Below are 144179 nucleotides of genomic sequence, written 5' to 3'. Positions count from 1 at the left end.
TCTGAGGTGCTCAGAACTGTTCCTTTATGGGTGAGACTTCCTAATCTTCCTCTCAACTGCTGGGGGGTTGATACCTTGAGCAGAATTGGAAGTATTATTGGGGTGCCTCTGTATGCTGATGACTGTACTTCTAAGCAATTAAGGGTTACTTTTGCTAGATTGCTTATTGAAGTTGATATTACTAAGGCCTTGCCTCAGAGTGTATGGGTTGAGAATCCAGATGGCAACCTCATTGAACAGAAGCTTATCTTTGAATGGTCTCCTCCTTTTTGCAAGAAATGTAATAAAGTGGGTCATGACTGTAGTGCTCCTGCTAAGTCTAAGACTCGGGTTCAGAAGAAACAGCCTGTTGCTAAGGAGCAAACTAAGGTTTGGGTTCCTAGGCAGTCTAATCCTGCTCCTACTGCTGCTGCTGCTGTTCCTGTCTCTAATGCTAGTGTGAATGAGACAGTCCATGGTGCTGCTATTGTTACTCCTGCTCCTACTACTCACAAAGCTAATTCTGATTATGATTGGAGAGTAGTTGGAAGAAAGCATAGAAGCCATAGTGTTTCTTATCCTGTACCAGAGGTACCTAGTTCTAATGCTTATTCTTCTCTATTTGAAGATACCCATACTGATCCTATCGGGGGTGATGGTAATCCCCCTCTGGGAGGATGATTGTTGTTTCTTGGAATATTAGGGGTCTTAATGACCCTAATAAAGTAGCTTCTGTTAAGAAGTTACTCTTTGAGCAATCTGTTGATGTTATTGGTATTCTTGAAACTAAGGTGAAACTGAAGAATAGTGTCAAGCTACAGAAGAAGTTTGGCAAAGCTTGGTCTTGGTCTTGCAATTTTGATCTTTCTCATAAAGGTAGAATCTGGATTGGTTGGTTACAGGACAAGGTGAATGTAACTGTTCTCTCTTCTCATGAGCAGTTTATTCATACTGCTATTTGTTTTAAAGACTTGCAGCATCAGTTTGTTGTTACTTTTGTGTATGGTCTTCACTCTATTCATGATAGGGTCCCTCTTTGGTCTGGTATTAACAGCATTTCAGTGAATACTGCTCCTTGGCTTATTATTGGTGATTTTAACTCTGTTCTTCATGATGGTGATAGGTTTAATGGTGTTCCTATTACTAATTATGAGGTGAAGCACTTTAAAGAGTGTATTGAAACAATGGATTTGTGTGAGATTAAAAGTAAAGGCTCTTTTTATTCTTGGAATAATAAAGGGCATGGTGATAATAGGGTTGCTACTAGAATTGATAGAGGTCTAGTTAACCAAGCCTGGATGTCTATTTACAGTTCTGCTGAAGCTATTTATCTCCCTCCCTTGCTGTCTGATCATTGTCCAATTTTGGTGGAGGTTGGTTCTCACTCCCCAGGGAAGGGAAGGCCTTTCAGATTCTTAAATTGCCTTGCTGATCACAGAGATTTTTGTTCTGTTATTGAAGCTGGTTGGTCTAGGGTGTCTAAGAGCAATGCTATGGTTGATATTTGGCAGAATTTGAAAGCTGTCAAGCAAGGTCTTAAGACCCTAAACACCAAATACTTTGCAAATGTTGATGATAGAGTGGATCAAGCTAATTCTATGTTAACTCAAATCCAGGAGAAGCTTGCTGTTGATATTGCCAATGTTAGTTTGCATTTACAAGAAGCTTCTGCTATTGACCAAGTTAAGCATTGGATGAATATTCAAGAGAACATATACAAACAGAAAGCTAGAGTAGATTGGATCAGACTAGGAGACTCTAACTCTCACTATTTCTTTTCTGTTATGAAGCAAAGGCAAAATAGGAATAGAATTGATTCTATTTTCACTGATTCTGATGTTCTGCTGAAAGATCCTATTCAAGTGGAAAATGAGATTGTTAGCTTCTATAAGGTTCTGCTGGGTACCAGAGCCCCCTTTTTGCCTGCTGTTGATATTCAAACTATGAGAGCTGGTAAATAGCTGGACAAAGTTGCTATGGATATTTTGTCTGCTGAGATTACTTATTCTGAAATTGATGCTGCTTTGGCTAATATTGGTAATGACAAGGCCCCTGGTATTGATGGCTTTAATGCTGTCTTTTTCAAGAAGGCTTGGCATATTATTAAGCATGACATCTATGCTGCTGTTACTCAGTTCTTTCATACTGGTGTTATTGTTAAGCAATGGAGTTGTACTACAGTAACTTTAGTTCCTAAAGTTTCCCATCCTTCTTATGTTAAAGAATACAGACCCATTGCTTGTTGTACTATGGTATACAGGATAATCTCTAAAGTGCTCACTCATAGAATTGCTCAGATTGTGGGATCTGTTGTTAGTGATTCTCAATCTGGCTTTATCCCTGGGAAGCATATTGGGGATAATATCCTCTTGGCTACTGAGCTTATCAAGGGTTACACTCACAAATTTATCACCCCTAGATGTATGCTCAAGATTGATTTGAGGAAAGCCTATGATTCTGTTGAATGGAGCTTCCTTAAGACTGTCCTTGAGGAAACTGGCTTTCCTCAAAAGGTGGTTGGTTGGATCATGGCCTGTGTTTCTTCTGTCTCTTATTCTGTAATGGTGAATGGCTTTCCTTCTAAGCCTTTTCCAGCTCAAAAAGGGTTGAGACAAGGTGATCCTATGTCTCCTTTTCTATTTGCTCTCTGCATGGAATATCTGTCTAGGTGCTTGAAAGAGATGACTCATGATCCTAATTTCAACTTTCACCCTAGATGTGAGAAGCTGGGTATTACTCATATGATGTTTGCTGATGATTTATTGCTCTTTGCTAGAGCTGATGCTGGTTCTATCCAACTTCTCTTATCTGCTTTTCAGAAGTTTTCTAAGGCCTCTGGTTTGTCTGCTAATCTTAGCAAAAGTGAGGTTTATTTTGGTGGCTTGCTTGAGGCTGAAAAAGATAACTTACAAGCTATTCTTGGGATGAGCAGAGGTAATCTTCCTTTCAAGTATCTTGGTGTTCCTCTGTCTTCTAGAAAGTTGACTATTGCTCAGTGTAGACCCTTGATTGAGAAAGTTACTGCTAGGATTGATAACTGGTCTGCTAGACATCTCTCTTATGCAGGAAGGTTGCAACTTATTAGAAGTGTCCTTTTTGGTATTCAAGCTTATTGGGCTCAAATCTTCATTCTTCCCAAAAAGGTGCTTAGAGAAATTGAGTCAAGATTTAGGGTGTTTCTTTGGACTGGGAAAAATGCTTTTTCTAAGAAAGCTCCTGTTTCTTGGAATCATATGACCCTTCCTAAAGTTTGTGGTGGTTGGAATATCACTTTGTTGAGTGATTGGAACAAGGATGTTGTCTGTAAGATTCTGTGGGATTTAGCTCATAAATCTGATAATTTGTGGGTTAAATGGGTTCATACATACTATTTCAGCAACAGGAATCTTTAGGCTGCTCCTATTCCTAATAAGTGCACTTGGATTTTAAAGAAAATTTTAGGGTGCAGGGAAGTTATTGATAGCTTTGGTGGTTGGTCTGCAGTTACTCACAATGGCAAAATGAGTATCTCAAAAGTATACTCTAAATTAAGACCTCAGGCTGATAAAGTGAGTTGGAAGAGACTTGTCTACAATAATCAAGCTTCTCCTAAGAGTATTTTTATAACTTGGCTGACTTTGAAGAATAGAATGGTGACTAAGGATAGGCTTATCCACTGGCATATTAGTTGTGATCCTTTGTGTTTCCTTTGCCAGAGCTATGATGAATGTGTTACCCACTTATTTTTCTCTTGTTCCTATTCTAGTGAGATTTGGCAAAAAATTCTTGATTTGCTGAAAATTCAGAAGACTGCTCAATGCTTTGAGCTTGAACAGCAATGGGCTGCAAGATTTTGCAGGAAAACTAGCAGAAAGTGTAGGCTCTATTTGATGTTCTTTGCTGAAACTGTGCACAGTATCTGGCTTCAGAGGAACAATTTAATGTTCAATGGTAGCTGTCAGCCTGCTGATTTGGTCTTCAGAGAGATTGTCTACAGGGTTGCAGTTAGATGTTCTGATTCTGACAGGAAATTTCTGTATCTTTGATTCTGTTTTTGTAAGCTTAGGTCTGTCTGTTGGATTTGTTGTTGTCCTTTTTGTTTTGTCTGGTCCTTTTCTTCAGAACCCTTCCTAGAAGGTGGCTGAAGGTCTGAGTCCAGGTTGGTCCTTGGTTCTGTCTTGCACCCTTCCTAGAAGGTGGCTTGATAGTTTCTTGGATCTTGGGTGTTTGTTTGGCTCTTTTGGGTCTTGTGGAGTTTGTTGTTGGTTATAACTTAGCTTGCTGTAAGTTGTAACCTTTCTCTTTGGTAATAAAATTCTTTATTTACCAAAAAAAAAAAAAAAAAGGGGGACGGCCATAATGGCGCGCCTGATCGGGCGAAGTATGTGATTTCCAGGAATCCTGTTGCGCGCCCGATCAAGCGAGCTCCGCCCAATCGGGCGCGAACACGAAGCAAATTTTCTCCATTTACTCGCCCGACATGTCTTTTCCTTCACTCGATTTTCCACAAAAATGCGCCGATCGGGCGAAATAAGCTCCGAAATCAACCCCCTTTGCGTGCCCGATCGGGCACCTTCGCTTGATCAGGCGAATTTAGAGCTGAATATTTGCCTTGCTTGCGCGCCCGATCAGGCGAGCTTCGCCCGATCGGGCCCGTGCCCAGCTCGGATTCACTTCTTTTTCTTCAATTTCTTTTCCTCTTCAAATTTTTCTAAGTCTTTTTACCCATCAAATCCATACCTGTACAACAACACTTATAAATAGTAAAATTTCACTCTCCTCGCCTCTCTAAAATAAAAATAAAATTAAGGAAAATTGAAAACTAGCCTAGAAAGCAAGAAATACGGGTTGCCTCCCACAAAGCGCTGGTTTATTTAGGTCCCGCACGACCTTCTTACCACCTTGAAGCTCATGTTTAAAGTGGAGTTAGGAGAGTTTCCTCCACATCTTTAATGGTAGCGCCCTCATGATATACTTTCAATCGTTGGCCGTTGACCTTAAACTCTTCACCTTTGTCATTAACCAACTCTACCAAACCAAATTTGTTCACCTTTGTGACAGTGAAGGGACCGGACCACCTAGACTTCAACTTTCCTGGGAAAATCTTTAATCTAGAATTAAAGAGAAGAACCTTATCACCCGGTGCAAACTCTCTTGGTAAGATCCTCTTGTCATGCCACTTCTTGGTCTTCTCCTTGTAGATCCGCGCATTATCATATGCCGACAATCTAAACTCATCCAACTCATTAAGTTGGAGAAGTCTCTTCTTACCCGCGACCTTGGAATCCATATTAAGCTCCTTGATCGCCCAAAAAGCTTTGTACTCCAACTCCACGGGAAGATGACATGCCTTACCATAAACTAATCTATAAGGTGAAGTACCAATCGGTGTCTTAAATGCCGTACGGTATGCCCAAAGTGTGTTATCAAGCTTCATACTCCAATCTTTCCTTGACTTGGCTACTACCTTCTCTAGAATCGCCTTGATTTCCCTATTAGAGACCTCAACTTGACCACTAGTTTGAGGGTGGTAACTAAGCCCGGTTCTATGATACACACCATACTTCTTAAAGAGGTTATCCAATTGTCTTTCAGGGAAGTGAGTACCTCCATCACTAATAATAGCCCGTGAAACACCAAACCTCGGAAATATGATCTTCTTAAAGAGCTTGATGACTACCTTGGAATCGTTTGTTGGTGAAGCTATGGCCTCGACCCACTTGGACACATAATCGACGACTATAATTATGTAGCAATTCCCATTAGAAGATGGGAACGGCCCCATATAATCAATACCCCAAACATCAAATATTTCAACTTCAAGAATCCTAGTTTGGGGCATCTCATGCCTCCGCAAAATGTTGCTAGTCCTCTGGCAAGAGTCACAAGCCTGCACAAAAGTGTTAGCATCCTTAAACATAGTGGGACAATAGAAGCCTGACTCATTAATCTTAATGTAGGGAATATTTCAAGCACTATAACCCTAAGCTTGAACCCCACTGTGATCATACACTAAAGTATGGTTTAGTTCCAAAGGGAAGAAAACTAGAGCAAAAGAGTCGCCAACAAGTTTTAGGAACTTGTAAACCAATCACGAGGTGAAGGTTACACCCCTTAACGATCCAGGAGATCGTCAACTCCATAAGGTCTTGACGTGGGGAAAACTAGGTCGTTGGACTAATTCTCCCTAAGCCAAACAAAATTTATAAACACTCAACTAACCTAAATACAAGTATAGAGGTAAGTCAAGGGTCGAACCCAAAGGAACGGTAATGTCTAAGTGCTTCCAATTATGTGCCTATGCTAGGTCGAAGTCAAGGGGTAAAAGATGACTCTAACAACTACTAAAACGAGGAAACCAAACAAATATAAAGAGCTAGGGATTAGGATCCGCAAATAATAGCAATGAACATAGCAAATTGGAATGGAAAGTTGACTAAGTCAAGCAATGTGAGGGAAGATCAAGCATGCAACCAAAAGAGCATATCAAGCTATTCTCCTAGAGGTCTAACTAGCGCCAACTACGTCAAACACTAGCTAGGAAACATCACAAGACACCTCAATCGTGTAAATGCAAGCCAAAAATCAATGGTCCGTATCAATGTGAACTTACAATGCAATCTAGTGCAATAATCAAAGTTAGCTACTCTCTAATTAATCACACAAATGCACATGATCAATCAACCAAGTTTAATAACATCATCAACTCCATCAATTATCCCCAATTTACATCAATTCATTACGTCATAAGCTTCACCAAACCCCTAACCAAACAACTACTCTAACATTATCAATTCAACTAACAACAAAGGAAATCAACAATCAACAATCTAAGAATCACAAATCCACTAATCAAAGATCAAATATGAATATAAAACCAAACAAACATGAATATCCAATATCAATCATCAAATCATCAAATTCTAATCAAAATCAACAATCCAAACAATGAATATTAAACAAAGCAAAAATTGAGATAGAGTTTAGAAATGCTCTTTGATAATAGAGTAGATCTCCAATACAATTGTCACATTTGAATCTTCAATCTCTCAATCACCATTGAAATTCCTCACTTTCTCTCTCTAAAATCTACTCCTAAAATTAACCCTAAAAACTTGAGAGAGAAGCTCTCAACTAAGCTAGGAAAAATGATCTAATAAATCTAATTCTCTAATTCTAATTCTCATTCTCTCTCTACCCAAAAATGGGTATTTATAAATACAAGGATAAGAGAAATAAAAGGGAAAAGAAAATAAATAAAAGGAAAGAAAAGAAAAGAAAATAAAGTAAAATAATAAAAGAAATAGAAAGGAAAAAGTAAACTAAAATTAAAAAGAAAATAAAATAAAAGAAATCAAGAGAAGAAAAGGGGATCAACAACTTCGTGCTGCTTCATCAAATGGGAATTAATCCCATGATTCTCACGGTCATCATCATCATCAGCACGCAACTCATCATCATTCATCATCATCAAATAACACACCATTACAGCCGTTAATCAACTCCAATCAACGGCCTAAACAATACCCAGCTGGGTGCCCGCACCTGCTGAAGTATGAATGAAGGAGGAGCAGCGGCAGTTGCGGAGGAGAGGAAGGTGTTTGCTGCGGCTGGGAGTTGCTTCAAGGGCGGCGCACTTGGTGGTAGCAGGTGGCGCAAATGGATGCTGACTTGATGTTGCTGCAATTGTTGTTGATGCGTGACGGTTGATTGAGGGAAGAAAGGTGCGAATTGGAGGTGGTTGGTGACTGATTGCTGCCATAGATTGCTGTAGCTGCTTGGAGTTGCTTTGAGGGAGTTGCATGAGGTAATGGTGTGCGGGAATAGTGCGGGAACAGGGGAGATAAGGGAGGAGTTCCTGCTTGTTGTCAACACCATCACCATCATCACCATGATGGTGACAAAGACCCAAGTATGCAGTAGCTAGCACCAATTTGGACTTGGAACAAACACCTACAAAACACACATAAAATCGAGAAATAAAATAAAGTAAAATAAAACTAAAACCAACAAATAAAAGTAAAAGAAATAAAATGAAATGAAAATAATAAAAGAAAGAAAATATAATAAAATGAAAATAAAATAAAGTAAAGAAAATGAAATGAAAATAAAATCAAATAAACTAAAATAAAATAAAACTAAATCTATAAAATCTAAAATAAAGAGAAAACAACTAAAATAACGAAAATAAAAGAAATAAAAGAGAAAATACTAGAAAACCATAGAAATGCTCAAAAGCCGTAAAATAAGAGAAGAAAGGTAGAATAGAGAGAGAAAGCATAAAACTGAACATTTATTAAGCAAGAAAGGTATGAAAAGAGGATAAAAGGACCTAAATGCTCATCAAATCTGTGCCATTTGTGACACACATCAAATACCCCCAAGCTTACCTTTTGCTCGTTGTAGACACCTAAAAATGTCTCCCCAAAACCAAACCCAATGATGAACAACCTTTTACCGCCATTATTGGTCGGGTTGAGTATGTAATCTTTAGAGTGCTTAAATCCATGTTCCATTCAATACATTTCATAAACCAATCCAATTCATATCCCATTTTCCCAAATCATAACTTATTTTCCTCTTTTTCGTGCCTTTAAACCCAAAATAATTCATTTTGTGTCCATTAAAATCATTCATTTCGTGTACTTTTTATAAAAACGTTTTGAGCAGTTTATTTTGGTCCATAATCTGGGTCCAATGATTAAATATTTGGATAGGACTTGAAAATAGCTTTCCAACGGTATATTATAAGCCCAAATCCGAGTTATAACAAATAAGTTATGGCCAAAATACTAAACTGAGTCTAAATCGAACCTAAGCCCACCTTACCTACGACCCAATGATCATGTGGAGGGTCCAAAGGATTTAATATCATTCCTAATCCAATTAGGATTAATTGGAAGCTTCTATAAGCTTCTAAAAGATCTTCATTATCCTTTTTGAAAAGATAAGATTAAAGCATTTGAAATTGAATAAAACTTTTCTTTATGAAAGTCCTAATTCTATTCAAATTGAAAGACGTTCAAAGATTGTCAGATATTATTTTCGTGCTTCATATTTTTTATCTAATTCGTATATGGTTGGATAGCTTTTGAAATTATCTTTCCAATGATATATCATAATATTAATTCCGAGCTATAACGAAAAAGATATGAGCAAAATACGAAACTCTATCAAAAACTGACACCGTCTCACTATTTCGGCCATATCTTTAATTCTAAAAAATATTTTAATCTGATTTTAATTGGGTTAGAAAGTAGACTTCAAGAACTTTCCAACGATATCTTATTCATATTATTCCGATTTCTAGATCAAAAGATATGATAAAAACAAAAACCGCAAAAACTGCTGTCTATCGCAAGAGTTTTATCCGATTCGAATTCTTATCTTTTCTTGATTCAACCCCTCTTTTTTCCCTATAAATAGATGTCATATCTCCCCTTTTTCAATCATCAACAAGCTTGATCACCAAATCATTCTCTCTTCCTCTCTTCTACACAAAAAATTATTCTCTCTCTCTACACCAAAAATCATTCTCTTGCTCTAGCCTAAACTCTAGCCACCCTATTCTCTCATTTTATATCCCTTAAGCACTCCAAGGAGTCCATACGATACCCAAAGTTCTATACTTAAACCAAGGCGTGAAAGGTAGAATTAATTGAGGGTTTGGACCAAATCAACTCTACCTTTTATTTAATTTAATTTCCATTTGATTTAATTTTATTGAAGTTACTAACAGTTTATTCATGATGTAGCAATTCAAGGAAACGTGGAAAGTGAGTAATTAATCACTTAATTACTCTGGTTATTATTTTTTGTTGCTATTATCATGATTAGGGTTTATTATTATTTGATTTGATTAACGATATTATTGTTGAATTGCTTCCAATATTAATGTTTGTTATATTATTATTATGATCACCATATTGCATGTTTAAAGGGAATATGTAATTGAATATCACACTTAATAAGATAATTTGGACGACCGATTTAGGTTCCTTTTTAATCTTGTTGTTTAATCAAGTGATCACCAATATTCTAGAATTATATGTTGCATTAATATTCAACCAATTTAGCCTAATAATAGTTTGGAGCAAATTGAATATTTTATTTGCATGCCTTTGAGATCGCAGGAAATACTTTTCACTATAAGAATCGAGTAGAGGCCAATACGGGCGAATGTGACTCCATGACTCACTTCGTACCATCATCCCCGATCCTCCTTTCGTGGTTCCGAACCATATGGAGTTAGTAACCTCATGGATTATGAATGGGGTGTAACCTTCACGGGTCAATCGTTGTTGCCTTTGTTGTCCCTTTTCGTGGTTGCCTTATAATGATCCGTGAACGGTTTACAAGTTCCTTAAAAACTTGTTGGCGGCTCCCTACTTTCCTTGTCCCTAATCGTGTCCCTAATCGTATATGTCAATTCCCACTTCCTATGAGTGCCAAGCATATTCACAACATGCTTTTACGTAGGCGCACTTCGAACGACACCTACACTCGTCCTCGAGCAAAACAAAACCAAGGGAGTGAAAATGACAAGCTTATTCAAACGAACAAAAGAAAAGACGAGATGAGAATATACACTAACTCACTATTGTAGGAATCACGGTTGCTTTTAGCTACAACAAGCCCTTTAAACCCCAAAGTCGCCTATGAAGACGAGTGAGGTCTCGTAAGGGTATCTTAAGAGTTTGACCCATGACTCTCATAATAATACAAACAAGGCAAAGCATGAAAAAGAAAACAAAATACAAGAAAAGCAAACAAATGTTCATGAAAGGACTTTTGCAAATGTTCAAGCACAAGTGGATGCAAATCTTTCTAAACAAGTAAGAGAGTGGACGTTCCAAGATACCCAAGGTTGATTGAAACATAAATATGCTAAGCATACGAACTAGCTTTCACAATCCACTTTCATCCCAAATGATCTTACCGCGTTCTTCCTAATAGCTTCAAATCGACCTCAAATGAGCATCCCAATGATTCCACGAAGGAACCGAAAAAAGAGAATTTTAGGCTACTCGACATCTTGACTTTTGCATCCCCTCTCCCTATTCCTAAAACTCACATTCCTCTCCACCGAAGAATGACTCAACCATTTAGGTCAAAAGGTCTTTCCCCAAGGTTGTAACGTAAGGCAATAAGGGTGAAGGTAGGCTAAAATTTTGAAATTTGGTGGTTTTCCTAAAAGTGAAGCAAAGAGGGCGCCTTTCTTTGGAAACACAATCAAGTAAACACCAATCCAAACAAAAATACTCACACCCCCAAGCTTATTCAAAGCTATAAACCACAAACATATACACAAAAAGCGGGAGAACGCTTCCCCCCAAGCTTAAATGGAGCATTGTCCTCAATGCTCAAAAAGGGAGAAAACTCGCATCAAAATATTTTTGCTTTTTTTCATTTTTCACTTTTTTTTTTTTTTTTTTAATAGTGCTTTGTCCTCGCCTCTTTTAACTTTAGACGGCTTTTTCAACTTTTGCACTTATTTGTCCATGCCTTCTATAATGTAGGACGGCTTTTACTCATACTCATTTGCCATTATTCACAAAGAAATCATAACACAATTTTGCTTTCATAAGAACCAAAACCAAACTTACACACCACAACTCCAAAAGATGACCATTTGCTTCACAAAACCCAAAAATGGAACAAAAAGAAACAAAAGGCTCAAGAATCTAAGTACGTGGCTTAGAAAAGAAAGGTATAGGCTCAAATGGTTGCAAGAAGGCAAATGTAAACCCAAAAATAACAAAAATGAATAAAACTATCCTAAAAATGAAAAATACCACCCCGAAAAAGGTGCCTTTGTCCTTCCTAAATGGTTCGGTCTCGGATTCAAGATATATGAGTCAAGTTTCAAGATTAGGTTTGCAAGAAGTCAAGGATCCATGCCGCTCATACAAGTAAGGTAGAAGGCTTGAGAAACATAGAACTCACATGGTTGTAGCAAAAACTCACTATTGGTGTCAAATCGACTATAGGAAGCAACTACCAAACATGCCACAAACAAGTAGAATCCGGTTTCATGTTCCCACTAGTTCAAACCAACTACCTTAGCATGCTTTATCCTAGAATCAACCAAGCGTACTCTCAAACCGTGCACACCATTACCATTTAAGAAGAAAAGCATTCAACTATACAAGTCTAAATGTTATTATGTCCAAAGCAAGAACAAAACAAAACACATTGCAAATTTGCCTTGAAGAAACAAAAATCTTTTTGGAGATTTTCAAAATATAAGAAACATGGAAAAGCATATACAAAGGTGCATAGCACATAAGAATCAACATTCCACCAAACATGATAGAATACCCTCCCCCAAGCTTGAATGAGACAATACACTCAAACATAAATCATATAATCCATGGGAGGGGAAAACAAGGAGATTAATCCAACAAACCAACATATGTCCAACAAGTCTCCAACCAATAGAGAAAGAGCAAGGAAAGATATTACCGGATTTGAGGTGGGTGTAAATACCCGCAAATGACCAAATTAAACCTTTCAAAGCTAATTTCTCAAGAATTGAACCTTGTCTCCATATGCTAGCAAAAATAGGAGCCAACCTTCCTTGATTCTTGATCCAAATCGAAGCACCAAAGTATATCAAGTCATGTACCTAGCAAAAGGCACACAAAAATTTCCATGAGAGAAAATCTATTCTAAAAAGAAAAGGAAAATCTAATCTAAAACACGGGTTACTTCCCGAGAAAGGCTTGCTTAAGGTCCAAGCTTGACCGCTCTAGTAAAATAATATTGCAACGATCGCAAGAGCTTGTCAAATGCACTACTACACATTTCATAAGAAAGTAAGTGCGCACATGACAAAAATAAGGCATGCAACAAGCATAGTGCACACCTATGAGGAGAGAGATGCCAAGGAAGGAAGAAGAATCAAAAGAAAACTCAACAAAATAAGAAGAAAAAGAAAAAGAAGAAGGAAAAAGAAGGCAAACTCTCCTCAAAATGTTTTTGGGTGGCAACATCACCTTTTTCCCAAATTGGAGACAAATGAGCCACATTCAAATCTTCATAGACAAAAAGGTCCCCAATAGGCTTACCAACAAAGGAAGGGAGAAAAATAGGGCAATAGGGGATGTGGTTAAACTTTTGAGAGAAAAGGGTATGAAAAATAGGCAAAGGGTTAGCTACTCCCTCAACACAAAGTCTCACATCGCCAATGAGGGCATGAAAATCAATCATAGAATCCTCAAAAGAAGAACACTCATGATCACCATCTCCCTCAAACATCCAACTCCCAGGAGGAACCACATAATCTCCTCCACTACCTTCATGAACAATAGCTCCCTCAACTTCCTTTAAGCCTAGAGTCTCAAAACCATGCATGAATGGAGGCAAATTAATTTCAAAGTCATCTCTCTCCCATGAAGCATCATCAATGAACTTGCTTAAAAGGCTATGGATATTCCTTATGCACTCAACAAACACATTTGACATAACCTCAAACGAGTCCAAATACTCATGAATAGAAGAGTCACATTCACACACTTGAGACTCATCACAATCAACAAAGGAAGATATGTCTAGACTTAAAATTTTATCAAACTCATGATCACTCTCGACTCTCTCTCCTTCACTCCTATGCTCAACAATAGGATCCTCACATATTCTTGGTTGCTCGAAATTACCATCATCACCCTCAACACACAGTGGATTTGTAACTTTCACACATAAGCATCAAAGATGACAATTGGCTTTCTAGCTCTTCATTTCTCCTTCTTCCCTCCTCAAGACGCTCCACACTCTTTTTCATCATCACCAATTGACTTCTTAAACAATTAAGAGTCGACTCTTTTTTAGGCCCAAGATCATCACGAAGCTCAACATGCCTAATTTGAGTTTCCAAGGTAGCAATAAGAGATTCAAAAGGGGTAGGAGATTGAGGCTCAACAAGAGAAGAAGAAGTACAACCAAAGGTAGGATCATCATCATTACAAACATGAGCATTTTCATCAAATAGGGGGTTGGGGGCATTTTCAAATGTATGAGATTTGTTAGCTTGAACATGCAACACATTATCATGAACAAATGAGGAAATAGAATTGGAAGCATTTGTTCTAGGTTCAACTATGGGGTCATGTGACACATCATGGTAAATCATGCTAGCATTGAAAGAATTAACACATTGCACATCAAAAATGGAAGCACGGGTGTACCCTTATTATAGACTTCCCAAGCAAACCAAACATAAAATTTCCAAGCATCTTCAATAGAAAATGCTCTAAAATCACCATTATGCATTCCTTCAACTATAACTCTATTTTTCTCATTCAAACCATGATAACAAATCTCACAAGCTTCCCAAAGACTACAACAATTATAGTCAAAAATTCCTTAAGTCTATTGAAATATTCACAAAAAGGCTCATCATCATGTTGAGAAAAAGTTAGACATGCCATTTTTATATAAAGCAAACAAAAACCAAATAAAAGAAAAGTATAAACAAAGACCTAGACTCAAGCAATCAAAAACACTCAAACATAGACACCGTTCCCCGGCAACGACGCCATTTTGACGTGGGGAAAACTAGGTCGTTGGACTAATTCTCCCTAAGCCAAACAAAATTTATAAACACTCAACTAACCTAAATACAAGTATAGAGGTAAGTCAAGGGTCGAACCCAAAGGAACGGTAATGTCTAAGTGCTTCCAATTATGTGCCTATGCTAGGTCGAAGTCAAGGGGTAAAAGATGACTCTAACAACTACTAAAACGAGGAAACCAAACAAATATAAAGAGCTAGGGATTAGGATCCGCAAATAATAGCAATGAACATAGCAAATTGGAATGGAAAGTTGACTAAGTCAAGCAATGTGAGGGAAGATCAAGCATGCAACCAAAAGAGCATATCAAGTTATTCTCCTAGAGGTCTAACTAGCGCCAACTACGTCAAACACTAGCTAGGAAACATCACAAGACACCTCAATCGTGTAAATGCAAGCCAAAAATCAATGGTCCGTATCAATGTGAACTTACAATGCAATCTAGTGCAATAATCAAAGTTAGCTACTCTCTAATTAATCACACAAATGCACATGATCAATCAACCAAGTTTAATAACATCATCAACTCCATCAATTATCCCCAATTTACATCAATTCATTACGTCATAAGCTTCACCAAACCCCTAACCAAACAACTACTCTAACATTATCAATTCAACTAACAACTAAGGAAATCAACAATCAACAATCTAAGAATCACAAATCCACTAATCAAAGATCAAATATGAATATAAAACCAAACAAACATGAATATCCAATATCAATCATCAAATCATCAAATTCTAATCAAAATCAACAATCCAAACAATGAATATTAAACAAAGCAAAAATTGAGATAGAGTTTAGAAATGCTCTTTGATAATAGAGTAGATCTCCAATACAATTGTCACATTTGAATCTTCAATCTCTCAATCACCATTGAAATTCCTCACTTTCTCTCTCTAAAATCTACTCCTAAAATTAACCCTAAAAACTTGAGAGAGAAGCTCTCAACTAAGCTAGGAAAAATGATCTAATAAATCTAATTCTCTAATTCTAATTCTCATTCTCTCTCTACCCAAAAATGGGTATTTATAAATACAAGGATAAGAGAAATAAAAGGGAAAAGAAAATAAATAAAAGGAAAAGAAAAGGAAACAAAAGAAAAGAAAAGAAAAGAAAATAGAGTAAAATAATAAAAGAAATAGAAAGGAAAAAGAAAACTAAAATTAAAAAGAAAATAAAATAAATGAAATCAAAAGAAGAAAAGGGGGTCAACAACTTCGTGCTGCTTCATCAAATGGGAATTAATCCCATGATTCTCACGGTTCTCATCATCATCAGCACGCAACTCATCATCATTCATCATCATCAAATCACACACCATCACAGCCGTTAATCGACTCCAATCAACGGCCTAAACAATACCCAGCTGGGTGCGGCCGCATTCGTTGAATGTGCGCCCGCACCTGCTGAGGTATGAATGAAGGAGGAGCAGCGGCGGTTGCGGAGGAGAGGAAGGTGTTTGCTGTGGCTGGGAGTTTTTTCAAGGGCGGCGCACTTGGTGGTAGTAGGTGGCGTAAATGGAGGCTTACTTGATGTTGCTGCAATTGTTTTTGATGCGTGAGGTAGAAGGTGGAAATGGTGGTTGTTGGTTGATGAGGGAACTGTGGTGATTTGGGGGATCGATTGGTGGCGTGAATTGGTGGAATTTGGTGGCTGAAATAGGGGGTTGCGGTGACGGTTCATTGAGGGAAGAAAGGTGCGAATTGGAGGTGGTTGGTGACTGATTGCTGCCATAGATTGCTGGAGCTGCTTGGAGTTGCTTCGAGGGAGTTGCGTGAGGTAATGGTTTGCGGGAATAGTGCGGGAACAGGGGAGATAAGGGAGGAGTTCCTGCCTGCTGTCAACACCATCACCATCATCACCATGATGGTGACGAAGACCCAAGTATGCAGTAGCTAGCACCAATTTGGACTTGGAACAAACACTTACAAAACACACATAAAACTGAGAAATAAAAGAAAGTAAAATAAAACTAAAACCAACAAATAAAAGTAAAAGAAATAAAATGAAAATGAAAATAATAAAAGAAAGAAAATATAATAAAATGAAAATAAAATAAAGTAAAGAAAATGAAATGAAAATAAAATCAAATAAACTAAAATAAAATAAAACTAAATCTATAAAATCTAAAATAAAGAGAAAACAACTAAAATAATGAAAATAAAAGCAATAAAAGAGAAAATACTAGAAAACCATAGAAATGCTCAAAAGCCGTAAAATAAGAGAAGAAAGGTAGAATAGAGAGAGAAAGCATAAAATTGAACATTTATTAAGCAAGAAAGCTATGAAAAGAGGATAAAAGGACCTAAATGCTCATCAAATGTGTGCCATTTATGACACACATCAGGTCGTGAACCAAATAGGGTTCGGGGATGAGGGTACAAATCCAATCTACAAAAGAAAGGACCCGCCCTATAAAATAGGCCTCTACTTTATTCTACTCGTATTCATGTGCGCTTTTTGACTAACATGCAAACATTACCTTAATCCTAACCTGTTTATCTAAGTTGGTTGAATATTAATGCACAAACAAATATATTATTGGCGATCACTTGAATTAAAATCACATTAGCCTAGACCAAATCATTAATTATCTTATTAAGCGTGATTTCAAGTACAAATTCCCTTTAAACATGCATAAAAGGCGTGATCAAGCAATAAGAACAATATATATCAAGCAACATAATCATAAGCATCATCATAATAACATAATCATAATCATAATAATCATAATAACAATAATAATCAAAATCATGATAAGGCATAATAAAGCTTAATAATAATAGCAAGATCCTAGGCATGATACTAACAAGATTAATAACAAATCCTAGCATGTCACTAAACAATAAAAATCAAAGCTTTAAACCTAACATGGTACTAACATGCTATCATGATATCTATACTATATACTAAAAGGCGTTCCTTTTAAAGGAACGGTGTCACGAGGCACTTTTCACAATATGTATGTCATGTCACAATGCCACGTCATCATCCAAAGTATATGTGTCACGTAAGCAAAATAAAATATGCGTTGAATAAGATTTGAACCCATAACCTTTGATACATACAAGTGATACATGTACCATCTCAACCAACTTTTATTAATGTTTCATATTTCACATAATATGACTATTAAGTACATTAGAGGTAACAAAATTCATTTATTTTTCATAAGATTAGAATATAAATACATATGATGTAAAATTTAAAAATGACACCCGAGACAACGCTCGAACCATTACACACACTATGACACTAACTATATAAATAGTCGAACATAATCATTAAATTAAAGAAGAATACAAACTAGCAATCCGAGGCATCGCCCGGGGTACACACTAGTTAGAAATAATAAGAGGCACCCTAAACATGATACTAGAAAGCATTAAAAACATCCTAACATGATACTAGAAATATTAAACAATAATAAACATGCTTTCTACACCGTGAAAGAAATAGGGAGTAAGCTACTCTACTTACTTTGAAGCCTCGTACCTAAATCTAATAACAAAATACACGCGTTAGTAAACTTCAATGAAAATAATAAAATTAAATTAGAATTAAAAAAGAGTTTAAAAAGTTTAGACTGATTTGGGACCAAACCCTCAGAAAATTATAAACCTTGCACGTTTAGGGCGAAGGCAACTTCGAACTTAGCTAGGAGTTTCAAGATCTAGTGAATGCGGTATTGTGTTTGTAAAAAGCTAGTTTAGAAAGAGAGAGAGAGAAATCAAGTAATTCTTGATGAGAGTTGATGATTAAAAACAGAGGTCGAGGACCCTATTTATAAGAAAAATAGTCCAGAAATTGACAGAATTTGATAAGGAATAAAACTACACGTTGTCCCCAGGAATTCACTCTGTCACTAGGCGACAGGGTCTGTCGCCAGGCGACAGACTTGTCATTTGGCGACAGCCTGGCTTGCACACGCTTTCCACGCGGAATCCGATCTTTAATCAAATTTGATCTACGGATTCCGTACAGAAGATAAAACGTTTAATTAAAAATAATATTATAATAATAAAATAATAATATTTTATTCCAAATAAAAATCCATCTTAAAATAATTATTAAATCTAATAATTTTAGAATTTAAAAGAACCTTCTAGAAACTTCTAGAACGTTATAATTAATCCTAATAATTTTAGGAATAATAGTTAACTTTGGGCCCTCCTCTAGCTCATTGGGCCGTATGTAAATAATGAACCAGGCCCAGTTTAGTATTTTGGCCATAACTTCCTCAATATTCATCGGAATTGGGCTTATAATATATCGTTGGAAAGGTCTTTTCAAACCTCATCCAATTACACTATTATTGGACCCTTATCATGGACCGAACTAAACTGGATTGGCTATTTTTAATAAAATAAGGTTGTTTCCGAAAACATAGAGAAAAGAATTTTTGATAAAACTAAACCGCAACACTTGGCTTTTCCACACTTTCACCTCATTCGATTATGGTTCGACGTGAAAGGCATTTATGACTGGGTTTGGTTTTGGGGAGACACAAATGGGTGTCTACAGAAGCCTCCACTTTGACTGAGTTTGGAGAAACTTAGGTTTCGAAAACAAAAGTCAAAGTATCGATAGGGACGGAGGATGATTCAGAACGTTTGGCGATCCTAAATTATTCTTATAACGCCAATACCTGTAAAACAATGTTAGTTAAACAGATAAAGAGAGTTAAGAAACGCGTATCTTGCACCGTCGAGCACACGCCTCTGGAGTAACCGATTTAATTGCATTTTGTTTGACGACCTTCTACAAGCTAGAGAACGCCATCTTTGAAGGTAACATTGAGTCGTCATCTTCAACACTTCTTGGTGACAATCCTCCACAATATCTCAGGAACATCGTCGAAAATACCTTACATCGTCATCTTCAAGGTTGTGGCAGCACGTCGCCACTATAGACAATCTCTTCTTTATCTTGAGGGACCGTCGAAGGTGACCATATCTTGTCATCTTCAAAATTTGTGACATTATCTTGCCACGGCAGTATCTCGCCACTAGACAATTTCCTCTCTACTTTGGGACATCGTCAAAGATCACTCTACGTATTGATCTTTAATATTACTCTTGTACCAATACGTCGGTGCTTCTACTGTTTTTTGAACCCTTATGTCGGTGCTTTCATTACTTATGAACCATTATTTCGATTTCTTGCTATGAGCCAATATTTAGGCGTTTTAAGCTAAGTGAGACGATCTTTCATCAGGTCGATCACTTAATGTAATTTCTATCAAGCCGATTACTAAATCATGTCAATTTGCTTAAAGGGGCTAACTAGCGTACCAAGGAACCCAAACTGCTACACTAGCTAGGTCCATATAACCATAATATGGGGCCCAACATGTTGTTGTCGCTCCAGCGCCAGCCAGAAACAGATGTTGCCAGGATTTGCGTCTGTCGCCTCGCGATGACGCTGTCGCCTGGCGACAGAATTGGGTTTTTTAAATACCCGTTCTTTTCTTCTACATTTCGCTGCTGCTCTACTTGTGCGTTTTTACGAAAAATTCAAATCACTCGTTCTTGCTTGTTTCTTGGCCAAATTCGTTCAAACTTGTTGCAAATCGAAGCTTTTCTCATCTATTATCCCGATCTATGTAAGTTTTGCTTAAACTTACACCGCTTTTTGCTGAATTTTGCGTTCTTGTTCACGAATTTTTGAAAAATTTGAAACATTCCTTGCTTAATTTGCTTTGTTCGTTGAATTTTATGCCTTGAATTCACTTGATTATGGTTGTATATTGCCTTGGGAATATTTTGAGACTTGTTTGACTCAATTTAGTGAAGAAATGAGCAATTCACCATTGTTGGACCTCTTAAGGTCGTAAAGAACAATGTGACTCGTTCTTTGTGTTTTCGCCGTGTTTTCTTGTACAATTTGTCACAATATTTACTATATTATTTTAAGAAATTATTTGTTTATTTTAAAATGCTAATTATGCTTAGTTGAATTTCTGCTCTGTTTTAGTACTACGTACTCTGTTTTTTACAAACATAGTATCATGCGGCTAAGCGAACCTTAGATACCATAGAGCCCTAAATTTAATTTCCTTTACATAATTTAGCATGGCTAGACGACGTGGTTCCGGCTCTCGATCGAGAGAATCGCGCCGGGAGGACGAGCCTGCCAGCGAGGGCGAGGATGTTCCGTCTACGTCCAGACTTAGACTTCTTCCAGATTGGGACGAGCGCACTCTGTTCTACGCACTCGTGCACCATTCGTCGGACCGAGTCCGACGCGGTCTTGCGAGTGGGAGGACCCGTAGCCACAGCTCGGGTAATTCCACCATCGGCACGCTCTATGACACCTTCATCAGTAGAGATGAGGGTTTACGGCAGCTTTGGGAGTCATGTGGGTTGACTCCTCTTCTTCTGGCCACCCGGGCCATGCTTTGATACGACGGGGGTAACCTCGTCATCTGAGCTTTGGTGGAGTTCTTTTGGGACACCACCAACACTTTTCACTTTCCCTGGGGTGAGATGACAGTCACACCAACTGACTTTAGTCTCATCACGGGGCTAGAGTTTTAGTCTGCTCCTCTGCCATTCGACAGCGATATTACGGTCTACTCACCAGTCGTTTTGGAGTTGTTGGGTCCGATTGCTATTCGGGCCCAAGCTGAGGATCAATCGGGACAGATGAGCTCCCGATATATTTGCCACGGCACACTGGTTGCGGCTTTCGAGGATGATGCAACCAATCGTGAGCAGCGGGAGCGCATCTTTGTGTTTATCCTGTTGTCAGGGACGTTTTCCCCTGATAGAGGTAGTAGAGTACTTCTTTACTACCTGTCCGCTGTTCGCGACCTCCACTTGGTCGGGACATATGACTGGGCCATCCTGGCCTACGCGGACTTATTACTAGGCCTGTGACGTTCTTGCCGTCACAGGGCCTTGTCTGGAGAGGTTGCACTTTCCAGTTTCTAGAGGGTCGTAGAGGTACACCTCTTTCCTCTTTTGAGATTTAGCTCTAGATTTAGTGTAAGCTTTAACTGACCTTTGCCTTTCATGTAGATCTGGTTCTACGAGTATTTCCCTCACTTGCGCCTGGAAGACCTTTGCCTCGTGTGCTCCCTGTTGCTGCTAGTTGGGGAGGCCGCCGAAGTCCGCCTGAGGTGCTTTGTCTTCGAGAGATGATCCTCTCGGTAGGCTCTTGTTAACACTACTTTTTTAATCATCATTCTTTTGTGTTAGTTTTTACCTTACATGATTATTCTGTAGGAGCCTGGTCCAGTCTATCGACCGTGGGCCAATTTCACTTTACTTGTGCTTGCTGCACAGTATACTGCTGAGCGTCGATATTTTCTAGGGACATACGACGCAGTGGTCTACCTAGGAGAGAGGGTAGCCATTCAACACTCCTCAGATGTTTTTGTCGTTCCTGCTCCTTCACCTCGGCATATGTTCCATGATGCCTTACAGTGGGACTGAGCGAGCGGCTCTTATCGAGGTACTCCTTGGAGATCCTACAGTCTCCTCGAGCAGAGCTATGAGGATGACCTGCTTCCGTTGCTAGCGTTGGCTCCTGTTCTTTCTGAGGAGGCAGCGGTATGCTTTTTACTTTGTCCTTATTTGCTTTCCACTAGGTAGCCCCCAAATGATTTCTAACCTTTGTTTTCATCAGGCCGGTCCTAGGAAGTTCATTCCCCCGAGGATGTCCATACGCTACCAGGGCATGTACGGGCCGATCGAGGAGCTGATTCCGCCAGCTCCGGAGGAGGAGCGGTTCGTGGAGCACTCCATTCCCCGTCACCAGACTCAAGCATGTTAGTACATTTTTTGCTTTCGCATTTTGTTGGACTTAATGATTTTGATGATGACACAACCTTACTTACTTACATACTAATAAAGGCTTGATTGTTTAAGTGTGTGATCAGTGCAAAGACTAGGAGAATTGAGTGTCGAGCAAAGATACCATGAGGAACAGGAAGGCCAGAAAAAAAGTTATCAAAAAAGAAGAGTTCCCTCACAGGAACTGGCGCTTCAGAAATGAAGACTTGAGAAGAGAAGGTTCCCTAAGGGAACAGAAGCTTCAGAAAAGAAGCATCACCAGAGAAAAGAAGTTCCTTCCAAGGAACAGAAGCCTCGAAGTAGAAGCTTCATCAGAGAAACATAAAGACTAAATATTTTATATATTTTAGGATTTATGTAAGTATAAGGAAGTTAGTTACACTCGAAAAATCAGTATGGAATTGGTCTTAGGATAAAATATTGTGCATGCTTGTTTTTAGGAAAGTTGTTGCAATTTAAATTTTATCTTTTTCTTAAATTAAAAAGATTTTATTTTCTTCTGATTTTCGGAAAATGATTTTGACAAAATAAAATCTTCACGTTTTCCAAAACTTGCGCTCTACTCTCCCATGACCTTAAACAGTCATGGTCTTGCACAATGAGGAGTTCATGGTCCCTTAATTTTAGGGACATGATCTTCTTAGTGGGTATGAGTAGTGGCGTAATGGATTTGCAGCACAATGAAGTTTTTCCAAGGCGTTTTATGATCTATAAATAGCTCTTGATTTTTGTTGTAAAAACTCACCCTTGCTCACATAAGTTTTCATCTTTTAATCGAGTTAAGAGTCCAATTCCATACAAGTCTATTTGAGTGTTCTTAATGTTCTTATACTACAGTTTAATTTCTTTCTTTTGAGTTGTAATTTGGGGGATGGGGAAGTTTGAGTGAACTTCTGTATTGTGAGAAAGAGAAGTGAGAAAGAGAAGAGAAAGAGCAGAGAGAAGTGAGAAGAGAGAAAGAGAAGAGAAGGAGTAACAAGTTGGGTGACTTGTTCCTCGGGGCTTCAAGTTCGTTGAGGAACTTGAAGTAAGATTCTTTAGTTTGTAATAGGATTTACTGCCCTATTCTAGTGAAGATTCTTTTCCTAAAATCCCAAGTGGTCGTGGTTTTTCTCCTTGATTAGGGCCAAGGAGTTTTCAACGTAAAAATCTCTCTTGCACTTTTGTTCCTTCAGTTTAGCTTTCTGTTCCTTTAGCTTACTTAGTTTTAATTCCGCAAAAAGTTTGGCTAAACTCTCATACTACAATTCAACCCCCCCTTCTTGTAGTATTCATTGAAACAAAAATTGGTATCAGAGCCTAACTTCTAAGAGAATCAGGAAACCCTAAAGAAGAAAGGTCTTGGAGAAAATGAATACTCACGAAAAGCTCGAGGAAGGATACTCAACTCAGAGACCTCCTATGTTCAACGGGAAGTTCTATACCTACTGGAAGAACCGAATGGAGACCTTTGTCAAGGCGGAGAACTACCAAGTTTGGAGGTTCATTGAAGTTGGTGATTTCGAAGTCACCAAAACAAACGCTCAGAATGAGGTAATCCCTAAGCCTATGTCTGAATATGAGAAATAGGATTTTGACAAGATGGAAATCAATGCTATGGCTATGAAATTGCTCCATTGCGGGCTTGGACCTCATGAACACAATCGTGTTATGGGGTGCAAGAACGCTAAGGAAATCTGGGATTTGCTGCAGATTACTCACGAAGGAACTAATGAGGTTAAACGCTCAAAAATCGATCTACTTATGTCTAAGTATGAAAGATTTGAGATGCATCCTAAGGAAACCATCCAGGAGATGCTAACTCGTTTTACTAACATAATAAATGAGCTGGTTTCTCTTGGTAGACAGATTCCTACAGATGAGCAGGTTAGGAAGGTTCTTAGAAGTCTTCCACAGGACGAGAGATGGAGAGCTAAGGTGACAGCCCTACAGGAAACTAAGAACTTCACCAAGTTCAACATCGAGCAACTTGCTGGCTCTCTCATGACCCATGAGCTGCACCTTGGAGTCAACACTGAAACCATGAGGAACAAGGGGTTGGCTCTGAAAGCAGAGGAGGAGGAAGACTCAGAAGTGGACGAGGATGAAGCTGCCATGATCGTTCGAAGGTTCAAAAGGATATTCAAGAAAGGCCGCACCTCAAGGAACTTCGGGAAAAAGAACTCCAATGCCAAACCTGACTACAGCTGCCACAAGTGTGGATCCCCAGATCACTTTATCAGGGATTGTCCCCTCTGGGAAAATGATAAAGGAAAAGGAAAGGGAAAGGAGCAAGGAAAGGAAAAATTCAGCAAAGCAAACTTTCAAAAGTCGGACATGAGGAAAGCTATGATAGCAGCTTGGGGTGATTCTGACAGTGAAGAAGATGAGGATGACCAACCAGAAGAGGAGACAGCCAATTTGTGTCTGATGGCCAAATCAGATGATGAAAAGGCCTACCTTGAGGAACTCCACAAAGAGGTATTTCTTGATCCTAAACAGCTTAAAACTCTCTCTAAAGATGTCTTAATAGATTTGTGTCTAGAAGAAGAAGAATTATTTAGAGAAACTTGTGTGAAACTAAATAAGTGTGAGAAGGCTCTTAAAGTTTGCAAGGAACATGGCACTTGGTTGGAAATAGCTTATGCCAAGTCCCAAAGCAAATTGCAAGAGCTGAATATTAAGTATAAACACATAAAAGAGATAGCTGATAGAATCAAGAATGAAAGTATTCTTCTGAATGTTGAATTAACTCAGTATAAGCTCATGAATTCTGATATCAGTTCTAGCAGTTCTTCGAGTGATCAGTTGCTTAAATTCAATGTTGATTTTGAAAATCTGAAAAATGAACTTTCGATTTTAAGGAATCAAAAGGATCAACTTGAAAATGAACTTAATGCTAGAAAGGATAGGAGTATTGACCCAAAAGTTATACCCAAATGGATTGCTGAAGCTCAAGGAAAAAGAACAGAAGGACTTGGTTATATGACCAAGAGAAAAGGTAAACAAAAGAAATATGTTGAGCTTCCTAGCATGAAAATGTGTACTTTTTGTGGTAAGACTAGACATCTTTATGGTCAATGTTGGAATAGAGAAGAAGCTAATAAAAGGAATGTGAAACAAGTGTGGGTCAAGAAAACTGATATTGCATCCACGTCAAAGGAACCCAAGGAAACCTGGGTTCCTGATTCTAATGCTTAGTTTTCTTGCAGGTTCTAATGAGGGGGAACAACTCGTGGTATCTCGATAGCGGGTGTTCAAAGCATATGACAGGTGATAAATCAAAATTCCTCTCACTAGAAGACTACCCTGGAGGAACAGTAACCTTTGGTGATAATAAGAAGGGAGAGATCATTGGAAAAGGAAAAATTGGAAGATCAAAATCTCATTCCATTAATAATGTGTTCCTGGTCGAGGGCTTAATGCACAATCTGCTCAGTATATCACAATTTTGTGATAAGGGAAACTCTGTAAGTTTTACTTTTGATTCTTGCAACATCATCAACAACAAATCAGGAAAGGTTGTTCTAAAAGGAACAAGAAGAGGGAATACATATACTGTAGACCTCAACTTAATCCCAAGGAACAACCTTACATGTCTGAGTGTCGTTGAAGATGATTCTCTCCTATGGCATAAACGTTTTGGACATGCTAGCTTTTCATTACTGGACAAACTGAGGTCAAGGAACTTGGTTGTGGGACTTCCTATTATCAAGTTCCTACAGAATAAAGTTTGTGATGCATGTGTGAAAGGCAAGCATGTTCGTTCATCTTTTAAATTGAAGAAAATGGTGAGCACTACAAAGCCTTTGGAACTAATCCATATGGACTTGTGTGGTCCCATGAGAATTCAAAGCAGGAGTGGCAAGAAATATGTTTTGGTTATTGTTGATGATTATTCTAGATTCAATTGGGTTATTTTTCTTGCAAGTAAAGATGAAACTTTTGACGAGTTTGTTGATTTTGCCAAGAAAATACAGAAAATCAGTGGTCACTCACTAGTCCATCTCAGAACAGATCACGGAACTAAATTTGAGAACTCAAGATTCGATGAGTTTTGCAGGGAAAATGGCATGAACCATAACTTCTCAGCTCCAAGAACTCCCCAACAGAATGGGGTTGTGGAAAGGAAGAATCGAACCCTTGAGGAAATGGCTAGAACCATGTTGATTGCAAGTGGATTGCCAAGGAACTTCTGGGTTGAAGCCGTGAATACAACATTTTACATTCTTAACAGAGTAACAATCAGAAGCATCATCAACAAGACTCCCTATGAACTTTTCAGGGGAAGGAAACCAAACATATCCCATCTTAGGGCCTTTGGTTGTAAGTGCTTTGTACACAATAATGGTAAAAAAAACCTAGGAAAATTTGATAAAAGAAGTGAAGAGGCTATATTTTTTGGATATGCCTCTGATAGCAAAGCTTATAGAGTTTACAATAAGAACTCAATGTGTGTTGAGGAAAGCATTCACATAATATTTGATGAAGTTAACCAGTTTGTAAGTGTACAGGAACAGGATGAAGATAATGATTTTGAAATAGGTTTGATCAGAGACAAAGATGAAGAAGAAGATCAAAAGCAAGCCAAAGAAAAGCATCCTGTAGTAGAAGAAGAACCTCAAGAGAATGAAGATGTTCCTCACCAAGATGAACAGGTGAATGAGGAACAAACTGAAGAGGAAGAAGCATAAGGAACAGGACAAGAAGCTCCTCAAATTGGAGTTCTAGCAAGGGAATTTCATCCCAAGCCGTTCAGGTATCAAGGTTCCCATCCTACTGATCTCATAATCAGTGACATTGGGAAAGGAACTCAAACCAGATCGCAAATGAGGAACTTCTATGTGTTCCAAGCATTTCTGTCCATCCTAGAGCCTCGAAATCATCAAGAAGCCTTGGGAGATGCTGACTTGATAGTAGCCATGCAAGAGGAACTAAATGAGTTCGAAAGGAACAAAGTCTGGCACCTTGAGCCAAAGCCTAAGGAAAAGAAGATCATTGGGCTCAAGTGGGTGTTGAGGAACAAGTTGGATGAGCATGGTACCATTGTAAGGAACAAGGAAAGGTTGGTTGTGAAAGGCTATAACCAACAGGAAGGTATTGATTTCGATGAAACCTTTGCTCCAGTAGCTAGATTAGAAGCTATTAGAATCCTAGTAGCCTTTGCTTCTTTTATGGGTTTTAAACTCTATCAAATGGATGTGAAATGTGCTTTTCTAAATGGTTTCTTAAATGAGGAGGTGTTTGTAGAACAACCTCCAGGTTTCGAAAACCCTAAATTTCCAAATCATGTCTTCAAGCTTGATAAAGCTCTTTATGGGCTTAAGCAAGCACCAAGAGCCTGGTATGAAAGGCTCTCAAAGTTCCTCCTGAAAAATGATTTCAAAAGGGGAAAGGTTGATAAAACTCTTTTTCTTAAATCTAGAGGAACTGATTTGTTGGTAGTACAGATATATGTTGATGATATTATATTTGGTGCTACTAACAATGGTTTGTGCAAGTACTTTGCTGAGCTAATGGGTGGTGAATTTGAGATGAGCATGATGGGTGAATTAAATTTCTTCCTTGGACTCCAAATAAAGGAAACAGCAGAAGGAATAATGATTCACTAGCAGAAGTACATCAAGGAACTTCTAAAGAAGTACAACATGGAGAATGCCAAGGCAAATCACACACCTTTGGGAACAGCAACGAGACTTGATGATGATCCACAAGGAACAAGTGTGGATCAAACGACTTATAGAGGTATGATTGGTTCATTGCTATATCTAACAGCCAGTAGGCCTGATATCTCTTTTAGTGTTGGATTGTGTGCTAGATTTCAGTCTAACCCTAAGGAATCTCATCTAACGGTTGTTAAGAGAATTTTGAGATACCTCAAAGGAATAGATAACCTGTTTCTGTTTTATCCTAGAAGTGATGACTTTATGCTTAGAGGATTTACTGATGCTAACTATGCTGGTGACTTAGTCAACAGGAAAAGCACCTCAGGTATGGTTTAGTTCCTTGGCTCTTGTCTAGTTTCTTGGGGTTCCAAGAAACAAAATACTGTTGCATTATCTACTGCAGAGGCTGAGTATGTAGCAGCAGCTGCTTGTTGCTCTCAAGTCCTTTGGATCAAAAAACAGTTGCGTCACTTTGGTATTAAATTTAATTGCATTACTATCTATTGTGATAACACTAGTGCAATTTGCATATCTAAAGATCCAGTCCATCATTCAAGAGTCAAGCATATTCATATAAGGCATCATTTCCTTAAGGATAATGTTGAAAAGGGTTTAATTAAGTTAGATTTCTGCCAAACTGACAATCAAATTGCAGATATATTAACTAAGCCCTTGAATAGAGAAAGGCATGAGAAGATGAGAATGGAACTTAGGATGATTAAGTTATACTAAGAAAAATGCATCAAGTTCCCTCAGGTATGAAACTCAAACTGACGTGCTCAAACTATTGTATACTGTGCACAAGTGTTATATGTTTAATTACATAGTTAAGGCAAGTTATGAGCAGGAGTAACATTTACTAATGGGCATGTAAATTTGAAAGTCATAGACATTAGAAGTCCAAAATTGATTGCATGAGCCTTGTTGAATTGTTCCGTGTATCAAGTTGTATTTGCAAGTGATTTCATTAATTGAATTCAAAAGATAAAATTTTTGTGTTTATCTGATCTTCAAAATTCCAAATTTTTATCTAAACACTAAATTCGGATGAATATATCAAAATTCATCATTATCTTTTGTTCAAAAGTTGCCCACATCCATTACTCTCTTGAAACACGGTTTACGTTTCCCTAAGCATTAAATAGGAGTGTCAAATCAACTAAATTCACCTCACCTCCCAAACGACACCTCACTTATTCACTCCCTCAAGTTACCTCCACCATAAAAACATGTCAGTCTCACCAAAATTTACACCACTCAAAAATTACCTTCTCTCTCATCACTCCGATCAAAATTTCTCACCAATGTCTGTCTCACCAAAAACCCAAACTGAAGCCGAAGAAATCACAAACCCTATTCCAGAAATCACCATGGAAATCATCCCCGAAACTCAAAATCCTGAGCCTCAAAAGAAGGAATCTTCTACTGAGTCCAACTCTTCCCGAAAAAGATAATTAGAAGACATGCAAGAAGAGGAGGAAAGCGTTTCGGAGATGGGTGTCAACTATCGAGACAAGCCTGCCTCTATGAAGAAACAGGAGAAAATCAGCGATCACTTTGTGACAGGTTTGGCACTTAATTTACCTTGGTGTAGATCTGTTAAGCTTTATGAATTGTTGGATTTGTTTGAAGCACAAAATTGGGTGAACTTGTTGGGTGAGTGTTTTAATCGTAGTTTGTATGTTGATGCTATGAGAGATTTCTGCAAAAGTTTTAAGTACTCTAAGGGTACTATTCGTTGCTGTGTGTATGGGAAGGCAATTGAGTTTGATGCTATGTATTTGGCTGAGTTGTTTGATGTGCCTAACACTGGGTATGATATTTATTTCAAAAATAATGTGATAAGGAATCCGATTCCTGATGCTAATATTGATGAAATAGTGGAGTATTTAGGTGGAGACCCTGAGGAAACCTATATAAATCACAATGACCTAACCCCTCTTGACAAAATCCTGCTGAAATTTGTGTTCAATGACATAATCCCTCGTTCTCAAAAGAGAGATAGTGCCAACAAGCTTGACTCTGTCCTGATCTACTGCCTAGCCAAAAAGATCTAAATCAACTTTCCCTCTATCATGATCCAACACCTATCTCATTGTGTTCCTAAAGGCTGGAAGGTGGGATATGGTAACCTACTTACTTATGTGTTTGAAAGTTTTGGCATTTCCTTTGCTGACAAAGAACCCCTGCCCCTCAAAAACACCGAATATAGACAACCCATTTTCCTTGAAAATCATAAGATGAAAGTTGTAGATGGGTGTTTTGAAGTTGTGCAGGAAGAAAGGAGGCCAAAAGAAGTAGGTGGTCCAGTTGACGGGGAAGTGGGAGAAGATCAGGCAGGGGAGGCCATAGGGAATGTTGTTCAGGAGTTGCAGGAACAAGAGGAGGAAGAGGAAAGGCAGGTGGAAGAGGTTATTGAGACAGGTGGAAGGAAGAAGAGGAAGAGTTTGAGGTTGATGAAGAAAAAGGAGGCCCCAGCACCTATCTGCATTGATATAACTGGGGTACAGGAGGAACTGCAGAAAGTTACCACCTCTCCTACTTCGGGCAAGTATGCATCTACTTCAGGTTTTGCAGCATTTAGTTCCCCATCTAAGGTTCCCAGCGAGGATGTGAAGGAGTTGAAGGAGATGCTCCAGAGGGTGCTGAAGGAACAAGAGCAGTCAACGGTGAAGATGGGAGAAAATGAAGTGAACTTCTGTATTGTGAGAAAAAGAAGTGAGAAAAAGAAGAGAACTTCTGTATTGTGAGAAAGAGAAGTGAGAAAAAGAAGAGAAAGAGAAGAGAAAGAGCAGAGAGAAGTGAGAAGAGAGAAAGAGAAGAGAAGGAGTAACAAGTTGGGTGACTTGTTCCTCGGGGCTTCAAGTTCGTTGAGGAACTTGAAGTAAGAGTCTTTAGTTTGTAATAGGATTTACTGCCCTATTCTAGTGAAGATTCTTTTCCTAAAATCCCAAGTAGTCGTGGTTTTTCTCCTTGATTAGGGCCAAGGAGTTTTCCACGTAAAAATCTCTCTTGCACTTTTGTTCCTTCGGTTTAGCTTTCTATTCCTTTAGCTTACTTAGTTTTAATTCCGCAAAAAGTTTGGCTAAACTCTCATACTACAATTCAACCCCCCCTTCTTGTAGTATTCATTGAAACAACACATTTGGTTATGAATTGCTTCTAACTTTGTTGTTTTGACAATTTTCTCGCGAGGTGGTGACGGCTATGGCGAGGTGCATAGACGCCTTTTGCAGCTAGCTCGTGAGGTTGCGGAACTGTGCTACTTGTCGTAGCAACGATGCTGAGGAGGTATTACTTTGACTATAGCATTACTTCTTTGTTTTATCTTTACTTGCTTTCTGATTTGATTTACTCTTGCAGGGACAGCCTATTCCTTCTCCACGCACTCGGTCGAGGTTCGAGCCTAGGAGGGAGACTACTAATTTCGACTCGAGGCGTCGCCGGACTACTTCGGAGGGGTGGTCGTTATGAAGCCGCCCTTATAGAGGATTCAGCGTCATCTCCTAAGGATGCTCCGGTTGGGCCGACTAGCCGAGGAGGGATGACGGGGGCTCCTTTCATGGGTGGTGGGACGTACGAGGTTGGCTCGTCGTCGCAGCAGCCCTTGCAGCCTCAGCCATTGACTATTGGATATCAGGGTAAGCCGGGTTGGGCTGGCCCTGAGTTGCGATTTCTGCCGGCTGGCGGCTCGAGAGATGGTGAGGGACATACTCCACGGAGTACAACTTTCTTCGATACTTTCAACATCTCTCATCATTTGCGTCCTCCTTCGCCATAGTTGTACCTGTATCTTTATTTATTTTGACTTTGTAGGACTTTGTCTAATTTTATGCTATGACTTATGTATTAGACACTTGTATATATGCAATTATTATTATTAAACTCATTTTATCTCTTGCATTTTATTTTTTATTTTATTTTGTGTGCGTGTCAGTATGTGAAAAAATGTGATGTTTGCGCAAAAAATTCCGTCATTTTTATTATTAATGGAGGGTACCGACTTTCTCCCCAAAAAAGGAAAAAAAATAAAATGAAGTAGAATGTTTTGACTAAAAATAAGCCTAAAATTAATTAAACTTAATTTAATCAAAATGGAAAAAGATAGAGATGACACAAAGTGGGTTTGATTAGGCAAAATCAAAGTCGAATTTGAGTTAGGAAAAACGCGGTTTACGAAGCGTGTGGCTGTCGCTGCTAAAAATAAACTGGCGCCACGTATTTACTCTTGTCGCAACGCGACAGAGTTGATTTTCCGAATCCATTCAGAAATTGAATTCTAACAAGAAAATTCTTATAAATAGCCTCCATATCTAACGTTTTCGGCATAATTCGAACAGATTAATAATTAAACAAATAAACAATTAATCATGTTTTTAATTAAGAAAAACTTTTGTGATTACACACATGAGTGGTGTCGTTCTTTAACTGCTAAGGAGAGAAAAGAACTAGACTTTTTTCACATGGGGGGTAATTATGACATAAAGGGGGTAGATCTTGACATAGATTTTATTCATACCGCCTTAGAATATTGGGATGCTAATTCTCATTGATTTAAATTATTTTATGATGAAAATGCCCTTTACCGGAAGAATTTGGAGCCATTCTAGGCTTTCCCTCCTTAAATCTTGCGGTAATGCCTAGGATAAGTGAGTATTATTATATAGATTATGAGTGTTTCTTTGATCTAAGGGGTAAAGATCTAAAAAACATAGTGCATGGTAATACAATTGACTTAAAAGAATTCGCACGTTTTTATTTTGATAGGCCACGCTCCGAATCTTTTCATGTTTATAGAAGAAGAGCCTTTCTCTTTTGCATGCTTAGCCAATATTTCCTTACTAGTGGTAAAAATAACGAGGGCCAAGCAATAATTATATATGTCTTAGAACAAATTGAATCAGGGAGAAATCCAATGCCATTAGCTGTTGGAGAGACTATGCTAAGTCTAGATGAATTGAAAAATAATCCAAAAGCACCCCTTCGAGGTTCTCCAATTTTATTACACGTAAAATAATATCCTTAATTACAGAAATTAAAGAATTATTTTTGTATTGTAATACTAATTAAGTGCATTATTACAGATATGGCTCATGGAGAGACTAGGATTAATTAGTCGACCTGATGATGTTGACAAGTACGCTCCCAACTGTCTTGTTCGGCGAAAGAAACGCTTTTCTTTAAAGATGGACCGCCGTGAGTGGGGCAAGGTGTTTGCTGCTGGTGACTTTTCCATAAACTGGGTCATCCCTTGGTGGAAGATTGAGAAGATGATTGGTTGCAACAACCAACCTTTCTGCCGTCTTCCGAGTTTAACAAAATTAACCTTTTATTATCCCTATAGAGTTAAGAGACAATATGGCCTTGCACAAACCATCCCTACGGGAGATCTTCGCCGTCCTTAGGAATTCCCTGTTTCACAAGAAGTTGAGCGCTTTGATAAGTATTGGTGTGCTAGGCCTTTATGGGAGGTGATTACCCATAAGGTTCCACCCTCTTTATCCAATAGTGTGAAATAATGGCTTGATGGAAGACCTCTGAAGGACCAGGTCAAAATTGAGAAGACCAATGTGAAGACTCGTCTGGGAGACAAGAGAGCTCCTGTTAAGGAACGCCTAGGAGGAAGAAGCGAGTTTAAGACTCCTATTATGCCTAAAAAGAAGAGTAAAGACAAGGGGAAAAGAAAAGTTGACTCTACAGAAAAGAAAGTTTGGGTGGAAAAGAAACATGGAGTTTTAGCGGAGGGAGAGACTATCTACACCTAAATAGAATGCAGATCTTCTAATGGGTGCCTCCTAGCAAAGGTGATGGATGAGGAAGAAGAAGATGCGGATAAAAACTGGAAAAGAATTAAGAAAGAAAAGGAAGATTAAAGCATTGCTTTTCTTTTGATTTATTAGACAATTTAAATTTGTTTTAAGTTAATTTCTTTAAGCTTTATTTCATCAATAATGTAACTTTTTATTAATTAATACAATTTCAGCTTTTTATTTAAATTAACTTTACATTTAAAGCAATGAAAACAATTAAAATATTTATTTTCGGAAGATTTATTCGAGTACGGAAGTCAAAAAAATTTCCAGAATGCACCAAATTCATCCAAATACTCGCAGAAAGTTAGCGCTTCGGGTTAAATTTCTGTCGCAGAGGCTTTTTCTGGCGCTAGTCTTATATCTTTGCAGTCATGAATATTTTAATTTTGGGATGTGAAAATTTGAAAAATTAAAGTGGCCGCACCCTTTTAAGGGTTGCCTACGTATCCTTTATTAAGGAATCAGGCCAAACGTAGCTCTCTTGAGTGTTTTACTCAAATAATTATGGGTAGTACTTCTTAAGTTGGTCAAGATTTGTCATATTTGAAAACTCATTGCCATCCATGTCAGTTAATTTAGCTGCGCCTCCCGACAGGATTGTCTTGACAATGTATGGTCCAGACCAATTAGGCCTAAACTTGCCTCTTGGGTCCAAAACATTTTTTCTTAGTGCTTTTAATACCAAGTCCCCAACCTTGATATTTCTAGTCTTGACCTTTTTGTTGAAGTGTCTAGCCATACGAATTTGATAGCATTGGGTATGATGTAAAGCCTCTAGTCGTTTTTCATCAAGTAGAATTAACTCTTCATACCGTGCTCTAGTCCATTCAACTTCATCGAGTTTACTTTCTAACGCAATGCCTAGAGAAGGTATTTCTAATTCCACAGGTTGTACAGCATCCATTCCATATGCTAGGTTGAATGGCGTATTCCCTGTTGATGTTCGGATTGACGTGCAATAACCCCACAGTGCAAAGTGGAGTTTGTCAGGCCAATCTTTCTAATTCTCAGTCATTTTCTCGATGATAGTCTTTAAATTCTTATTAGCGGCCTCAACTGCTCTGAGGTCTATAAGGGGAAGAATGGTGATGTTGAATACCATACTTTTGTAGCAATTCTTCACATTCGACTTGAAAGTGAGTTCCATTGTCACTTATCATTTCATGTGGGACTCCATATCGACAAATTATGTTTCTTTCGATAAAGAGTGCTACATGTTTTGCAGTGAGTTTAGCATATGATTGTGCTTCAACCCACTTTGTGAAGTAATCTATTGCGACTAAAATGTATTCATGACCACCAGTCCCGGGAGGTATAATCTTTCCAATTATGTCAATTCCCCATGTTGAGAAGGGCCATGGTGAAGTGTATTTGTAGAGGAGAGATGGAGGAATATGTTGCAAATTTGCATAAATTTGGCATTTGGGACATCTTTTTACGTATTGATGACAATCCCTATGCATGGTAGTCCAATAGTATTTTTCTCTTATTATCTTTTAATTTGGACTAGCATCTTGCCATTAACATGTGTTCCACATATTCCTTCATGGACAACTCTCATAGCTCTTTGAGCATCCTTTTTACCTACACATAATAAAGCTCGACCTTTAGGTACCCTTTTGTGTAACTCATTCCCTATGAGCACAAACTGGGAAGCCAAAAGTCTTTAAGGCTCGTTTTGCCCTTTTGTCAGCATGAGGAGGGTACTCTCCTTTGGTGACATAATTGAGTATATCGGTGTACCATGGTTCTTCTTCTTCTTGTTCTTCCTCTTGGACTACTTCATCATCTTCTATGGCTTGAATGTATGCTGGTTTATGCCTTTTTTCTATGGTTAAATGCATGCTCAATTTCCGTAGGAATTCTAACCATTGAGGCTAGTCTTGCCAAGGCATCGGCGAATTGATTTTCCTCTCTAGGTAGCTATAGGTGTATTCTACCTTTTCCAGCTGATTAGTGAGGGTTTCTAGATATGTTTGGTAAGGAGCTAAGATTTCACTCCTAACCTTCCATCTTTTTGAGATTTTATTGATGATTAAAGAGGAATCTCCGAAAATTCGGAGTTTCTTTACACCTAAGGCTAGAGCTGTTTCGAGGCCTACCACGCATGCTTCATATTCAGCTGCGTTGTTGGTAACGTCGAAATCTAACTTTATGGAGATGGGAACGTGTTCCTCTTTGGGTGATACCAATAGGACTTCTACGCCACATCCCTTTTGGTTTGAGGCTCCATCAAAGTATAGGGTCCATGTATCATCTTCTGTCATCAATAAATCCTCGTCTGGAAATTCGTTAGCTTCTATTGGCGTCGAATCTTCTATTGGGAAATCTGCTAGAAAATCCGATACCACTGATCCTTTAATTGCCTTTTGAGGCATGAACCTTATATCAAACTGGGCTAAGTTAACTATGCACCTTGAAATACGTCCATTAAGTGTTGATTTCTCGAATAAATACTTGAGAGGATCCATTCGTGACACTACATAGACAGTGTGTACGAGCATGTAGTGTCTTTACTTGGTTGTGGCCCACACCAATGCGAGGCACAACTTCTTAAGAGGTGTATAGCATGTTTCATATTCGAGCATCTTTTTACTTAGGTAGTAGATAGCATTTTTTTTGTCTTCTACCTCTTGTGCAAGAGTGCTGGAGCTAATACAGGAGGATTTGAAAGATAGGCTTTGATATTCTCAAAGGCTTTTTGACACTCATCGTCCCATATAACTGGCACATTCTTCTTGAGCTTTTTGAATATTGGTTCACATATTGAGGTTAACTTGGATATGAACCTACTTATGTATTGCAACTGGCCAATGAATCCTCGATTTTGCTTTTTGGTTTTGGGCAGTGGCATGGACATGATTGCTTTAATCTTGGTTGGGTCTATCTCTATTCCTCTAGAGCTTATGACATATCCCAAGAGTTTTCCTGAGGTTACTCCAAAAGCACATTTGGAGGGGTTTAACCTCATGTTGTATTTCCTTAGCCTTTCGAACAATTTTCTTAAGGCTACTTGATGTCCTGGACGGTCTTTGGATTTTACGATCATGTCATCTACATAGACCTCCACTTCTTTGTGCATCATGTCATGGAGTAGGGCAGTTGTTGCTCGTTGGTAAGTAGCACCCGCGTTTTTCAACCTGAATGGCATTCCGTGTAACAGTAAGTACCCCAAGGTGTTATGAATGTGGTTTTCTCCATGTCTTCTTCGACCATGAGAATTTGGTTGTACCCTGCGTATCCATCCATAAACGAGAGAAGTGCGTGATTTGCTGTATTATCAACCAAAATATCGATGTGTGGTAAAGGGAAGTCGTCCTTTGGACTTGCCTTGTTTAGATCTCGATAGTCGACACACATCCGAACTCTACCATCTTTTTTCGGAACTGGGACCACATTTGCGACCCATTCGGGGTATTTGAATACCCTAATAAAACTTGCAGTTATTTGTTTTTGAACTTCTTTTATTTTAAGAGCTACGTCGGGTTTCATTTGACGTAACTTTTGCTTTACAGGTTTCATTCCTGGAATTAATGGTATTGTGTGTTGAGCTATTTCTCTATTAATTCCTGGCATATCTTCATATGACCAAGCGAATACATCGATAAATTCTTTAAGTAGATTAATTAGATCTGTTCTTTCATCTTTGCTTAGTGTAAGTCCGATTTTAACTTCTCTTTTAATGGTTGGATCTTTTGAGATGTCAACCGTTTCTGTATCTTCGATTATTGGCGTTTTATTTTCAAGTGTTTCCATTGCTTTAATAATTTCTTTGTCATTTTCATCATTAGTTAAGCAATGCTCGTCATCTTTGGTTAAAGAAAAACAAGAGGAATAAGGGGAAGAAGACATATTATTGAATTCAGAAATCATTACATCAAATAAAGAGATGTCCATTGGGACTTGACTACTAACTATCCTAGGAGTAGAAATAGAAGATGGAGGTGCTACAACTAGAGATTTGGAAGACTCGATAGAGGAAGACTCTGACTCGGACTCTGACTCAGACGATTCTTCAAACATCGGCCCTTGTCCTGTGGTTACGGAGATCTTCCTTCCGCTTGTAGTGGTCACCTTTACCGTTTTGCTCCATCCTCGCTCTTGATCTTCTATTGGAGTAATGAACTTTGATGGATCAAAGTTTTCACTTTGTAGGACTATTTGAATGAGTGAAAGTTGTCCTCCACATATCTTGGCTCATTCTTTTCTCGCCCAAAGAAAAGTCCCATGAAATTAAAGTCAAAGCAAGGGGGTGATTTCTTCTTATGGTTAGGAGTTGGGATCTCATCTAGAAAGTAACAGTCCAGAAATATTTCGAACCCTGGTTGTCTTATGCCATTTACAATGAAGGGTTCAGGAAATTCATAACATGGATAATCCTCTCCTTCTTTTATGAATTGTCCATTCAAGGTGAGAGGATATTGATCCATTTGTATTTCTTTTTTTTGTGTGCGAGCATTCCTACGTGCTTTTGACTTTTCCTGGGCTCACTTAAGGTCTTCGAGAGTTGGTTTAAAACCAAGTCCGAAAGTGTCCAACTTAAGGAAGCCATGTAATCCCATGTGCTTAGCTATCTCTTTCTTCTTTCCTAGAGTCATTCTAGGAAAATGTCCTTACTTTCTTAAGATAGCATTTGTTCTCATGTTTGAGTGGAGGTCATAGTGAAGAGGGGTCCTCTCATCTTCCTCTATCAAGGAGACCTCTTCGTTAAAGCCCCACAAGTCTTCATCGTCTTCATCATGTTCCACATTAATTAGTGGGTTTTCCACTGTTTTAATTCTCATAGGTGAAGCATCGATGGTAATTGGTATTTCTCCAATTATGGCTTTTACCTGTTGATGAAGAGATGAAGGGACGACCTTTAGGTCATGAAGCCAAGGGCGTCCCAATAGTAGGTTAAAGGATGCCTTAATATCCACTACTTGAAACGTGGTAACATGCTCGATTGCTCCCGCCGTTATGTTCATGGTAATTGTACTTAATGCTTGACGGCGTGAGTTATCATAGGCTCTTATTCCTTGTGTTGATGGGGATAAATCCTCATCTCTTACGCCTAACATCCTTGCAGTTCTAAGTGGGCAAACATTGATTGCCGATCCATTATCTACAAGGGTCATAAGGACATTCATCCTTTTACATATCACCGTGAGGTTGAGAGCCTTGTTGTGTTTGTCACCTTCTGGTGGCAAATCCTTGTCTGAAAAATTGATCAAGTTAATAGGACTTGGGAGATCACTCGTGAGGAAATTGGCTACCCTCTCAGGAGTAGTGTCTGAATCTATGCCTACCTTAGCCAAGGCATCCATAATTGCAACTCTATGCTCTCGGGATGTGGCTAAGAGTTTCCATACATTCATTTCAACCTTAGTCTTTTTTAGTTGTTTGACAACATCATTGTCTTCTATGATTGGTATAGGAACTTGTTGAACAGTAGGCATAGGTTGTGTTGTAATGGGAGCTTGCATTCTCCCGGACCTCGTGAGGACATCTATGGGTGAATCTTCTTCGTCCCAAATTTCACTTACTGGGTATATTGTTGATAGAGGAGTCTCTTCGATATCTTTGAGGTAGACATCCTCCTCATCACTGTCCCATACTCCATTGATTGTGGCATCTTGTGGGAGTTGGACTAGTTTCTTGTCATCAATCAGTTGTTGAATTAATTCATTGAACTTGAAACAGTTCTCTGTTGTATGTCCCCCTAATTGATGGTATGAACAGTAATACCTATATGTCCTTTTGAGTGATTCAAATGGTCTCGTTTCGAGAGGCTGGATTTTACCATTCTCGGAGAGCACTTTAAACATGTTGGCATACGACGTCCCAATTGGAGTATATAGCATATTACTCTTTTTGGGAGTGTCGATTACTTGTAAGGAGAAGGGTTTCTTCTCCTTGGGTGGAGGTCTATTTTTGAGCAACTCGTTTTGTTCTTTTAGAGCCTCCTTGGCCTGAAACGGCAGCTTATTTGCTTCGGCCATAAGTAGTGTTATGCATGTATGTCCTGCCTAGTCACAGGTTCTTTCTCATAGGAGTCACTGGCATCTTCGAAGATCTCTTCTTCTTCAATAGTCTCAATAGGTTCTATAAGACTAGATGGGTATACTTGACTCTCTTCGTCAGAAATGACCAAAGAATCCGATAGTGGTGCGGTGTTGATGCTTGGCTTCTTACTTGCAGGGGGCAATGGAAGTTTGTTGCTATCAATTAGATCTTGGATGGCTTCCTTTAGCCTCCAACAATTTTCCGCAGGATGGCCCCTACCTTGATGATACTTACAGTGTGCTGATGAGTGACATTTATGTCACTCTTAGGGAGTAGTTTAGAGTCCTTTTTACGCTTTCTTTCTCTTGTTTTTCCCTTTTATTATCTTTTTTCTTGCTAATAAGGTTTGTAGTCCATTTTTGTGTTTTCTTGCATTTTAGGGGTATTTTCGTCTTTTCCACTTTACTCACTTTTCCCAGTTTTATTGTAGGTGTTGTTCGAGGCTCGAAATCTTGTTTGGAAGGATCTCCAAGTGTTTTGGATGCTCAAGAAACGGCCTCGCGTCGTTTGGTGGGCTAGAGTTCAAGGCAAGGAGAAAACTTCCACTCATGGCTAGCGCTCTCGTGCATCACGATCATCACCTGCCATAGTCTTGAGAGCGCAAGAGTGAAGGATTTGGGCTGCCATGTTCATCACCATCGTACGAGCATGATGCATGAGAGCGCACTCAAGAGCACCAGCAGCCTTGCCCCCTTGGCTCGAGGGAGTGCTTGCAACAGCACTAGAGGGGTGCGTGCGTGCACACCCTCATGTGCGTGCGTGCTGACCCCTCTGTGCGCGCGCACTGGAGATGCTGCGCGCACGCACCACCTCCTCCGTCCCTCTTTGTTTTATTTTGTTATTTAAACCCCTCTTCTTTTCCTTTTAAGAGGGAGAACATTTTAGCTATTATTCCATTCTTCTAATTAGTTTAGGAGAGCTTCTCTCTCTAGGTTTAGCTTAGGATTAGAGTAGTTTAGAGAGAGAAAGTGACGGTTTCACCATTGTTGAGCTTGGATTTTGAAGAAGAAGATTGATTATCTTGTTTGTAGACTTTCATTTTCAATCAATGAGAATCTCTAACTCTCTCTCCTCTATTTTATTTGCTTTCTTTTGATTATTGTTTTTGTTGTTGGTATTGTTTGTTAATCATGTTGATTCTTGATTATTTGTTGATTAATCTTGTTGTTATCATGATTAGTGAGTAATTTCCCCATTAAGGGGATGGTTGTGGTGTAGTTGGATCTTGAGCATGTTCTAGAGTTTAGAATTGATTTATTTGTGATTAAAGTCTTTATATGCTTGATATTCTTTAATCTTCTTGCAAGTGCACATTGTTGGTTGATTAAAGGTGAATCTTTGCTAACATGAAACGGAAGTTGACTTAGTTAAGGTTCATTATTATCGATTGTTATTTAATAGTACCTCCTAGTATATGGTTCTAATGTGGAAGCATAGAGGCTATGTTAGGAGAAGCCAATGAACCCCCGAAGGTGGCTAGGTTGGACCTTACTTCGATATTCGAGCATGTTTAGTTCATAATTAATTCAAATTCTATGCCTTTGTTATGCTTGAGTGATTGCTATTCCTAGACCATTTCCCTTAATGTTTTATTTCTAGTTTTAGTTTGTTTAGACCTTTAGTTTACCTTCCTTTTTTCCGGACTAGCTTAGTTGTTGATAGCATTTGGTACTGTTTATCCGTTCCCTGTGGTTCGACCCCTCTTCTTGCCATATACTCGTATTAGGTTAGTTGAGTGTTATAAATTTATTTGATCTAGGGATAGTTGTCTAACGACGCGATTATTACCTTATCATGTGCATTTGGGTTCCAGCTAGCCGTTCTCTTTTCAACAGGTGGGTCCCTAAATGGTCCAATGGGAGTTATAAGACCTTTTGCGTGTAGGCGGTCAAACGCGGTGTCATAACTCACACCAATAGGAGTATAGTTTTTCCTAAATGGTTTCTTTTGTCCTTGGTTGTTGTTCATGGCTAGGACTTCATTTAGATTAAAGGTGCCAACATTATTTGAGTGGGTGGTTTTGGAAGAAGAAGGATTGTCGTTCTTCTTACCTTTCCAGCCACTGTTGGAGCTATTGTTAGCAACTTTTTGTTTGGCTAGGTCGCCTTCAATATTGATACCAATATCATAGACGACCTTAAAGGTGTGTAAATTAATTTGGTACCTAAGATGCTTAGAATATTTTTCTTGGAGGTTCTTAATGAACATCCTTACAGATTCCTTTTCACTGGGCACCTCTACCATTTTTGCGGTAGTCTTCCGCCATTTGTTAAAGAAGGAAGTAAAGCCTTCATTTTCTTTTTGCTTTAAAATTTCAAGTTCTCTATGATAATTTTCAACTTGAATATTACATTTATACCTATCAATGAAGGCACTTACAATGGACTCCCAACTAGAGGTTTTCTCTTTACCAAGAGAAAAGTACAATTGTTGACACACAGTTTCTAACGACAAAGAAAATACAGAATGAAATGCTTTCTTGTCTATCCCCTTAATGTTCATTACAGTTTCAAAAGCTCTTAAATGAAAATAAGGGTTGTCCATAGGCTTGAACTTCGGTATGTCGTTGGCATTGAACTTCTGCGGAAGAAGGTCCTTGTCCACCGAGACCCCTTGTGAGTTAATCCCTTGTAACCTAAAGTCATTGGATAGTTTGCTCAAACTTTCCTAGATTAGGTCCATTTGTTGCTGTTTCACAGGGTCATTGATTTGAAGGGTTAAACCCTTCAATATCTCAGCCAAGTTAGCTACCTCTCCCCTAACTTCATTAAGTTCTTCTTGACTTGCCATTATCTTCTTAGCCTTCCTTTTCCTACCAATTGGTTTGTCAAAAAGTGCTACTTGAATGAAAGTGTTGTCCTTGATTAGACGCCCTTCCTTTCTTGTCCATCCACTGTAAATTAAACCATATTCGTTTTAATGACCCGACTCTAATCGACTTTGATTTTATGTTTTAAAAATAAATAATAAAAAAAGAAAATACGCATTCAAGTGGTTGATTGGAGGATTAATATCTGACTTACCCCCCTAAAAGAAATGACGGAAAATACGCATTCAAGACTCCCTAGACATGGTCATGGTGCGACAAACATATTATGTGTGTGCATTATAAGTGTGTGTGAGTGACATGCTTTGACTCTAGTGTATGACCATGGGACTTAAGTGCCTAGACTCAATTAAAGACTTGGACATGGTTTGAACTGTTAGTAAATTGGCAAACTGATTAGTAGACTACTTTATTAGACTCGTCGTGATGACTAGAGCAAAAAACTGGACTGTCGCCACTGTCTAAAGCCTGTCGCCAGACGACAGAATTGTCGCCAGACGACAGAATTGTCGCCAGACGACAGAATTGTCGCCAGGCGACAGATAATAAACAGAGGCGCCACAGCCCAGATTTCTGCGCCATTATTGGAACATTAACCTGGACTGTTTCCAGTAATCTTACTCTAAAGGGACATGTCTAAAGTCGTACTAAGTCAAGTTGATTAATTTATTAGCCTTTAATTAATCCTAAATTAATTAATTAATTAATTAGACAAATTCCTTTTTAGTCATTAGTCAATTTATTTAGTCTTAAGCACAAGTCAAACAAACAGTTAGCACATATATAGTATGCACAAGCAAGAAAGCACAAGTAGTTCACATAATCACAATATGATGCAATGAGTTTGCAACCTAACCATGGCTCTAGTTCTCTAAAGTTCAAGGATATGGGTTAAGTCAAAGAGGGTCCATGGTTATGAGTCCGGATGCATCGCGCAGAAGCCTAACCTTGAAGGGTTGGCGCGTATGGATGGGACCCCGCAAGTTAAAAGACTTGCTTCCACGGTTTGGTGGATTCACAAACTCGGATGTACCCGTCGTTGCCAGGAGCATTCGTTTGGGTAGATGGAGCGTGAACCCTTAGAGGGTTATGGCCGTATGTAGAACACATACGGGTTTCAGAAAAGTGAGAAAAACTCAATCAGGAAGTAGAATCGAGCCAACAGTACTAGAAATGGTCAAAACAAGAAGGAAGAGTTCTGGCTCGGTATTGGAAGAACTTGGCGCCAGACTATAGGAACTGTCGCCGCAAAAGAACCTCTGTCGCCAGGCGACAGAACTGTCGCAAGGCGACAGAAGTTCTTTACAGGAGACGGTCTCTGTTTTCTAGACGCTAGTTCCTACATGCCTCAGCAGGTATCTGTGTTCTTAGAATTTTCCAGATTTCGCAGTATTATTTCGATTCTAGTTGTGAAAGATATTTCTCAAATTTCCTACGTGTAAAATCCTATGTTTTTTACTCATTTCGGATGGTCTATCCAATGAGGACCTTTTTTATGCATATGACAATAATGTTAATCAAAATTACGCACATGAAATACTTAGAAAAATAAATTTTAGGAATTAAAATAGAAATCCTCCCCAGTTGAGTCGCCAAAAAACTGTAGGGAACATTTCAAGCACTATAACCCCAAGCTTGAACCCCATTGTGATCATACACTAAAGTATGGTGGCGTTCCAAAGGGAAGAAAGCTAGAGCAAAAGAGTCGCCAACAAGTTTTAGGAACTTATAAACCAATCACGAGGTGAAGGTTACACCCCTTAACGATCCAGGAGATCGTCAACTCCATAAGGTCTTGAACCAAATAGGGTTCGGGGATGAGGGTACGAATCCAATCTACAAAAGAAAGGACCCGCCCTATAAAATAGGCCTCTACTTTATTCTACTCGTATTCATGTGCGCTTTTTGACTAACATGCAAACATTACATTAATCCTAACCTGTTTATCTATGTTGGTTGAATATTAATGCACAAACAAATCTATTATTGGCGATAACTTGAATTAAAATCACATAGCCTAAACCAAATCATTAATTATCTTATTAAGCGTGATTTTAAGTACAAATTCCCTTTAAACATGCATAAAAGGTGTGATCAAGCAATAACAATAGCATATATCAAGCAACATAATCATAAGCATCATCATAATAACATAATCATAATCATAATAATCATAATAACAATAATAATCAAAATCATGATAAGGCATAATAAAGCTTAATAATAATAGCAAGATCCTAGGCATGATACTAACAAGATTAATAACAAATCCTAGCATGTCACTAAACAATAAAAATCAAAGCTTTAAACCTAACATGGTACTAACATGCTATCATGATATTAGAAATAATAAGAGGCACCCTAAACATGATACTAGAAAGCATTGAAAACATCCTAACATGATACTAGAAATATTAAACAATAATAAACATGGTTTCTACATCGTGAAAGAAATAGGGAGTAAGCTATTCTACTTACTTTGAAGCCTCGTACCTCTTTCTAATAACAAAATACACGCGTTAGTAAACTTCAATGAAAATAATAAAATTAAATTAGAATTAAAAAAAGAGTTTAAAAAGTTTAGACTGATTTGGGACCAAACCCTTAGAAAATTATAAACCTTGCACGTTTAGGGCGAAGGCAACTTCGAACTTGGCTAGGAGTTTCAAGATCTTGTGAATGCGGTATTGTGTTTGTAAAAAGCTAGTTTCGAAAGAGAGAGAGAGAGATATCAAGTAATTCTTGATGAGAGCTGATGATTAAAAACAGAGGTCGAGGACCCTATTTATAAGAAAAATAGTCCGGAAATTGACAAAATTTGATAAGGAATAAAACTACACGTTGTCGCCAGAATTTCACTCTGTAGCCAGGCGACCGCCTGGCTTGCACGCGCTTTCCACGCGGAATTCGATCTTTAATCAAATTTGATCTACGGATTCCGTATAGAAGATAAAACGTTTAATTTAAAATAATAATATAATAATAAAATAATAATAGTTTATTCCAAGTTAAAATCTATCTTAAAATAATTATTAAATCTAATAATATTAGAATTTAAAAGAACCTTCTAGAAAATTTTAAAAAGTTATAATTAATCCTAATAATGTTAGGAATAATAATTAACTTTGGGCCCTCCTCTAGATCATTGGGCCGTATGTTAATAATGAACCGGGCCCAGTTTAGTATTTTGGCCATCACTTCCTCAATATTCATCGGAATTGGGCTTACAATATATCGTTGGAAAAGTCTTCAAACCTCATCCAATTACACTATTATTGGACCCTTATCAAGGACCAAACTAAAGTGGATTGGCTATTTTTAATAAAATAAGGTTATTTTCCAAAAACAGAGAGAAAAAAAATTTTAATAAAACTAAACCGCAACACTTGACTTTTCCACATTTTCACCTCATTCGATTATGGTTCGACGTGAAAGGCATTCATCACTGGGTTTGGTTTTGGGGAGACACAAATGGGTGTCTACACTTAGCCACCGTTTTAGTGGGGCCATGATGTCCACCATAGGGTGAAGTATGACAACTGGTAAGAACGCCATGAACTTCCCATTCGGGAACACACCTGCGAAATAATCCATCTGCACACTCACGAAACAAAAAAGGATCATCCCAAAAATAATGTTTAACATCAGAAAGGAATTTCTTTTTCTGTTGGTAGGACAAGTCAGGAGGTAGAGTACCACCCACTAAATAATTAGCGAAATCCGCATACCAAGGGTGGTGCTCTATAACTGTATACAGGTTGTCATCAGGGAATGAATCATCTATAGGAAGAGAATCCTTACCCTCATCATACCTGATTCGTGACAAGTGGTCTGCCACAACGTTCTCTGCTCCTTTTTTGTCCTTTATTTCGATGTTGATGTCTTGGAGCAAGAGAACCCATCGGAGTAGCCTAGGCTTGGATTCCGCCTTGGCTATTAAGTAATTCAAAGCTGCATGGTCAGTAAAAACAATGACTTTAGAACCAACTAGATATGATCTAAATTTTCCTAAACCATAAATAACAGCAAGAAACTCCTTCTCCGTTGTGGCATAGTTGACTTGAGCCTCATCCAAAGTTTTACTTGCATAATAAATAGCATGCAAAACTTTGTCCTTCCTTTGTCTAAGCACGGCTCCTAGAGCAAAGTCACTTGCATCACACATGATTTCGAAAGGAAGATTCCAATTGGGTGCACATATGATGGGTGCCGATATCAAAGCCTGCTTAATTCTGTTAAAAGCCTCAAGACACTCGTCATTAAAAATAAAAGGGGCATCCTTGAGTAAAAGCTAAGTCAGTGGTTTAGCTATTTTAGAGAAATCTGTAATAAAACGGCGACAAAACCCCACATGACCCAAGAAACTCCTAACTCCCTTAACATTAACTGGGGGAGGCAATTGCTCAATCACTGAAATCTTAGCCTTATCTACCTGTATACCCTTATAAGATACAATATGACCAAGAACTACTCCCTCTATCACCATAAAGTGACATTTCTCCCAATTTAGAACTAAATTGCATTCTTCACATCTTTTCAAAATTTTAGCGAGGTTAGTTAAGCATGCATCAAATGAAGAACCATAAACGCTAAAATCATCCATAAAGACTTCCATAATAGACTCTATGAAATCAGAAAATATGCTCATCATGCAACATTGAAAAGTAGCAGGGGCATTACATAAACCAAAGGGCATTCTACGATATGCAAAAGTACCATAAGGGCATGTAAATGTAGTCTTTTCCTGATCATCAGGGTGAATTGGAATTGGAAAAATCCCGAGTACCCATCTAAATAGCAAAAGAACTTATGATTAGCTAACCTCACAATCATTTGATCAATTAAGGGAAGAGGGAAATGGTCCTTTTTAGTGGCGACATTTAATCTACGATAATCAATTCACATACGCCACCCTGTAACAGTTCTAGTGGGAATTAATTCGTTTTTATCATTTTTAATAACAGTCATCCCACCCTTCTAAGGAACCACCTGTACAGGACTTACCCATTTAGAGTCAGAAATAGGATATATAATACCTGCATCAAGTAATTTTATAACCTCTTTCTTAACTACTTCTTGCATATTAGGGATCAACCTCCTCTAGGGTTGAATACAGGGTTTGTAGTTGTCCTCTAAGTGTATCCTGTGCATACAAAAATCGGGGCTTATACCCTTGAGATCATCAATATTGTACCCTATTGCCCTTTTGTGGGTTCTAAGAACCTCTAGAAGTTAGGAAGTGTGTGGGTCATCAAGTGCAGTACTAATGATCATAGGGTACATTTCCAGCTCATCAAGAAAAACATATTTTAAATGAGAAGGGAGAGGTTTTAGTTCAGGTTTCTTCACCTCTACAGGTTTTGATTCCTGAACCAAATTTACTACCTTCACACAACCACTATTGTTGAATTCCTTGGTGGCAAGAGCTCTTTCTATGTCATCCACTTCCTTGCTCCATATGCTCATGTCACCTGCAGATAAATTTCCACAAAGAATTTCCTCCAAGGGGTCCCTTGCAAGAACCTGTGGTAAGCTCTCTTCACAAATATCATCCATTATATCAAGTACATCAATTAAATAACAATTTTCTTCAAGCATAGGCCCTTTTAAAACTTTTCCTAAGTTAAATGTGATATTATCATCGCCAACAGAAAGGGTTAGTTTACCATTTTCACATCAATAATGGCTCCTGCAGTATGGAGAAAAGGCCTACCTAATATAATGGGTATTTGTATATCCTCAGCCATGTCTAAAACAACAAAATCAACAGGGATAAAAAATTTACCAACTCTAACAGGTACATCCTCTAAAATACCTAAAGGGTATTTAACAGAACGATCTGCATTTGCAAAGTTATATTAGTAACTTTTAAATCACCCATATTTAATTTAGAACATATGGACGATGGCATAACACTAACAGAAGCACCCAAATCACATAATGCTTTATCAATGAAGACATTTCCAACATGACAAGGGATAGAAAAACTACCAGGATCCTTTAATTTAGGAGGGGATTTATTTTGTAATAGTGCACTACATTCCTCAGTAAATGCTACAGTTTCCACTTCATTAAAGGCCCTTTTCCTAGTCAAAATATCTTTCATAAATTTAGCATATGCAGGAACCTGTGTAATAAGTTCTGTGAAAGGAACTGTTACCTGCAAATTTTTACAACCTCCAAAAACTTATCAAACTGCTTATCCAACTTAGTCTTCAAGTGACGATTGGGGAATGGTAGTTTGATAACTGGTGGTGCTTCCCTACTCTTCTCCTGGGGTGTATCCTTCCCTGAGGTTGTACCCTGCAATGCATTATCAGAAATGTTAGTTTTACCCTGGAGCCCTGCAGGAACATTTGGTACAATGGAATCAGGATTAGCAATATTAATTAAATCAGGTTCATCCTCTTTGGGCATTTGGGGCCCATCGTAGTGTGAACCACTCCTTAGGGTGATTGCATTCGCATGTTCCGTAGGTTGAATTCCCTGCGCTGGTAGGGCTCCCTGCTGGCGAGTTTGTAGGGTAGAGGACAATTGGGCAATTTGTGTGTCCATGACTTTATTATGGGCTATAATTAAGTCAATTTGTTGGTCTCTACTCTCCATATGCTTTTGCATACTAGTTAGCATCGCTCTAATTTCTGACAAGGCAGGGTCAGAAGATGTAGTAGGGGTTTGTGCTGGGGTTTTCAGGTTAGCATGAGGATGGTAATATTTCTGCTGTGGAGGGAGTGCTTGTTGTGGTTGTTGTGGAGGTAGAGGATTTTGAACATTAGTGCTACGGTAGGATAAATATGGATGGTTTCGGTAGCCAGGATTGTAGGTGTTGGAGTATGGGTTATTTTGCTTATAGGTTTGAAAAGCATTAACTTGCTCCATCGAACTCCTGCAATCTTGCTCATAATGTCCTACACTTCCACAATTTTCACAAAAATCATCATTAGAATTGTTAGTAACAGTAGAAACATTAGTAACAGAATTAGGAATGTCAGTACTAGGTTATCTAATTTCTAGCAAATAGATGCGAGCTGAGCTTGCAAAAGGGATACTGAATCAACATGGTGTTTGCCCTTATTTGCATAGCCTCTAAAATTCCCATATTGGGAATTATGTATCGCCATATCTTCAATAACCTGACCTACATCATCGACATTAAGATTCATAAATCTACCACTAGCTACGGAGTCTAGAATCGTTCTAGATGCATTCCCTAATCCATTGTAAAAAGCTTGAATCAACTGCCACTTCGCCAAATTATGGTGGGGACACTCCCTCTGCAAATCCTTGAATCTCTCCTAAGCCTCATATAATGCTTCATCTGGCTCCTGGGCAAAGTTCTGAATGGCACTTCTCAGTAAAGCTGTTTTCTCTACTGGGTAATATTTGTTATAAAAATTTAAAGCAAGAGTCTCCCAGTTAGTAATACCAAGTGCAGTTCTATTCAAATTATTAAAACACAATTTATCTTTTTCACATAAAGAAAAGGGAAAGAGAATCTCCCTGATCTGGTCCTGCGTTACCCCATTCTGCCTAATAGTATTGCAGTATTGACAGAAATTCGCAATGTGAAGATTAGGATCTTCACCCTTAGCTCCACTGAATTGCTTTCTTTCTATCATCGTTATAAACTGGGGCTTGATCTCGAGATCTGGTCTGGGGAAAGATGTGGAAAGTTCGTCAGGGACGGTTGCGAATAATCGCTAAGCTTCTTAGGTGCAGTCATCTCTAATTCTGAATCTGAAGGAACCTCCGAATCACTAGAATTAGATGGCGAATTTCTAGGAATATCGTTACTCCCAGAGCCCGCCAGGATTTGCCTATAAAGATTCTTCTGTCTATGAAAAGAGCGCTCGATCTCAGGATCTAATGGAATGTAACCTAATCTGGAACACCTGGGCATAAACAGAGAACTAAAAAGACAAATATGAGAATTACCTCAAAGAACTAATGTCCTTTGAGGGAAAAGAAAAATAATCTAGACTACAAAAACAATTAGAAATAAAAATAAAACCGTTTCCCCGGCAACGACGCCAAATTCTGACAGGCTAAAGTCGTATCACCTAATCAATTACCTAAATCCTCTAACTAAGTAGATAGGGAAGTAGGGTCGAATCCACAGGGAAACTGGTCTTTCTACTCCTAATTAATTAATAAGATCTAAATTATTAAAGTAACCAATTTGTTGTTTTTAATGTGAAACTATACTACGGAGATTGAGTTTAGGGAGAAAATCAATAATAAGAAGGCCTAGGGTCACAGGTTCACCAATAATTAATATTCCGAGATAAAACATAATAATCAATAATCAACATTGCACAAATAACATGATTAACAGGCTCTCGCAATTTATTAATTAATATAGATCTAACAGGCCCTCGCAATTTACTAGATTTAAGTTCCTATTGAAAATAGCCATTAATATCAAATTGACATCTGCTCGATTCATCAATTCAATATTGCTAAACATTCACAATCAAATTACATCTGCTCGATTCATAATCTAATTGCAAAGAATTAAAACAATTCAATAAGAAATTATCATGCAATATCAATAATCAATAATAACAAATTATCCCTTCATATTAATTATGGATCCCCATAAACCCTAGAATTAAACTACTCAGACATAATTAAATCTAAAACAAGCAAAGTAATTAAGTAAGACATAAGGAATTGAAGGAATGAAATTACTGAAATTAAATAAAATAGAAATCGTACCGAATCGACGGAATTACAAAGTAGTCAAGAACAAGGGAAAAGTTGAGATAAAAAGTCTAGAGAGAGAAAAATACTAAGTAGAGAGAGAAAGTCTAAGAGAAAGAGTAAGTAAAATAATAAGCCTAAAACGTACTTAAACAACTTCTAATCAAAACTCCTAAATAGAAACTAAGTGCTCGTCAAATCAAGCTTCTCCAGAATCACGCGCCCGATCGGGCTAGAGGCCGCCCGATCGGGCGCGCCTTTTTGCTCGCACTCTCTTCACAGCAGCCTCGCCCGATCGTGCTAAGCCACGCACGATCGGGCGCGCCTTAGCCACGTACCTCTTGTTGCTGCTCACCTTGCCCGATCGAGCTAAGCTTTGCCCGATTGGGCCCTTGCTTCTCTTCGAGGCTTGGACTCCGGTTGGGCTTAATTCCTCAGCCCAATCCGGATCTCCTCTTCGGGTCTTGAATACTTGGTCTGAATGCTTCGGTATCCCGATTGCCGAGCCCTTAATCACCGGCTCGATGACTCTAGCCGGCCTTGGGCTTCAATGATGGTCGTGCTCCTCTAACTCCCGTAGTCGCTCCATGAAAAACCCGAGAAAATGCTCCAAGGGTGCAATTTCCTACAAAACTCAACAAAGACTACGAAAACACTAGAAAGCACTAATTAGTAATAAAAGTGGCTCGAAAGAGCCATAAACACTACTAATTATGACCAACAGACGGGGGTAAATCACTATATAAAATGGACATATCATAGTGTAAATATGTAAAATCAACAATTAGCAAATACCAAATTGTTGAAATGGAAAAGGATAGAGAAAATAGTACCTTGTCAATCAATTTGTGCTGACAATGAAGCTTTGGCAAGGGGTGACTTGAATAGATGATGACTAAACTCTTATGAGGGAAAACATGGAGAATTTTGGAGAGATAAATGAAGGTTGAAAGTTTTTGGAGAGAGAAAATGAAAATGATAAAAGTATTTGGAGAGAGAAATAATAAGATGAAGCTTTTTAGAGGATAACAATGGTGATGATGAGTATAATTTTTTTTTCTTTTTAGCAAAAATTACGTAGTACTTTAATTGGGAGGTGGGTAAGGAGGGGGGTGTAGGTATCCCTACCTACAATGGGGTGTAGACATTAACTATTACTCCCAGCCCTGAATCTACTCCTCACATACCACAAGTTCATCAAATGACAACTAGAAGCCAACATGGTATTTTTAAACCAAACATACAGCATAAATAAAAACCATTCTTTAAGCGTTGTTACTACATCCATTTCCCCCATTCCTCGTAATCACACTCATGCTCTTAATGACCCGAATTGGAAAGAGGCTATGCAAGATGAATTTAATGCTCTTATTGAAACTAAGACTTGAGATCTAGTACCTCGTCCTTCTAATGATAATGTCATTCGTTCTTTGTGGATTATTCGATATAAAAATAATTTATGACGGTTCTTTTGAGAGTTGTAGGTGACGGGAAAACACAGCGGAAAGGTATTGATTGTGATGAGACGTGTAGTCCAGCTGTGAAACCGGCTACTATTCGGGTGGTTCCCTATATTGCTTTGTCTCTCTCTTGGCCTATTCACCAGCTAGATGTCAAGAATTTCTTTTTGCATGAAAATTTGAAGAAATCAGTGTATATGTATCAACCAATGGGGTTTCAGGATCCGGCTCACCCTGATCATGTTTGCCTTTTGCGTAAATCTCTCTATGGTTTGAAACAGGCACCTAGAGCTTGGTATCAACGGTTTGTTGATTATGTGGCTTCCATTGGTTTTACACATAACAAATTTGATAATTCTTTTTTATGTATCATCGTGGTGCTAACATTGCTTATATGCTTGTATGTGGATGACATTACTCACTGCCTCTTCAGATGCTCTGCGATCTTCTATCATATGTCTCCTTAGCTCTAAGTTTGCTATGAAAGACTTGGGACAATTGAGCTATTTTTTGGGTATTGCTGTCTCTCGTGATAATAATGGTATGTATTTGTCCAAAAGGAATTATGCTATAGAGATTCTTGAGCGTGTTGGCATGGCAAGTTGCAAGCCATGTTCTACACCTGTTGACACAAAAAGAAAGTTATGTGTCGATTCTGGAGCTCCTCGTGACAACCCTTCTGAGTATTGTCGTTTAGCAGTTGCCTTACAATACTTAACTTTCACTCTGCCCGACCTTTCATAAGATGTTCAACAAGTGTGTTTGTTTATGCATGCTCCTTGAGTTGGGCACATGACAGCTCTGAAACGCATCCTTCGACATATTCAAGATACGATTGACTTTGGCATTCATCTATAAGTCATTGCCCATATATCTCTTCTCATATACGGATGCCGATTGGGATGGGTGTCTGGACACACGTCGCTCCAACTCTGGTTATTGTGTTTTTCTTGGTGACAACTTGGTTTCATGGTCGTCTAAACGCTAACCTACGTTGTCTAAGTCTAGTGCCGAAGCTGAATATAGAGGTGTTGCTAATGTTGTCTCGGAATCTTGTTAGGTTCGTAATCTGTTGCTCGAACTGCATTGTCCTATCTGAAGGCACCTTTGGTTTATTGTGATAATGTGAGTGCGATTTATCTTTCTTGTAATCCGGTGCAACATCAATACACCAAGCACATTGAGATGGACATCCATTTTGTTCATGAGAATGTTCAACGAGGTGAAGTGCGTATTCTCCATATTCCTTCTCAGTACCAAAATGTTAACATCTTCACCAAGGGGCTTCCAAGCGTCCTTTTTGATGACTTTCGAGACAATCTGAGCATCCGTACACGTCCTGTTCTGACTGCGGGGGTGTGTTAGACAATATATTTTTTGTAATTATATATTTTATATTATTTTAGTTAATTACTATGTTAGCCTTAGTTAACCCTATTTACACTTTGTATATAACATTGTTTTGGAGAAATGAAAAAGGCACGACAATCATTTCTATCACTAACTACAATCATTGGAGTTGCTCTTAGTAGAGAACTTGGCAAAAGAAATAAATAAATAAAAAATAAATAAATAAAATAAAATAAATAAAAACTTATAGAAGAGTTGAAGGGTTAGTATAAAATTTGGAAAAAAAAAATTAAAGGAAAGAATAAGATGAAAGATCTAATGTGGTTGGAGTTATGAGGAAGGTTATGGAATTTAAAATTAAAGAGTTAAAGAGCCATCTATGGGTATTTTATTAATGTTTCCCCAAAAAAAAAAAAACAAAAAAAAAAAAAAAAAATTGAAACCAAACTCTATGTTAAGCAAATCAAACTTCTCAGTTCTCACCCATATACAATAGCCAATAAAATTTCAACAATAACTTAAGGAGATCAGCATTATATATCCAAACTATCTGCAAGAGCCAAATAACAAAATATGGGTCGCGGAGTTGGGTAACAGGGACCGGGCCCCAGCCCCCCTTAGCTTCACCCCTTTTTTTTTTTTTTTTTTGAAGCACCCTTAGCTTCACCCCTGATTATGTGTTATGCATGGTAATTCTAACTAGGTGCGAACAAATAAGATTTGAAACGAGGGTAACATTACTCTTCGTTCTTCTAAAGAAAAAGTGGATAGACCAATGAAGGATCTAACAAAATCAACATGTTATACAAATTGCTTATAAATTCTCGGAGTTGTAACTAGTATGATCCAATGGAACTAAACCATGAAAAGTGGATGCTTATCATTTATACTTCAGACGATCTATTCGAGTACTCTTGAACCAATGCCCCGAAGAGTGACTTCCTCTCAAGGAGACGAGATGGTGCATCGAATTCCTTTGCCAATCCTGTCCAGTAAAAACAGGTTAGAATTCCTCTCTATGTCAAACACAGATGTCCTTTAAAACCATTCTTAGTCACTTCAGTGGAGACTCAGCTTAGCATGCCAAACTCAGCAACAAAAACATACTTCTTATAAGCTAGTTAAAATTGAAATCATGTAAAACGATTTTTTTTAAAAAAAAGGGATAGCCAAATCTTAGCATCTTTATGATTAGTCAATCGTTTCCTAAAAGAAAATGCTAGCATTATGTCATACTTCGTACATACTACGTATATAGTAATGAATTAGAGCGAATGCCATAGAAGTGATAGAACGATTGCCAAAAAAAAAAATGAAGAGTTACCTGCATCGATGACTAAAACTCTGTCACAGTCCATTACAGTGGGTATTCTGTGAGCAATGGTAATTACAGTACATTTTCTGAAGTCCTCTCTAATGATATTTTGAATCGTAGCATCTGTTTGGGAATCAACAGAAGCTGTAGCTTCATCCATGAACAAAATACGGCTTTTCTTGAGCATGACTCTCCCTAAGCACATCAGCTGTCTTTGACCAACACTCCAATTTTCTCCTTCTTCCGTCACTACAAACAAATAAAGAGTAACTCAGCTTCGTCCAATCATCCTGTGCACATTTATCTTTAACTAACAGGTATATATATGCAATAGAGTATTTCTCAGAGAAAGATAGAGAAAGGAAAACCTGGAGCATCAAGCTTTTCAGGCTTTGCCGCAACAACATCCTTAAGTTGGCAACGTTCCAGGCTCTAAAAACACAAACATACCAAAAAGTTAGTAGGTCAGCTACATTGGTTAATACTACAATACAATCACTAAATAGAACAATTCGTAAGCTTTGATCAGAACCATTTTAGTTTCTGTAATCAGGTTTAGAACGGGTTCTTTTCTTTTTTTGTTAATCTGGCTCATGTCATGTGACAAAGTTTATTTAACACTGACTGTCATTGGCCTTTTAAAACCTTCCTCCTTTATCCAGGCTAGGACTGGTAGCGGGAAACCCACTAGTGGAGTTTTGTTGATCTGGCTCTCTGGTAAAAATACCCCTTCTGGAAATATTTACTTCTCACATACATATCTCACTTCTCGTATTTGTGATGACATGATTTTGTAGTGGTTTACATATCTATATGCACCCCATCATCTAGTTTAAGTTGTGGTACATTAGTATATGTAACTACAAATTTTAGACTATATTCTATATCATTCTAATGTGATTACTACTTAGGGCATGTTTGGATTGGGGATAATATATTAAGGGAGTAATAAAAGTCAAACTTGAAAAAATATAAGTAATTAGAGGTGTTGTTGTAGGAGGTATGGTGTTTACAAATGACATTAGGTAGTTGTTCCATGAGTAAACAAGAGAGATGGAGGAATTATTACCGTTATAATAAATATGAGGGTAATAGTTACCCACCCTCCCCCTAGTGTAACTATTACCCCCAAAAATGAGTCTTTTTCTTCACCTCATACCTTTCTCCGTAATTTTTCTTACAAGCACAGTACACCCATCACTATCTCCTCCTTCCCTATTTACTTTCATTTTGCTTTGTTTAACTTTTATTACCCTAGTAATACATTTCTCTCGATCCAAGCATGCCCGTAGAAAGGGAATATTAGAGAGGATAAATATATACCTTCCATATCTCTTCCTCGGAATAAAGGCCAAGTGGATCCACATTGGTTCTCACAGTTCCTTGAAATAGTACCGGCTCTTGTGGAATGATCCCAAAGCGAGACCTTAGATCATGCAGTCCAATCTTGCAGATATCGATGCCATCAATTATTATCTTCCCTCCATAAGGTTCAACTAGCCTGAAGAATACTTGTATAAGGGTGGACTTCCCACTCCCTGTGCGACCAACAACCCCAATTTTCTCGCCTCCTCTAATTCCAAGTGTGATACCTTTTAGCACTAATGGGGTGTTTGACCGATACCTTACCTGTTCATGATTGCAGGACATTCATTCATTAGGGAAAATTTACATGATTGAACAAGAAAATGCAAGAGCTTAAAACGTAAATACCATATTTTAAACAACCACTATAGAATTTTCAAATATTAACGCTTTGTTTGGATAGCAAACAAGGAAGGAAAAGAAGGGGAGGGAAAATGGAGGAAGGAAAGGGCAAAGAAAGGGAGGGGGAGGTGAGCTCCATTTTCCCTTTAAATCTCTCCAAAATTGGAGAGATTATGCTTATTAAAGAGAGAGGAAAAATGGATCCCTCCCTCTCCTTCCCCCAATCTTTTACCTAAACAAGAGAATTTATCCCCTTCCATTTCTCTTCTCTTCTTTTTTTTTTTTCATTTCTTCCTATCCAAACAAAGTGTAAGGGTGACATGTCGTAAGAAGTTGGAGCTTACTTGTAAGTCCTTTAGTTCAATGTTGCCATGAGTTGGCCAGTTTGGTAAAGGCTTGCACTCTTTGATCTCCCATGCTGCTTCAGATGGGACTTTGATGAACTGCTTCATCCTCTCAACCGAGACCATTTTATTCTCAACAAAGCATGTCATGTATATCGTCCAAAACAGAACAACATTGAGAGTAAGCCCGTAGGAAAGAGAAAGACCGACAAACTCTGTAGTACATCAAAGTTTACACTGTGAGTCTCATAAGACAAAAATTCATACTTAGAACTCGATCTTCACTAAATAAGGCTAAGCTCGATTTTGAGTTACTTGTACTTAGAACACTTGATGGGATTTTCTTAATTAGTGCTTGTATTACCTGGTTTGATAATACTGCTGGGCAAAAGAATCATGAACAAAGTGGAAAGACATAGGATTACACATCCAATGAACTCTAAGCGGAAACCTAGCCACTCATTTGCTCCAGTAGTGTGGAAATCCATCTTAAGGCTTGTGTTAACCTTGTCAATATTATGCTTACAGAATAAGGCTTGCCTCCTGAAGCATCGGATCGTCATTACACCTGAAACTGTTTCGGAGAAATGATGGATGACAGGGGATTTTGTGATTGAACCTAATCGAGTCAGTTCACGTGAGTTGGCTAGGTAGTAACCCTGCATATATACATTCCCATAGATCTTGAATAAATATGTTGTTTATCAAAGGAAAAAAAAAATAAAATAAAAATAAATAAGCTGATTTGAATGCAGAAACTTCATAGCAAGACATACCCGATACCAAAGATTCAACCATATTGAGGGAACTAGGAGGATAACTGTCGGCCAGGCATATACGCATGTGACCACTAAGATGCTCACCAAATTGAAATACATTACAATTGTCATGCCCAAAAATAAGGGAATTGTTAGATCAAGATTGGTTTGATCAGTTGATGCCTGAAATAGAGGGACGTACTAATTAGACCAAACATGAAAGAATAAGATAATTGGTACCACTACATCAGAAACAGCAAGCTACAGAATGATGATGGGATGTAGGATGAACTTACCCGATTTAGAATTCTTCCGGAAGGAGTAGTATCAAAAAACGACATTGGAGCATGTAGGATGCTGCCAAGGATCTGGTCGAAGAAGCCCTGAGCAGTTTTAAGTCCCAAAAAAGTTATAACAAAGGCTCTAGCAGTCACTAAGAGACATGATATAATCCCAACAATGAAATAGACCATAATGAACAAGCGAGGAGTAAAAGTGTGATCTTCTGAAGTCTCATAAGCTAGCCAGTAATCACTACCAAACAATGATACAATCCAGAAGAGAGATACGAGTACCACTGCAGCCACTCCCCACCATCCGAAAGCTTCTGTAGAGTACTGCTTATACACATCTAGGTCAACCTTCCCAACTTCTCGTTCCTCATCTTCAATGAGCTTGGAAGTTCCTTTTTGAGAATTTGTTTTACTTAGAGCTTTCTTCTCGGACTTGACTCTTTCTAGTAACTTTTTTTCGTTGATTGGAGATTTTGGTGCTTCTTCTTGCTTGTCCTCAGGCATATGTGAGCTTGTCTCTACAAGGTCCATGGAGGTTTGATAGGAAGCCACGAGAGCACCAAAATCCAAGCCTGCTTCAAGAAGCTCATTGTATTTTCCAGATTGTACTATTGTTCCATCTCGCATCACCTAGATATTGCATTGCATACATCTTATAAATACAACATGACAATTCTTATGAACTTATCTGAAAGCAATACAACCGTAAATAAAGCTTACAAATATATGATCCACATTGTGCAAGAAGTCAACTTGATGGGTTACTAGCAGAACAGTTTTGTCTTTGAGAGCTCCCCTAACGCACTCCTGAGAGCATTAATAAATTCAATTAGCTTTGTTTGAATGTGTTTGACTTTCATTTTGATATAACGTAGATTCATATAATTATTTGACAGACCTTGAAAATATCTGAACCAGTGTGTGCATCTACAGCACTGAAAATATCATCCAGAAGATATACATCACCATCCTGATAGATTGCTCTGGCAAGTTGGATCCTTTGCTTTTGGCCACCGCTCAGGTTGATCCCACGCTCTCCAATCTCAGTCTTGTCACCGAATTCCATAATTTCCAAGTCTTTTTCCAAGCTACATACTCTAATAACTTCCATATATTTCTCTTTGTTCATTGGTAGACCAAATAGAATGTTTTCTTGAATTGTTGCATTCTGTATCCATGATGTTTGGGCTACGTATGCAGTGGTACCACACACTTTAACCTGCAAATTGATGAAAGGAAAGAAGATTCATAATTATAACCTTTTTAAATGATCCATTATCATCTAAGAGACTAAAAGGATGATATTGTACTTGATTATATCCTCAAGGCCAACATTGCTTCCTTATATTTAATTGAACAGTGAGATAATTATATAAATCAGACACTGCAGGGGAGGGAAATGACACAGTAATAGATGAATATTAAGATAAGACAATGAAGATACACTCTTATGCCCTGTTATCAGAAGAATTGCTTGCATATATCTTTATACAGTAAGAAACCCGATAGCTATAAGAAACTGCATATGAGAATATCAATAGCTTTTAAAATAGCCAAATTATCTTCAGAAAGAAAATCCTGTTAACAATGTTACTTGCTCTTTCGTTGAGGGTACCATAGATAAAGGAAGTTCCCGTAGAGTATAAAAGCATAGCAATGAAAGCATTATATTGGACATACCTTTCCAGAGATTTTGTGCATTTCACCTAGAATTGCAGCTAAGACAGAGGATTTTCCAGACCCAACAGTGCCAACAATGGCGGCCAATTCACCTTTCTTGACCTGAAGATTCAACCCTTTCAAGGTTTCTTCAGTTGCTTCATCATCCCAAGAGAAACTCCCTTGATTCACCTCAACAGCAATGTCACCTTGACACCCTTCATCTCTCTCCACTGACCCTTCATTTAGTTCTAAGCTCATCAAGTAGCCATCCAATCTTCCAAGTGAAATCATTGCCTGAGAAATCTGTATCAAAGACTGAGGAAAGTTCCTGACTGGCTCCTGCACGATCTTCATTATCGTAGTTACTGTAAATACAGTACCAGCATTAAGATTCTCACCCATCCAAACTGCAACTGCGAATGCAAGAACAGAAAGTGCAGTAGGGGTGCTCCAAAGCACACTCATATTTCCAGAAATAGTGTATGAAAACTTGGACAACCATCCAAATTCAAGCTCCCGGTAGGATTGGATTCTTTTCTGAAAATAGTCTTCCCATGCTTGAAACTTTATGACCCTCATATTGTTTATCATTTCATTTGTTGCTTTAAGCCTAGAGTCTCGGTTTTTCATGACTTGGTACTGAAAGACATTGCACTTCTTTGTACGTACCATCACGTATGCTAGAATCACAATAACCCCGACTAATGTTGCTATAGCTGAAACACCCATGTTAAAATATAGCAAAGCCAAGGCAGCAAAAAGTTGCAGGGGCATAAGCCAAATGGAATGCAACTGATTCATCAGATCACCTAGCTGTTGAGCATCAACCGCCATGTAATTCACTATTTGACCAACCCCGTGAGCCTGCCTCGAAGAGCAAGATAGCTTCAACCCCTTTTTATATAATGCAGTTATAAGGGTGGACCTTATAAGTAACCCAACTCTCTGAGTATGGAAATTGAAGTGATGGGAACTCAAGACTTCAACTGTTTTAGCAACTAAAAGGGTTATCACAAGGTAATATCCTTCATAAGGAGAGCTTTTGATTCCAGAAGTAAAATCGACAAAGCTTTGGATAAGTACAGGACCAATATACATCACACAAAGCTTTATAAGTGCAAGAAAACCAGTGTACAAAACACTCGTCCAAAAGCACTTGAGCAAAGTAATTGCTACTGGGTGCTTTGTATGCTCACTCGGGTTAGGCCATTGTGATTCAAAGAGCTCCGACATCCTCTCAGCTAGATGATCAGGAGGAAGTGAAGGAACATCTTCAACCTTTAAAGGGTTCTTATACCCTTTATCCATCAAAGGGTTCATCCAAAGCCAAGTAGTCTTAGAAAACAAATTTGCCTTCCAATAATCACTTACATTAGTATCATCCTCAATAGGCTCATATAATTCTGCTCTTCCATTCAAACCATTTTCTGCCTCTTTAATAACTATAATCCCAGAAGATGTTCGAGAGGCAGCTATTATCAGATAAAAAGAAAATGGAAGGCTTATCAACGAAAACACATCATCCATTTTTATATATGAATCCAACTCCTCAGAAACTGACACTATTCGAGTCAGACCCGAAATACTAAACACTAACACAAGCACAAACTGAGCAACCCAATAAATCCTAAGCGAAATAGGATGAAAAGTAGCATGAAATCTCTGTTCATGAACAACAAGAACAAAAATTACTACTTGTGTTAAGGCTTGAACTACCCTAAACAGAATTTCAGTCTGTTTCCATGATATTGGCCTAGTAATTCCTTTATTATCACTCCCCACAAATGTCAATATGCTCAAAACAACATATATAACAGCAAGTGAAGCAGATGAAATCAAGGAAAATCTGAACCATAAATTAATCTTGACATCAAATCTATTTTGATTATTGTTTTCTAACAGGGGTTTATTGATTGAAGAGCTAGAAGTAACATTTATATTACTATTATCATCCCTAAAAATAAACTTCGAAACGAGTCTATAAATAACAAAGAAAATCAAGATCAATAAAAAGAAGAAATCAATGGATGAAAAAACAAGTCTTTGAGGACATGGAGAGAAGAAAATGAATCTTAGCCATTGAAAAACTTGCATGAAAGTATCTGAAGGTTGAATTATGTTGTTGTTTGAAGCTGAACATTGAAGAGTTGTGAGCCAAGAATCTGAAGACATGATTACTGGGTTGTATAAAAGAGTGAGGAAATCACTCCAAAATTTTCCCATCATAAATCCCAAGTTTCCCCTACAAAATCAGCAGCAAAAAAAACAGGGAAAATATAAGTTATTTATATATACTGTATGTCAATATTACATTGAGCATATCATAAATTTTTGATGTAATGTGAACTGAACAATAGCAAGAAAGAAAGCGAGGAAAACATGCTTACATTGGTAGATTTGTTACTCAGTAGTTTGTTAATGGGAATAAAATAATGAATTCATATTATAATGATTAATGAATGACCCTCGAGGCTCACGGGGTTGATGCTGATTTCTCGTCAATGTTTGGACGTGTGCACAGTACACACTACCCCTCGGCCCTCGCTTTGTTTAATACTCCTCCTGGCCTAGTCCCCACGCTTTTGGTTTAATAAAAGAGGGATATAAACTCATTGGACCAAAGTGTAAAGTAGGACCTCTTTTTAATGTTTTATACTTCAATCATTTTTAAATAAAGGAATTTTTTTAATTTTTAGAATTTTTTTTTTGGAGAAAGGAATTATTATTATTTTTTTTTTTTTTTTTTTTTTTTTACCGAAAGATTAAAGCTCCATTAATTAAGGGATAAAGTATCCGAAAGAATATAAGGGGAAATCTCACATGGACAGTGATTTACCCACACTTGCTCTACATCAAACGATACTAATTTAGTGAGGTGATGGGCAACAATCTTCCCTATTAATTTGTGACCAATTGATAGAATTTAAATGCGTACAAAAATCTAACACATCGTCTAAAATATTATCTAGGTCCGTTAAGAAGGTTGTTTATTTATTATTATTGTATGGGTAATGTTGTATGTAGCCCTAAGGGCTATATATAAGCATTAAATATAGTCTTGAAAATTGTATAAAATTAGGAATTTATGACAAAAACACGCGTAAATCAGTGTTATCAGTGTTTATATTTTGATGATTTCATAACTTTTTACGATTTTTAAGAGTAAATTTAATGCTTATATGTAGCCCTAACGGCTATGTATAACATTTTCCTTATGGGTCTTTTTTATTTGGTACGCAATTTCTTTTTGGATTTCACATGATACCACTATACTGTGAATTTATTATTCCTTGCCATAACATTCCATCAAATTTTCTTTGTATTTTTCGATTTAGGTGTCATGAAATTTGTTTGTTTATGGTTTTAAAGGGATGTTTAAGGTCTTAAGGTTCAAATTTGAGGTCGAAATTATTTAAGAAAAAACCTTAAATGTCTTAGTTTACGTGCAAGTTTAATGTTTCGATTTGCATAGTTTAATTTTTTTCGCACCAAAATAATGTTCGTTTATAGTTTTGGAGATCATTATGACCTTTAACGATCAAATTTTGAAATCATAAATTAAAAAAATAAATAAATAATAAATAAATAAATAAATAAATAAACAAAGGGCCACAAATGTTGTAAACTAGTGTTTTATTTAACGAAAAGTTATAGTAGAGAGCAAGATAAGGGCTAAATACAAATTACTCAATTGAGAAACCCAGTATGTTTCTCAAGAGATTAAAGTTGTCTTTTTAGCCAATAAAATAGGTAACTTTTTAACCAATAAAATAGGAATAATAACGTAATTTTATGATTTTCTCTTTCCTTTTTTCACAATTCACTGTCATTCCTATTCTTTTCCCTCTACCCTCTTTCTCTCTCCTCTAGCTATACTCCACTGAAGGAATTTTGTCTTCGATAAGTTCAATTACTAGATATATCAAGGATCACTATTAATGGGCAGATTATGACATACCATGAAAGGGTTTGGGCTAGAGTAGTTTGATTAGGGATAGAACTTTGGGCTTGACATGGAATCTTATTTATAGATATGATCTATAAATAAGATCCATGCCTATCGTTGATATAAGACACAATTAACAATCAGTAAATTGTGACACAAGGCAACAGTTTTCCCAAACCCTAAACTCCTTTTTCTCTCTCCTCACTCACGGTCCTCCCCTCTCCTCACGTCCGTACGGCCGGCGCCCTTTGGTGGTGGTTCTTGGTGTTCGTCATGGTGGTTCGCGGTTAGTTTGTCTCTCTCTTCTCCGTTAAAGGTTGATTGAAGTGTTCAATCACAACTAACTAGCATTAGTGGAGGTTTAATTTGTGCCCGTGAACTACGTACAGGAATCACACTTGGGTTCTTTATCTCCCGTTGTTCTTGCTCGATCGCACGTGGAATCACGCTTTAAAGCTACAATTATATGTTCTTTATGTGTTATGCATTGATCTTGGTGTTTAGATGCTTATGAATATGATTCACGCAATTCCGCTTAGAGTATCTAAAGTCCTATAAGCTAATTTAATTTTAACAAAAGTGTTTTGTTTAATTTAAATTAAAATTAAAAAAGGGGGAATTTTGTGGGGCAGCTGCGGCTGGGTGGTGCAGCCACGGCGGCTGCCCCAGGTGGGGGTCCAGGAGGGAGGGGCGAGGTGGGCAGCAGGTACGGTCATCAGTAGTAGCAACAGTAGCACCATGCAACAGTTACGCGGCCCTACTGCTGCTGTGCGTCGTTGCTATGTAGCGTACACCTTCACAGTGTACGGCCACCGTGGCTAGCTTCGGCTGTCCACACCACGGTGGCTGGCGCAATTTTCATAAAAAAAATTTATATATTTCTTTTTTTTTAATCGGATTTTAAAAGGATAAGTTTTAAATTTTGAAAAGATAATTGTCAAAATTATAGTTGTTAATTTTGATAAGTTTTGGATAATTTTGGGTAAAATATTCTGTGTGGATAATAATTGATCAAATAATGATATAATCTCATAATTATTTTAGGATGTAATTGATTTAAAATTATTTGATTGGCTAGGCAATTAGGATATAGTTTGGGAAAGCATGATGAGTGATTTATTATATGACACTTTATAATATATTATGTTATTTATTGCTATATATAGATTAGTATGGCCCATAGATTCTAAATACGACCTGCCCATCATGACGTATTGTTGTAATCTAAATACGGTTGGCGTACCGTTAAGTATTTTTGTAATTTATTTTATTTTATTTTATTTTATTTAAGTAGTAGATAGAATAGAATAGTATTACAGGTTATAGTTGATCCAAGAAGCCAATGGAGTGAAGGCCCAAAGGAGCTAGATGGATGAGATCCATGAAGGTTCAAGTGGGAGATTTGTTTTTACAAGTTTTCTTAGGATTAAGTGGACATACTATGTTATGCTTTTATTCCTGCATTAGCAGAGGGTGCATGTTAGATTTTATTGATGCTTGTGATGATGCGATAGAGTTCACTAAACTAATCAAAAACATAATGAATCTATGTCCCGGAATATTGAGGTTGCTTTTCCAGTTAAAAACCCAGTAAACCTTGATATTTAAGATAGGTCATGTCAAAGCTGGGTGTCATTTTTATTTTGAAAGAGTTGGGTAAATCAAGTTTTACATTTTAATTGGTTATACTCAACAAAGTTACCTAAAGAGTTTAGAACCTTTAAGCAAAGAGTAATAATTAAACATTGATGGTTAATTATTCAACCAAGAATTACAAAAGTTGTAATCAGTAAAGAGTTTATTCACCTTGAAAATGTAATGGTTGGTGGTAAGGCCAAAGTTCGGTCAATTATTGCATCAATAAAGGATCTTGAAACACTTAATTCAAGATAGGATCACTTAAATTGAATTGAGTGTTTTAAAGTTACCTATTTAATTTGTTTATGGTACTTTAAATTTGAAACATAATTGAATTTTGCATTTATTAAATATGTAATTTTTCGTTCTAATTTTATTTTAATATATAATCTCCTCCATTGAAAAATAAAGTTGAGGAACGTTCTGAAAAGGATTAAAAGATAATCCATAAACCTATATTCTAATTTTGCTAAGATTATTGTTTTATAAGGCAAGTTTTAGAAACCCATACATGAGTAAAATGCCAACACATCTTCATTTTGAAAAATATTTCAAGAGATATAATGTGATGGGAGGTACAAACCCTCTAAAAGAAAAGTATAGAAGTCCAATAAAATCTCTTATTTTCAATATGATTGAATAAAAGAAAGTGATTGGAAATCTCTATGGTCAAAAGTTGATCAAATGACATTATTCTTCATCCATTTCATATAGAGTTAAATAGTTGATTAAACTCTAATATGATTAATGATAGAATAGTCTTAGCCAAATCATGAAAAGTGCTTAAAGTAGCAAAGTATCATTTTGAACCTAAGAGAAATGTTTTAAGTGGCTCAAAGGGAAAGGTTTAAGAATATATGAGGGTTGCTTTAAGAAGTTATAGGCCAAGAAATGCAAACAAATTGCTACTTCTCAAACCTAGAGCTACTTACATGCTGAAAGTTGTTATGAACAGCAAATGTTTCCAATTAAATGACCGATTCCAATTGATTGGAAACTACCTCAAACAGTTGGAAGGTAAAAGAATTGAAATGTTCCAATTAAAGAAGTATATATATTATAAAAGTTGATTTAGCATATTACTACTTCTTGAACATGTGATGTCATGTTTAGTTCTCTCTCATTGAGAATGTGGTTGAACTAAATGAAGAAGTTTGCTCAGGGAGAAATGATCTACAAGTTTAGAAGTAAATGTTGCTACTTCACAAGTAGAATCTACAAATCTGGAAGCAAAAGTTGCAACTTTACTAGTGTGGAACCTATTTTTCACCTTACCTAGTTATTGACTAGGATTAAATAAATGTTATTTAATCTTGCCAATATCAATACATACCCATTTAATGTCAGTAATGACTGAACATTGAAAATTCAAAAACATGGAGTAAATATTATTCTATGCTTTATTGAGTCACGATACGTTTTGAAAAGCTAAAAATAGGTTTGAAAACTCTATATTGTAGATATAGATAAACCAGTTCTATATGTAAAAATTTGTCTCTAAAATGTCAAATGATTTGAATGAAAAATGAATATTGCATGTAGAAGATCCAAAGTGATGGACTTTCAATATCATTAGATTATGAATCCATTGATATATGTAAATATCATTCTAATTTGAAAATTTTGACAAAGTCACCATTTAGAAAAATGATGATGCAAACTCGAGGTCTAATACATATCGATGTAAGAAAACCAAAGGTTCAGTAATTAGAGACGGACAATGAAACTTCATTTGTGATATGATCACTTATACTTAGTTGAAGCTAAAGTGTAAAAATTTTGAAAAGTTCAAAAGGATCAGTATAGTTTCAACTTGACAAGAAATATATACACTACAATATGATTGTAAAGGTGAAAGTTTGAGTCAAACCATTTACTTGGTAATATATTTAAAATATTGCGATATGATCGTAATAATGAGAATTAGAGCCAAGACCTTGATAAGCATCCAAGAGTTGTGAAATCATTTTACTACAAACTCCGAAAGAAAACCTTATGAAGTGTCAATGAAAAAGAGCTACAATCTGTATGAGATATATTTTGATCATGGATGAAAATCCCCTATCTTTCAACCATTATTCAGGGAATATACTTTTAAGATGAGCTACAAAACTAAACAAAACTCCATATGTCAAATCAAAATGTAGCAAAGGATTCATATGTGATATGAATAAGAAAAGTTCTTATAAAGTCTTTCTACAAAACAATAAATGAAAGGTGTATTAAATCGTTTGATACACGTTCGATATGATTCCTATACAGAGCACGGGATACTACTACACAAGTCATATTTAGCACAAAATGTTTGTTGTTCAAGTAGATGCCCTTATGGAAAACATGTCATTTCCAAAAGGTCAAGTGGGAGTAGTATAAATCTAAAAAGAGTTCAAAAAAAGCAACAAACAAACATGGTTCAAACCATGGTTGGTTCACCCTATGCTAAATATGCATCTTCAAAAGGCAAGTGGGTGTATAAGAATCTCAAAGAGTTTGAGAGCCTTGAAAGAGTTCAAGAAAAGTTCATTCGAAAATCTTGAAGAAATTCGAGAAGTAATCGAATAAAAGCAACAATATGAGCATGATTCACCTCATGTTTTAAATGACAACGCATGGTCTCATTAAGTGTAATGGAAATAATAACCATGTGTTGAAAGTAGTACATTCCAAGTGCACATCCTATATTATTGTTTCTCATTGAAAAACTAAACAAAGTTGTTGTATAAGTTTCAATTGTTGCATAAAAACCCACAATGATGACTAGCATATGTAAAACTTAGCCAAAGAAATATGATTGCATATTGACTAAGACAGTGGCGGATCTTCATACCTTTTCTTTTAGGGGCCGATATATTCTAAGATAGAATGTACATAGTATATATACAAGACTTAATGTAAATAAAGTTAGTTAAGATAAACATAAAAATACATTTCTCCCGTACTTGTACTTTAAATATCGTAACAATTGGACATTCCACCTATTCACATATCTTTCATTGACCATTAACTGTGAATTATACATGAGAAATACATAGTCATGTAAAAATTTATTAGATTAATCTTTTTTCAAACCATTAGTAGTGACGTCTTAATATAAGTATATCTTCAAATTATCGATTTGATTTTTTTTCTTAATATTATAAAATTAAGTACATTAGTGATTTATTAATGATTGGTTATACTTTTTGTCAACTTAAGATTGACTACTCAAAACAATTAACTAAAATTTCAATTTTGTGTCAAAAAACATGTATATAAATAAATATTTAATATTTTAACCTTTTTCTGTCCATTGGTATACAAATTGCCATGCATTAGATTCTTTGATTTTCAAAATTTTCCAATTGCTTTAGGGGCCAAGCCCACACAAGCCCCAACAAACATCCACCACAAATATTCATTTTATAACATGATGATTATGCAAGTAAAAAAGATGATTTAACAAGTTATAACTCCAAGTGATTTAAAAACTATGAAATCTGAAATAGTAACTAAGTTTGTAAGCAAGTGTATGACACTTGATTAATTTGCCTAATTGGGTGAAACCCATTATAAGCAAAGCAGACAAGAAAGAAAAGTGTTTTCTAAACGAAGCAAATACTTGATAAAGAATTTAACAAATTCATAGTATGACTATGAATGCGATGAAACATTTACATTAGTCATGTTGCAAAGATCTATTAAAAATATTTTAGTGATTTCTACCCTGTGAGATTTGGTAAATGGATTTCAAAACACTTTATTGAAACTGCTTGTGAAAGAAGATTTGTATATGATACAATCAGAATAATTGGGATGCATAAAATATCCTCTAGTGGATTAAAATTAGCATCATGGAGTTAATGTTCTTAATTTGTGAGTTATCATATCGTTTGATGTTCTCGTAAAATGAATAAAAAGGTCTTCTGTATACAAGATGTTTAGTGGGAGCTATAATCTTCTTACTCTAGTATAAAGAGCATTTATCCATTACAAGAGAGTCAAGTACTCAAGTGATGGTTAATGCATTTTGTATGAAAACCTTAAAGAGAATGATGAGTACATTTGGGATACAAGATCTATAAAGATAGTTTTTGAAGTATGTTTGAGCTTAGTTAAGAAACTTATATTAATAAAATTTCTATTAGGTTCAACAATGAAAGGAGTTTCAATCCCATGTAACATGACACATTGCTTAAAGATTCAATGCTTTGAGAAAGGTTGATGAAATTAAGGTTTTTAGTGATGATCCTTATGCAGTTTGCAAAGGATGCATCATGCATGTCATGGACGATACTTGACTATTTGTTTCACGTATTTTATAAACAACTTATGATAGATTTCATTCAAAATCCAATGTAACGTTGGAATACAAATTAGAAATTCCTAGTTTCTTGAAAAGGAAGAAGGAAAATTCTTAGTATATGGAGATGAATATTATTATAAAATTTAGAAGTTGCAAAATTCATGTTCATGAGAATATCTCATGAATTATACTTACTAAACACCTTCCATAACCAAGGTATGAGAGTCATACAAAGGTAATTGGATTGAAGCAAATTATGTAATTTAAGTTGTGTATGTTTTGAGAAAACATATCACATGAGTAATACATCAACTTGCAAAATAATGTTTATCAATTGAAACAAAGTTTCAATCTTATTTAATTATGGTTTTTGTATTAAATAAAATGTCCAAAATAATTATGGATTGATGGGCTCATCAGGTTGATGACCTGGTGAATGAAACCCCATGGGTGAACAAAATCCATATATTGTTTAAGTTCCTAGTTCGAAATTATTAAAATGGACACAAATGATTTCAATTCAAGGACTAGCATGTAAGATTGATTGGATAGCGCAGTTTCATGGGTTATAGGGGCATAGTGATGATGCTTGGTCAATCACATGAATATGCATGAATGATGCATGATCGAACTATAGACCTACTTTGAAGTTCAAGTATAGAGCTTTCGGATATATTAGTGGATTCCTTTGACATGAGTGGAACATTGATTCTATTCGATGATTGTCTTAACTGTGGTGCATTCAAACGTCATGCCGTAAAAAGGGGGCTATAAAGGTTGTTTCCTGCTTACTTCAAGAATTGAGTGGGAGCTTTGTTTACGACAAGATTGGATTAAGTATACCTATTAAAATAGGAATGTGTCTTGGCCCCTTAAAGAAGGAGAATTCAGAATATGCATGGCCGTGCTCGAATGAATTACATAATAATTATTTGTTTTGTAATTCTAACTTAGATTTTAAGAAAAGATTTATAGATTAATATGATCATGGCATGAGATGCAATCATATTATCAAATCGACGCACATTGACTTAAGGAATATGAATATTGCGCACTTGTCTCAAACAAGTGGGAGATTGAAGGAATTATGTCTTCGATAAGAGCAATTATTAGATATATCAAGGATCACTATTATGGAAATAATCAGTTCTAACTATAGGGTCGTCATTTTCTGGTGCTAGATATGGCAAATGATTTTTAGACTAGTTAAATGGTCCAAAGCCCAATAGAATGGATCCTATGAGGTCACACAACAAGGGTATTGGGTTAAACAAGTAAAAGACCCATTAATAGGCCTCATGATATTATGACATACCGTGAAAGAGTTTGGGCTAGAGTAGTTTGATTAGGGATAGGACTTTGGGCTTGACATGGACTCTTATTTAGATATATTCTCAATAAATGAGATCCATGCCTAGGATTGACATAAGACACAATTAACAATCAGTAAATTGTGAGACAAGACAACCAATTTTCCCAAACCCTAAACTCCCTTTTCTCTCTTCTCACTCACGGTCCTCCCCTTTCCTCACGTCCGTGCGGCTGGCGCCCTTCAGAGGGTGGTTCGTGGTGTTCGTCATGGTGGTTCGTGGTTCGTTTGTCTCTCTCTTCTCCGTTAAAGGTTAATTGAAGCATTCAATAACAACTAACTAGCATTGACTAAGTAGAGGAATCATACTTGGGGTTCTTTATCTCCCGTTGTTCTTGCTCGATTGCACGTGTAATCACGCTTCAAAGATACAATTATATGTTTTTTATGTGTTATGCATTGATCTTGGTGTTTAGATACTTATAAATATGATTCATAAAATTCTGCTTAGAGTATCTAAAGTCTTACATCCACCACCATCAACACTCCCTACTACACAACCACCACTGTTCTGTCGTTCTAATCCCACAACCTAACATTGCCTTGCCACTCCAACTACCCGACAATTAGCAAATACTTTCCTGTAAGTGGTTAGTATGCACCCAATTTACATACTATGCTACTAGGGTATCGTTTGTTTGACTAATCAGCTTGACTGGCAATACCTCTACAAAGCGACAATCCATTGAAGCAGCCTTTGAGAGTTCTTTCCACCATTGAAGCAACTTCTGAGTTAATTATCGAATTTTTAGTTTCATATTCTAGTGGCTTCACCTCCGGACTTGGCCACTAAAAATGGCTGGTTGGGGTTAGTGAATATAGTGTTGTTTGGTTATTATATGAGATTTTGGTAAAGATACTGTCATTGTTACATTTAGAAATCAAGAGGAAATAAAGAGGTAGAGGGGTAAGTTAGTATTATTCGAGAAATGACCTATGTTTCTCAATTGAGAAATTATTGAGGCTCGCTTGAGAATAATAATTCCAGAGGTACCATGTGGACTAAAAATAAGAAAAATGGGTACCTAATGGAAAAGCCAAAGAACAATGGTACCAAAGAGAAATTATGCCCCACTTTCACATTTGTGAAAATTTAAAAATCTATAAGTTTGATTCAATGGGTATTAGAAATTTAGAGACATTTCATCATATAAGTAGGGAACAATTTGCTAGAGATTTAGAGCCATTTTATCATATAAGTAGGGGACTCACTACCAAAGGGAATTCACTACTCTTTGTCATATGGGTATTTGTTTGATTGTCTTAACATAAAGTTTGTAATTTATACATATTGATAATCAAAGATATTTTTTGGAAAAATTGTCAGTTTCTACCCACCTAATAGAACTACTCGCTTAAAATTTTTATCAAAAAAACTACCCAAAATTCAAAAAGTTTGACTAGAACTTACCCATTTTGGTCATCCGACAACAAAATCCGGCGAGTGGGGCTCGCTTTTGTTTTTCCTTCCAAAACTTAAGCACAAAATGACAATTCACACAATTAAGAAGCTAAATAAGTGAATTGAACACCAATTTAGAAACATTACATATCTCTTAATTAAACTAAACACTCTGCAAACAACTTAATTAAGAAGTTGAGGGAATTAAAGGTGTAGGTGATGGATGGTGCGAAATTGGAGTTGTGCAATGCTTTGTCGGCAGAGCTTGAGACTTTGTACAAATTGGAGAAGTCCTATTGGTATGCTAGAGCTAGAGCTAACGAGATTCGTGACGGAGACAAAAACACAAAATATTTCCATCATAAGGCAAGTCAGAGAAAGGCTCAGAATAGAATAAAGGGTCTCAACGACGACAATGGTGTATTTTTGAAAAGCGGGTGGACTTAGAGTGTTTGATCTCTTCATATTTTGCCAATCTGTTTGCAACGAGTTCCCTGACTGGCTTTCAAGGTGCGATGGAGAGATAGAAAGGGTGGTTACTGAGGATATGAACATAATGCTTGACTGTGAGCCGACTGCAGAAGAAATTAAAAATGCTCTTTTTCAGATGCACCCTAACAAAGCTCCCGGCCCCGATGGTATACATGCTCTCTTTTTCCAAAAATTCTGGCATATTGTTAGTCTTGATATCATAGCTTTTGTGCAAGGTTGGTGGAGGGGGATGTGAATTTGTCGGAAGTAAATAATACTTGCATTATGCTTATTCCAAAATGTGATTCCCCATCTCATAATTCGGAATTTAAACCCATTAGCTGTTGTAATGTAATTTATAAAATTGTGTCGAAAACAATAGCTAATAAATTGAAGGGTATTTTGGATAAGATGATCACCCTTAATCAAAGTGCATTCATTCCGGGTCGTCTTATTTCTGACAATGCTCTTGTAGCTTTCGAGATTTTTCATGCTATGAAGAGGGGAGGGAGGGGAAAGATGGTAGCATTGCTTTGAAACTTGATATGAGTAAGGCCTATGATAGGGTCGAGTGGGTCTTTCTAGAGAAGGTAACGAGTAAGATGGGTTTCTCGGAGGCATGGAATTGTAGAGTAATGAGTTGTTTGCAGAGTGTTCAGTTTGCGTTCAAGATCAATGGGCAAATTTCTAGGTTTGTTACCCCATCTAGGGGTCTCCGGCAAGGTGATCCTATTTCCCCGTATTTGTTCCTATTATGTGCTGATGCTTTTTCTACTCTGATAAACAAAGCTACTAGAGATGGTTTAATTCATGGTGCCCCCAGTGTGTCACATTTGTTCTTTGCCGATGATAGTATACTTTTTGCTAGAGCTAATACTCAAGAGTGCTCTATGATAGCTTATATTATTAGCCAGTATGAGAGAGCGTCGGGCCAGAAAATTGATTTAAATAAAACTGAAGTGGCTTTTAGCAAAAAAGAAACTGTTGAGCGTCAGAAAGAAATTGTGGACACATTGGATGTTAGAGAAGTTGAAAAGGCATGAGAAACATCTTAGTCTACCAACGATTATTGGTAGATCGAAAAGAGCTATTTTTGCAAGTATCAAGGAGCGGCTCTAGAAGAAGTTGCAGGGTTGGAAGGAAAAGCTATTATCTATGCCCGGAAAGGAAGTGATGATTAAAGCTGTAGCTCAGGCAATCCCAACGTATATGATGAGTATTTTGAGGATCCCCGATGGTATTATTGATGAAATTCATTCTGTTTTAGCTCGATTTTGGTGGGGTTCGACGGAATCGAGGAAAATGCTACATTGGCAAAAATGGGATGATTTATGTAAACCAAAAGTTATGAGGGTATGGGTTTTCGCGATTTGAGGGTTTTCAACCAAGCTTTATTGGCTAAGCAATGTTGGCGGCTCCATCATAATCAAGGTACTCTCCTTCACTCTATTTTGAAAGCGAAATACTTTAAAAATTGTGACGTGTTGGAGGCTAGTAGGGGTTTTGATCCTAGTTACACTTGGAGAAGCATGTGAGGTGCGAAGTCATTGCTACTTGAGGGGTTGAAATGGAGGGTGGGAAATGGGAGTAATATTTCGGTTTAGGACTCTGCTTGGCTGCCTTGTAACTCTTCCGTATGTGTGCCAACACCCTTGCAACATAGTGATTTGGGGCTGCGTGTTTGTGATTTAATTGACCATGAATCTATGTCTTGGCGTGAAGATGTGATTCAAGATAATTTCAATGCAGTTGATCAGGCATCGATTTTGTCTATACCTTTGTCTTATCGTTCTACCAAGGATGTTATGTATTGGTGGCCGAATAAGGATGGTGTGTATTCGGTTCGCTTAGGGTATTGGCTGGGTAAACTTGGTCCATCGAATGCGCAGTCTCATGCTCGTGATGAGGTGTGGAGATTGATTTGGGGTATCAAAGGACCTTCGAAGCTTGCACATTTTCTGTGGATGGCGTGCAAGGGTTTCCTAGCCGTTATAGAAAGACTTCATTACCGGCATATGGTGGAGAGCAAGGTATGTTCAATTTGCAGCAATGGTGATGAATCTGTGATTCATGCCACGTTTGAATGCAAGGCAGCTTTGGATATTTGGCCAGCAAGTAATTTCTCTTCGTTAATTAATCAAGCACCTTCTTCGAGCTTCAAGGATAGACTTATATGGATAGCATCCAAAATGAATTGTGAGGAGGTAGGAGCCTTTGCTACTCTAGCTTGGGCAGCTTGGTGGTGCCGTAACATGGCCACTTTTGAGGATTGGTCGGGCTGTGCTATTAGTGTTGCATTAAACCTGTCAAAATCTGTCTTTGAGTATGGTGAGTATGCGAAAAAATGTGTTCGGGGGCAGAGTTTAAAGGGGCTTCCATCTCCCACTTCTTGGTCTCGGCCTTGTAGTGGTTTGGTGAAGGTAAACTGCGACGCTCACTCTGGGAATGCAACAAGCCTTGGTGCTGTGATCAGGGACGAATTTGGGAACATATTGGTTGCTGCTGTCTGAAAAGAGAAAGTAAGTTGGCCCCCTGAGGTGGCTTAAGCTGCTGCATGTCGATTCGGGCTTCAAATTGCTACAAGGATGGGTTATACCTTTGTGATTCTTGAAAGTGACACTGCTAACGTGGTTCAAAGGGTGAAGAAGCAGGCTGCCAATTTCACTCCTCTTAGTTTGCTTGTTGAAGATATTTGTGTGATGTCTAATCTTTTTGTAGCTTTCTCTATTTCTCATGTTAAGCGTGCGGATAATACTCTTGCTCACCACATTGCTAGGTGGGAAACTAATGGTTGTATTGAACGTGTTTGCGTTGGTCCTTTCCCCCAAAGTCTCTTAACTTTGGCGGAGATTGACCTCTATTAATCTTATTATCCGCAGGTGGTTTCAAAAAAAAAAAAAAAAAAAAAAAAAAAGGTTGAGTATGTAGTCATAAAGAGGATGAGGTTAGTTGTTGTAAACTAGGTTTAGGCATAATTTTTTAAGGGAAAAATAAAATTTGGCCACACTTGACGTTGTTGTTGGAAAATCAAAATGGGTAAAACCGCTCAAACTTTTTAAATTAAGGAGTTATTTTTTTTGATAAAATTTTAAGCAAGTAGTTGTTGACCAAATGACCTACTAGATTGGTAGGTCCTGACAATTTTTCAAATTTTTTTATAAAAATGATGAATTGACATATGTGTCCACCATATTGGGGCATTTATTTTGAAACCAAGGGAGTATCAATATTACATGACGATATGGAAGAGAGTGACTGAGTGAGGGATAACTCAAGTGGTAAGAGATTTCTTCCGGTTCTAGGAGATATTGGGATCGATTATCACCCCGCCCATGTGACTCTCGAAACACCAAAAAAAAAATACATAATGATATGGAAAATGATTTTAGAGCACCTTTGATGCTTCTTAAGGCTCAGTTTGACCTCTTTGATTTTGTCTGAAATTACTGAATTTATGAGAACTTATTGTACCTCGTGGTATTTGATCTCAACTTATTAGAATTTATAGACTTTTTTTTTCTTTTGTCTTTTGAGTACATGTTGCCATGGTTGCATGGCAATTAACACTAGGCACAGCTTTTCCTTCGGGATTGTTGTAAAGAATCTTTAAAAAAAAGCAGTGAACGATATTCACTTGCTGAGTCATGGTTTTCTGTAAACCATAGAAAGTGTCGGTGACCTTTATGAGTCTTTCCCTATATAAAGGGCATTAGGCAAAGAAGTGAAGGCAGAGTTGGAAGAGTTAGCTAGAAAATTACTCTAAAAATAGAGTCCTCTAGAGAAAAATACTCACCTTAAGAGACAGATTGGTTCTCCATCTCTCTTAAAGTAGAGAAAACTCTAGTTCAGCTTATGTATGTTTAAGCAATCTGTTTGTGTGTGTGTGTTGTAATATATGAGTGTTGTAATCTTTTCAATTTAAATAAAAGTTTCGTTCAAGAAGAGAACGTTATCCCCTTGAACCTTATATATCAAGTGAGTTATCTTTCTGTTTAAAAAGTTCCATCATAGACACAGTAAGGATTGTTTAATTAGAGACTACGGTCTAAGGTAGGAAACGAAACAGATCTGTGCTGAGCCTGATCTAAGGAAGACAGGGTTGGGGTTAGCTACCTTGGTAAAGCCGAAAGCTCAAAACGCCGGAGGTTCCATTGTCGACTAAGTTCAGGTATTGGTCAAATCTCTCTAGTTAAATAATAATTATTGCGAAGCAGGTGGGCTATTAAACTCTTAAAATAACTTATGTTGATGTATAAGTAGTAGAGTTGTGATAACTAATACCGTTAAAAGTCATTAATCAAGAAACAAGTAAACATTAGTTGATATTATATTATATATAAGTTTGTAAGTACCACTAAGGTGTTCGTTGGTATTGAAAAGGTGTTAGATAGTATCAGAAGTAATACCATCTAAGAGTTCGTAAGTATCAAAGAACAATACTATCTAAGCTTAACTTGGTTATTGTTGGTATACCATCGACATTAAAAATAATACCAAACAAAAAAGACAAAGAGGTTAGTTGAATACTTCCAAAAGGGTAGGATAGTAGAGGCCAAGTGGACTATACTTAGTAGAGAACTAGAGACCAAGAAAACCCCTTCCTTAGGTATTTTGTCGTTGACTCATTTAGGCACATTAAACTTGTTCGGATTGTTTTGCGTTTGCCTCCAATAATAAGATTATCTCACCGTGCCAATCTTGTGCATGTGCTCCACGAGGAGATTCTAGAAACTTCTTTGCTTCCCTTCTTCAAAAACATGTTTCAGAATAAAGGATTCATTTCACATGTATTTATATATACATTCATTCTTAATTAATCGAGCCACTCTATCTTATTGTTTTAAATAAAATTATAAAAATGTAACTATAATAGATATCAATTAGGCAAATTGTTTCCTATGAAATTGTTTTATTAATTGCACTGCAAGAAATCATAAACTAAATCATTTAAGCATAAATGTATCATAAACCGCTTCTCCAATCTTTCTATCTCTGTATAATTTGATTTATTGGGTCAATATAAACTTTTACTTTTTTCTGCGTTATATATATCTGTTGTATTGTACTTCCTCCATTTTGCTAAATATTGCAACATGGAGTTGGGTTACAAATTTTGAGAAGACGAAAGAGATAGAGAGGAATAAATATAGGGATCCATGTGACGAGTAGAGGAGAGAAAACATGTATAAATAGGAAAACATTGAAATATTTGTTAAGCTTCATATAGTAATTGTTGCAATATTTGTAGAACACACACAATTATGTCATGTGTTTGCGTATTATGTATTCATGAAATGTACTTATAAGGAAGAAAATATGTAGTAAGCATGTTACATTTTTTTTTTCTCCATTTTCTTTCTCTTATTAGGAAGAAACTTAGGCTAATCCTTCTGATAAGACCAACCTAAGTCATCCTTGCGGATATTAAATGATACATAATTATGTTAATGACAAAAAGAAAATTGAGACACAGAATGGGAGTGCCAGATTATCAAATCTATACAAGCTGTACAACGGCAGAAACCCTGAAGCACCCGTTTTGGAGAAGATCCAGAAGCTCATCAAAGAGTATAGCACTGCGCCAGCCCCAGCCTTTTGGAGCTTTTGGTAAAAGAGTACCTGCTTGCTTGAAGCTTCCAAACACCATAACTTCTCGCTTTGATGGACAGATCAACTAAAATCAAAACAAGGAATAAGTCATAAAATTTGCATATGAAATAAGAGCAACATGATGATTGTCATTGTGGTCTGATATCCAATCTACCTGATAGCGAGCTGTAACTTTTTCACGAGAGTCCACATACATATGCACCTGAATTAACATAAAAGGAAAGTGTCATCACATAAGTACAAAAGCTTTGTTCTTTACTACCTTGCACAAATAAATTTCAGACAAATAAGTTCAGATTAGTTGCGTGATAAATATAAATACGGGCAACCAAGTTCAAATAAACCATGATAAATTCAGTTAAGAAAAAATGAAAAAGTGGGAAAAATGCTTATGTACTACATATTCAATATACAATGGCTGTAAATAGAGATAGAAACCTAATCAATGCTCTATCTTGCATTTTATGAACTACTAATATACATTTGATAATTTCATAGTTCACAGTCAAACAGAAAATCCCAAGTGATAAACAAGGGGAAAAATAAGGTTACTTTTTCCAAGTAAAAGATCAGCAATTCACAAAATTTGATCTACATGGATAGTTTCATTGATATATACTGCTCTCAAAACCAAATTCCCACAGCCTCATTTCCTAGGAAGCCCCATCCTAGCTGTCTTCCCCCGCCCCTTTTCTTGTACAATTTAAACCAATTACACTAAATGACTATTCAAGAAAACTGAGTTTTCAAAAATATTTGCAGCTGTAATTCAACATTTTGCTCACAGAATTTACCGCTCGAAATATAGACCACGTCTTTGAACCAAAAAGCAAAATCCAAGAGTTCTGATGCATGTAGGGTGGATATAGAATTTACAGAGGCTTAATAATCCACAAAGATGAAAATTTGAAAGCACAACAAAAATGCAGAAATTTTAAAGAACATAAACACAAATGCAAATTTACATTAAAAAAAAATGGTAAATGTATTAAGCTGACCTTCCTTTGAGGATCCATTATTTCAGCCTTCCGGCGATGAATAAATAAGCCTGACAATATAAACCAGAAATCAAGAGCAAATGAAATAAGAGTAGCTATTATTGTGTAATTTAAACTTACAATGTTCCTTTCAAAAAAAAAAAAGCTTACAATGTACTCACTCCTAAATCCAAATTAATAGAGCATACATTTCAAAAGGAATAATTTATTCCAAATAATTTCCCTTTGTTTTCCAGTCATTCATGATTTAATAACAATTATTTGCATAAAATAGTAAATTCTTTATATAGAATTACCGAGTGTCCTACGCCCTTGAGGGTCTTCGTCATTAAAAGCTTGAACACTTATCTGTTAGATGCAACAGAGTGAATGAGTTTAAATATATCAATTCTGGAAAATGAGTAGGCTTTTCTTCGGTTTATGCTCTAATAATACACATTCAAGAACATAAAGGAAAAGAAAATTGAAATCATACTTTCCAAAATGAACCAGCATAAAATGCTTCTGGTGAGTGTTTAACCTGACCATCATTAAGTCGATGCACATCAGCAAATTCTACCCTGTTGAAATTAACATTCCAATTAACAAGAAAATATAGAAGTATGAATAGTTGATTGAATAATAGTCCAAAAAATAACAAATCAGTAATGTATCTACTCTTCATATGAAGTCATTGGACATGCCATACTAATATATGACCATGACTATTACACCCCAAAAGATGAACCATGTGTTCCTACATGATTTAACAATGACACGAGGGCAATTGTTCATTAAGTGACCTCAAAACCTTAGTTGTGTCTAAAAAGCAGTAAGACATCCATGACAGGTAGCTTCAAAGTATAGGAAGCTCTATACATGAACCCAAGAATAAATAAAGGTATCAAAGCAGCAAGCTCAGCAGTCAAGAAAAAACAAAGAACATGTTTTGAGTGCAAATTTTCATTGCCTTAAGCAAAGACCATGAGCAACAAATAGCTTAGGGTCTGGCAGCATTTTTTCCGTGTCCAAGTAACACAACCTATGCTACAATAGGATACAGATTAAAAGAGAAGAAGGGGGAGGGGAAGAGAAAACCAACCCAAATCGAAATGGTGGGAAGTGACTTAGAGGTGTCTTCATATCTAAGGATATAGATGCATTGCTTGTGTTCTCACACTGGCCGTTAATATTTTGGTCTGAAGACTCTCCCATCTGAGTATTACTACAACTTGGCCCAGCAGCAGAGGTTTCAATGAAACTATTTCTTAGAGCTATATCAAAAGCACTCTCTGTCTGCCACCCTTGATTATTAATATTTCTTCCTCCGTCACTCAGTCCAACCAAGGCAGTAAGTCCATCTCCAGACATGTCACCATGTTGGTCAGGTCTCAATTCCAGATCATCATTAGCAAGAGATTGCTGACCATTCCTGTTGCCCACACCAAACGGAACACGGGAAAATACAAAACGAGTTGGACACCAAGTGGAAGCAGGAACCAGTGTAGCTCCACGCCCGATACCAGCAAGTCCATCATTTGAACCCCTAACATTTACTCTCACGGGTCTAAATAAACCATTTCCTTCACCATTAGCAGGACCCGCAACATACAAATCACCAATATTGCCTGGTGAATTATTCTGATCAGAAGCTTGGACATAGTAGCCTGTGGTTCCAGCACCATGGGAAAAGGTAAATGGCTGTTTGCATGCACATGCCATGCCTAAAAGGCAACAATTTTTGCATGTTTCAGCAGCAATTTCTTGAACCCTCTGACTGAGAAGCATCTAGAAAAGAAACAGAGAGGCAGACTAATGTAATGAAAGCACAAGAAAACAACCTTCCCCCCATCCCCTTCCCTCAAGAATTATGAAATGAGAGAAGTATTAAACAATAGAACAGAGTAAGAAATCAATAACTTACAGAAAATGTTGTCCAAGGAAAATAAAAGTTCAGGAAAATGCTTAAAATAAAATTGACTCTTAGCTACTTATCTTTGCAGTCTTATTTCCTCTCCTAGTCTCTCTTTGGTTCTTTATCTAGGCTAATGTCTATACATTTTTTTCTATAATAGGGGCAAAATGAGATTTATTGGGCTTAAAGGCAAGATAAAAATACAAATTATAAAGGGATTGGACTGGACCAGTTTTGAACTTATGTCTAATTATTCAAACAGTATTGGACTGAATGAGTTAAAAGTGTTTGGATGGGATTTGAAAAATAATTACGAGTCCAAAATACGAATAATTACGAAGGATTAATAAAGTCCATCTCCTAAACAATCGGCATCCAACAAAACACAAAGTTATCAGATGAACAAAATTATGATGCTGTTCCTCAACAGTTAAAGTTTATAAAGCTAAATACTGACTTTCAGAAACCATCCTTGCTTTCGCAAATTGCATTCTACGGAATAATAAGAATCTGGAATCACTTTAGTGGTTGTAGATCCTTAAACAATCTTAAAGGTTTTTGGGTTCACTACGACAACCTTATTTTTGACTAGTTTGCTGGTAGCACCGTAGCAGTTTAGAACTTTAGATCTATTCCATTTCCATGTCCCCACCCCCCTTACATTCAGAATCAGTGCTCAGGACTGCTCACATTACATTTAGTGACATAGCTTGCATAAGAATCTAAAGAACTCTAGTGCACAGTACTCGCATTCAATATTTGAGGTCGAGGGTTCAATATCTAGCCTAATAGTTGGAAGTAGCTTAAGCTTGGCCCATTGTCCCAATCTCAACTCTCCTTTCACACTATCCCAATCGAAGTTGAAAAATAAGCATTCAATTAGGGTCCCATATCTTACCTAGAGAGAAGAAAAGCATACAAATACATATACTATTTGAAAATAAATCTGCATGAATATCCCACAACTTCAGGGAAGTAAGAATAAGATAAAAGCTTCAAACCTGCAGCCAAAGACTGTCATTCACTGCCTTGCAAGGGAAACCTAACTCTTCAAGCTGTTTTCTCACATCTAAAAGAGCCTCAAAAGACATATTGCAGTACAAAACTGAACCTTCTTCAAAAATGTTAATGAATGTATCATATTCTTCTCCTCTCAACCCACAGTTCCCTTTACCGTAACTCTTCACCTGCCTCCTTCCAACAGTCCTTCCACCCCATGGATAAGCCAAATCATTTCTGCTCCATTCATCAGGCACGATATCGTTGCAGGAAGAGTTTATTGATGATGAAGAGCAATCCCTTGAATCATTTCCTGACAACCAATTAGAACTACTAAAATGGCAGCATATGCTTTCTTCGGATGGTCCTTCTACTAGTGCAGCTTCACTTCCCTGTCCACTGGCAGCAAAATTAACTGGCATTCTAATGTAAGAAGAGGAGGGCCTATTTCTATCTGAATCAGAGTAGTAGGTAACAAGGGAAGGTTGTTCGAAGTTGTTAGGATATTCAGCTCCTGAATTTGGCTCACTGCAAGCAACTTGAAGTTCCTGTTGTTTGCCATCAACAATATGATTGTGGAAGTTAATAACAAAATCTGCAAGCTCAATCAGATAATGCAAGCAGACTTTATAGCTGTAAAGAGCAAGTAAGAATTTACACGTACCGTATCAGCTTCCGAGTTTCTATTACAACAAGCATCAATAATGTTCTTTCCTTTGAATTGAGACAAGTCATGTTGATTTGTGATCCCTGTTTCCAGGCTTGTACTCTGCTTTTCATGGGATTCACCCTTGTTGAGAGCACTTTTTTTAACCAATGTATATAATGCCAATTCAAAGCTTCAAAAAGGAAAGTAAACAATGTCATCCTGCATGAGAAAGATTCAAATTCTCATAGAGGCCAAAGATATGAGAACAGTACTTTACCGTTTCTCTTCACTAGGTACCCAAAGTTCATTTGAGGTCAGTAGCGCGTGCAATGTTTGGGATGAAAGATTTGGTAGAACCTAAAGACGGTTATAAGAATTAATATTACAGGTAGCTGACATGTAGTATTCAGTTTCTACCAACTAGTCAATAGGGGATATCAATTAACAACCAAAGCATTGTGTATGACATGCGTATGCAATGAAGCCAAACAAATGAATATAGCCTTATAGGAGAAACAAATAGTAAATATAAAAATGAGTAATATTCTTAGGAAGAACATACTTGAAAACAGTGTCTTAACATAAGGTTTTGATCAAAATCAAGATGAAATTTTGCTTAATTTTGAAATCAATGAGATTTTCTCTCCTTAGTCTTGATGATTATTTACTATCTTTGTGATTGCTCTTTGTAACTTACACCTAAATCCTGACTTTACTTGGTATTGGCTTTGATTAAGAACCCTATTTCATAGATCTTGATGATTTTTGAGATTGGTAAATCTTGTGTTGTTATCTTAAATTGTTGTTAGTTGATATTCCCCTCTTTACTAGTATACTAGATTAAGCCCGTGCGATGCACGGTTTGTTTGATTTTTTTATTTATATTTTTATTTATGAGCTAAAATTTGTTATATATATTTAGATTAAATTCCTAATATTAAAAGATAATATTTAATATTTAATTAATTTAAATTTAAAAATCTCATTCGTCAATTTTGCTTACGTGGCATTTAAATTATTTAATTCTAAAATAAATTAATAATATCTTATTTAATTGGCTACTACTAAGATTTATAATTCTACATGGCGCGCTAAGAAAATTAGATCCTACGTGGCTCTCTAATAACTCGGGAAAAAACTCCCCTTTAAATATATATATATTAAATTTCTTATCAATTAGGGTGGGTTTATACATGAGCGAAATAACTAGTTTAATTTCAGTAGATTATTACTTTGCTTAATGGGTCATGCAAGGTTCCAGATTGTGTTAGCATAATGGGTTGTTTGTGTAATGGACTGATTTTTAGATTTGCATATTGTATGAGATGAAAGCTTGGAATTTTAATTAATAATGGTAGCATTTGAATACAAAAGGATAGATCAATAGCTAAAGGCTATCACTCTCTTGATAACTTTAGGTTATCACTCTCCTAGTAACTTGAGGTCACTACTCTCAACATTTTTTCTCACAATTCACAAGATGGCTAGTGCATATACTATCCCCTATTTATACTAAGGTTCATGCATATACTATCCCCTATCTATACTAAGGCTTAGGAATAAGGACTACTTACACCCACACAGGGTACTACACACCTATTCTATCAATGACTGATTAGGGCTCTAAACAGATCGGCTAGATCAATTAAGAACCAAACACCCTTTATGCTAACACAACCTAAAACCTCTCATGATCCATTAAGCAAAGTAATAAATCCACCCTAATAGTGTTGGTGAAAACAAATTGGTAGCGACTACAAAAATAAATTTTACTCCATATGTTATAACAAGCCCAACAAAGAATCTTCAATCCAAGTGATGCAATATTCAAACACAAACATGCCTAGTGAACCCAAGGACTCCAAACAAAAATCCAAGGCATCTGAAATGATGTTCATGGGTTCATATCTTTTGCACTACTGATTAGGGCTCTAAACAAAGGCTAGATTAATTGAGAACCAAACTGTAATAGACTAATATTAAGAAGGGTAATTTGGGAAGTTTAGTACTTTTAGGTTAGTAGTCCTTATTCCTAAGGCTTAGTATAAATAGGGGATAGTATATGCATAAGCCTTAGTATTATTAGGGGATAGTATATGCATTAGCCATCATGTGAATTGTGAGGAAAAATGTCAAGTTACTAGGAAAGTGATAACCTAGAGTTATCAAGATAGCCTTAAGCTTAATATCTATCCTTTTGTATTCAAATCTATATAATTATTAAAACCCAAGGGATTAACATATCGATGACATGTGTCATACTTTGTCATCATAACATTTATGACATAGCGCCACATAGATTATGACATGACAACACATTAGTATTTGGATTAGATTTGAACCATTACTTCCCTTGAAATTCCCAACTTTTTATTACCTCTATTTTGCAATTAATGTCACTCTATTACTTAATTAACCTTCATATATGAATTGTAACTTTTCATTAAGCATAATATGTAATTCCTTACTTAATTGTAAAACAAATACTACTGCAGCTCTCTTTCTATCCCCAACTAATTTTACCATTTTAATTTTATTATTTAAACTTAAGGTATTCGTTCCAAAATACTACCTCCGTTAACAATTATTTACAACAAATGGGGTACGCGCGGACTCCTAGGCAAAACTTCTTAAACATGATTATTGAAAGTTATGGACATGTATTTAACTACTAATCAAATTAATAATAAAAAAAAAGCAATTACAATTAAACTATGGCTGCCTAGAACCACCACCACACGCCACCTAGAACCACCAACCATGACACCCCACGAACCACCACTCATGCCACCCACAAATCACTGAAATCCACCTCTGAACCACCGAAATCCACCTTTGAACCACCAAAATCCATCTTTGAACCACGAAAACCACCCAAAAACCACCAGATCTAAAACCTCAAAACCAAACCCACCCACGAAACAGCCACAGGAAAAACACCAACACACACAAAATAGCCACCCACGAACCACCAACACAGACAAATTAATCACCAACACCCACGAAATAACGACCCACGAACCACCAACACCCACAAATTAATCACCAACACCCATGAAATAACCACCCATGAACCACCAACACCCACAAATGAACCACCAACACCCACGAACCACCGAAAACCACCCCAAACAAAATGAGAGATGAGAAAGATAATCTAAAGTAGAAATGATGGATGAGAAATGAAGAAGGAGATGAGAGATGAAGAAGGAAGAAGATGATGATGGAGGAGAGAGATGGTGGAGAGATGGATGAATCGGATTTTTTTTGGGGAAAAGTTTAGATTATTAAATTAGATTTAGAGTTATAATAATTTGTAATTATGTGTAGTATTATGGGTTAATAATTTTTAAATGAGGGTATTTTGGTCATTTTATTATAAAAAAGTTACTACATTAGGAAAAAATTAATTTTGTTGCAAATAATAGGTAGCACCCTTTTTTGGTAAATGTTGCAAATAACTGTCAAATGAGGTAGTATTATTTAAACTCAAGGTAAATTTTTCATTTTGTATTTAAACATAACCTGGGGCATTGCCCGGGCCCCAAATTAGTTCTGCCATTATTAATCAAAATTCCAAGCTTTCATCTCATACTCCATATAATATGTAAATCTGAAAATCAGTCCATTACAATGGGTAGTTTTTTTATTCTCATTGGTTAAGGGAAACACACTGATTCAGTCAATAAATAATGCTACATGTTCAACCAAGCAAGTTGGATATTATTGAAATAATTTTTGTGTTTTTCTTCAAGCTTAATCATTGAGATACCAGATTCAGGAGTGAATTGCTGAATTCAGTGTTACAGTTAGTTACAGATTGTTGTCCCTATTCAATTACTTATACTCAACTGATAGTAAATCAGATTCTAAGTTCCTACATGCAAACTTCAAAACTAAAGAAAGCTTTGAAAACTCAATCAGTATAAAGATAATTGTATCTCTGAAAAACTATTCCCATGGCATTCACAAGAAGTCATGGAAAGATCAAACAAAAAGGGATAGGGGGAGTATTACACCCACCCACCTTTTAACACCCTCTCTCTCTTAATCTACCTTACACCTACCACCCTTTTTACACTTTCTCTTACTTATAATCACATACACTCATCTTTTCCAAAGCTTTCTTAAACTACATATCAACAATAAGTGAATTGAACAGCATTACAAAAATTAAAAAAGAAAAAAAAGAGCGAGGTAGATTTAGATAGAAAAAAGGGTCAACTATATAGGTAGTGTAAAAGGTCAAGACAAGTATAGTATTAGGAGACGGAGGAAGCATACTTTTAAAATCATTTAAAAATATGGATAATATAGTTTATCACCCTCAAACAAATTTTATACTCAAAATTTAAGGTAAGTAGTGGTAGCTAGGAGAACTCCTAAAATCTGTCTTAAAGAATCATTAAATTTGCATGAATATTTGTTTATGCATACTTCATGAACTTTTCTACTCAAATCTTTAGTGCTAAATAAATAACTAGTGTCATGCTTAAGGTATAAAATCAAAACAAATTGCACTCCACCCTAATAATTTAGAACAGGACATTTCACATACTATGATGCTATGTGTTCCACTGCCCCTTGTATGTTCATTTGTATTTTAAATAATTATCATGCCTTATCATTCTTATTTTAAAAGTTACACATTCCTATTTAAACAAACACGAACTCATCATCTTCCATCGTTTCATGGAATTTTGTCAGCTAATGGAGCAATACTTTTAGACTAGGAATCCTATAACTCTATTATAAAAGTATACACACTTTATTTGATACTATCTAAAATGTTAAACCTCCAATAATAACAAAAATAATATTATGTATAAAAAGTTTATAACTCTTACAGATTCGGATACGAGGCTGATATAAACTGCAGAACATTATCACGTGTGGCCCTATTATAGTTTATGAGGGGAACATAAAAGAGCAGAGCATACTAAGCATTTATTAATCAGAAAGTTCAGCATGGGAAACATCCCCAAAATCTATATACCCATTTAAACTACTACTCTCTCCATGCCAAATTAAAACACAAATCACTACACAGTGTTTTAGGAGATAAGCTGTGAGTAGATTTGATGGGAATTAATGTGGCATTTGTATAAAAATTCTAACTGAAAAGTGGGTGTGAAAAGGAAATAGTGGGTCCAAAAGTAATGTAAGAAATATTTACTCTATTCTTTTTTAGTTGATGTTTTGACTTTTGACACTTTTCACAAACTCTACTTTGACTTTTGTGATCTATAGTTTTTGGGGGTTGTTAAATACCACCCTCAAATATCTAACTAACGCCCGCAAAATAAATATGCTTTACGAATTTACCCTCGTAGATATAAACAAAAAATTCACCCTTACAATCATAATTTTAACCCCCACCACCACCATCATTTACCACTTATCTATTATCACCATACAACCAGAATTCACCTATACACTCTCTCTTTAAAAAATTTCTATCTCTCTAAACAACCACCACCATTTACCAAGCCACACCACCTCCTTATACTAGCTCTATATAATTTCGCGTGGAAATGCCAAGGGACTAGGGGAATGTTGTTGTCAAAGTAGTTGCCGGAGACGAGATCAGTTTTTTTTTTTTTTTCTGGAATCGGCGGAAACGCCCAATTATTTCACCATATCAAGGCTGAAAGTCTGAAACGCCTATAAATTTCGATCACCCATACGGTTATTTGAAAGATATAGGCGTTTTAGCCTAGATCTGGCGAAAAAAGTGGGCGTTTTTGCCTTTCTTTAATTTTTTTTTTTTTAAATTCGCATGTTTGAATCAGTTGGTTGTTAATCATTTTGTTATGCAATTTATGCATGGTTTTTACTTCCATTTCGGCTTGTTGCTTTGTTTGTGCTGTTGATATTTAACTTTCAATTTTTTGGCTTCTTATCTTTTGGGGAGCTTGCATTCGTGGTGTTGTAAGCATGTTCCTGTTGCTACTTTGGTTAGATTTGTGTACTTGGAATATTGCTTAATCTAGTTTAATTCCCCTTTTCCTATAAAAAAAAAATAATAAAAAAAATTAAAAAAAAAAAAGAATTTGTATTTTTACAACTTAAGATAATAAACTACTTTAAAGAAGTCAAGCTTTGAAAAAAAAAAAGATAGCTAGGTGGTTAGTGGTTTTGCAAAATTTAAATTATTTGTTTGATTTTGAAAATCACAGTAGTTGGTGGTTGAACGTGTTCGTTGGACGTTGGTGCCCGGTGAACACTAGAGAGAAGGATTAAAACTTTAAAACAGGGTAAAAGTGTTAAGTTTAAGCAAAAATCATTATTTTTATAATAAGGGTATGTACGTCATTTTAGGTTAATTTGCGGGCATTAGTTAGAGATTCGAGGGCGATGTTTAGCTTTCCACTAGTTTTTTTTAAAAAAAAAAACTATAAAAAAAAAAGAGTTATATGGAGTCTTAGTAGAATTGTGACAAATTTATATTTTCATCATATTAACTTTTTATTATTTTAACTTATTGCCTGATTTATAACTGAAAAAGAATGGAAGAAATGTTATATATGGTAGGACCAGTTCAAGAAAGGAAGTGTCCAAACTATTTTTGGGGCCGATGAAAATTAAGAGTATTCAAACTATTCTAGGATGGAGTATAAAAAGTACTATAAGCCAAAAATGAGCTACACACCTCTTTCAATTCCATGAAACCACTCTGGCAAAGGTAGCCCCAGCAAGCATTCCTAACTCTTTCCCCATGTATGCCATAGTCTTGATGTTCTGCAAACACCTATCATGATAGTATAATTAAGAATAGAGAAGCACAACAGATATTGAAAAAATAACCCAAAAAGTATCTCAAACCTGATAGGCTAAGAAATTTGAAGTCCACAGCTCAGCGATGATAAAGTCAGTACAGATAGCACACAATTCCTGCAAATTTAAGCTTTAAGAGACAGGTACAGATAAATTTATTTTAAAATACGATATATGTTTAGGTAGAATTGCATAAAAGTGTGCAACACAAAGATTATCACAATGTTGTTAAACATGGAAAAAGTAGATTGGGGAACTTATGAAGGTTTAAAACTACAATGAAAGTAAGATACCTGGAGATCAAGAAAGGATGCCGCAGCAAGAACACGGAATGCATTATTGTCATTAAGCTTAGGGTGATGACCATAAAGGTATGCCAATGAAATAGCAATGGCCTCCGCATTAACATTTGTATCATCTATCTGCAAACTTAAGACGGGGGAAGATGCTTCTTTCCAAGGACCATGAAGCATATTCCTAACAAGCAGTTGTGCAATAAGAGAGAAGTTTTCATTAACTATCCAACATAAATTGTAAGCAAATAAGCATAGAAGCCATAAACTGTTCAAGAAAAACGAAAACAGTTTCAGGCAACATTCAATTCATCCTTTGTTCTGTTTCTCTTGTTCTCATTATGTAATTTTTAGCAGATCCTTAGCACCAAAAACAGGACCAATTTACGACATCAGAAAATTTTATCAATAACCTAAGATAGCCAGCAGTATAATCTCTATATCTGTTAATGTAAAAGAGAAGTTCAAATCTCAACTATAGCAACCACTTCTTTAAATCAATTCCTTACATTTCTACCCATGGTCACTTGTTGACGTGCATAAATCATTCCACACAAAAGTAACTGACAGGCTCTATGTTGATCGGATTCTTCATTATACGTTTATACCTCAAGTATCTGTGTAAACATGGATCGGATTCTTTGATACTTCACTTTGGGCCAACATTATAAATTTTTTTCACAAATAAATTAAGTACTTGAGTCCAACCAAATTAGGAAAAACTGGCGCTATACTATACCAGATTTGAACACTTGGGGGACAGGATCGTAGATCAAAGGGCTAGAAGTGGAAGTGCTAAATTCATTTCTCTCACACAAACAGAAACTTATAGCACAGAATTAGCGCCATAGCAAGGGGCTAAAATCACTTTTCTAACAGCTATATATGAAGAACTCTCGTGTCATGGAAAAGAAAAACAAATAAGTACAGTTTGTCAAATTCAAGCCCAGAGCTCACATAAAACATAGGACAGTCAGATTTGGATACACAATATCAGGCAATAACATTTGCCATAACGGAGCTAAAATCTCCAAATCACTTAAAATAAAGGTATGATTTCTCAAGGTAAAAAAAAATGCCATGAAAAATCAAATCAAACTTACATCCAAATTCATGTGAGTCAACATCTATATGATTGTGTGTTTCCATTTTTACAACATAGCATATTCTTGCATATCAATCATAGTTATATCATAGTTATATCTGTCTTTTCTTGTTTGTTTATATAATTCAAGTTTATGCCCGTCATCTGCCAATATAAGTTAAAATGATTGTAAATTTAGCTTAATTTCACTTTTCAATTTTATTCGATACCACAAAGACCCCGTATGATGTTGGCAATATTTCAATTTCAAAGCATAATTTTTTCACCAATTTTCCCCACCAAATCACAAAGTTTTATAGACCTTCCACTGTTCATGCCCTACAACCAAGAGTACTAATTATTGCAATTGAGGCTGATATAATCTCGAATGATACACCCACCCCCAAACGAGAAAACCCCTCAAAAGAAAGCAATTTGACAATTACAATTTAAAACATTCTCCAAAATTTAAATGAAAATTGTGATGAAATATGAAACCTGAAATAAGAGCTGCGAGAAAGAATCAGGCGATGGAGATGATAAGTAGAGCCCATAGCATTAACAACAATATCGGAGAAAACGCCATTGTTAAAACCCTCCAATTGAATGTGATCACACAAAGAGGCGAGATTACAATCGACAGCACGCAGTTCGACGCTGCTCCGATCACTATCTGATTGCTGCTGCTGCTGCTGCTGAGGTTGCGATATTGGAAGCGACATAGGATGATGATGATGGTGCTGCTGCTGCTGTTGGTGTTGGTGTTGGGTGAACGAATAACAACGATTTCTTGTTGATGAGTGGGATTGCTGCTGCTGGTGGTGTTGGTGATGCTGGTCCGCCATTGGTTATGGTGAGAGCGTGAAAATCAGCGCCATTGTTGTCTCTTTAAGAACTTCTAGAGGGAGAGAGAGAGTGATTCGGGGTTGTTTTTTATTTTTGACGGGGATTCGGGGTTATTTTCGGTGGAACTAGAATGATTTCATTGATGAGAGTAGTGTACGAAAATTCGTGTTTGTTTTACAACATTGGATTTCAAAGAAATTTGGTATTGCTTTGGTTTTCTGTATTTTGGTTTTTTGTTATATGAAAGTATATGATATATGCCACATAATGAATCAAAAATTATATAAACTTATTAAAATCATAATATTTTTGAAAACTGGCAACAAAAAAGTGGAAACACATTTCTCTTGTTTCCTGTATTTGGTTTTTAGTTTTGAAAAAAAACAGAAAACTGAAAACCAAAAATGATGTCAAACAAGCCCTCAGTTTTAAAATACTAGCTCCATTTCTCTCCAGCAGAGTTTTAGGATAAATTGGATAAAGTAATAAAATATGGACACAATAAAAAAATAAAAAACGGTTGAAAATAAAAAACAAATGTAGGGGAGATAATTGGAAGAGAGAGAACATGAAATTAAAGAAATATGATTTATGTTTGGTCCGCTAAGTGAGAGAAATAAATTAAATAATGTAAAAGCTTTCCAAATAAAAAAAATGGAGCAAGTATATAAAAACGGTCGAAAAAGGAAAGTAGAGCAAATTTTTAAAAATGGAGAGAGTAAAAAAAAAAAAAGCTTTTAGATACTCCAATAATTTTTTTTGTATACTCTCCTCATAATATACGGGAATTTATAGTACCCCTACATGAATAGTGTTGACTCGATATATTAAACATGCTGTGACATGTCTAATCGAGCATAAGGTTCTGAGCGGCAATATTTATTCTTGCATGGGAAGCTAAGCGGTAATATTTGGCAGTATTGTTAATCCGTTCATATTACACATACAATGCGTATTACAACAGTCCCCCTTGAATGGGTTTTTTATAGGATGAATTCTAAAAATTTACATTTAGGTAAGAAACAAATATTACCACTATTATACCTATATGTTAATCTGTCTCATTAAAACCTTGCCAAGAAATACCCTGTGGGATAACTTGAACGTACATTTTCAAACACTCATTCCATTTCTTCGTCAACCACTTTGAGCCTCGTCTAACGATTGACCTTATTTATTCAACCCACATTCACTTAACCCAGGGATGGAAAGATGTGCAATTTGTGTAACAGTAAGAAAGCAAGTTCAAATAAAAAAAATTAAAAAAAAAATTAAAAAAAAGTAAATAAAAAACAATGTCTAAAGGCAAGTGTTCCAATGTCTTCGATATGAACACGTCTCAAATTGCGTCTCTCATCGAATGCTTGGTACCGTGCCTGAGAAACATGAATGCTATGTGAGTGATGAACCGCATGATCTGAGATCGCCTACATTGATTCAAAAGAATGAAAAAAAAAAGAAAAAAAAAAGAATTTCAAAGCAAAAAAATATGTGAAAAATAAAACTTGCAAATTCAAAGTTTTCAAATACACAATTACACATCTCGGGGGGTTTCTCTCGGGTCTTGAGCCTTTTATCCCTTTCTTCCTCAAACCATCAACTTAACCACATTACAACCGTTGAAAGACCTCTTTGAGGTGTACATACACTTGTGCAAAGTTCGGTTAGAGCTACGTTTGGCCTGATTCCTAACGGATACGTAGGCAACCTCACATTGAGGTGCGGCCACATTCATATTCATATCTATGCATGATTTGAGTCAAAGAATATCCAATGCTTATCCCTTACCATTTAGAGCTAGACTTGGGGGCTTGAACCCACATCACTTAGCTTACCCAGCCCAACAAGAGTCATCATCTTTGACTCTTCTCACAGCTATTTCCATCATCACAACCTTTGCAGCCAACCTTAGTATCACTTTTACACACTTCACTCACACATACATAGCCATATCATCTTTCCCTTTAAGAACCCTTTATCATGAAATCTTGTTTCAACACTGTGCATGTCATCATCTTTCAAGACAACATTCTTCAGAAGAAACATTGTTTACTTGCCTAGCTTCCTGACCTGAGCAATGTACATTGTTTCACACATCGCATAATGCGTTGAGCAACATTTATATGTCAATGATTTTTAATCATACAATTTTTAATCATACAAAGCATATCGTGCTTAGCTCCTTGACCTAAACAATGTTCATTATGCAATAATCACTTCATCTATATACGTGCTTAGCTTCCAGACCTAAGCGACGTTCGAGATCATTTCTTTACACCATATATGATGCTTAGCTCCATGACCTAAGTTAATTCATCTATCGTGTCACATGATGTAATTGTCCTTAGCCTCCTGGCCTAAGAACATGTATCATGCATACATTATCTTCAAGAAAAGCAATTCGATCCATGCTTGCGATTCATTTCGTGTTGCTGAACGAGAAGTTCAAAACTTCTTCCCTTTTTCATATCTTTTCTTTTGAGGAAGTTAAAAAAAAACTTTTTCAAGTTTCTTTTTTTAGGGAAGTTCGAAAATAAACTTTTTTTCACGTCTTTTTTTTTCGGGAGAAAGTCGATACCCTCCACTCATCTCATGACGAAAATGACGGAAAATTTTTTCTTTTGCATTTTCGGTTGCTTCTGTCTGTGCACACACTCACTCAATACACATATACACAAAAACACAAGTCATACACATGTCATGTCATGCTTGGTCAAGTCATTGGTCAAGTCAATTGGTCAAGTCAATTGGTCAAGTCAATCATAGTCTATACGAGTCCCTTCTAGACGAGTCCCTTGGCAAATTTTATTTTGCAGGTCTCATCTACAGCCCACGTCCGGGGACAAGCGGACCATTTACAGCCTACGTCCGGGGACAAGCGGACCATTAACAGCCCACGTTCGGGGACAAGCGGACCAACTACAGCCCACGTCCGAGGACAAGCGGATCATCTACAGCCCACGTTCGGGGACAAGCGAACCAATTACATCCCACGTTCGGGGACAAGCGACCTTTTACAACCCGTGTTCGGGGACAAGCGAACCAACTATTGCCCACGTTCAGGGACAATCGAACCATCATCATTTTAGTGATCATCTCCCAAGCGAAGACGATTCACGGCGCAAGGTCCTTGATACCCAGAGACTTGCAATTTCATCATTAGACAAGTTTTTCCTCAAGCATGGAAAATTGTCATCTCTCGACTTTCCTCAAGCATGGAAAGTATCTCAACCGGTGGGTTTCTTCAAGCATAGACAATTGCCAACATCATCTGTCGACTTTCCTCAAGCATGGAAAGTATCATCCGGTGGATTCCTTCAAGCATAGGAAGCTACCAAACTCATTTGTCACTGATACACTAGTGTCAGATATGCATTCTATCCCTTTACTCTTTTATCCGTGGAACTAACATTCTTCTGCAGGTTTCGGCGTATACAGAGTGATTTAGGATCGCATAACGTCTTAAATCATTCTCCGTCCCAATTGACTACTTTGACTATCGTTTTCGAAAATGTCGTTTCTACAAACTCAGTCAAAGTGGGAGCTTCTGTAGACACCTAAAAATGTCTCCCCAAAACCAAACCCAATGATGAACACCTTTCACCGCCGTTATTGGTCGGGTTGAGTATTTAATCTTTGGAGTGCTTAAATCCATGTTTCTACCCAATACATTTCATAAACCAATCCATTTCCTAAGCTAGCTCATTTCCTTAAACCATAACTTACTTTCCACTTTCCATATCCACATTACAAAACCGAGCTGAATTGATTTTATGGCTATATAATTTTGATCCAATTATTATTTGGTTGTATAGGCCTTTTAATAAGCTTTCCAACCATATATCACAAGCCCAATTCCGAGCTATAACGAAAAAGATATGAGCAAAACATTAAACTTGGCCCAAAACCGACACCCTTCTACTAAAACGGCCATATCTTTAAATCTACAAATTATTTTGACCTGATTCTAATAATGTTGGAAAGTAGACTTGATAAGCTTTCCAATGATATATTATATGACTTATTCCGAGTTAAGGATCAAAAGTTATGATGATTTTAAAAACGGGTAAAAACCTGGAATCACCGCGCATAGTGCAAAAGCACTGTGTCACGGGAGTTTGCCCCGTCTGACGGTGGGATTCTTCATGACACGGTGCCCCTTCTGTGACACGGGGCCATTCCGTGTCTTTTCCGCGTAAACCCTTCACGCGTTTTATCCCCCCGTACCCTAATTATTTCCCGCGTCACACTATAGTCCACCGTGTCACGGGATTTTTCCCCGTATGACGGTGGGATTCCCCGTGACACGGTGCCTTCTACCGTGTCGCAGTAGCCTTTTTTTAGGGTTTTTATCTTTTTAGGGTTCCGTGTGTTCCCTTGATGGGATGAAGAACGGTAAGTCGTTGGGCTACCACCCCACCCAATCAAACAAAATTTGTAACTCAACAAACCCCTATTAAGTGTAGTGGTAAGTCAAGGTCGAACCCAAAGGAATGGAGGTCGAGTGTATATTGCCTAGGTCAAGCTATTCCGAAGTCAAGTAAAGGGGCTTATGAAGGAAACTAGAGCTAGAGCTAAATGATGCAAGAATTTGTATGAAATCAATCTAAAAGACACTAGGGCAATGGATCCACATGTAATTGTAATGGAAAATGGTAATTTGGGAGGTCAAACCGACTAAGTCAAGTGATATGAAGGAAAATCAATCATGTATCCAAAAGAGCATACCAAGATAGTTCTCCTAGAGGTCTAACTAGCGTAAACTACACTAAACACTACCTAGGAAACGTCACAAGGCACCTCAATCGTGAAATTGCAAGTTACTAATCAATGGTCCGTATCATAGCAAGCTCACAATGCAATCTAGTGCAATAATCAAAGATGGCCAAACTTCAATCAATCACACACATGCACATGAATTATCAACCAAATTTAATCATATCATCAACTCCATCAATTATCCCCAAATTACTCTAATCCATCACTCAAACATGCTTCACCATTTCCCTAGCTAGAAAACTACTCACTAGCCATGGAAATCAAGATCAAAACTACACTAATCATCAATTTCATCATCAACATATTTGAAATCAAAGATCAAATCAACAATCAATCAAAAATCAATAAAACTTCAATCAATCATCAAACAAACTTCAATCAATCAACAATAACATGGAAAACAAATGAAATCAACTAAAATCAAATTTGTATTGAAATCAAGAAGAAAATCCTTACAAAACTTTGATCTAAAGATTAATTACAATGAAGAATTCTTGAGCAATCACCAAAAATCATGAGTTTCTCTCTCTTCAATCCTTGAGTTTCTCTCTCTAAAATTCTCATCAAAAACTAACTATATGAATTCTAATCTAAAACTTCTTCTCCAAAAATAGAAAGAAATAACTATATGTACAAAGAGGAGGTCGGTATTGACGCCCAAAAATAGACCCACGCCGGTGCGGGCGCTTGGAGGAGAGAGAGTGGTGCGCACGAGAACACACCCAGAAAGGTGCGCCCGCACGCACCTTGTGTGCGGCCGCACTCGACAGATGTGCGGCCGCACACTCCCCAAGTGCGCCCGCACATAGCTGGGTATTGCCCCCTTCTTCTCTTCGTCCTAGCTCAAGTGGTGCACACATCTTAGATGATGATGATGGAGGACAAGGTAGGCAGAAACTTTCTTGGAAATCTTGAAGAGTATAAGCCATGAGAAAGGCATATACAAGGCCTTGAAGCATGCCCCTTGGATCCACCTTTGACTTGAAACTTCTTGCACAAGCTTTAGGCATGAAAACAATGAAAGATCATAGAGAGGAAGCTCGGGAATTCTTGGACAATCAATCACGACCTACAAACAAATGATAAAAAGCAAGTAAAAGAGAAAAATAACAAGTAAACTAGAAAATGCATAAAATAGAGAAACTAACTACAAAAAGCATAAAATGAAGAAAACTAGAATAAAACTAAGGAAAACTATAGAAAAGAGTGATAAAATGAAATAGAATTCATCCAAAAAGGGACCAAATGAGTGCCATAAATGTCACTCATCATCCCTCTGCTCATTTTCCCTATAAATTGGACCCCCCTTTCTGCAGTTCGGGGCATCAAATCCTTCTCTCTTCCTCTCTTTTCCACCAAAAATCATTCTACTCTCTGTCTCTCATATTCTAAGCCTTAAACCTATATTCCTAATTAAATCATTTTTCCTCTAAGCACTTTAAGGAGTCCATACTTAACCCGAGGTTCCGTCCTTAAACCAAGGCGTGAAAGTTACAAATAACTGAGGGTTTGGGCCAAATTAAATCTACATTTATTTAATTTAATCTCCATTTTATTTATATTTTTTTTATTGAAATTACTAACAATTTATTCATGATTTAGCAATTTTAAGGAACGCGCGAAATGTGAGTAATTAATTAATTTTATTACTTATTATTATTATTATTATTATTATTATTATTATTTTATATTGGTAATATCATGATTATTATTATTATTATTTGATTTGACTAACGCTATTATTGTTAAATTGCTTCCAATATTAATGTTGGTTTCTATTGTTATTATGATTACCATATTGCATGTTAAAGGGAATATGTAATTGAAAATAACGCCTAATAAGATAATTTGGACAACCGAGTTAGGTTCCTTTAATCTTGTTATTTAATCAAGTGATCACCAATATTTTAGAATTATGTGTGCATTAATATTCAACCAATTTAGCATAATAATAGTTTGGAGCAAATTAAATATTTTGTTTGTATGCCTTTGAGATCACATGAATACTTTTCACAATAAGAATCGAGTAGAGGCCAATACGGGCGAATGTGACTCCATGACTCACTTCGTACCATCATCCCCGATCCTCCTTTCGTGGTTCCGAACCATATGGAGTTAGTAATCTCATGGATTATGAATGGGGTGTAACCTTCGCGGGTCAATCGTTGTTGCCTATCGTTGTCCCTTAATCGTGGTTGCCTTAAATGATCCGTGAACGGTTTACAAGTTCCTTAAAAACTTGTTGGCGGCTCCCTACTTTCCTTGTCCCTAATCGTTGTCCCTAATCGTAATGTCAATTCCCACTTCCTAAGAGTGCCAAGCATATTCACCACATGCTTAACGTAAGTGCGCTTCAAACGACGCCTACAAGGAGCGTTGAGAAAAATACAAATATGATTGAAGTTCACATTGCATGTATAAAAGTTTGTAACCGGTTAATGCAATTCACCTTACAATGATATATATGTAGAACAATAATGTATATTATTATATTTTATAAATTTTGCTTAATAAGAAGTTCACGTATTGTGAACAATGGAAGTAAGAATCAATAAAAGTTTCTATCATATTGCTTGCTTCCTATCCCTTCACTAATAATTCCTTTACTATCGGAGTATCGTTAATACTTTAAGGGGGTGTTTGGTATAAATATTGTAAATGAAACAGAAAGAATTCAAATAAGTAGGGAAAAGGGTAATGATAAACGTTACCTATACTGTATGTTTGGTATCCTAATGGAATGGAAACAATTTGAGTAGATTGTGATTGAGTAAGGAAACGTATTTTGTTTCCACTAGTTTGTCAAGAGTAACAAATTGGGAGATTTTATTACCCTTAAAAAACGGTATTTGTTACTTTTAATACCTACCAAACAACTATAACAATATACGTAGTATATATTTTTATTTCTTTTTTGCACATATTGCCACTTTGCCGCCTAGTAAACTCCTTCGGTTACTCAAGGACATAAATTGGGAATTTCTAAAAACCCCCAAATATCATTAATCTTCGATTTCTTTAACACCCAAAATTACGCACATCTCTTCTGCACCCATTCTCCATCTTGGCCAATCGCTAATTTGCCGAATTTCAATTTCATATTTACCTGCCATTTCTCTCCTTCAATTTCTAGGGTTTTTAGGACATCAATTTTGCCGCTTTCTGGTTTGAATTCCTTTGTTGTTTGTTCGATTGGTATTTCCTTTTCTCTCTCTTAGGGTTAATATTTCTCAAATTTCGTTGTTTTTCTGCTGAATTTGACGGTATATATTGCAATTATTATCTGCAATTGTTGTGGGTAGATGGGTTAGGGTTTAGCCAATGGGTGCCTTAACAACTAATCGTAAGCGGGTGGATGAATGTTTTAGTTTATGTAATCAATCTCCTTCTATTGTTTCATCGAATCATTATCATTATCATCTTAATCACATTGAATTGCATACATCCAAGAAACGTAGAATTAGTATTCAAAGCCATAAGAAGGTGATTACTTCACCACCACCCAGTGCTGTTTCGTGGTTAAGTCGGTATCCTGAACCGGAGAAGCTGAAAAGGGAGGTTCATGCTCCTGTTAGGTCGAACAGATTTGGGGTACTGTCGAGTGGATCAAAGCGTAGGAGTAGTGGGCTCGGGGAGAAGGAATTGATGGGGAATGCTTTGTGGACTAATTTTGAGCAGAAGAAACAAAATGCCGTTAAGGTTTTGCGCTATTTTAAGTTAGGTAATGATAAGAAGGTTATTGATGTGGAAGCTGAGCCTGAGAAGGAAAATGTGATTTCGAAGGGGTGGGAGGAGTTGGAGGTTGTAGAAGATGGCCGTGAAGTAAGATCACTTGTTTCTGATGACGGTAGAGTGGTGAAAGGTGATGAATTAGAGCCACAGACCCGGGAATTGGACGGGAAAGCATTGAGGAATGGTGCTATTAAGGGTCTCTCGGAGGTGCCAGATTTGATCAAAGCTGAACGTTCTGGTAAAGGTGTAGCACTTGGCCGTGAGGCATATAAACAATTGCTGATTAATGTAGACCAAAGTTATTCTCCTAGGCTAATTATTAGAGATTCTGAAATCAAAATACAAGAGGCCAAATTGCAGTCTTTACGGTCGTCGCGGAAACAAAGGAGGGAGGAGAAATCTAAGGAGCTGAATAAACCAGTAGAGGTGGATTTTCCTTGCTATTGCTTTGGCTTTGAGGCTGTGACAAGTCTAATTATTATACTGTTCATGATTAACATTTTTGTATGCTTGTTTCTGGGTTTTAGGTTACTGATGTTATTTACTATGCAATTGCAGGGCAAGCTGCGTGAGCCTTTTGTGCCTCTGACAGAAGAGGAACAGAGAGATGTTGCACGTGCCTTTTCAAATACTAATCGGTATTAAAGCATTAAACATGGATCATTTGGTTTACTAGTGTTGCTTTGCTTGTATAACATTTTTGTTTGCTTCTGCCGCAGGAGAAAGATTTTGGTCACCCATGACAACTCCAACATCCAGATCACTGGTGAGCATTTGCAGTGCTTGAGACCCGGTGCATGGTTGAATGATGAAGTGAGTTGCTTTTCCCAATTTTTCATCTTTGTACTAGAGTGATATTAGCATGTTTGTCACTGACATGTCCCCCCTTTTTCTGTGGGTTGCAGGTCATCAATGTATATCTTGAACTGCTGAAAGAGAGGGAAAGAAGAGAGCCGAAGAAATTTTTGACATGTCATTTCTTCAATACATTTTTCTATAAGAAGGTTTGTGATTGATTTCCCTGGCCAAGTATGCTGATCTTATGCTTTCTATTGGACTGTACTATGTGGACTTAAGCTTATTTCCTTTCAGTTGAAATGATTTGAACCTATCAAAAACGTATCAGACCTTGTTTTAGTTTTTGAATTGAACTTGGGTAGCCCTTGTTCGAATTTTATTAGTACATATCGAACTAAGAATCATTTTTTAAAGCATATAAGAACAAAGCCTTGATTATCAGAATTACACATGTGTAACTAAAGGTTATACATATGCTTGTATAAATTATGGGATAATAGTCAATGGCTTAATTTGTATAACAATGTATTGAGGAGCAGATAAGAGGATTGGACAAGCCTTGTGAAGACCAACCTAACAAAAAATTTCAGAGGGCCATCTGCTCAATTTGAGAAAGCTCATGATTGATTACTGTCTAGGTTGGGTGACTTGGGTCTATGTCTAAACACATATTAATATTATGTTCATTTTGTAAAATTGTAGTATGTAAATATTCATACTTCGTTTTATTTAGTTTCATCACTTTTGTAATTGCGGACTTCTAGGCAATTTTTAGAGAAGAGAGAGATAGAGAGAAAAAATAAAGAGGGCCCATGTGATAGGAGAGAGATAGAGAGAATTTATTAACTAAAAGGGAAAGTGATGCATATAGATTGTAACTTCCATTTTTAGAATGCATCTAATAAAAAAACAGAGGAAGTAATTATTTTTAATAAAACATAATTGATAATTATGTCCTTATATCAAGACTATGTAACCAGATATGACCCAGACCTGTTCCATGGACATACTAGGACTAACAATTTTATAGTGGTGGTGATGTGATGTTGGAATTCAGATCTCATGGGTTATGTCCTTATAGCAAGACTATGTGATGTTCTAAACAGAGGAAGTAATTATTTTTAATAAAACATAATTGATAATTATGTCCTTATATCAAGACTATGTAACCTGATATGACCCAGACCCATTCCATGGACCTACTAGGACTAACAATTTTATAATGGTGGTTATGTGATGTTGGAATTCAGATCTCATGGGTCTTTCATATTTGATATTGACTAGTTTAGGGACCGTGACATGCACGGTAATTTTAAAAAATAATATCAACTTTTAAATACAATTGATTGTTTTACAATAAATAAAGAAAAAAAATCTTAAAAAATTAATAAATATATACACTAGTTTGATGTGAATTCTAATAAATAAATAAACAACTATTTTTATAAGGGGAAAAATATGAATACTTCTTTGAAATAAATTAACATATGTCGCAAATTATGTTACTAAATGTTTGGGTTTGTATATCAAATCTTTTTATTTATTTATTTATTTATTTAAAGTAATTATCTTTGTTATTAACATATACTCCCTCCGTTTTTAAATACTTGCTCCATTTCTCCATGCGCGGAGTTGTAGGAGAATGGGAGAAAATAATAAAATATAGAGGTAGTGGGGTAGTTGGGAAAATAAAAAATTGTAAACAGCAAAAGTAGTGGAAGAATAGAAGGAGAGAGAGTCTTATGTCGGGTCCACTAAGTGTGAGAAATGAATTATATATTATAAAAGCTTTCCAAAAAAGGAAATGAAGCAAGTATTTAAAAACGGCCGGAAAAGAAAAGTGGAGCAATTATTTAAAAACGGAGGGAGTATATGAAAGTTTTAGATTTTATACTGTAATTGAATTTTGTCACCAAAAAAAAAAAAAAAAAGAAAAAAAAAAGAAAACACTAAGTACACACCAGGAGATGACACATGTCATTGTTGGTGTGTCTTTTAGTATATAGTTATTGATTGTGCGTACTTTTTCATTCTAATGAAAGAAATTGAAATGATTCTTTGCACATAATCAGTATGTATGATGTGGTTAAGCTCTGAATTTTGCAATTGGATGTGATTGCTGCTTATCTGAGCTAGTGGTTGTCTGTAGTGGAAGTATAGTTTGTTGTGGTTTCATGTAAAAGTTCACAACTGATGTAGTATAAAATATTCAGTCTTATCAGATATGTCTGCTTGTTTTTGGTGGCCTCTGCCTTGTAAAGTCTTTGATGATATCGGTGTTTTTGAAAAATGGACTCTTTGTTATCCAGTATTGGTTATTCTACTCTGATGATTTACCCTTTATCTACTGGTAAATGATTATAATTTTGATTATTATTATTATTTTCCTTATGAGTGCAGCTGATAGGTGGAAGAAATGGCTATGACTATAAAGCTGTCAGAAGATGGACCTCACAGAGGAAGCTCGGATATGGACTCTTGGAGTGTGACAAAGTAGGATTTTGTCTTCTCAATGGTCATTTGAATTCATCATGTATGTGCTTACTAACCTGAATGTTCCAACGTGGCAGATATTTGTTCCTATCCACAAGGAAGTGCATTGGTGTTTGGCAGTCATAAATAAGAAGGATAAAACATTTCAGTATCTAGACTCATTGGGCGGAAGAGATCTTCATGTTTTGAGAGTATTGGTACGTATTGCAATTAGCCTTTGTTGGGTCCAGAATTGTTAATGTGTTATTACTCCACGGCAAGAGATCTCTCTTGTATGAATTTATTAGATTTTCTTATCAAAACATGTTTATTAGAAATAGAAATAAAAGAATACATCAATTTTAAGACATCAATATCGAAAAAGCCACTTTAGAGTAAATCCTGAATTTAAATGTTTTTAGCTTCCTATGCCATTTTTTTTTGGGCTCCTAGTGTTATCCTAGGACAGTGGCTTTTACTTATGTTTTACTGGTAGCACTGAACTCCTTTTTATTAGAGTTTTATTATGTTATAATCTTTAGCATGGTAATCTGCCTCTTTGAAACCAAAAGTTACACTATCAAGCCAATCATTATCCAGGTTACTTGCTGGAGATGGCAGGTAGCTTCCTCTTTTAACTCACTTAACATCAGTAGAATCTTCAGGATTTGAATGGCTTACTGCCCCTGACATTGCATTCAAATAATATAATAATATGAGTTTAGCATTTTTACCCTAACAGAATTGTGATTTATTGAGGAATAAATATAATTATTGGTAGATGTGAATTTAATGAAAAATAATTGTCAGTACGCTTTCATTACTAACTGTAGGAATTTTTTTTAAACCTTCAAGTGATAATATAGAAAAAATAGATCAGATGATAGTACTTTGCATTGGTAGTGAGAGGTTGTGAGTGTGTGTGTCATGTTGTATGCCCTTTTTATTTAATATGTAAGCGGGTCATTGGAGCTGTAAGTCTCAGGCTCTTAGCACTAGAGAGGGAGTAATATGCTACCGCAACCCATTTCCTTTACCCAGACCTGATATTGAGAGTGTGGTAAAATTCGTTTTGCTGAGTTTAACTCTCTATTCATGTAGTTGTCCCCATCGTTGGAATTAAGACCTGATATTGTTGCTGTAAAGATTACCTACCTTTGCAATCTTGACAAACAAAGTAGCAACGTTTTTAACCTTGAAATGTTTGAGCATTCTCTAAATCTTCCAGTTGCATTTGGGTTCTATATTGTTTCAGCTTTTCTTACATCCAGCCATTATTTTCATAATATGATATTTATCAAATGTAAATCAAAAGTTGGAGTCACTCATATAAATCATTTCAATGTTTTTAGAACACTTTCTATACTTGGTTTTACTCTTCACATTTGGTTAGGTAAATCTTCAATTTTGTTTTTATCTTAGATATTGAGGTTAGCTTGGAAAAGCATCATATTTGACCTAGTCCCCAACTCTATTCTCTTCTCACATTTTAATGCATGTAGCAATTAGCTCTGCTGGATACCTTTTCCTTAGGTTTGTTTCCCTTGTTTTTGTGTGTGTAGATCAATCACATTGATCAACTAGGATATTTACATCTGAATTTTGTGTTGATTGAAAGATGTCTTCTTGCCTTATTTCTAGGCTAAATATTTTGCGGATGAAGTCAAGGACAAAACCGGGCAAGAGTTTGATGTTAGTTCATGGAAGCAAGAGTTTGTGGAAGACCTTCCGGAACAAGAGAATGGGTATTTTTTTTTACTTTTTATTTTGCCGGATTCTTCTCTCAGTAGGACAAGTTTTATTTATTTGAATGCCTTTGAATGATATTTATTTTATTTTATTTATTTTTATCTGTGTTTATATACTGTATTATTTTTTGTGGAATTTCATGTGAATTATTTTAATTTGCAGCAAGCTCTCCATTCTTCTCACCTTCAATTACTTCTCTTCTTTGGAATTGATGCTTGATCTTCTTTTAAAGTGAATCATGATGCTGATTAAAAAATTGTGAAGTACGAAGTTTAAGAAATATTTTGGTATGGCTAGTGAAGAGAAAATTATATCGGTGTCTTAAGGATGTTAGCTATGTTAATCGGACACGGCTAATATCGCTCAGTGTCCGTGTCGCCAAGACACTTCACGGACACATGACCGATCCTTCGTTGTGCACTCGGACACTTCCATTAAGAGAGGAGAGGAAAGAAAAAGGAACATGAAAGAAAAATTTATCTTGTTCGAAAACCACCATTAATATAGAGAAGATGGAGATAAGAAGATCTCCATTTATTAGGAGAATTTACCGAGGAAAGAATTAAAATAAAAAAAATAGGGGTAGACATATTGAAAAATTTAAAACTTTTGTAATATATATTTTAGTTATATAAATTTAAGTGACGTATTGACGAGTCCCCATACCCATGTCCAAAAATCGGACATAGTCCCTGTGTCCTAAAATTTTGGAACTTGCGCCCGACACCCGTTCCCGAGTCCATGTAACATAGGATGTTAGCATCTAATTATGTTAGATTTTAGAATTATTTAGTTAATCGATTTTCCAATATCCGTTTACATGTAAGTGGTTTTATAAATGGGATTAAGTGATTTGAATTGTAGATGTCTGTTTGATCAAAATCAGGATTGCTTAGCTTTTGACATGAACTTTAGCGAATCAGTAATTCTTTTTTTTTGGTAGATGCCCATGGCAAGCACCTTTCATGTAGATGTTACAGCCCAATAAAATTTAGGCTTGCCCATAGAAACTCATTTCTTGAAGGGTTGGAGTCCCAAATTGTAATGAACTACTCAATGATGGAAGAGTTTGAAGGAAGATAAGTGTCAAAATTACTAATTGGGTGTAAATGTAATTGATAAGCATACATCTGATGATGCAAATATGCAATAGGCCTAAGTACAATGTGGCTGGTGGAGAAGAGTTGCACTTTAGAGACTTTAGCCATTTATGAGAGATCTAATTGCTAGTTAGCTGAATTTTTCCTATTTTAGCCCCATTATGATCTTGTCTGGATTAGGCTAAACTTGTTGAACATTAGCCATCTTTTTATTTTATTTTTTTTTTTTTTTTTTTTAAGATTTCTACTATTTGAGAGAGTCAGAGAACATATGTCCATTTTATTGGGCCTCCTTGTAGGAACTATTTCAGTATTTCACCTATATTTGCTAGGGACTTTCTCAATATGATTATAGGTGGTACAATCAAAAGTTGACATTACCAATACAATTAACCCGAAAACACCCCTTTTATTTAAAGCGTTTTTAACACTCCTTTAGCTCTTGACCTATTTTGTATTTATCTGAGAATCACCCCCTTCTCATGTGATCTTTCTTCATATGAAGACACAACAAAAGTTATATACTACAATATTAACAGGGTATTTACAATTATTTAAATTGACGATCAGGAAGGGACACTTAATTGGTGTCTTGTTATGAGGCAATTATGACATAGCTGGATCAAAATTATTGGTTATGATGTGGCTAAAAGTTTCAAGAATATTTTACTAATATAGCAACATCATGAAAAATTTCTTATCTTTTGTAAAACTTATCGTAACAGACACTGAATTCACATGGGCTAAATAAATTGAAGAAAAGTAACTTTCTTAACATTATGATAATAGTTTATATCAAATTATTAGACTTAGTGTTCTGCATTCCATGAGAACAAGTCCTTGTTTCCATATACACCGTGTACCAGAAAATTTTGTTTTCCAAATAATAGTTACTAACGTTATATGATTTACACTTTAACATTATGAGATTTGATGATGATCATTATCACCTGAACTTTAAAAAAGCTTTACGTAGCAAGTTAAAACAAGCTAACAACCAGCTGTTTAATGATCTTGGTTTAAGTCTATGTAGCTGGTAGCTCTAATTTTGTAACTATTAATTGATAATTAATTTCATAGTCAAGAGGCCAAGGTTTCCTCCGTCTATATGATACAAGAACAAAGAATGCCAATCATGCTGAGATAAAGTTAATATCTCATCTTAAAGGTATATATCTGAATTGAGGCCAAGAGGATGATGGGGATCTCTAAAGGGAGACACAATGACACATATACAACCGTCAGTTAACCTTTGCGTACTTCACCTGTTGATGGGGTTTGAAGACGAAGATAGTTCATATATGAGTTGTCTTGCTTTTGCTCCTGGATAAACTATAACATTAATCCAATGTGAAGGTGAAAACACTAGTATCAAGAGAAATGCTATTTCATGTGGCTTACATTAATTCTCTTTATTTTTTAAGAGTATTGTGACTTGTACTCTTATTGACAACTATGTAAGAATGAATTATAGCTCTATGCCCACTACACCTGCTAACGGATATACAGAGTATTTTATTTTTCCAAATTTTGTAGATGGTTTTTTTTTTATTTTATTTTTTTATTTTATTTTTTTATTTGCCCCTCCCATTCTGTTTTCCATTATGGAGTAAGGTTGCTTTTGTTTTAACTTTTTGTTTGTTTGTAGTTTTAAAATCAAGTTCTGATTTGGAACAGGTTTGATTGTGGTGTGTTTATGGTCAAGTATGCTGATTTTTATAGCAGAGGCTTGGGGCTACATTTTTCCCAGGTATGTAGCTCGGGTTAACTGCAATTACTCTAATATTGGAATTCCTTCTGCTCCTTTTCTGTATATAAATTGACTGATCATTCTTATTGAACCTAGAAGTATTCTGTTATAATTGTGATCTAGCAAATCATATTGAGCATATGTGCATGAGTTCTTTTATCAAGAAGAAAGGCCTGTCTAGATGTATACCACCTGAATTATAATTGCCAACTGGTTTAGTCTATAGTACTTGCATAGGATGTTTCCTTTTTCTTAAAAGAATTGTGGCTAATGACTCTTATCCCATTGTTGGCCATATTGAAAAGGAGTGTTTTCATTGTGAGTTAGAAACTAGTATGAATCCCAGAAATTATGCTCAATAGAGTATAATATGGGTGCACCTACCTCTATGTGCATCCCGGTGTATATAAAAGGTGGTGGATATTTTCATCAGGCTTGTGGGGCTTAGTTCAGCCACAAATATCTTTTTTCTCTCAGATAGTTGTTTGCTACACACCCTTTTGCTAAAATATATAGGAGGGGTCCACTATTAACATACAAAACCCTCTACGCTTCAACAATGGTGTCGACTGTGTTTGGCTCTCTCACTTCTCATCTGTCCCTTCAGTTCTTAATCTTCTCTTCCAAATCACATAGCTCTTAGCCAAATTAGCTTCCCCCATTCCTTGATTAATAGCCCAAATTCCATTCCCCCTCCAGTTAATCCTCAAATCCCCCATCTTTGGCCACCCACTCTTCTTTTAAGTTCTGATGCTTTGGTTGCCGATTTCATTGATGAATCTCCCATTAAAAAAGTTTGTATTCTATTAAACTGTTAAGCATCAATTCAGATTTCTTTTATCGATGTCATCCATCTAGCATCTTTGGTTGAGCTCTTGTTTTATAAATATGAGTAAATGTGATGTTTTACCCAAATTTTAGGTGATAATTGTGTTCTCCAGTGAGAGGTTAATGAGACACAACGCTGTGCAGCCCAATCTTATAATTAGAATTGATAACTAGGGATTTGACAAGGTAGAGTTGCATAGTACGAGGTAGGTTTAAAAACGGCAAGAACGACACTAGCATATTGTGAGTTCTCACTCTCTCATTCACTATGCTCTTTCCTCAATGAACTTCGAAGAAAACATTTTACCTTGTGGTTTTCCAGATTTTATCGACACGTGATAGATTAATTCGTTTGAAGATGATTGCTAGATTGTCTGTTACATGCTATTGCATTTGGTTGCTCACTCACTTGTATATTTACATTTACTGAGTTGTGCTAGATGATGAGATTGATGACTACCCTCTGTGAATCCCTGTAGGCCACATGCTCTTTCCTTGATGAGCTTCGTCGAAAACATTTTACCCGTGCTTTTCCAGATTTTATCTACATATGATAGAATAATTTGTTTGAATATGATTGCTAGATTGTCGTTACATGCTATTGCATTTGATTCCTTTACATCCTAACTGGTGGTGGATTATGTTCAATTGTTACTTGTCTTGACAGTGAAATATAATGCCCTTGCCCATGTTTTTGGACAACAACATTGGCTAACCTTGTATATTTTATATGGTATAAATATGTAAACTCCTGCTTTTTGATTTAATTTTCTTATTATAGGAAAACATGCCTTATTTTCGACAAAGAACAGCAAAGGAGATTTTGAGGCTAAGAGCAGACTAATATGCATGATCCTGTGAGATAATTCCTGTAATGTATTGGCAGATGTACTTACCCGCATAAGGTGGTGGGCAAATGGGATTTTAAAGAGGTTCCTCTTTGATTGAGATGATCTCAGCCTTGGGGAAGCCTGGGGTCTTTAATGTGCTGGATCGTCAGAAATTTAGAATCTTGTATTGTGAGTTGACTGATAAGCTTGTATATAATATGTAGTTGATATGTAGTTGGGATTCTTGCTTACCTACAACTCTGTCTACCCTAATTCTTTTGGCCTGGTCCATGTGATTCCGGTTAATTGTATTGGGCTCACCATGTTTACTGAAAATGGATAATTACAGTAGTTTTTTGATCTCATCACAGTTGCAATTGTATCAGAGATAACCAGCTGCTTCTTCATTTTTGAATTTTTTTTTTTAAAAAAATCTATTGGTCTTTTTATTATCTCGAGGGTTAGGGCATCAGAAGAGGTGGTTTTAAGCCAGTTGAACGCAGTTTGATATTTGGTCCTCCATTTTAAGGTCAAGGCTTTGTTAATTATTAATTAGTGATGAGCCTAGGATAGCTTTCAGGAGTAGGTACCTTAACTTTATCCTGATTCTTGTTGGATTAGTCATTATTATATACTTCGTATAATGTTGCTAAGATTTTCAGAGCTTTTGAAGTGTTTAAAGGCTTGCCATCTTGAACTAGGTGTAAAAGTGATTTTATTGCCAGGTTCTAACGCCATGTTTACATAGCATCTACTTTGATTCCTTAGTCGTGATTTTGCTATAATTTTAAGATATTCTTTGTGTCAATTAACTCCTAGAATTAATACCTTTAATTTTTTTAATATTTTTTTTCACTCTTCATATGCTAACTTTGACCATTAGTTTTTTTTTTTGTAACGTATAAAAACAAATTTAACCGAAATATGTTGTTAAATTCTCCATTCGTTCCGATTTGTTCTTTACGTTTGGAATTATTTGCGAAATTTAAGGGAAAAATAATATAGTAATCATTTGTCGTTGAGAAAATGCTATAGGGGATTAAAAAATGACAAAGAAAGTGTTGAAGAAAAGAAACAAGAGAAGAAGTAATAATGAGTATTGTAATTAGTAATTTAATCTACTTCATCTATTTTTAAAATATTGTACCACTTTTTAAGGAAGTTTTACAAATACTGTACAATATTCATTTTAGGAAAAGAAATATCTATGTTCAAAGTGTAAATACCTAATATACACTCTTGCTTTTCAACAATTGATTTTTTAAATTTATGTATATAGTCATATGGACAATTTTGTATTTTACCATTCTCTAATCTTTATTACCACTACGAAAATCTTGTGTCCAAGCCCTATGATGCAATAATAAAAGAATGAAGGAAGGATATAAAACTAAAAAAGGTATGCTACCACATGCAAAATTAAGGACATTTTTTTTCTTTTGATTTCCCCCCTAATGAACCCTAATTATCCGCCAAATGACAATTTATCTTTCGATAATTTCCCTCTTCTCCACCTCTGTTTCCCTTCCCTCCCTTGTTAAGTCACCGCCATTTCTCTCACTTGTCAAGTCGGTGGCGTGCCTATTCTCCCCCATTGGATTGCCACCTAGATATGGGGTATTTGAAGGGAAGCGGGTTGGTTTTATGGCGGGTGCGTGGGTTATTCTTGGATGGTTTTTCAAGTTGATGGTGGTATATGGGTGTAGGTAGCTACTTCGCGATCGATTGGGGTGGGTTTTGCGGTTGGGTTGGCTAGTTGGTTTTGCTACTGAGTCTGGTAATTGGGTGGGTGTCGTGACTGGGTGGATGAGTGGGTGGGTGGGTAGGGTGGTTAAAGGGTGATTTTGGGTGTGTGTATAGTTAGTTATTGGTTTTTGGTGGTGTAGACACCTAAAAATGTCTCCACAAAACCAAATACGATGATGAACAACCTTTCACCGCCATTATTGGTCGGGTTGAGTATTTAACCTTTGGAGTGCTTAATTTATATTTCCATTCAATATATTTCAAAAACCAACCCAATTCTTAGCCCATTTTCCCACACTATAACTTATTTTTCTCTTTTCGTATCCACATCACAAAACCGAGAGAACCTGATTTTGCGGCCTTATAATTTTGATCCAATTATTATTTGGTTGGCTATTCCTTGAAATAAGCTTTCCTTACAATATATCATAAGACCAATTCTGATTTAAAACAAAGAAGATATGAGCATAACACTAAACTTGGCCCAAAACTGACACCTTTCTACTAAAACGGTCATATATTAAAATCTAAAAATGATTTTGACCTGATTCAAATTGGGTTGGAAAGTAGACTTCTGCTAAGTTAGAGAGAATATATTAAATTGAACAAACTCAATTTCTTGATTTCCATTGATACGGCCATAGCCAATATATAATACAAGGTTTCCCTAATCTGATAAAATTAGGAAATATCACAAAGATCTCAAAAGATTATATTCTAGGCACAAGATATAACAACTAAATATTATCATATAATTTCCTAAAATATAATATCCTCAATACCCCCCCTTAAGTTGGAGCATGGGGATTGTAAATGCCCAACTTGGAAAGAAGATGATCAAACTGTGACATCCCAAGCGCCTTAGTAAAAATGTCTGCAAGTTGCTCCTTAGTGGAAACATAGGAAGGATCAATTAAGCCCTCTGTAATGGCATCACGAACAATGTGACAATCAATCTCAATGTGCTTCGTACGTTCATGAAAAACTGGATTTCGAGCTATATATAAAGCAGATTGATTATCACAAAACAACTTGATCGCCTTAGGGTGTTCAACACCCAAACTCAAAAGCAAGGCCTTCAACCATTTCAACTCTTGTGTGGTTGAAGGCATGCAACGATACTCAGCCTCAGAAGAGGATGTGGCAACTGTGTGCTGTTTCTTGGTCTTCCAAGAAATAGGGGATTTACCAAGAAACACAAGCCAACCTGTTAACGAACGATGAGTAAGAGGACACGTCGCCCAATCTGAATCACACCATCCCTGCAAAGTCAAGTCACTATCTGCACTCAACAAAATACCCTGTCCTGGGGTACCTTTTAAATAACGAACTACCCTGAGAGTTGCTTCCCAATGCTCAATCCGAGGCTCGTGCATAAACTGTGAAAGAATATGAACCGAATATGCCAAATCCGGTCTAGTCACCGAGAGATAAATCAACCGCCCTACCAGTCTACGATAAGACTCAGGATGTTCAAGTAACTCACCACTAGCAAGACTTAGCTTGTGGTTCTGCTCAATCGGAAAACCACTTGGTTTTGCACCCAATAGCCCTGCTTCAGAAACAATATCCAAGGTGTATTTTCGTTGACACAAAAACAAACCTGATTTACTACGAGCAACTTCAATGCCCAAAAAATATTTCAAAGGACCATGATCCTTCATCTTGAAACAATCACCAAGATAAGCTTTGAAAACATTTAATGCAGCGGAATCATTCCCAGAAATAATAAGATCATCAACATAAACTAAGACATTAATCTGAACATTGCCTTTAGTGTATGTGAAAAGAGAATAATCAGAGTAAGATTGAATAAAACCGTACCCTTTTAGAGCCGTAGTGAGTTTTGCAAACCAACATCTCCTTGTTTCAACCCATACAAGGACTTTCTCAAACGACACACCAAATTCGAATCCGAGCTCTCAAAACCAGGGGGTAATTTCATGTACACTTCTTCTTCTAGATCACCATGGAGGAAAGCATTATGAACATCCATTTGCTGAATCTCCCAATTTTTTGAAAGTGCTATAGCAAGAAAAGCACGAATAGTAGTCATTTTTGCAACCGGAGCAAAGGTCTCACCATAATCAATGCCTTCACGTTGATGATTACCAAAAACAACCAAACGAGACTTGAGACGTTCAATATCACCATTAGACAAAAATTTCGTCTTATACACCCATTGACAACCTAGAGCTTTCTTGCCGGGAGGAAGATGCTCCAAAGTCCAAGTCCCATTATCTTCCAATGCTCTTATTTCTTCTTTCATAGAGTGTCGCCAACCTTCGGATTTCATCGCTTCTTTAAAGGATTTTGGATCCTTTCCCAAAACAACTGCTGCAAGAAATTTGCGATAATTCACAGAAAACATGTCACAATTTATATAGTGTGCTATAGGGTAAGGCGTACCTGAAGGAGGGATTGGAGACGGAGTGGACGGAGACGGACTTTTAGCAAAAATTGAGTGAGTCACATAGTCACGATGACGAACATTGGGAATTTTTTCCCGGAAACCACGACCCAAGAGAGCCGTATCATGAGCTGCTGAGCTGCTGCCCTCCTCGGCAGTCCCAGCCAGCTGCTGCCGACGAGCAGTGGAGCTACTGTCCTCCTCGGCAGTCCCAGCCAGCAAGTTCTGCTGCTGCTGCTGGGCTGCTGTACTGGCAGGCAGCAAGGTCTGCTGCTGCTGCCGCTGCTGCCGCTGCTGAGTTGCTGTACTTGCAGGCAGCGAAGCCGTCTGCTGCTGCTGTGCTGCTGTACTGGCAGGCAGGCCATCGCCCGCTGGCTTCCCATCGGACAGACCAGTGGCGTGGTTGTGTGGCTGCCCTGCAGTGCCAGCAGCCGTAGGGTCCCCGATGGTGGGCTGCTGAACCGGACTACTATACCCCATAGTTGTGCCCAAACCATCATCATTGCCAACATTATCACCCCGCAAATCAAACTCCTCAAAATCATCATGAATGTCATAATTCGACTCATACACTTGTGACTCAATATTTACATCTTCCGGAGTAGCAAACGGAAACACATCTTCCACAAACTTGACATCCCGAGACACAAAAAAAACTTTCGATTCAAGGTCATACACTCTCCATCCTTTCTTCCCAAAGGGATATCCCACAAAAATACATTTCCTACTTCGACTTGCAAATTTGTCCCCATTTGTTTTCTGATTATGAGCAAAACATAGACATCCAAAAGTACGAAGTGCATCAAATAAGGGAGGTTTATTGAACAAAATTTCAAATGGAGTTTTATTTTGTAACAAGGGAGTGGGTGTACGATTAATTAGGTGGGCAGCGGCAAGAACACATTCCCCCCAAAAATAAATAGGCAAATTAGCTTGAAACCTCAAAGCTCTCCCAACTTCAAGAATGTGTTTATGTTTTCTCTCAACCCTCCCATTTTGTTGTGGAGTCCCCACACAAGAGGTTTGAAAAATAATACCGGTAGCACTGAAATAATCATGCAAGCAATTAAATTCAGTGCCGTTATCGCTTTGCACTACCTTAATGGTTTGAGAAAATTGTCTATCAACCATTGCAACAAAAGCTAAGAACATTCGAAAAACCTCAGTTTTATCAACCAACAAGTAAATCCAAACAGCTCGGGAATAATCATCAACAATAGTAAAAAAATAACAAGCTCCACACGAAGAGACATGTCGATATGGACCCCACAAATCACAATGTATTTTTTCAAAAATCCTAGAAGCTCTACCATCACTTAAAGGAAATTTATCTCTAGGATGTTTAGCACGCATACATACCTCACACCCTTTAGAAAGAAGATGTTTATTGCTACTAACATGAGGAAGTAACTTAACCACTTTTTCAGAGGGATGACCCATTCGACGATGCCACAACTCCAAAGTCGACATTGCATTGCCCACATCCACATGATTCACCGAATCTGAATTGCTAAAATAGTATAGTCCGTCTCTCCTAGCTCCCGTTCCAATCAACTCCTTCGCTTGATCCTGTACAACACACATATGAGAATTAAATTGGACAATACAATTAAGATTATCGGTAATTTGTGACACAGAAAGCAAATTGCAACTCAAATTAGGAACATAAAGAACCCTGGTTAGGACGAGCTTGTCCGACAAACGGACAGAACCAATCAAAGAAGCCAATACGGTGTCACCATTGGGAAGACCAACGGGACACTCAAAACTATGCATATCAAACAACCAAGATTTGTTTCCGGTTACATGGTGAGTTGCCCCTGTGTCAATGATCCAAGAAGTAACATCAAATTTTCCATTCAAACGATTGTCGGGAACATTAACATTACCAAACAATCCCGTAATTGCATTAATATGAGCACTCGAAACTACATTAGTTTGCACTATACACTGCCCCCCTGGCTATTGTAGCCCTCATGACCAAGATCGGAATAGCTTTCGGCCGAAACCTTCGACCCCATAACTGCATTAGTACGCACATGGAAAGCACAACAAGCAGAGTCCTTGCAGCAATCATTTGGTGTTGCATGAAAAACACAATTGACCTCCACATGACAGTTGTTGTTGCAAATTCTATCAGATTTATCATGGAAATTGGTAACTTTGAGTTGGGTAGAAGTTAAAAAATTCTTAGGTTGACCTTGCAACCCAAGGGAAAACGGTGTAATGGGTGAAATTTCGAGAGAATGAAGTGACAATAACGGAGACGTGTTGTCTCCGACCATTGTTGGAAAAAAAATTCAACCTGCTCTGGATACCATGCTAAGTTAGAGAGAATATATTAAATTGAACAAACTCAATTGCTTGATTTCCATTGATACGGCCATAGCCAATATATAATAAAAGGTTTCCCTAATCTGATAAAATTAGGAAATATCACAAAGATCTCAAAAGATTATATTCTAGGCACAAGATATAGCAACTAAATATTATCATATAATTTCCTAAAATATAATATCCTCAATAACTTCATAAGCTTTCCAATGATATATTATATGCCTTATTCCGAGTTATGGATCAAAAGTTATCATAGTCGTGTTAAAAACTTGAATTACCGCGCATAAAGCTAAATTGGCGTGTCACGGCTCCTAATGACGTGGCACGACGCCTGGTACCGTGACACGGTATTCTTCACATGTCACATGTCACGGTGCTTTCCCGTGTTTTTTTCCGCATTCCTTTTCTCACGCGCTTATGAACTTGGACGCAAAAAATGTCGCGCGTCACTCCATATTTTGCTACGTCACTCCATATTTTGTTGTGTCACGGTGCACATGCAGTGACACGGGAATTTCCCGGGTTTTCTGCGCGTAAAACCTAAAACGCGTCTTATCATTTTAGGGTTGCTAATTCCCCGCGTCGCACTATTCTGTCCCGTGTCACGCCAGATTTTGGTGTGTCGCGCCAATCTTCTTGCGTGTCACGGTGCCCCAAGTTAGGGTTTTTATCTTTTATAGGGTTCCGTGTGATCCCCTACTCATTTCCTTTATAAATACGTCCCTCCTTTCTGCAATTGGGGCACCAAAAATCACTCTTTCTGTCCCTACACCAAAAATCATTCTCTTATCCCTCTTTAACCTAATTTCTAGCCTCCTTATTCTTCCATAATACTTCCCCCTAAGCACTCCAAGGAGTCCATACAACACTCGAGGTTCCATTCTTAAACTAAGGCATGAAAAGTATAATTAACTGAGGGTTTGGATCAAATCAACTCTACTTTTCATTTTATTTAATTTAATTTTCATTTGATTTATTATTTATTGAAGTTACAAACAATTTATTCATGATGTAGCAATTCGAGGAAGCGCGGAAAGTGAGTAATTAATCACTTAATTACTCTTATTATTATTCTTTGTTGCTAGTATCATAATTAGGTTTTTTTTATTTGATAAGACTAACGTTATTATTGTTAAATTGCTTCCAATATTAATATTTGTTCTATTATTATTATGATCACCATATTGCATGTTAAAGGGAATATGTAATTGAGAATCACAACTAATAAGATAATTTGGACGACCGGTTTAGATTCCTTTTTAATCTTGTTGTTTAATCAAGTGATTACGATATTTTAGAATTATATGTGTGCATTAATATTCAACCAATTTAGCTTAATAATAGTTTGGAGCAAATTGAATATTTTGTTTGTATGCCTTTGAGATCGCAGGAATCAATTTTCACTATAAGAATCGAGTAGAGGCCAATACGGGCGAATGTGACTCCATGACTCACTTCGTACCATCATCCTCGATCCTCCTTTCGTGGTTCCGAACCTTATGGAGTTAGTAATCTCATGGATTATGAATGGGGTGTAACCTTCATGGGTTAATCGTTGTTTCCTATCGTTGTCCCTTATTCGTGGTTGCAATTTATAATCCGTGAACGGGTTACAAGTTCCTTAAAAATTTGTTGGCGGCTCCCTACTTTACTTAGTTCCTAATCGTATATGTAATTCCCACATCCTATGAGTAGCAAGCATATTCACACATGCTTAACGTAGGTGCGCTTCGAACGACGCCTACAGGTGGGGAAGTGTGGGTGGTGGGAGACTCATGGGAAGAGATAGTAGTAGGCAACCTATGAGTGGTGGGTGACTCGTTGTTAGTGCACCAAATCAACAGTAATTAGGGTTCCCAATAATAATATCTAACAAAACTTACCACTTGATTTGTGAAGAAGCAGCAACAATCAACAATTAAAGAACAGAAGAAAGAGAAACAGAGGAGGAGAAGAGGGAAATTGAAAGAAAGAAAGAAAGAAAAAAGAGGGAATTAGGGTTCATTAATTATCACGTTCCACACATGTGATTAGGGGTCAACACCATTCCTATCAATCACCCACTTGTCCTTCCGGACAAGTGCGCTTTTAGTGTATAGCCTATTTTCTATGTCACTTAATGTCTCTTCATGAACTGTAAGGTAAGATTATTTGTCATCCTTATTACGTCCAGAAGTATTTCTCTAAATCCGAGTTCGACTGTCAAAAGTAGATGAATTCTAAAATTTCATCTGAGCACGACCATGCATTTTCACAGTCTCGCCGCTCTTCGAGAGGCCTTGTAAACAACATAGACATGTTCCCTATTGTTAGTAGGGGACATTCCCAATCTTGCATTGTTAGCTTCTCTTACTAAGAGGACCTAGCCGCCCGAGTTTCGCCTTTATAATCCTCTTGTACGGCAGACGTTTGACGGACATCAAAACGGACTATTACTCAAACAAGTGAACTTACAATACTCATGGTCGAGGAAAGATGTTCTGATAGCCACAGTGAGTAATATACTTATGACGGTTGTTAAATCTCTTAAAGTATTTCTCATATATCGATCTGGTATAGTTCCAAACTAATACCTGTGCAAATGATTTATGACAATCATGTCCTTGTAGCACAAGTAACAGTGCTATATATAAATCATACTACACACTAATCTCAAGTGGTCATTAAACGTCCAACATTTAAATGACCTTGATTAGGGATAATTTTCGATTAAATATTCAACGTTCACTTAATAGATGTTGTTTTATCCGAGACATTGTCTTGATACCCTATTTTGAAATATTCTCATAAATCGAATGGACTCATAATTTAATTCTAAACCACAATTAAATAGTTTTGTGGAATGTTTAGAAAATTTTTATTCCACTATGAAACTTTACAACGTTTCATCTTATGATAAATAGTTTTCCCAAATTTTTTAAGAGTAATACTCTTTACAAAACATTAATAGAAATCACACCCATATTTAATACACTTGATTTCTTTCATGCAATTGTGAATGTTGTCGTGCACTTATTGCATAGGTTTAGTTATGATTACTTTGCAAATCTTAGCATCTTCATTATCGACCACTTTCATAATAAGATGATAAATTTGAGAGTGTTATGGATTATATGTGATTTAGGATTTATTGTCCAAGTGATGTTTCCCACTCATTTTCATGATTTGAGATCTTCAACTTGATAACCTACAATCATCAACGTTTAACAATGAACTTTCCATTGAACAACTTCCTTATTATTACCTTTATGGCAACAATATCCTCAACATATATTTTAGTAGAGTTCTCGATGATGTTTTGCTTGGGTTTCACTCCAACGGCTCACAACGATTTGGGATACCCTAATCACTTTTGATCATAGAAATTTAACTTAAATTTCTTCACATTACACATGGATGCACATCCATGTTACCATTCTCAAGCCATGACCCTTCTTAGCTCGTGCTTACAAATGACTTTCTTGTTAAGGATCTGATCCTTGTTAAGGTTTGTGCTTGCAACATTTATATTAAAATTATATTTGTTTTCATGTGTCAAGAACTCATCCTCTTACTTATCCAAGTGCTTTTGTTGTTCTTGATCATAATCTACAATCTATTATTTGGACTTAAGTTGATTGGTACTATATACATACTTCACATACTGTAAGCAAGTAAGTTGTGTGATAATTCCATAACGCACATGATGGATTTAAGTTTAGAATGGTTCTCAATCTTATTTCATCCATGTGACATTTTAGCTCATCCAGTTTCACTAAGGCCCTGCTCTTTTGAGCTTTTGGGCAGAGCAGAGCAAAGCAGAGCAGGGGTCAGCATAGTAGATCAGATTAAATTTCAGCAGAGCAGATTTCAGGATATCAGAGCAGAGCAGAGCCGAGCCGAGCATAGCAAATTTTAACATTATTATCAATACTATTATTAATGTTATTATTATTAATGTTGTTGTTGTTATTATTATTGTTTATCAATGTTGTTGTTTTTGTTGTTGCTTTTGTTGTGGTTGTTATTAGGAAAAATTGATGGGAATAATCCCACCTTTGGTGCGTTGAATTCTAATAATCCCACCTTTGGGTTTTTTTTTGAACAATCCCACCTTTACCAAAACAAAGAACCAAACAAATAAATCACTAGGGAATGGGGATCAACAAGTAATCATGATAATTGCAACAACTTGGAAAGGACATGTCAATTAATGGTTGCGAAGACTAATGATAAGAGCAATCAATTAGCCTCAAAGAGCTATCTACTAATCATTAGACTAGTGGTCTCTACGAATAACAAAATAGAAGAATCACAATCCAAACCAATCGATAATTGCAATTCCTAATCAATGGTTCGTATCATTAGGAACTACAATGCAATATAGCATAATTCTCAAGTCCTATTCAAATTACACACATGTACAATTTCCATTAATCACTTTAATCTCAACAGTTAATTAGCACAATCCCCAAATTAAGCACCATCAATCAATCATACAAGTTTCACCTTAACCCTAGCCAAACAACTACGTAAGTGTTTAGGGTAAAAATACCCCAGGTACGTGGCCCAATCTCATAGTGACACGTGGCCCAATAAACAGGCGACACGTGGCCCTATGAGAGTGAGACACGTGTCCACATGTCATGGTGACACCTGTCAGCCATCTCTAAATGCCCCAATGCTGCAATCAGAAAGAGAAAAGGGCCCTGATGACCTCAGGCCCAAACCCCGAGAAAACCTTGAAAGCCGTAAAACGGCGGCCCCCACGACACGTGGCGACCTCTGATTGCGCAGCCAGTCATGTCACGAGATTTTAGGGCATAAACCCTAGGGGGCACATGCTCCCACCCCTATATATACCCCAATCATTTATCATGGGAGGGGTGGATTGTGACATAACATAAATATAGAGCATTAAAGAGCTCCAACCTCTCTCTACTTTCTCTCTCTAGCTTTTCCGATTTCTGATCTCTAACTTGATCGTCGGAGGCGAATATTCCGATAAACGGAATATTCGTTGTTTTGCAGGTGTCCACGTCTCATTGCCAGGAGAACGCGACCAATATCCGAGGAGTTCACAAAAAACCCCGAAACATTTGGCGCCGTCTGTGGGGATACTCGTCCGTTATGGCAATAGATGGTCAGACACCTAATTCTGGACCTCGTCCAGGCGAGGATGGATATGTAGAGGACATACGTACTACCATACACTCAAGCAATCCTTTGACTGCCTCATTTGAAGAGGCCGAACAACCTCCTGTTACTCCAGCTGCTTTAATGGCCGAGCTGACTAAGCTCCGCAAGGAGTTGGCGGCTACCCAGCAAAAGGGGGGAGGAGGCACCTCTAAGAAAGCCAACAACAAGACCAATGCAACTGATGCTGGTAACACCCCATTCCGTCGTCCGCACGGAAGGTCTCCCCGAGTCCCACGGACCAACTTCTCTAGCCTGCTGGCGAAAACACAGTCGGCTGGGGGTAGGGGCAGACAGCCAAAAAGAGTTGAGACTGAGCCGTCACAGCGTTTCAAAGACGCAAGAGATTACATTCGGCACAGGCAAAGGGAGAGGGCCGCATACTCTGACACGGCCTCTATCCCAACCATGCCGGATGAAGTCTCCAACCAATCTTTCTCCCAATACACCAACACGGCTGCTTCCAGCAAGAGCCATACTATTACTCCCCGTCCAATTCAGCCATTGCTCAGCCCCCTCAAGTACTCAATGGGTTGATACAACCAACTCCCCAAGTTTTTGGGCAATATGGGCCGTATGGTCAGATGTTCGGCCAGACTCCCTACCTGGCTGGAACGTCCGCTCAGCCTCAGCCTATTGATTGTCAAATGCGTTTGTTGAATTTGGGAGATAAGCCGCCTCCGTTTTCGCAAGACATACTAGCATCCCCTCAACCAGCAAAAGTGAAGAGTGTACTAGTGGGTGCCTATGATGGTACGGGCAACCCAGAAGAGCATGTTACCTCGTACAGGAACTTGATGTACTTGCAAAGTGTAGATGATGCTACATGGTGTAGATGCTTCCCGGCCACTCTCAAAGGGGTGGCCCAGGACTGGTTTAACAGCCTTCCAGCCGGATGCATCAATTGCTTTACCACCCTCAGTTTGTTGTTTGTGGGAAACTTCTCATACAACATCCCACCAAGAAAGACAAGTCTCAACTTGGCTACAATTGTCCAAGGAAAGAATGAAGGACTACGCTCGTACGTCCAAAGGTTTAACTAAGAAAAAGCCCAAATTCATAATCTTCCGGACGAAATGGCTTACTCAGAATTTCTCCTGGGATTAAGGCATAATGGTTTTAAGTTTGATTTGGTAAGAAAAAAGATTCGGTCATACGCAGGTGTATTGCGGGAAGCCGAAGCCTATATTGAGGCCGCGGATTTTTGTTAGCTCACCAAATCAGAACAGCCGGCCAAGGGGGCTGAGAAGAAGCAATCTTCTCAGCAAGACTCGGCCGGTCGAAAGAAAGAAGGAAACAAAAGAAAAGAAATCTGGGTAGCTGATGACAAGCAACCCAAGTCAAAGAAAAGAAAGACGTACGAGCCTCAGTATGAGTTCAACAAGGATGGTTACTCCATTTTGATGGAGATAAAAGACAAGTTTGAGCTTGAGAAGCCTCAACCTTTGAGAGGCTCGGCCCAGTACAGAAACAAGAACAAGTATTGTCATTACCACAAGGATGTGGGTCACGACACGAATGAGTGTATCAACTTGAAGAGACTGTTGGATAAGTTGGCCAACATGGGTCTGCTGAAACCCTATGTGACCAAGTCCAAATTCACCTTCAAGCGGACAGACAACACGTCCGAGAAAAAGCAACAAAGTGAAAAGAAGAATGACAAGGAAGATGATGGGAATAACACTGATTCAGGTTTTGTGGCCGTCATATCAGGAGGCTTTGCTTCAGGCGGCCCTACCATGAAAGGAATCAAGCAGGACGCTCGAAATTTGTCAAATGTGATGCAGACGGACGTTGTTAAGGCCGAGCCATTTCCTGAAGTGATCATAAGTGAGGCTGACCGTGGAGAGGTCAGAGCTTTGCACAATGATCCCATGGTCTTTGTAATGAAAATAGCAAATTTGAAGGTGGGACGGATATTGATTGATACGGGCAGTTCGGCCGATATCATAAGTCTCTCTGCCTTGAGGAATTTAAGCTTCCCAGAAGATGCTCTCCAAGATATAACTCACCCCTTAGTAGGATTTGGGGGGAATTTCATTCATCCAGTTGGACGGATTGACCTTCCCATCCGTTTCGGGCAGAAGGGTGAAGAAAGAGACATGGTCGTCCGTTTCCTTGTGGTAAAAGAGTTGACTGGGTACAATGTAATCCTTGGCCGCCCTACTCTCAATGCAGCCAAGGCGGTCATAGTGCCCCATTTGATGTTGCTGAAGTTTGAAAGGTCGGACGGAAAAATTGGAACAATTCAAGGAAGTCAGAAAATGGCTAAGGAATGTAATCAGCTGGCCGTGAAGCCAACAGCACGTGGCCCAAAATTGTCCGAGATTAAGGAAGAAGGAACCTCACTCCCAGCATACCAGGTCGGCCAGAAGCGTAAGGCGACCAGGGCAGAAGAAGCCTAGCAACTAATGACTGTCGGTCGGCCAGATGAGTTGAGGCCCCAGCCGGCCGGCAGCCACCAGGATATAGTGCTTGACTCCAACCACCCAGAACGGACAGTTAGTGTTGGCACTATAGCCTTGGAATTGCTTGGGGATGGGTTGGTTCAGCTGTTAAGGGAATTCAAAGATGTGTTTGCATTTGAAGTTGGTGAAATGCCAGGAATAAGTCCTGACCTGGCCGTGCACAAGTTGGCTGTGAATCCTTTGATAAAGCCTGTCCGCCAGAAGAAGTGAAATCACGGAGAAGAGAGGAATCAGGCGGCCGCAGCAGAGGTAAAAAAGCTGCTGGACGCCGGTTTCATTCGGCAATGCTTTTACCCAGATTGGGTGGCCAATGTAGTTCTTGTGAAAAAGCCGAATGGGACTTGGAGGATGTGCGTGGATTACACGGACTTGAACAAGGCGTGTCCTAAGGATAGCTTCCCCTTGCCTAAGATTGACCGTTTGGTTGACTCTACGGCTGGACACGCCCTTATGAGCTTCATGGACGCATACTCCGGATTCCATCAAATTCCTTTGTGGGAAGAAGATCAAGAGAAAACAGCGTTTGTGACCGAGCAGGGGTTGTACTGTTACAAGGTTATGCCATTCGGCCTCAAGAATGCTCCTGCTACATTTCAGAGGCTTGTTAATACGGTCTTTAGAGATCAGCTCGGCCGGAACATGGAGGTATATATTGATGACATGATTGTCAAGTCAAAAGAGCCGGCCGACCATCTCAAGGATCTACGAGAAACGTTCGCCGAACTCAGGCGGCATAAGATGATGTTAAATCCAAAGAAGTGTGTATTTGGTGTTGAGTCCGGCAAGTTTCTCAGATTTTTGATTGATCAACGTGGAATCGAGGCCAACCCTGAAAAAATTCAAGCCGCCCTTGACATGAAGTCTCCAAGAACAATCAAGGAAGTGTAAAGACTGACCGGCTGTTTAGCAGCCCTTGGAAGATTTTTGTCAAGATCATGGGATAAGTGCCGTTACTTTTTTCAAACCATTAAGAAGAAAGCCATGTTCGAGTGGACAGAGGAGGTCGAGGAAGCATTCGTACAGTTGAAAAATCACTTGCATACATTGCCTCGCCTCGTCAGTCCGCTCAAGAATGAGAAGCTATATATCTATCTTGCCATCTCCGAACACTCTCTAAGTGCCGTCCTTCTTGCTGAAAGGGACGGCCATCAGGTCCCGGTGTATTTTATCAGTCATGTACTTCACAATGCTGAGCTGAAGTACACCCCAATTGAAAAATTTGGCCTGGCCTTGTACATGGCATCAAAGAAGCTGCGGCCATACTTTTTAGCACATTCAATTGTGGTCTATACAGACCAACCCTTGAAGAAGCCGTTCTCAACTTTAGAGGCAAGTGGCCGCATGCTCAAGTGGGCCTTAGAGCTCAGAGGTTTTGATCTTGTGTTTGAACCAAGGAAGGCAATCAAGGGGCAAGCCTTTGCGGATTTTTTGGCTGAAATGACACGGCCTGATCTTCAGCCGGCCGGGGACCAAGTCTGGAAAGTGTTTGTGGATGGTAGTGCAACAGCGACCGGGTGTGGCGCTGGTATTATATGTGAATCTCCTGAGGGAGACAAGTATGAGTACGCGTTGAGGTTTCAGTTCCAAGCGTCAAACAATGAAGCTGAGTACGAAGCATTGTTGGCCGGCCTAAGGATGTGTAAAGCGGCCGGGGCAACCAAAATTGAAGTATGCTCGGACTCCCGGCTAATAGTCCACCAGGTCAATGGTGGCTTTGAGGCCAGGGAGCCGGCCATGATGAAGTACATGCAGCTAGTTAAAAATGAGGCCGAAGGCCTAGAGCTTTTTTCTCTCAAGCAAGTTCCCCGTTCAGAGAATCATCAAGCGGACGCCCTCTCCAAATTGGCTTCCTCGGCGTCATGTGATACTCCAAGATCAGTGTTTTGGGAAGTAAAGGAGAAAAGGAGCATTGATGCTGAGCCCGTTCAGATAATAGATAGAAGTTCAACCTGGATGGATGGAATTATTTCCTACTTAAGGGATGGAATACTTCCGGACGATCCAAAAGAGAGTTGGCTAATGAAGAGGAGAGCGGCCTGGTTCAAAATGAAGGATGGGGAACTATTCAAAAGAGCCTTTGTGAAGCTTTCCTTAAGTGTATAACTCCTGAAAGGGGGCATGAAGTGTTGGACGACCTTCATCAGGGACATTGTGGCTCACATATTGGAGGACGAGCCTTAGCTGAAAAAGTGACACATTTGGGATACTACTGGCCGAGCTTGAATTTGGACGCCATGAAAATGGTGAAAAAACGTGACAAGTGCCAGAGATTTTCAACCCTTATTCATCGTCCAGCAAATAGTCTATCAACCATCAGTAGTCCGCTTCCTTTTGCTAAATGGGGAATGGACATTTTGGGGCCGTATACTCCTGCATCCGGCCAGAGACGATATGTATTAGTGGCCGTAGACTACTTCACTAAATGGGTTGAAGCTGAGGCCGTCCGGGGCATCAAATGGACGGATGTGTCAGCCTTCATTTGGAAAAGCATAATCACTCGGTATGGGGTACCTCAGTCAATGGTGTTCGACAATGGACCCCAGTTTGAGACGCGTCAACTCAAAGAATGGTTGGGAGACCAAGGCATTACCCATTGCTTTGCCTCAGTCGGCCGACCACAAGCCAATGGTCAAGTTGAGGCCTATAACAAGTTGATTTCAAATGGGATCAAGCGCAAGCTTGAAAAGGCAGGCGGCCTATGGGCAGACGAGTTGGTCAATGTGCTATGGTCCATACGGACAACAACAAAGAGTTCTACAGGGGAGACTCCATTCTTTTTGGTCTATGGAGCTGAGGCTGTACTCCCAATTGAAATGTACGAGCCCACTTTGCGGGTAATGCTTTATGATGAATCGGCCAATTGGGAGGCCATGAAGACCGCCCTAGATTTCCTTCCAGAAGCTAGGGGCAATGCGGCGCTTAGGAATGAAATTTATCGCTTAAGGATGACAAGGGCATATAACCGCCGAGTGTCTAAGCGGCCGCTCAAAATGGGGGATCTAGTGTTGAGAAAAATGGAAGCTGTTGGCCGTGCCAATGAGGACGGCAAGCTGACTCCAAACTGGGAGGGGCCGTACAGAATCAGGGAAGAAGTCCGAGACGTCACATATCGCCTTGAGGCAATTGATGGCCGTCAGATCCCACGGACATGGAACACTGATAACTTGAAGAAGTATCATGTTTGAGTTTTGTTTCTTTAAGTACTTAGCCAAAAAGCTGTTTATACAGCTAGGTCTACTGACCGAGCCTTGTAATTAAAGCCGTACGGCCACAACAATGTACTTTTGACAAAAATTAATGAAAAGTCAGGCATTGTTGAATTATTTGTTGTTTTTATTTATGATTAAAGGCCGAACGAAATGATTTACTGAGTTGCTTCCAATATAGTAACACGGCTTATCATTCTTTTTGAATGGCCGAGTTAAAAAGGAAGCAAGGTTGCTCCCAATATAGCAATTCGGCCATGCAAAAATTCAGAGAACACTGCGTCCGCCCCATTTCTCGGCGGACGATTAAGGCAAGGTATTCCAAACTTGTGTAGAAAGCAAGTGTCTTTTACAAATAGGACAAGGGCATGCCTAGGCATTTAGCCCGGCCAATCAAGGAATCTCTAAGTTGAGATAATACTTAGGATTTCTAGGGTACGTCCGAGCGATAGATTCAACGGACTACTCATACAATGATAGCCGAACGGCCAATTAAATTGATTCGGTGCTTCACCTAGTCCAAGAGCAATCATTACTATGATTTGATTAACTTGCTAGTCTTCATACCCTTTTAAGGCATAAAAACTACCAAGTTAATCAAACCACTTAGAAAATGGACTAGGCGAACACCGAATAAAGGGGCATACCCCTAGGAACGTACGAAAAACTTGCAAAAAGCAGAAAATTTGCAAAAAAACTGCTAAGTATGAAACAGAAGTAAAAATCGCTCAAAAGGCGGACAAAATTTTCATTAATAAGATCGCACAAAGGCGGCCGAAATTTTTACGAAACCGCTCGAACAGGCGGCCTCAAAATAAGAACAGAAAAAAAGAAGTACAAAATAAGCTAAGTACACAGTAAGCTGAAAAAAGAAGGAAAGCTGAGCAGACGGCTGCTGGAGGACCTGAGCTCTACTTAGCCGTGTTATCTTTGGCAGGCTCCTCCGCTGTCTTGGCGTCCTTGGCCGGGGCAGCCTTGTTGTCCGCCTCCTCCTCCTCATCCCCGTCCTCTCCGGACTCGGGGGAAGTAACTACTAGTTCTGGAGGAGGCATGCCGACCTTCCTTGCCTCTTCTTTAAGGCAGACGTACTGAAGCCGCTTCTTGAAGCGTTCCTCGTAATAGGCGGCTTCACCTTCATCCACCATCAAGTTGAAGGCATCAAAGAAGAATGCCTTAAGCCTGTCTTCAGCATTTTGCTCGATGCGGATGACTTCTTCAACGCTGATCGGCCGAGGAGTTTTAAGTTGCTCCTCATAGTCCGCAATGGACTTCTTTAAGGTCTCCACCTCGACCTTCAGCGCGTCCGCTTCATCTAGAGCAGACTTAAGGTTCGCTTGGGCCAACCTCAGCTCACTTTTCAAGGCTTCGGACGCCTCGAAGCCCAGCTTCCACTTCTCCTTTTCCAGGACGGCCTCGTCCCTTTCAACCCTCATGGCCTCCCTGGCCAAGGACTCCCGTTCGAGTGCCTTGCCCAGTTTGACCAGGTCGTCTATTTGCCGCGCCGCTTTGTCGGACAGCGCGGTTATTTGGGTCTCAAAGTGTACCCTTTGGACGGCGGCCGTCCCAGTTACAGCATCCTCGGCCTTCCTGATTTCGATCCAAGCCTGCTTCAGCCGCTCGTTCTCTTTATCCTTCCATTTAAGGAAGGCGTTCAGGCGGAGGAAGAGCTGCGGACAGAAGAAGGAAACTTAGTCAAATATAGAAGAATTTGCTAAGTGTTGGAAAGAAAAGGTATAGAGAAAAGGAGACGTACCTCAGCAGTACAGTTGAGCATAGGGCCGAGGAAGCCCTCATTGATTCCCCGCAGCTTATCACGCTGCGCTTGGGGAACCGCGCGAACCATGGCCTCGCGCATGGCCTTCCTGTCCGTGCCAGTCAGTGACTGGCCGGGCAGCCTCATTTGCAACTCCTCTGAGATGTCTGCGGACGACCGTACAAGAAGAGTTAGCTAAAATTCACAAGTAAATAAAGATGTACAAAAGTAAGAAAGAAGAAGGCTAACCAGTGGAGAAGCTTGGAGGAGAAAGATTGGTGGGAGGAGGCGGCAAAGGAGCCTCCTCCTCATCCGGACGACCCTCATCAGCATCGCTGGACGGCTGGTTGACCAGCATCGTCCCGATCAAGCGACCGGTCATTTTTTCTGGGGTTAACTTATCCCCACCGTCCGAAGGGACGGACTCTTCATGGACCTGATCAGCAACAGGTTCCATGGGCTTGGAGGCCCCGCTTTGTGTCAGCCGGGGTTGTTCTCCTTTAGGCTGCGTTGTAGCAGTCTGCGACTTTGCCGTTGCCGCTGCCTGAGAAGACGGCTTGGAAGCAACCGTCTTTCTCCTCTTGGATGCGTTCGCATCAGGAGTGGACGTGGCCGGCTGCTTCCGCCTGGCCTTCGGGGTAGAGGAGGAGGTCTGCAAAAATACAAAGTTAAAAAAAAAAAAAAATACAAAGTACATGATGGCGTCCGTGCGATTTGGGAAAGGAGTTCCCTTCCAGCATGCGTGAACGGACATAAAGCGTCCGTGCAAACTCAGGAAGTAGGTTCCTCCCAATATAGCAGAACGGACACAGTAAGGAATGAGAAATTCAAAAAATAAACTAAGCGTTTACCTCTTTGAGTTGCTCGTACATCTTGAAACGAGCCTTGTATCTGGCCAAGTCCACCTCGGACATCTCAACCTCTGCTTTTTGGGCCGAGTCAAGCATAGCGTACGCCTCCGCTGCAAAAACAAAAAGCAAAAGTGTTAGAATATTTTTCTAAAAAACTCTATGTGCGTACAAAAAAGTTTATATATCTAAGTGTCCACCTTGGGGCATGTTCTGGTACAGGCCGTACGCAGACATGAAGATAGGGTCCCTAAGCCATTTGGCAAGAGGAATCCAATGGCTAGGGACCCGTTCAGTTTTGTTGCCCCGCTTGACTCGATTAACTTTGAAGTACTCGAGCTGGTGTTCGTGGCTTGGGTGGATGGGCGGCTTGTCAGGCTTGTGGTCTCCGCGTCCGAGTTGAATAGGCTCTGGACGGCACCTGTTCATGCGGAGGTTGAACTCCGCGTCCTGAGTTTTGACACGGTAGAAGCGGTGCTTCCAGTCCCTCCACTTACTGACACGGTCGACCACGACCATGTAATCCCTGGTTGCACTCAAGATGAGCCAACCATCCACATCCTTTTCCAGCCGAGTGAGTGAGTGCATCTCACAAAAGACCGCAAAGTCTGGCGTAAATTTCTTAGCGATGCACGTCACTAAGTACCCAAAAATGTTCAACCAACTGTTTGGCGTCAGTTGGAAGAGGCCGATGTCGTACTCGTCCAGGACAGTCTGGACAAATGGGTGAAGAGGGAAGCGGAGCCCCACATCCAAGGCGGCCCTGTAGACGCAAAACGCTCGTTTGCGCGGCTTCTCCTCATCCCAGGTAGCCACAGCAATGGCCTTCCTGGGGACTTGAATTTCGAATCCCTCCCCCAAATGGAGGGACTCCTTGTACTTCTCAAAATCCTTCCTTAAAAACTTCAGGGCTGTCTCCCCAACTGTACAGGCGTACGGGTCCCTGAAGTTATCTATGTTGGCGACAGTTTCTTCAGCCGCCGCCTCGCCTTCGGCCGTCTCAGCCACGGCCTCTTTCTCAACTTCTTCTTCTTCCACTTGGTGAGAAGGGGCACTCCCAAACTCCGAAGACAACACTCTGTCCAAATCTGCTGCCTCGGCCGAGCTTCGGCCCCTTGAGCTTGGAACGCCCATTGAAGAAGGAACGTCCTCCTCGAACATTGGACGCTTGCCTTTATCCTTGGCAGCGTCCACCTCATTTCCCGAAGGAGAGGCGTTGCGAATAGGCAGGGCGGACGGTTCGCGGATTGAGATTCCTGTTAAGGGTCTGTCCACCCCATCCAGTTGAGGCCGAGGTTGAGAAGAAGTGGGGACGGACGAACCAGAAGCGTCCGCCCCAGGATCGGAAGGGTTGTCTTTGCAAGCTACCAGCTCGGCCCCATCCATGACCGAGCTGGCGAAATGAGGGAACCTAAGTTCCTGAGCAGGGGCGGACGAGGCGCCTTCAGCTTGAAGGCGTTCCTCGAAAGAAGAAGTGACCTCCACGGCCAAATGATGGGAGCCAGTGGAGGCGGTTGTAGTTTGAGTGGTGGAGTTAGTCTCCACCATAGTACTTGGGTTACTAGGGTCATAGGGGACCCAAGGATGAACCAGACTGCCGTCTGGGTTCCTGGCCGCATGACACTCACGCGTACGCATGGTGCTTGCCATTGCCTGTTGGGACAGAGAAGAATAAGTGGGGGTGAGTATGTACGCATCAGACATAGACTCACTCCAAGGAGGAGACAACTCTTCTCCGTCCACTCTAGATTCCTCAGTCCCAGGCGAACGGCCGGCCTCATGAGAAGAGTCGGACGAAGCCGAGTATGGATCCAGAATTGAAGTAAAAGAAAGATAAAACAAGAAAAAAATAAAAAAAGGAAATGTAGACGGCCTACCTCTGTACGTTCTGAAAACTTTGAAGGTGGTGGTGAAGCTCTTGAAGGTTGACCGGAAAAAGTCAAACTCACGGCGGCGCTCTTGAAGATTAAGGAAAAAGTAACTTTCTCTCACTAGAATGCTCTGCCTTCTCTCTAGAATTCACAATTGGGTAAAGTGTGAAAATGAGAATTCACTCCCCATAATTATAGAATGAATTCATGGGGGTAAAATGGTAAAATCATTTTTCCCGCCTAAACATTCAAACGGTAATTTCTTGAGAAATTACTCGAAGAAAGGGCCAGGACGACGTTAAGGTTCTGTTAACTTGTGAAAAAGACCAGACGAACAATTAACGGCATGTTAAAGTGAATTGAAATGAGTTAAGTGGAAAATTCAAGAATTTTACACCTTCAACACTTAGTCTCCAAAACTTGAGAAAATCTAAGAGGAAAAACGTCCGCCCAGTTCTCAGACGTTTAGTCTAAAACAGGATTTCAGACGTACGAAGCATGATTAGAAAGCCAGGAAGTACGTCTGAAATCATGGAAGCCCAGATTACCCCAAAGAAGATATGTGGCCGTTCTGGGTGGCTATGAGATAAGCTCCTCCCAGAGTATCAGAACGTCCAGTCTCATTGATGTGGCCGTTCTGGGCAGTTAGGAGATCAACTCCTCCTAGAGTATCAGAACGTCCAGTCTCATTGATGTGGCCGTTCTGGGTGGTTAGGAGATCAACTCCTCCCAGAGTATCAGAACGTCCAGTCTCATTGATGTGACCGTTCTGGGTGGTTAGGAGATCAACTCCTCCCAGAGTATCAGAACGTCCAGTCTCATTGATGTGACCGTTCTGGGTGGTTAGGAGATCAACTCCTCCCAGAGTATCAGAACGTCCAGTCTCATTGATGTGGCCGTTCTGGGCAGTTAGGAGATCAACTCCTCCCAGAGTATGAGGACGTCCAGCTTGAAATAAGTGGACGACCACATGAATTCAGAGGTTAAGCCTCTCTCAGAGTACGAGAGCGTCCCGTACAAAGTATGGACGTCCAGATAAGCAAAAAGCCAAGCTCATTCCAGACTACGAGAACGTCCAGGGCAAAATATATGGACGTCCACGTAGGAAAAAGAGCCTTGAATCAAAAGTATATGGACGTCCAGGGCAGATGGGAAGCAAACCCAACCAAGAGAACCAGGACGTCCAGAGTGCAAGATCAGAGGAGGCGGCCAGTAAGTGTACGAGCCACCCCCTCTGAGGGGCAAATGTTTAGGGTAAAAATACCCCAGGTACGTGGCCCAATCTCATAGTGACACGTGGCCCAATAAACAGGCGACACGTGGCCCTATGAGAGTGAGACACGTGTCCACCTGTCATGGTGACACCTGTCAGCCATCTCTAAATGCCCCAATGCTGCAATCAGAAAGAGAAAAGGGCCCTGATGACCTCAGGCCCAAACCCCGAGAAAACCTTGAGAGCCGTAAAACGGCGCCCCCCATGACACGTGGCAACCACTGATTGCGCAGCCAATCATGTCACGACATTCTAGGGCATAAACCCTAGAGGGGTACATGTTCCCACCCCTATAAATACCCCAATCATTTATGATGGGAGGGGTGGATTGTGACATAACATAAATATAGAGCATTAAAGAGCTCCAACCTCTCTCTACTTTCTCTCTCTAGCTTTTCCGATTTCTGATCTTTAACTTGATCGTCGGAGGCGAATATTCCGATAAACGGAATATTCGTTGTTTTGCAGGTGTCCACGTCTCATTGCCAGGAGAACGCGACCAGTATCCGAGGAGTTCACAAAAAACCCCGAAACAGTAAGCATCATCATCTAATCAACAAACAACTAATGAAATCAAGAATCAACAATATATGAAGAACAATTACACTAATCAAATATCAAACATCAAAATCAAACCAAACAAAAAAGAAATAAAACAAAGCAATAAAATGAGATAGATTTAGAAATCCTCATTGATTGATTTAATGATCTTCAATACAATTGTCACTTTGAATCTTCAATCAATCAAATCACCATTAAAATTTCTCACTTTCTCTCTCTAAATCTACTCCTAAACTAACCCTAAAACTAGAGAGAGAAACTCTTAACTAATCTAAAAATATGATGAAAAAAATTATTAAAACTTGCTTACAAAAATCAGGTTTAAAATAGTATTTATAAGAGGCGCAAAACAAAGACGAACGAAGTCGGAAACCCGAAGAGGAGCGCCCGCGCCCGCGCTCTTCTAGGTTTCTTCGGTTTTTTAAAGCATTTTGCGTTCGCTAAAGGTCTTTGAATGAGCATACCAAATGATGATGATGAAGACCAAGGATGGAAAATCCAAAAGAGCTTGACGGTGGATTCGACACCATATCTGCATGAGAGCACGACTTGATAGAGCTGACAAGGGAATAAACGCGTCGTCAATTGTCTATCCCTAGATCAAATACAATTTATACAACCTAAACAAACCTAATACGAGTATAAGGCAAGCATAGGGGTTGAACCAAAGAGAACGGATAAACACCACCAAATGTTATCGACAATTAAGCTAGTCCGGAATGGGAGATAAATAAACTAAAGTCTAAATATGCTAAAACAAGAAATAAAACATTAAGGGAAATGGTTTAGGTATAGCATTCACTTGAACATAAACAAAGGCATATAAATTGAATTAAATATGAACTAAACATGCTCAAATATCGAAATAAAGGATCCAATCTAGCCGCCTTCCGGGGTCAATTGACTTCTCCTAACATAGCCTCTATGTTTCCACATTAAAACCATATACTAGGAGGTACTATTAAATAACAATCGATAATAATGAACCATGACTAAGTCAACTTCCGTTCCTTGTTAGCAAAGATTCACCTTTAATCACCTAACAATGTGCACTTGCAAGAAGATTAAAGAATATCAAGCATATAAAGACTTTAATCACAAATAAATCAATTCTAAACCCTAGAACATGCTCAAGATCCAACTACACCACAACCATCCCCTTAATGGGGAAATTACTCACTAATCATGCTAATAACAAGATTAATTAACAAACAATCAAGAATAAACATGATTAACAAGCAATACCAACAACTAAAATAATAATCAAAATAAAGCAAATAAAAATAGAGGAGAGAGATTTAGAGATTCTCATTGATTGAAGATGAAAGTCTATAGAAAAGATGATCAATTTCTTCTTCAAAATCCAAGTTCAACAATGATGAGACCCTCACTTTCTCTCTCTAAATACCCTAATCCTAAGCTAAAACCTAGAGAGAGAAGCTCTCCTAAAAACTAATTAGAGAGTAGAATAGTTGGTAATTGTTTAGTTTTCCTCCCTTTAATTACCCCAAAAAATGGGTATTTATACTAAGCTAAGAATACTAAGTACGTAAAAGAAAAGAAAAGAAAGTAAAAAGGAAAAATAAAATAAGAAAACTAGAGATAAAAATAAAAGAAAGAAAATAAGAAAAAGGGAAAAGAAAACAAAGAAATAAAAATAAAAAGAAAAGAAAAATAATAAAAACAAAATCAATTCCCATCAAAACAACCAGCCGTTCCTCAACTTTCCTTAGCAGCTTTGAACTCCATTGAAGAACCTCACCATCACCACCGTTCATCTTCAACAGCACTCATCGAGCATCAATTCAAGCCGTTGATCTTACTTAATAACCACGTGTGAAGCTCGTGGAGAGGTTCGATCGAACCGAAAGTAGATGCGGCCGAACCATGGGTTGGTTCGATCGAACCATGGGTGTGTTCGACCACTCCTCTAAAAATCAGAAAACATCGAATGATTCTGATTGTTTTTGCCCTTTTACTTCGACCGAACTCTTCAATGGGTTTGCCCGAACTTGATTGATTTGCCCTTTGCTCTGATTTTGGCCGTTGCTTGTGTGGATTGGTGGTTTGATGTGGCGCGAATTGCTGCTGCTGGTGATTGTTGCGAGTGCGGCAGCGGTGAGGGTGGCAACAGGTGCGAAGTTGTGTTTGGTTGCTGTTATGGTGTTGCGGAGTTGTTGCTGGTAGGGCTGTACACCGGTCCAAAACCGGACCGGACCTGACCCGGAACTGAATGGACCGGGACCTGAATTTCTATTTTTTGAGGACTGGGGACCGAACCTAAATAAACAGGTCCGGTTCCGGTCCAGACCTGAAAGAACAGGTCCGGTCCGGTTTTGGACCTAATTAAACCTGTTTTTTTTTTTTTTTTTTTGCTTTATTTTTTACTAAAAAAAAAATAAATTTAAAAGTATACAGTATAATTTACAGGTTAACCAAATTCAACTGGTTTATTCCTTCAAAAAACAATTCAACTAGTTTATATATATTGATATGTAATATTAATGTCAGATTTAGCTTAAGAAAAAAAAAACAGAAAGTAATTAACAAGCAGCCACTAGATCTAGCAATTATTAACCAAATTCAACTGGTTTATTCCTTCACACATTAACAGGAAGCCAGACACCCTTGTACCATATCAACAAGAACCACATCCAGCAGGTCACAATCGCTTGAGCCACGCGTTCTGGCGGCTGCGGTCGCTGGAGTCGTGCGTTCTGGTGGTTGTGGTCGCTGCTACCGCTCGATCTGGTGGTCGTAACTCGTAAGATGGTTGCGTTGTGTGGCGATGGATACCCGCAAATTGCAATTAGTGGTGGTCAGCGCCTAAGCGGTGGCTTGGTGAGAAACTAAGAACTTGAGGGAGATTAAAGAAAGGAGGTCAGAGAGTAAGAATTAGGGATTTTGGGTTGATCCTTAGGCTAGTATTTATAATTTAAAGAAAAAAAATCATCTTCACCGGTTTTCAGGTCCAGACCTGAAACCCCCGGTTTTGGACCTGATCCGGACCAGAACAGGAATTGCTGAATTTCAAGGACCGGGACCGGACCTGATTCTACAGGTCCGGTCCCGGTCCGGTCCAAACAGGTCCAGTTCAGGTCGGGTTTCAGGTCCGGGTCAGTTTGTGTACACCCCTAGTTGCTGGTGATGGTTGAGGCTGGTTTGGTTTAGTTTACTTGGTGAAGGAGGCAGCAGCGGTGGCGAATTGTTGCGGTGGTGTGAGATAACGAATGTGGGTTGTTGGTGGCATTTATGCGCTGTGGCTGTTGGTGGCTGCTAGGTGGCTGTTGGTGTTGGTGGTATGGTTGTTGTTGGTTTGTGGGAACAGTGGACTGCTGTGTGCGTGAGGGAACAGGGGAGTGAGGTGCTATTGTGGCGGAGGATAAGGGGAATAGAGAGGAGGAGTGTGGTGAAGGATAAGGGGTAGTAGGTTGGTTCTTGCGGCAGTGGAGCTGGCAGCATGCTCATGAAATGGGGCTTGGAGTTTGACTCAAATTGAAACCCTAACTCCTGCACACAAAACCGAGAAAGGATTGGGACAAAGAAAAAGAATAAAATAAAAAAATAAATAAATAAAGGACGAAATAAAACAAAACCAAGACAAATAAAATAAAATAGAAATAAATAAAATAAAATAGAAAATAAGAGACATAAAACTAAACTAAAAATAATTAAAACTACGCAAGCAAATAAAATAAAATACGAAAATAGACTAAAACTAATAAAATAAAGAAAATAAACTAAAACACTCCAGAATTACCAAAATAAACTAGAAACTTTATTAAAGAGAAAACAAGAGAATAAAAAGAAAATAAGGGAAAATAAACACGGAAAAGACTCTTAAACTACTCCTTAGGAGTGACATAAATGTCACTTATCCAGAGCAAGGGCTAGAACTTGGAGAATCCACTTCCTTGCACCTTGAGCTTGCCTAATGCTATAATCTTGCTCCAAATGCATCTTCCAACTTAGAAAACCATCAACATCAAGACCCAAACCTTGTACAATACCTACAACCACAAAAAGAGAACAAATAAAGGAGAGAAGACTAGAAAAACCATAGAAATGCATAAATCACAAAATAAGAGAGAAAATGTAAAATAAAGAGCTAAAGCATAACCAACCTAAATACTCATCAAATGGGTGCCATTTATGACACCCATCATTTGGCGAGAATAAGGCGATTCCAAGATCTAAAGAACCAACAAGTGATTAAGCATGTGTTGGCTTGTCTTATTTTTTATTATTCTAAGGTAAGCATTTCCTTGCTAATGGCTCCAAGCCATTCTTGGTTTGATAAATCGTCGCATCTAATGCTCTCGTGACGATTTATCTCTTTTACCATGATATTTAAGGACTCCTTACTGATATCGTTGAGTATAACCAAAATCAACGTGTATATGATGTCTTGCTTTGGCAAACCCATCAACATACCTTACGCTCCTAGGGAGATAGTGATGCCTAGCTTTGGCATAGCCCATCACTATGCACATTAGTTCGGCAAGTGTTATTTTAGATTGACAAGTTTTACTCAATATTCTAAGGGACTTAGGGTTTCTATGTTGGTTGATTTAAGTGAACTCAATTGAAAACTTTGGAGCTTTCGGCTAGCTGTAACTGCTACTGCTATCACGTACTGTTACCGCTGTAATATTGCTACCACTGCTTACTGCTGTTTTTGGGTGCTACTATTGTTTGCTGCCACTGTTGGCTGCTATTGCTGTTTGCTGCTACCGTTGTTTGCTGCCACTGCTATCTGCTATTGTTGTTTGCTGCTACATACTGCTGTCTATTGGTATATATTGATGTCCGGTCTGCAGGTACTGTTATTAGTGTTGTCATTCTGCCACCTAGTTGCCACTATCATACTCTACCACGTTGACTGTTTTTGGAAATTTAGAGCTTTTTCTTATTTCGTCACTTTTTCGAAGCTAGAAACCAAAGCTGTTCTTCTTTTGTTTTGATTATTTTATTGTTTGACCAAACATAAAATTGGTGTTTATGGATAATTTTTTGTAAGTATTATGAAATAATTTCAATTCAAATTATTGTTTATCATATACGTTAATTTCTCATTCATGGTTATGTTGTTGTACAAATTTATATAATGTATTATTTTTAAATAAATATTATAATAATAATAATAATAATAATAATAATAATAACTCTAATAAGTTCAGTTCAGTTCAGTTTTTCTTTATGTCTAATGATATGCTAATGATAATTTATAAAAATTCTACCATAGTCGTCAACTACGGTCGACTACAATAAGGATTAAATCTCAACCGTTTATTTATTAATTGACTAATCCTAGGCGTTCAAGTCATCAAGTCTAGTAATCAAGTCATTATACAGTCATCAAGTCTAGTCATTAAGTCATTACATAGTCATTAAGTATAGTCAGCAAGTCATTACACAGTCATCAAGTCTAGTCATCAAGTCATTAACTTTAGTTTGGTTAAATTAATTTGTTCAAAAAAGGTGTCTTTTTTTTTTTGTAACTTTTTTTTCCTTTTTTTTTTCCATTTCCTCCTCATCTTCTTCCTCCCTTTCAAAACTCTATGGCTCCATAAATGGCTCTCCATTTTCGGCCAGCCTTTTCCCACCAAACCTCCACCTCCGACAGCAATAAGGTGTTACATTAGTTCAAGAAGTGATACATGATGTCAGATAAAGTGATAATATATGATTGAAAAATGTTACTAAAGATAAATAAGTGTTACCTAAGAAATAAAAAGTAACACTTGAAAAATGATACTAATAATATAAAAAGTGTTACTTAAGAGGGTTTATAGTATCACTTTTGAAAGTGTTACCATACGTCACCCAAAGTGTTACATAAGACCTTAGGGAATATGGGCGGAAGTATCACCCGATAAATTGTTACCTATTGTCTATAATAACACTTTTACCACTTTATGTAACATTTTTTAGGTGTTACATATGGTAAGGTTTGTACTAGTGAACGCATCTAACATATCATTCTCAAATATAAGCACAATTATATATAGAGAATATAAGTAAGAGATGCATTTGGCAACTAGCATGACCCCTTAAGTCTTCAAGTCTGCAAGGGTCTTCTTTGCAACTCCATAGCTTCGTCTTCCAAGAAACTCCGTCTTCAAGAGATAACCATCATTTATGTAACTACTAGTAACTACGACTAGGACTAATCTAAATATTAAGGTAAAAAATTCGCCACGGTTCATAGACCATATTAAGATTTACAAAAATACAAAACGGAATGCAGTCTGTATTTTCTATCCTAATAGGGCCCCACTAGTTGCCATTTCATAAAACTTGTGATAGAATATGCATTCCATTCATCCATTCACTATATGTGAATGGCCCATGCATTTTACAACAAAAGACAAGTAACAATGCATTAACTCTCGTAAACTAGTAACTAACTTAGGTGGTTAATCCGATTAATGCGCCTAATTAAAACTAGTCAAAGTTATTAACCTATTATGTGATTAAGCGCAATAAAATAGCTCAAGTAAATGAAGCTCCCACTAAATTTTGTATCCAACTATATTAATCCAATTAATTAAGCCGATAAACCCAATTTTTTTTGCCAAATAAAATTATGCAAATGCCGCTTAAACCCGAGGCCTAGCCTCCAATATTTAATTAAAATAAACAGAATAATTAAATCGGCAAAAAACGCAAAATAATAAAATCGAGAGTGTTTAGGTGTTTCGGGTTGGCAAAGCCAAACAGCCCGAGCTCTCATACGCACGCATGTGCTGCGCGTTGCCTAGCAGCTGGCACACCATGTGCGCCAAGCTGCTGCTGGGCATTTCCTGGCAGCCCGCACCATGTTGCGCGCCATGGCCGCAGCTACTGCTACTGGGCCATGGCCATCTCTCGCTTACCCCTCGCGCACCAAGCTGCACACAGCCCCACGCACACACCGCAGCACCAGCATGCACGAGTAGCGCACCAGGTCCCATTCCCTCGGTTGCCACATACGGGCTGCGCGAGTTGCCTAAGCTAGATGGCTGAGGGAGTGCTCGTGGCTATTGTGCCTCATTTTGCGTGCTTGTGCCTCGGGATTATTTTCTAATTTTTATGTGACGTATCTAATCAATTCTATATTAAATTTAGAATTAATATCTTGAGCAAATATGAAATTAAAAACAAGTCAAGCTTAATAAATTCATTTAAGTGCACAAACCAAATTATTCCAAGAAATATTCTTTAAATAACATTTGGTTCAACTTGATGCTACAAAAATGAAGGGCTATTTTCACTATTAATCTAACCAACATAAATTAATCATGAGATTTGACATAAATAAAAGGAGTTGGAATAATGAACATATATATTCAATGAATTAAAAATTCCAACATCAACTTGTGAATCTTTGAAAAAATTACATCCTCCAATATGAAGATTAATTTTCAATCACAAGTTAGAAACTTTATGACTTTAATCAACATGAAAAATTATTAAATCAAGAAAGTTCAATAAACAATCATGGAATTTAGTAACATAAAGTTCAAACCAACTAAAATAATCAAAGGTTAGATCTTTAATACTTAGGAAAAATTGCTCCCATTAATCTGAACTTTGCCTCGTCCTCAAAAAATAATCCCTACTTTGGATTATTATCAATCACTCCCAACTTTAAGGGGTATTAAGTTCTATTGCACCCAAATGACTTGCAACCGGTTAATCAGGTAAACATTGCTGACTTGTGATTAGTTGCACACGTATCGCATCATGATTGGTTAAAATTTCAAAAAACAAATAAAAAAATAAATAATTTAAAGATTAAAAAAAATTAATAAATTAAAGATTTTTTAAAAAAAACAATACACCCATCCACGCACCTATAGCCAGCCAACACCTTCCTCGGAGCACTGTCCACCGCCCAGACCCACGGCCACCACCCCACCCTCCCCTACTACTTCACTCTCCACGACCACAACCACAGTATCTCCTCTCATGCACCAAAATCGGGGAAATCGAGGAATGGAAAAGGGGATAAAACGGCGGGGGAACCGAGCATCACAACCATCAATCACAAACCGCACGCTCCGACGACCCTGTTTATGGTTTTGGTTGGAGTTAGGGTTCGATTGTCGATTGTAAAAGGGGAAATGACGGATACGAAGGGGAAGGGGATTCGAGTCGGAAACAGGGGTGGGGGTGGGGTTTTTGGGGGTGGGGGAAGGGAGAGAGGGGAGCGACGAAGGTTTTTAGGGGTGGGGGAAGGGAAGGGGTGAGTTTTGAGGGAAGGGGGAGGGCTAGGCGGCTGTTCCCGGCAGCAGGGGAGGGGTTTTCGGGGATGGACTGATTTTCCGGCGGGGTGGGGGTGGGGGTATGGTGGCAGCTGCTGGGCATGGGTGGTTTGTGGGGTTTTTTTTTGTTTTTTTTTAAAAAAAGTTCAAGCCAATCATACGTTGACACATGTCTAGGTAACCTGCTACATCAAGTTAGATGAGCTGTTCGGTGCAATAAAAATAAATACCCCCTAAAGATGAGAGTGATAGATAATAATCTAAAGTATGGATTAATTTGGGCGGACGAGGCAAAGTTCAAATTAATGGGAGCAATTTTTCCTAATACTTAAGAGCTTCAAAATACAAACCTTTCACACTTAAAGCAATTGATTTGCAATTTTGTGAAAAAAATTGAGCCAACTGTTTAAGCACCAATTACTACATAATAATTGTTTCAGGGTTTTTTGGAATCCCACTAGATACTGGTCACACTCTGACTGGCAACGGGACGCAGACACCTGCAAAGCAACGGGTCTCCGGTGATCGAAAATCCGCCTCCGACGATCAAGTTAGTGACCGGAAACGGAATAAGTTTAGAGAGAGAAAGTAGAGAGAAGTTGGAGCTTTTATTGCTCTTGAGAATGTTATGTCACAATCCACCCCTCCCATCATCAATGATTGGGGTATTTATAGGGGTGGGGAATTGTGCCCCTTGGTAACTGACCTAGGATTTGGGGCCATTGATTGGCTGCGCAATCAGTGAAGGACATGTGTCCTTGGGGGGTTCCGTTTTACGGCATTCCTTGTGTTTTGGGCCTTCTGATGTAAGGAGGCCTTCATGACATAGCTGATTTTAGGTGCTCTCTTCTGCAATGTACGTGTCATCTTCCTATGGTGACACATGTCGCCCATTTATTGTGCCATGTGTCATCATGGGATTGGACCATGTACTTGGGGTATTTTTACCCTAAACATTTACCTCTCAGAGGGGGTGGCTCGTCCTAACTAGGCCGCTCCTCCGATCTTCACTCGCGATTACCTTGGGCTCATTTGAAGCATTTTCGTGCTGCTAGCAGGGCCGGACAGGACCATCTGTCTGCCTTATTGGGCTATGCACCATGTCCGAACATCTTGATGCCTTTTGATGAATATCAACAGGATCATCGGTCGAATATGATTGGTAGAATGACCTCCAATTTGGGATGGGTGCCTTGGGCGATTCGTCTGACGTCTTCAGGTAATTTTAACCTGATTGATCGGACGATATGGGCCGCACGGACTGGGCCGAGTGGCTTTGGTTGGCAACCAGCTGTTCTCCATTTCTCAAGGAAATGGTTCAATTTCTGATACAAGTTTCGAACTTCACGGGCAATTATAACATCCGTTCGACTTTTGTCATTAATGCTCGATTATCAGCACGGATTTTGTCAAAAGAGGCGGAACGGGTGAAAACCGTTGACTTCTAGGTTAAATTCATTTTGAAAATTAACCGTTTCTCCTTCCTTGGGCGAGAATGGATTTTTTTACCATTTTACCCCCTCAAGGCCATGACTTCACTAATATTTTACTTTGCATTTTCACTTTATAGAAAGAAGTCAGAGCTTCTAGAGAGAGAAATTTACTTCCTCTTGGAATCTTCAAGAGCTCCACCACGTGTTCGATTTTTTCGTTCAAGACTTAGAGTTTTTTGGCCTTTCTTCACCCAAGATCTTCGAAGTTTTTCAACTTTCTACTCGTACAAATGTAA

The 144179-nt window shown here is 37.9% G+C and overlaps 4 protein-coding genes and 1 non-coding gene across 5 annotated transcripts; 3 read left to right on the top strand and 2 right to left on the bottom strand.

Moving 5' to 3' along the window:
• Positions 1–3479: 3479 nt before the first annotated feature.
• LOC145607069 (uncharacterized) lies at positions 3480–4004 on the top strand. The gene has a single exon (XM_081662842.1). It carries the CDS (start codon positions 3480–3482, stop codon positions 4002–4004), a length of 525 nt encoding a protein of 174 aa, XP_081518968.1.
• A 45912-nt stretch (positions 4005–49916) lies between these two features.
• Positions 49917–50023, top strand: LOC145609842 (small nucleolar RNA R71). The gene has a single exon (XR_014106123.1). It is a non-coding gene; the product is annotated as a small nucleolar RNA R71 (small nucleolar RNA).
• A 4173-nt stretch (positions 50024–54196) lies between these two features.
• LOC145607847 (ABC transporter C family member 4-like) lies at positions 54197–62765 on the bottom strand. Its single transcript, XM_081663443.1, has 12 exons — positions 62645–62765; positions 60276–62499; positions 59494–59814; positions 59316–59402; positions 58599–59225; positions 58321–58485; positions 57909–58203; positions 57545–57759; positions 56817–57122; positions 55862–55925; positions 55503–55742; positions 54197–55163 (listed from the first exon to the last, which is right to left on the bottom strand). Coding segments are annotated over exons 1-12 (4647 nt in total). The 5' UTR covers positions 62647–62765; the 3' UTR covers positions 54197–55062.
• A 15790-nt stretch (positions 62766–78555) lies between these two features.
• LOC145608054 (uncharacterized) lies at positions 78556–92645 on the bottom strand. The gene is made up of 13 exons (XM_081663657.1): positions 92168–92645; positions 90586–90769; positions 90341–90409; positions 90168–90266; positions 83793–83872; positions 83531–83705; positions 82869–83414; positions 81055–81740; positions 80449–80533; positions 80270–80321; positions 79974–80023; positions 79130–79177; positions 78556–79039 (listed from the first exon to the last, which is right to left on the bottom strand). The coding sequence occupies exons 1-13, from the start codon at positions 92512–92514 to the stop codon at positions 78863–78865; spliced, it is 2598 nt and encodes an 865-aa protein (XP_081519783.1). The 5' UTR covers positions 92515–92645; the 3' UTR covers positions 78556–78862.
• A 7638-nt stretch (positions 92646–100283) lies between these two features.
• Positions 100284–110918, top strand: LOC145607748 (ubiquitin-like-specific protease ESD4). Its single transcript, XM_081663338.1, has 9 exons — positions 100284–101452; positions 101585–101664; positions 101746–101839; positions 101932–102030; positions 104225–104317; positions 104395–104514; positions 105938–106041; positions 108823–108895; positions 110505–110918. The coding sequence occupies exons 1-9, from the start codon at positions 100616–100618 to the stop codon at positions 110565–110567; spliced, it is 1563 nt and encodes a 520-aa protein (XP_081519464.1). The 5' UTR covers positions 100284–100615; the 3' UTR covers positions 110568–110918.
• The last annotated feature ends 33261 nt before the right edge of the window (positions 110919–144179 follow it).

The sequence above is a fragment of the Chenopodium album genome, chromosome 23 (assembly GCF_948465745.1).
Source record: "Chenopodium album chromosome 23, dcCheAlbu1.1, whole genome shotgun sequence".
NCBI classification, from domain to species: Eukaryota; Viridiplantae; Streptophyta; class Magnoliopsida; order Caryophyllales; family Amaranthaceae; genus Chenopodium; species Chenopodium album.
This window is presented reverse-complemented; position numbering and strand designations above follow the sequence as displayed.

What these genes read in the sequence shown, in the direction of transcription:
- LOC145607847 (XM_081663443.1), bottom strand. An exon ending in CAGCAGTATTATCAAACCAG is followed by an intron (nt 57,760 to 57,908) that starts GTAATACAAGCA and finishes GATGTACTACAG; the next exon opens with AGTTTGTCGGTCTTTCTCTT. An exon ending in TTGAACTAAAGGACTTACAA is followed by an intron (nt 57,123 to 57,544) that starts GTAAGCTCCAAC and finishes AATCATGAACAG; the next exon opens with GTAAGGTATCGGTCAAACAC.
- LOC145607748 (XM_081663338.1), top strand. Translation starts at nt 100,616, where the DNA reads ATGGGTGCCTTAACAACTAATCGTAAGCGGGTGGATGAATGTTTTAGT. An exon ending in AGCTGAATAAACCAGTAGAG is followed by an intron (nt 101,453 to 101,584) that starts GTGGATTTTCCT and finishes ATGCAATTGCAG; the next exon opens with GGCAAGCTGCGTGAGCCTTT. An exon ending in TTCATGTTTTGAGAGTATTG is followed by an intron (nt 104,515 to 105,937) that starts GTACGTATTGCA and finishes CCTTATTTCTAG; the next exon opens with GCTAAATATTTTGCGGATGA.
- LOC145608054 (XM_081663657.1), bottom strand. Translation starts at nt 92,514, where the DNA reads ATGGCGGACCAGCATCACCAACACCACCAGCAGCAGCAATCCCACTCA. An exon ending in TCTCGCAGCTCTTATTTCAG is followed by an intron (nt 90,770 to 92,167) that starts GTTTCATATTTC and finishes ACTGCTTGTTAG; the next exon opens with GAATATGCTTCATGGTCCTT. An exon ending in TAATGGATCCTCAAAGGAAG is followed by an intron (nt 79,178 to 79,973) that starts GTCAGCTTAATA and finishes ATGTTAATTCAG; the next exon opens with GTGCATATGTATGTGGACTC.
- LOC145607069 (XM_081662842.1), top strand. Translation starts at nt 3,480, where the DNA reads ATGAGTATCTCAAAAGTATACTCTAAATTAAGACCTCAGGCTGATAAA.